Source organism: Heloderma suspectum, chromosome 1 (genome assembly GCF_057233095.1).
Source record: "Heloderma suspectum isolate Gila_16-S chromosome 1, 16-S_ref, whole genome shotgun sequence".
NCBI lineage: Eukaryota > Metazoa > Chordata > Lepidosauria > Squamata > Helodermatidae > Heloderma > Heloderma suspectum.
Window position 1 is genome coordinate 47,830,962 of NC_139458.1, and position 144,179 is coordinate 47,975,140.

The 144,179-nt window shown below is 46.2% G+C and overlaps 1 protein-coding gene across 1 annotated transcript; it reads left to right on the forward strand.

Moving 5' to 3' along the window:
• Positions 1–43,691: 43,691 nt before the first annotated feature.
• IRF2BPL (interferon regulatory factor 2 binding protein like) lies at positions 43,692–106,220 on the forward strand. The gene is made up of 3 exons (XM_084841773.1): positions 43,692–46,087; positions 100,195–100,366; positions 101,760–106,220. Exon 1 carries the CDS (start codon positions 43,778–43,780, stop codon positions 45,935–45,937), a length of 2,160 nt encoding a protein of 719 aa, XP_084697899.1. The 5' UTR covers positions 43,692–43,777; the 3' UTR covers positions 45,938–46,087; positions 100,195–100,366; positions 101,760–106,220.
• The last annotated feature ends 37,959 nt before the right edge of the window (positions 106,221–144,179 follow it).

Consider the following 144,179-nt stretch of genomic DNA (forward strand, 5'->3'; position numbering starts at 1 on the left):
AATTTAAATTATGGCCATTATTTCTAAATGTAGATCTGTACATATAAGTGAGCCTATGCACATTTTACGCAAACCCACACCGTTTTTTTGGCGATGCATTTGCCACCTTAGTTGTTATGGCTATAATATGCTTTTTCTGGAATCTGAAGCAGCACACCTCTAATTCCAGTTGCTGAGGCATAACAGAGGGAGAGGGCTCTTGTGCTCATAGGCATCTGGTTGCCCACTGTGGGAAATAGGATGCATGCTGGACTCTGGATGTGTGAATCAGCAAAACTCGAGCTTATTGACAGTCTCCAAATTCCACTTTGAAGCTCATTCCAACTTGTGTCCCTATCAGATTGCAAACTCATTTTTTCTTCTCGCACAAAAATTCATTTATTTTTATTTATTAAATTTCTTAATCACCCGTAAGGCCAGGCACCTGGCCACTCTTGGTGATGTACAATAATATAAACAGTTTAAAAACAATAAAATTACACATTAAAACATCATTTTCTAAAATTTCCCTAGCCCTCCCCAAATGCTTGCCTGAACAACTATTTATGTATTTATGTATTTATTTATTTATTAAATGTCTTGATTCAGGTGTATTTTCCCATCAATTGTTCACATTTTTCAAAAGTACATAGGAATGTAGGAAGCTGCCTTATACTGAGTCAGGCCATCGGTCCACCTAGCCCAGTATTGTTGACATTGACTGGCAGGAGCTCTCCGAGTGTTCAGACAGGAGTTTTTGCAGCCCTACCTGGAGATGCTGGGGTTCAAAGTTGGGACCTGCATGCAAAGCATGTGTTCTACCACTGAGCTATTGCCCCTTCCATATTTTTTCACGTGCATTTTTCAAATGTATGCATTTTTCAAATGCATCATTTTTTATTCCATGAATCATGTTGCAAGCTTGGAAATGTGTGGATTTCAATTGCAGATTCTGGGACTCACTTGCAAGAGTGTGGAGGAGAGAAAAGTGTTCAACAAGGCTTGTCCTACCAGGGGGTGGGACGATCTGGCTAATCCTGGTGCACTGTTGCTATAACGAAAGGGGATGGTAAGATGGGGTCACCTATAGCTTAACACATGAATGCACACTTCCAATTTCCCGTGCCTCGTGCGAAATACACCTCTTCTAGTTTCCTCTGGAGGAAAAGGGTGACCCTCTAAGGGCTTTCTTTTATTACTATAATCACAGTTAGCTTGGCCAAATCTTCTGAAAGGCTTGACTAAGTGCAGTGGAAGCTGGTGGCTCTGACTAGGGATGGGAGGATTCCCTACCTGCTAGTCCGGCCAGGAATCCACCCTTGGGGGGAGGCGATCCGTTCCCCCCTGCCCCGGAATCCTCTTCGGCCGGCTCCACTCTGCGGCAATTCCGCGGATCTGCCGTCCGGCTCCGAAGCACTAGCGATACAGCTGCCATGGCCATATCACTGGCTGAGGGGGATTGACTGCGGATGCAAATGGCGTCCTGGACGCCATTTGCGTCCGCAGTCAATCCCTCTCAGCCAGTGATACGGCATGGCAGCCGTATCACTGGCACTCCGGTGCCAGAGGATCTGGCTGAAGAGGATTCTGCAGGGAGGCGGATGTAAGTGTTCCGTTCCGCCACGGACTCCGGGGGGCTAGATTTTATTTATTTATTTATTTATTTATTTATTTATCGCCCATCTGGCTGGTCATCAAGCCACTCTGGGCAATGTATAACAAAAGAACAACTTAAAACAATAAAATACTGCATTAAAAACATCATATTTCTAAAAATACCCTAACCCATCCCAAATGCCTGCCTGAACAACCATGTTTTTAATGCGTGGCAGAAGCTCATTAAAGAGGGGGCATGGTGGAGTTCCCTAGGGAATTCCACAGAGTGGGGGCCACCACAGAGAAGGCCCTCTCCCTCATCCTCACCAGCCTAGCTGTCCTGGCTGATGGGACAGAGAGAAGGCCATCTGAGGCTGATCTTTTTCTTTAGAATCCAGCCTCATTGGGGTCCGTGGTGGAATTCTCCGCCATCCCTAGCTCTGACGTCTGTGGAGCGATGAACCTTTTCCAGGTTTCAGTCAGGACTCTTAGGGAGTTATCCAATCACTCCTTTAGCGTACTGGCTGGTTCTGACTGAAAACCAGAGCGCATTCACTGCCTCACTGACATCAGAGCCACCAGCCTCCACTGCTGCAAACATTAGTCTCTCAGGGCACAATCCTATGGGGATATTGGGCTGACCAATGCAGGGTGGGCAGAGCGCAGAGGGGATCCTCTCCTCTGTGCTCCGGCTGCCCTGCATTTGCAGCTAGACATTTGCAGCTAGAATCGGCTGTCTAGCCAGGGTGCCCCAGATCGGCGTGGGAGGCCGGAAGGCACATAGGAAGCATCGTAATGGCACTTCTGCGGTCCCCGCCCCCAGAAACACCCTCTTTTCGGCCACTCCATGCTGCTGTTCCGAGTGCAGAGCTGGGGATGAACCACGCCTCCTATGACGGGGAGGGGGTGGGGAGTCAAATTTGTGGGAACCGACCTCGGAGCACTGGCTCCAAGCTTGGTTCCTAGAAACCAAAAAATCCTATTGCCCTCTAGACGCTGTCTAGCGGCCATTGGATTCCACCCTGCAAGATGTGTAGTTCTCCATCTTTTCAGAACTAGGAGGACCCACCTTTTATTACAGCCCTCAGTGGGGGACTCTCTTAATCCATCCTTTTCCATCCAGGGGAGGGGTGCAGAATATCAGGTCCACGGGTCCCTGTCCAGTGCTTTGGGATTGCCCAGAAGGCCCTGCTCCTTTGACTGGCTGTGCCCCTTTCCCCAATCACTGATTGTTTGGTGGCTTCCCGGCTTTTGTGCAGGTTTTCCCCGCCCCCATTTGAAAAGGTTGAAATGCCTCTCCTAAGGCTTAGTTACTGGCAGGAAGCTTTAAGCTACAATATCCTGGCATTTTTGGCCCTACCCTTTTGCCTTTGGCCCCTCCCACCACTGGAATGAGGTTTCCCAAGAATTTCTCTGAAATGGACTTCGGCCCTCTGGCTGAAAGAGGTCCCCCCCCCCCCCATTTAGTTGTTTGCAAATGAGGACTGGGTTTTTGTACCTTGAATCAGAGGAGGAGGCAGCATCCAGTATCCTTGGGCATCTGCTGGAGCCCAAGCGCCTGGGCAGGGCCCACCAGTGCTGCCATGGTCTATCCACCGGCCTGGTTCAACTGTTGCAGCTGGGAAGCTGCCCTCCATTTTGAATTTACCACAAGGCCCTGGAGCACTCTGCAGCGCATTGCTCTGGGGTATTGGGGGAGGTTCAAATGGTCTGTGGCTTCCCAGATTGGCTGCCGCCCCAGGTAGTCCATGCCGGAGAGAGAATGGGTGGGCCAGCAGGGTTGAAACCTGGAGTTTGTGGCAGTGGGGCTGCAGGAGGGTCAATGAGGCCCCACTGAGGAGGTCTTGCCCAAGGGCCCTCAAAAACCTGGTTCCAGCCTTGGATCCCCCATGTGCAGTCTGAAATGGCAGTCCAGTGGTTCTGAAATGGTCCAGTCATGCTGCTCCTATACCCAGATCCTCCTGTAGCCATCCCGATTATTTTCCCAGACACTGGAGTGCCGCATCTCCTCCAAATTCTACTTTTAGCAGCAATCTTGATTGAATGCAGTCAACACTGATGCACTTAACATAGTCATATTGATAGAATATGATAGATACAGCTGCATTATGAATGCGAACTACTATTTTCATAAAAGTTTAAGGAGACCTTGTCATTGTTCACTTAACTTAGGCCCCAGATGCCCTGTTCAGTTAAATTAGTCTTAAACACCAGCTTCGTCTGACAACTGCCATGCGATGCATCCAGATTGGATCCCTGGTTATCTATATTTTTCTGATCGACTGATCAAATGTCAAAACCAGTATTCAGCCATTGGTATAACTGTGTTCAGCTTCAAAGTGATTTATGATGAGTTCTTGTAAATAGATGGCCATAGAAGCTGAATGTTTTAACTTTTTTGTCTTCTCATTAGGGGTGAGAAATAAGAATAGCTTATTGCCGCAATATGTATTGTATTGTATTGTATTGTATTGCATTGCATTTCATTCTTTTAACTTTATGTAATCCACCCAGAGAGTTTTTTGTAATTGAGCAGATTAAAAATAGAATAAATAAATACAAAATAAATAAATAATGAATAATGAATAATGTGGCATAATTCCCTGGGACTGATTAGCTATTCAGGTTCAAGGCCCTGCAGTACAAATTATATAATATTATACAAAGTCTTTTTAGTAAAGGCTTGTCAAATTCAGCTAATTGTTGGAGGTGTAATGCAGTCAATGCTTCTTTTATTCATATGTTTTGGAAATGCCCAATGGTTGCCTCATTTTGGGAGGAAGTTATTGTACAGATAAATTTTGTATTGGAAAGCTCTTTAATATTTACTGATATAAATGTTCTTTTAAATTACTTACCTGCTTCTTGGAACATAACACATGGTAAGCATAAATGGATTTTCCGCACCCTTTTGGTTGCTAAGAGTGCAATCCTAATTAGATAGGTGGCCACCTTCGACCTCAGAGATGACCGCCTATCCAAAGCAAGGCAGGAGAGGCACGGGGAGGGGGGGGGATAGTTCCCTCTGCACCTCTCCCGCCTTGCTATTTTTCGCCAGACAGCTGTTTTCGACTGTCTAGCGGCAGGGGGGCCAACCGGGAGAGGAAGCTGCTGTACGACACATTGGATGTGTCTATGCACAGCTCCGCTCTCCCCGCCCTGGAACGCCCCCTGCACCACCCCTTTTCAGTTGCTCCACGCTCCTCTTCTGAGCGCGGAGGATGGGGCTTCTCTGTGCTACCTCTGAGGCAACATGGACGAGCGGGGAGGTCGGTTTTCTGGGAACTGACCTCAAAGCACAGGCTCTGAGGTCAGTTCTTGGAAATGAGCATATACTATGGCCCTCTAGACAGTGTCTAATGGCCATAGGGTTGCTCCCTCAAAGACTGATACTGCAATATTGGAAAGATAAAAGCTCACAGCCTATAACGCAATGGACTGAAGACTTAACAACACTAGCAACATTTGAAAGAGTGGTATATAGGCATAACTTGCAAATGGACTTATATGCGGATATTTGGTCTGCCTTTACTGAAGTTTATGTCTAACCTTTTTTTTTCTTCCTTTTTTTTTCTTTTCCTCTTGAATACTGTAATGTTAGAAACTGAGGAACGAAATCCATCCCAAAGAAAAAGAAATGCAAGAAAGCAAAGTGGCTGTCTGATGAGGCTTTACAAGTAGCTCACGAAAGAAGGGAAGCGAAAAGCAAGGGAGAAAGGGGAAGATGTACCCAACTGAACGCAGAGTTCCAGAGAATAGCAAGGAGAGACAAGAAGGCCTTCTTAAATGAACAATGCAAAGAAATCGAGGAAAACAACAGAATGGGAAAGACTAGAGATCTCTTCAAGAAAATTGGAGATCTCAAGGGAACGTTTTGTGCAAAGACGGGCATGATAAAGGACAAAGAAGGCAGGGACCTAACAGAAGCAGATGAGATTAAGAAGAGGTGGCAAGAATACACAGAAGAACTATACAGGAAAGATCTGAATGTCCCTGATAGCCATGATAGTGTGGTCACTGAACTTGAGCCGGACATCCTAGAGAGTGAAGTCAAATGGGCCTTAGGAAGCATTAGTAACAACAAAGCTAGCGGAGATGACAGTATTCCAGCCGAGCTATTTAAAATCCTAAAAGGTGATGCTGTTAAAGTGCTGCATTCAATATGTCAACAAATCTGGAACACTCAACAGTGGCCACAAGACTGGAAAAGGTCAGTTTACATTCCAATTCCAAAGAAGGGCAACGCCAAAGAGTGTTCAAACTACCGCACAATTGCGCTCATTTCACATGCCAGCAAGGTGATGCTCAAAATCCTACAAGCTAGGCTTCAGCAGTATGCGAACCGAGAACTACCGGAAGTACAAGCTGGGTTTCGAAAAGGCAGAGGAACTAGAGATCAAATCGCCAACATTCGCTGCATCATGGAGAAAGCAAGAGAATTCCAGAAAAACGTCTATTTCTGCTTCATTGACTACGCTAAAGCCTTTGATTGTGTGGATCACAACAAATTGTGGCAAATTCTTAAAGTGATGGGAGTACCAGACCACCTTACCTGTCTCCTGAGAAACCTGTACGAGGGTCAAGAAGCAACAGTAAGAACCAGACATGGAACAACCGATTGGTTCAAAATTGGGAAAGGAGTACGACAAGGCTGCATATTGTCACCCTGCTTATTTAACTTATATGCAGAGTATAGAATCATAGAATAGTAGTAGGGTTGGAAGGGGCCTACAAGGCCATCGAGTCCAACCCCCTGCTCAATGCAGGAATCCAAGTCAGAGCATCCCTGACAAATGGCTGTCCAGCCTCGTCTTGAAGGCCTCCAGTGTGGGAGAGCCCACCACCTCCCCAGGTAATTGGTTCCATTGCCGTATTGCTCTGACACTCAGGAAGTTTTTCCTGATGTTCAGTCGGAATCTGGCTTCCTGTAACTTGAGCCCATTATTCCGTGTCCTGCACTCTGGGATGATCGAGAAGAGATCCTGGCCTTCTTCTCTGTGACAACCTTTCAAGGTTGTCACATCATGTACATCATGTACATCATGAGTACATCATGTACATCATGAGTACATCATGAGAAACTCCAGGTTGGATGAATCACAGCTCGGAATTAAGATTGCTGGGAGAATTATCAACAACCTCCGATATGCAGACGATACCACCCTAATGGCAGAAAGCGAAGAGGATCTCAAGAGCCTCTTGTTGAGGGTGAAAGAGGAGAGTGCAAAAGCTGGTTTGAAACTCAACATTAAAAAAACTAAGATCATGGCATCTGGCCCCATCACTTCCTGGCATATAGAAGGGGAAGAAATGGAAGCAGTGACAGATTTTACTTTCTTGGGCTCCAAGATCACCGCAGACGGTGATTGTAGCCATGAAATTAAAAGATGCTTGCTCCTGGGGAGGAAAGCTATGGCCAACCTAGACAGCATAGTAAGAAGCAGAGACATCACCTTGCCGACAAAGGTCCGTCTAATCAAAGCTATGGTTTTCCCAGTAGTAATGTATGGCTGTGAGAGCTGGACTATAAGGAAGGCTGAGCGCCGAAGAATTGATGCTTTCGAACTGTGGTGCTGGAGAAGACTCTTACGAGTCCCCTGGACTGCAAGGAGGTCAAATCAGTCCATCCTAAAGGAAATCAACCCTGAGTGCTCATTGGAAGGACAGATAATGAAGCTGAAGCTCCAATATTTTGGCCACCTAATGCGAAGAGAAAACTCCCTGGAAAAGACCCTGATGCTGGGAAAGACTGAAGGCAAAAGGAGAAGGGGACGGCAGAGGATGAGATGGCTAGATAGCATCACGGATGCAATGAATATGAACTTGAGCATGCTCCGGGAGAGAGCGCAGGACAGGAAGGCCTGGCGTGCTATGGTCCATGGGGTCACGAAGAGTCGGACATGACTGAACGACTGAACAACAACAACAACAACTTTTATTTTTATTTCATTCCTTTTTTTAGGTTTTGTAATGTTTTCAGTTTGTTTGTTTTGTAAAAATTTACAATAAAAGATTAATTAAAAATATAAAATTATATAAAAGTGAAAGGTGTAGAAGATGATGTTAAAAGAGCAAATTGTCTTCTACAGTGTTTCAATTATTGGGAGGGGGAGATGGTCTGTCCTCTTTACCTGGCTGTATGTATGTATTGTTTATTTATGTTATTTCTGTCCCACCTTTCTGAGACCAATCAAGATATTTTCAAAAATACTCAAAACATAAAAGACATCTTCACATAAAAATATAGTATAGCATTAAAAACAACATTAAAAACCATAACAATTAAACAGGCCAAGTTAAAAAGATGTGTCTTGCCCCCCTTCCTGAACATGGGAGCCAGTTGCAATTCCAAAAGGAGTGTGTTCCAGAGTTTAAAGTAATTTTATCCCACTCCGCAGCCAAAAAGGTGCTTGGAGTGGCTTACGTGCAATCAATAAAACAAGACAGTGCTTGCCTGCCTTACAATCTAGAAAGAGACAACATAAGAGGAAGATGGATTGAGGTGGGAAGAGGAAAAAATTAAGTAGTCTTTCAATGGGTGGAATGGCCCCGCTTCCCTTCTCATCTCTCTTTGTACAGTCTGCTGGAAAATACGGTGGGCTCTGGGGTAAAAGAACAGGTGCACCATGCACACCACCTCAGTCTTAAGCCCGAAGTAGAGAATGACTCCTGACCTGGAAGTCCAACTGTTATCAGGTCCTCCTGCAACAAATTAGGAACTGTGAAGAACCAGAGCTCTGTGATCACTCCACAATGGCCTCCTTAGCTTCTGTTTAGAAGACTATGATGGGACCATGATTTAGCAAGATTTGGTGGGAGTCAGGGGTTGGGGTTTGCTTGAGGAATTCACAGAGGGCCTACCTACCTTTCTCCCCTAATTCGAGCAACACTTCTGCTTATGGCTTCAGTAAAAAGCAAACAAACATGTATGTTAGGATGAATTCAGTCTTTCACTTTTGATGTTCCTTAAATACAGGACTCTGGGCTTTTCTACACAAGGCATTTATCATGCAGTTGTCATTCCTTTCTCATGTTTGTTTACAGGTTCTTTAGGTGACATCACGACCCTCCAATTTCGCTTCTATATCTAAAGAGCATTTTCAGCAAGTTTTTGTTGAGTGGGGAAAATTTGATATTTAATTTAGAAGTGAAAGAAACCGATTTTTTCACTTGTGTATTTGTGCTATTCTGCTATACCACAGTGCCACCTAGTGGTTATGTAGCAAAAAAGCAGGAAAGGAAATGCTCTTCATGTAGTCCTTGGATCTCAATTCTGCAATGAAACTGAAAGTATATAAGCAGATTAACAGCTGATTAACAGCCTTGTGCTGAAAAGCTCTCTATGTTCTCACTGAGATGCTTCCAGGTTTGGGCAGGGGAGGGGGGAGTTGCCTTCTGGTCCTCACTCCACCTTTACCAAACCCCTTGCTGCTCTGGTGCCCTCACTGGCCCTATAACCTCAAAGGTAGGTTTGGATTGGTTGAGCTCCCTGCCACTCTTGTCAATTTGGGTAAGTTCAGTAAATTAAAGTGACAGCAGGCAGCTGCTGCCTTGGCTACCAGTGCAGTGCAGCACAAGTTTGCTGTAGCTTGCCATCATCCCTACCTGTCTGGTGGTGATTTGGTAGCCCTCTGGACTGCAGAGTCCCAGACCTGTGTCCTATGAGCTGCCCCTAGGGGCACCACTGTATTCTCAACACTGCCTGTTCACTCTGGGCCAATGGTTGGTTAGTTGGTTGGTTGATTGATTGATTGATTCCCCACCTTGCAATCAAAATATTCTGAAGGTGAATCCCCCCTAAAACTCATACACATACACATACACCCCAGCAACCCTCAGCCTTCTGGCTGATGGGTGGGGCTAAAGGGTTCTTCCCCTCCCTCTGCAGCTGACAGGGCAAGTAACTGGTAATTGGAGCTGAGAGGCAGGGCTGCCTTTCTGGCAGGCAGGGTTGGGGTGGGGATAAGACTCCCGGCAGCTGCTCCTTCTCTGGCCGATGGATGGATGGCGTAATGGAAGATGGAACTTTGGTGGGTAAATGCTGTCCAGGCATTAGCTGCTGGTGGACAGCCTCGAGACCCCTGCTCTCACTTCGTACAGTTCTTTATCTTTAACCCGGACTGGACAGACCTTCAAATAGAGGACCTCTTCAAATAGAGAACTGTCCTCTGCAGCGGAGGGCACATGGGCATCGCTGGTCCATGAGCAGGACCTATATTTTCCAGGGCTATATTAGTCTGGCTTTAAATGTATTCTGGAATTATGCAAATCCTGTTGTTTCCTGTAGGGGGGAAAATGAACTGATGTTGCAGGAAGGTATATTTTGTACCTGCGCTGGCCGAAACTCATCACATCAAGAAAATGGGTCACAAACTCTTTTAATCCTAGAGCCATGGGAGGATACGGACGTGGGGCAGCCTCATTATGCTGAGCAACTGACACCACCCCTAATGTGAAGCCTGAAGAGTCTTCCTCCTAACACCAATTCATTGGCGTCTTTTTTCTTCTACTATAGCAGTATCTCCTCTCACGTCTGCTTTGTCTGCTGTTTCTCAGTCTGGTTTTCTCTCTTTTTCTCTCCTCACAAGCATCTGCACCATTCTTTGCTTCCTCCCAATGCTTTTTACTACAACAGCTCAGGAATAGGGTTTGACTGATTGGCATAGTGCACCGTTCATGAATGGGGAGCCGGACTAGTGCCCAGCTCCCTTTCCCTTTATGCTATAGCCTTTAGCTCAACCTCCCCTGACCCCAGTGCCCTCCAAACAGGTAAGATGGCAACTCCCATCATCTCCAGCTGGGGATGATGGGGGTTGTAGTCCAACCTGTGTAGAGGGTGCCAGGCTGGGGAAAGCTGCCTTACCTATTAAAAGGCTATGAGGCAGCAAAATATGGTTAAAATTATGGGAAGTCAGGGTGGGATGTGTGGATTTCATGAAGCTTCCAGTTAATTATGAACCCCCAAATCTGATATGCCCTCCAATCGTATACCAAAGTTTTGTGCTGTTTTGTGCTACAGAGCCTGAATTTTGTGCCCCCACCCACAAGTGTGCAGTGATAAAACAAATGCGGGTTTGTAGTTAACAATGAAAAAATGCTCCGGACTCCACATTCTCCCTTCCTTAACCCTGTGCTGTTTGGTCATATTTTCATTTCTAACAACCCCCACCCTACCCATGTGATTTTCCCACATGTGAGAAGCCCAGCTCCTCTTGGCTAAGAATTCTAATGCAACAGACAGCAATGTGAATTGGATGAAGATATGGACTACAGGGTTGAATTCAAGGATATGTTGGTGCTATGCTGCCGAACCATCTTCCAAGGCCTGGCATGCGTTTCTGCTTTTGCCACGTTGGTAAATAGGTTAGATGAAGCGCTTTTGTTGGATACGTGGGGAATGAAGGTTTGTGCACTGCAGCTACAGAAGTACATTTGCCTTGACCCAAATAATAAATTGCTTCCAAACAGGTCAGACCTAATCAAAGGAAGGCTGCCGTGACATGTTAACATGCTCATTTAGTAGAGAGGAGCTGTCAGCTGTTTAATGGTTTTATGCTTGTAACAGAGATTGGGAAATAGAATTGGTTACACTCTTTATTTTATCCATTTTCATTAGTCAGATAGTGACCCCCCCCCAGTTCTACATTTCCCCCACCCAGTGTTTTTAAATGAGCCAGCATGTGACACACCTCCCTGGTGTGTTTTCCCAGCAATCATCCTGTGTAATAACAGCAAAGGAAGTCTAGAAATATGTTTCAAATAAAACACCAGCAGTGAACATGCAAGTCGGTTCTAGAACAAGGTTTTCGTGGGGCTTGCCTGCACTTCCTTCTGTGGTTGATGTCTCAACAAAGCAAAAACTGGGCCAAGTATTACATGCCTTGTGCAGGGGGAGGGGGAATCGTGTTGCAAAGGAGAACCCCTTGCTGACATCATTCTGCTTTGGGGGCAGTAGGGGATCTCCCTTGCTGCAGTATGGACTCCATGCTACATTAATACCCTCTGGAGTTCTTGGAGCAGTTGTGATGTGCACCTACCTCATGAAAATGGCACCATAAAGTGACACAATATCACGAGGGGAAAATCCATACTAACCAGTTCCTGAAACAAGACTTCTTAGGTTCAGGTTTGGTGCCACTGGACTATAATAAAATGCAAAGCTTGTGGAACAATGAGTTCACTGATTGTGTTTGCATATAATGCTAAACCATAGTTCTGCTTTATGTGCACAAGCTTCATACGGTGCCTCCCCCCCTTCTCTGATGGGCCATTAGGGGGACACTGGAAGCATTTGGCTCTGTTTTCAACTATCTGCTGTTGGTTGTTACATCCAAACCCAGACAAACTGAGGTGAGTCTTAACTATGGTTCATTGAAACAAGCCAATTTCAAACCATGGTTTATGATGCTGGCTTGTTTCAATAAACCATAGTTAACACTAACCACAGTTCCCAGTTCAGATGTAACAACAAGCCACAATTAGTTGAAAATGGAAGTGGATGCTTCCCATCTCCTCTTTCTGGCCACACTGGAGGAGGAGAGGGGGAAGTGCATTAGCCCAAGGCTCCAGAATGTAAGATAGCTGTGTGCAAATAGCCTCTTGGATTCTCCACCCTATTTATGGGCAAAGAAATTAGGGAGACTATTTCACCAAATTTATCTAGGGGGAAGAGACATTCTCCAGCAATTTCTCAGAGGTGGGGCTCATTGTTAGCAGTGGTTGTAGCACACAGCTTCTTTCTTTTTTCCTAAGGGTGTTTGTTTGTTTGTTTGTTTGTTTGCACTGCTGCTGCAAATGGCAACAGCAGCAACTGTGCTGGCAGCCTGACCGCCATTTTGATCTTCCATAGTACCTCAAACTAGCACCATTCCAGGGCATTGTGGGGTGGGTGAGGTGGAAGCCCCCCCCCAAAAAAAAATGGTGGGGGAAATTCTGCCATGTTGCCTTCTGTTTCTATTGGGGAAGGAGAAGACAACATCTCAGGACATTTCTCAGAGAAATGTCTTTTGAGACATTTTGGTTCAATTCCAGTTGTCATTCTTCAGGGTTAAGCTCCTTCCCCAGGGTCTCCCAAGGCCAACATTTCTGAAGGGTGACTGTGGACACATCTTGTTCATAATATTTTCAGTGCTGCTTTTTCCTGAGGGTCCCAATTCAGCCCTCTTGGGTTTCCTGGAAGGCCATGTCCCTTTCCCCCACCCACTTATCATTTGATAGTTTCCTGGCTTTGTGAATTTTTTTTCCACATTCTAAAAGGTTGCAATGCCTCTCCTAAGGCGGTAAGGCCCAATTCCTGGTTGTAAGAGCTTCAAGCTAAAATATGCTGGTATTTGGTAGGGGGGGTTGGCCCTGCCCCTTTTGCCTTAGGCCCCACCCACCACTGGAATGTGGCCCCCAAGAGCTTCTCCAAAACTGAATTCAGCCCTTGGACTGAAAGGCATTTGACACCCTTGCTGCAGCAGGTAGAGGGTCGGGGGGGGGGCGTGTTGTGTCCAGCTCCAAGGAAGAGGTTGAAATGATGCTTCAGTACAAACGTCCCCAACCTGTTTTGGACTACGGTTCCCAGCATTCCAGGCTGTTGGCCATGCTGACTGGTGCTGATTGTGGAGTTGAAGTCCAAAACATCTGGAGGCCACCAGTTTGGGGAAAGCCTGGTTTAGTGCTACATGCAAACCAGGCTGCTTTAAATGAAGAAAACCAAGAAGAAGATCTCACAACAATCACAGCAAATGTTGCAGGCCTAACATAAACCTGCACAGTGGATCTTTTCTTGAAATTGCGTCCATTGATCCTTACCAAATAGATGGGTTCAAAGTCTTTGCAATGGGCAGCTGTCATCATTTGACCATAAATGCAAAAGTAAGCATAAAACTTTGAAGCCAACTGGAGTTCTGATGGTGGGTAAAAATCTGCCATTAAGAAGAAACTGTGTTAGGATTTTCAAAACCCATCTTTGGAAGGAACATTACCAATATATAGTCTAGTCTCTGTGAACATGCCCCCACCAGTTTCCGGTTCAACACTGTAGCATACTGCTGGCAGTATGGGAAGCGATCCTGGAAAAAGTAGATTCTTTTCCCTGCTGGATGCTTCTTTCCTCAAGTGTGCAAACAGCACAGGCCAAGGTGATCTCATAATGATATTTGTTAACCATGCAAACTGCCAGGGAACAGCATGGGCTTATTATGCACACTAACCCTATCTGTCTACAGGGGCAGATGCTCAAAAACAGCCCATCCTATTTCCTCTGTTACAGCCATGAGGCTGTTAACTGACTTGAATTGTCACAGGGCATTTTTTTGCTCCAGGCTATTAAATCATTACATTTAGGGTGCAATCCTATCTAGATAGGTGGCTGCCTCCAAACTTGGAACGCCCCCAGCCACGCCCATTTCTGGCCGCTCTGTGCTCCTCTTGCGAGCGCAGAGGATGCGGCTATCTCTGAGGCAGCACAGAGGATGGGGCTGCCTGTGAGGCAGCGTGGAAGTGGGGGGAGGTCGGTTCTCTGGGAACCGACCTCAGAGCGCGAGCTCCGAGGTCAGTTCCTGGATAACAGCATATCCTATGGGCATCTAGCCGCTGTCTAGCGGCCATAGGATTGCTCTTTCCAAGTATTTCTGCAAGATAATTTCTTTATGCAACAAATGTATGTTTCTTATTACTCCACATTGGTTCCACACTGTCCACAGGTTGTGTTTCTCTCATGTGGATATTAATTAATTAATTAATTAATTAATTAAATCAATTTGTAGACCACATGACTATATCTAAAAAAGACATCTCAAAGTGGTTTACAACATAATTCCCCAAGCACTCAGTAGTTTGTGCCTAGGAAATTATACTTTCTTTGTCTAGGTATTGTACTTGCTATGTGAAATACGGCTGAAATACGGCTTCATGTACTTATTGACTATTGACTATGTTTTTAATTTAATTTTAATGTTCTCCATCTTCCATAACTGCTGAAGTGTCAAAGAAAGGCAAAGCTACATCCCAAGCTCCTTCTTTGCCAGTTAGTGACTCTTTTTTAAAACAACTTTTTAGAGGTTGTATGCTCTCCACTGACATGTGCTAGAGTACACATAAAGCTAGTTTTTAAAAGAAAGAAGTATGTGTGTTTGTGTGTGTGTGTGTGTGAAGAAGCAACACTATCCCTCTGTCAAATCCATTCCCTTCATCTGTTCCATGTAGCTGGAACATTGCACTCATCTTACCTGGTTGGAAGCTTCAGGTAAAAGATAAAATAGGGTGGGGGTTCATTTTCTCTGACTGCACAAAAAGGCCTCAAGAAAAAGGCTATGACTATTTTTCACCTTTTCTATATAGATAGATGAGAGAGAGAGAGAGAGAGAGAGAAAGTTCTGATGACCTAAGGTAATGGTTTAGTTGGGAGTGACTGCCAAATTGCTCAGTATCAATGAATTTGTGGTGCCCTTAAAAACCCACATCAATGCAGAACTGGTCACTCACTCTAGGGTAACTGGCTCATGTCAACCTGATCTCAGAGGAAAGGCAATAGTCAGACCTGGTGCCCAGTCTCTAAGGAACAAAGCAGACTCACACCCTCCAAATGAGGCAACCATAAGCAGGGTTCAGCAGTAGCTGTGGAAGTTCAAAACTGACACATTTATAATCGTCAGGATTTTGACAGGAAAGATGGTCAGTGACAAAATATGTGGCATTCCTATAATGTTCTGGAACTTTTTTTTTTTTAAAGGAACTTATTCAGACTAAAGTGCATTCATACAAGCTGCGCAGAACCTATGTGTAATGGGGTGCAGGAGGTATTTTGTTTTGTTTTTAAAGTCCCTTCTCAGTGGCCACTCCTGGGCTCTGGAACTCCCTACCAAGGGAGGCTAGCTTGGCCAGCTCCCTGTTCTCCTTCCGACAGTAGGCAAAGACATTTTATACGGCCCTTTGCCATATAAGATGGTCTGTTGCTGAAGGGTGTTTCTTTAATTGGTTGGTGCCGCTTATTTCTTCTTGTTGTTGTCATGTTTTTAATTGTTTTTAAATTATTTGTTTTTATGCTACATTTTAATTAAGATTTTGTTTTTAACCTGAATTTTATTGTTAGCTGTCTTGAGCGCCATTTTTTGGCAGAAAGGTGGGATAAAATAAACTAAAATAGGGGGTAGACAGAAAAACAGAGCATGTGATGGGGAATATACAAATACAGATGGTCAGGCTCCACAGAGAAGCCCAGGAACTGAGGCTGGGAGAGGAATACCAGCCCTGTTGCCAAGCAACAGTCATGTTTCCTGATCTTGTGGGAGATGGCACAAGGGGCTGGGGATGGAACAGGAAGTGGGTGTTGTTGGCTGGGAAGGAAGTAGGAAGTAGGTTTGGATGGGAGGCAGCATTTAAGGGCTAGAGCAGAGTTGGACAACTTGTTGCCATCGAGATATTTTGGCCTACATCTCCCATCATCCCTCACCATTGGCTATACTGGCTAGGGCTGATCGGGACTTGTAGGCCAAAGCATCTGGAGGGCCACAGAGTCTACGTATCCAGGGCCTGTCATGTCAAGTGTCCCTAACATTAAATATGATACAGTAGTAGTTGTTTTAAATAGGCCAATGTAGGCATCCTGGCAAGACAGAGGCCCTGTGGCTGAGTGGTTCCGAGTCCAGGAGATAGGATTATTGTCTGTTCTGGATGGGGTTGCAGTCCCTCTGAAAGCTCAAGTTGTAGTCTGGGGTATTCCTGGTTCCATCTTTGGTGCTGGAGACCTCTCTTGGACATGGACAGCTTGGCCACAGTGGTACAGGTGTTAGTAAACTCAGCATTGGATTACGGCAACGTGTTCTATGTGGGGCTGCCCTTAAGGCTGCTTCAGAAGCTACAGCTAGTGCAGAATGCAGTAGCTCAACTGTTGTAGGGAGCTGCCGCTTTTCAGCATGTAGCACCCAGTGGAGGCTGGTGGCTCTGATGTCAGTGGGGCAGTAAATCCGCTCTGGGTTTCAGTCAGAACTCTAAAGGAACTATCCAAGGTGCTTTGCACCTTTAGAGTTTGAATGGTTCTGACTGAAACCCGGAGTGGATTCACCTCCCCGATGACATCAGATCCACCAGCCTCCATTGCTAACACCTCTCCTGAGGGACCTGCACTGGCCAGGTTTAAGGTTTTGTTGCTGGAGTATAAAGCCCCAAACAACTTGGGATCAGAATATCTGAGAGAGTGTCTTCTCCCTTACCATTCACGTCACTGAGGTCATCCGATGAGACACTCCTGGTGGTTCTGCATGGACCTGCAGTCTGTTTGGAGTCCACTTGGAATAGATCCTTCAGTGTATTGGCTTCCTATCTGTGGAACTGTTAATGTCAGGCAGCCACCAACGTTGTTTCATTCTCTGTGCCTGCTGAACAGACTTTAATGTAAAATGTCTTTCTGATTGACCGTTCATGTTTCTAATGGCATAATTTTATTTTAAAGATTTTAATTTTGTGTTTTGATTCCCCTTTCCCCCTTCCTTTTTATTGTTCACTACTCAGGAATTTTATTGGGTTTAGAGAGGTGTAAAGATCTTGTAGAGAAATAAATAAATAAATAAATAAATAAATAAAGTGCTCTAGTCCCATGAAAGGGTAAACAATAGAAATTCAAATAAATTAAATTCACATAGTAAAATCATGAAAAGAGGGGAAATGGATAACAAATAGGGAATGAAGACTGAAGGAACTCTATCCTCACAGAAAACTGGTGCTTGGCGATTGCAGTTATCCTTCTATGTTATTTAATGCCTCTATGTTATTTGCATACTTGGGCACAGGTATGGGCTTTACAGCCTTTGTTGGCTAATTTCCATACTTTGAATTCAATCCTTTTGATTAACTTGGTGAATCTGTACACTCATTTCAGCAATGCAGGAACGATGAATGGAGAAAAACTATCTTTTTACTAAGAGGTAATTCATCTGCATAAAATGATCTTGAAACTATAGTAGAGAAGTGGATTTTAATCTACACCAGTGAGTGTGAGAATGAAGGGACAGTCCTGAATTTATTGACCCCCAATAAGAGTGGTCTCGTGAACTCTTCCTCAGAAACGCTCTGTAGATTTTGGGTACAACCCTGTACACATCATATAAATGAATGGGAGTTCCCCCCTCCCCCCTCCCCCCACCTCCAATTCATAACCTCCTTAAAACCTTGCTGGTATAAACACTTTTTAGACCTTTTCAGGCCAGCTTCCACTTCCTCCCTTGTGGAAGTACAGAGATTCAGTTAATTTACCCTTTTACCATAAAACTATCTGCATCCTGACAAGACTATATCAAACCAATACAGCTGGCACATCTCCTAGTCCCAGTCAGTCAAAGATCGCATTTTGAGAATTAACCCTAGACATGTGGGCATCTTGGTGACTTTCATGTCCATGTGTTCCAGACCGACCAAAATATTATTCCATATGTCTTTGAGAACCTCAAAGCAGCTTACATGGCGTACCCAAGCAAGTCTCCCATCCATCCATCCATCCATCCATCCATCCATCCATCGCCTTTGATGACATATAATTCTGCTTCTACTCTGCATCCGGAGTGACTGAATAATCCCCTTGGGGCTGGACCAGAGGCAGAATTACACAATGGAGGCTGGTTAGGAGGCAAGACCTAAACAGTATACCATACAGAGACATAATAGGCATCTCCTCTGTGGATGGGTCTTCTGGGCACATGTTGAATTCATTTATTTCTCACCACACTGTGGGAATTACTTGGTTAGATGCACTTGAATCCATGCCTCAGAGCACCTTCCTTGGTCCCTCATCTCAAATCCTGTGCAAAACCAGACACACCCTCAGTGGCTTGTTAACTGTGGACACTGAGCAGCTCAGGCAATTGCTGAAACCATAAAGGCACTTCCAGTGTCAGGGTGGAAACTGAGCCGATAGAACCCCAGAGCAGTTCTGATTCTGAGGAGGTTCAGCAATCCGTGGGAGAGGAGCTCGCTCATCTCTCACAGGCACAGCAGCTGGTAGAGATTCCTCCTGCCAGAATTCCTGGGATAGATAGTGACCCTGGCAGCGAGACAGTGCTGGAGAGGGGGCTTGCTGGACGCTCAATGCCGACGCAGGGAGCGACGACAGATGGAGGGCGTGGAAAGGAGGCATAGCGCTCGTTTGGCGCGCAAGCAACGGTCATGTCCTGAGGACCCAAGGGAAAGAGGGAGGATCTTTCCCTAGCCCATAAGTTCAGGGTCTTCCTGTGATTCTCCTTCAAATGGGGACCAACTGCCTAACCTGGAGCATAGGCTACTCTGCTATCTTTCCCCAGTGCTGTTCCTTGCTTAGTCGCTGGTGATTAGCATCTGAAAGAGCCATTAAGTTGTAAAAGGATTAAAGCCTTGAAAAGAATCCTTTTGTCTGTGCCTTGAGTTGGCTATTCGAGTAGACTGTAAGAGGCAGCTAGGGTGCCCCTGACATCCAGACAGGAATATATGACCGGCTGCAGAAGGCAAAGCAGCAGAAAGCTACTCACCACACTCTGTTCATCCTAGGCACACCAGAAAGCTGCCGTCTGCCATTTGTTGTTTTCCTATGCCTTTTGCTCTCTGCCACATGTATCTCTCATCATCTGTACCTCCTCCATTTTATCAAGTCGCTGAGTAACTGTATTGCAAATGCATTGGTAGTGCACAGCAGGTTTTATACAGATAGCAATGATGGGCTTCTTCTTTTAAAAACAATATTCTGTGCAAAAGGGACCTAGGAGATATAAATATTTCAGCCCCTTTAGCAGAAACTGCTAGGAGGAAAACCTTCATATATATATATATATATATATATATATATATATATGTCTAAACATAGTATTGTATGGTATCAGCCTGTTTCATTGCTGCATCACCTTTCTGTGCCAAAACACTGATAACAATTAGAAAGGATATTACTGTTGGGTTTAGTGATTTTGTTTTAACTGCAAATCTTGCTCTATTTCCTGTGGGGTAGGGTGTGTGGGTGGAGTGTAGCCCCAAATTCTGAATGTTTCCCAGTGAAACCAAGTCTTGTTACCATTTTCAGTAAAACCACTGTTCTTAGCCATTCTCTCTACCTCTTTCTCTCTCCCAGCTTAAGATCAGGGATCCAGTTATTCTTCCACACATAACCTTGTATTGTCATAGTAACTACAGTACTGAAATCATAAGGAAACAGTGCTCCTAAACTGCATCTTTCACAGAGCTTTTGACTGCTAAAATAGCCCCACTTCTGATTTTTTTTAAAGTCTGACTTGACTCTTCAGAAGCAAGCAGCTCCAAAACGACAACAGGAACAGCAGCAACCTTTTGGATAGTTTAAGGAAAATGGTTCAGAATGGAAAATAAGAACAACTGGGCAAAAAGAGTCAACATCCTTTAAAAAAATTAAACAATAATAAACAAGAAACCAACAGAAGGTGCATGCCATCACACACGCAAACATTGAACTATTCACAACTCTATTGGAAATGCAACAACAAAATATCTCCACATATAGGAAGATCATTTCTTAATTCATCTGAAAACATGGTTGTAGGTTTGATAATAGCAAACTGTGTTCACAGAAGAAGACAAACAGGGAGACAGCCTAGCGGGGAAAGGGAGAGTTCTGTTGATTCCTATGGGGTGGCTCCATAGGCTACTCTGCATATGCAGGATTGCACCATTGGAGTGTCATGGTGTTTCAAATACTACTTCTCAGTATTCCTTTCAACAACTCTGTAAGGTAGGTCAGCATGAGTATCCCAATAGTAATTGCTGATGAGGAACTGAGGCTGAGAGACTCTTATCTAAGCTCACCCAGATAATTCATGGCTGAGGGGAGACTTGAACTTGGGACTTTGTTCACAGCTGATAAACTACATAATCTACAGTTTGGTGAATAATCTTTATGGGCAGCATAAGAGCAATTCACCCTGACCAGGGTCTAATGGGCCCTGACTGACTGGGATCCATTGCAGGCTCGATGCGTGCTGGACATGTCACCACAAACCTCTGTGCATATGACAGAATGTGCCTACTCATTATTCAGCTGGTTTTTATTATCACTCAGCTGTCCTTCTGATGGTTTCTGTGTTTATTTTAATATTAATCATTATTGTCTTTGTTATTGCGCTATGATCATGCAAGCTGCCCTGGCAGTTTTTAAACTGAAGGCCAGCATAAAAGTATTTTCAACTAACTAAATGGATGAATGGATGGATGGATGAATTATATGAAACTGTGGTAGAGTCCTATTACAACCTAGTATACACTGGAGAGCCAGTGTGGTGTAGTGGTGAGAGTGTTAGACTGGGGAGCTGGGTGATCTGGATTCTAGTCCCCACTCAGCCATGGAAGCTCACTGGGTGACTTTGGGCCAGTCACAGACTCTTGGTCCGACCTACCTCACAGGGTTGTTGTGAGGATAAAATGGAGAGGAGGATAATGTAAGCTGCCTTGGATTCCTTGCAAGGGGAAAAAAAGGTGGGATATAAATGCAAAAATAAAAAATACATAAAATAAACCTGTCCACTATGGAAAACATATGTAATCAGGGCAAAAAAAAAACCCTAGCCAGATGACCATGATTGGAGTAATGTAGTGAATTGGTCTCATTTTGCACCTCTAAGTGGTAAAGGAATAGAACTGCTCCCTTAGAGTTCAGGACAGGGCAGACTGGGGTGTATTCCTGGAACTAGTACTTCTTAGTGTCAGGGCCCTGCTCAGGAATGTATAAAGTGAAAATAAAGGAAATTGCTTCTGAGTATCTGTACAGCACCTTCCCCAGTGTGGTGCCCTCCAGATGTGTTGGGTTGCAACTCACATCATTCCCAACCAGCATTGGCTGGAAATGATGGGAGTTGCTATCAAAAACATCTGGACAGCACCAGGTTGGAGGAGGCGGATGCACAGAGTTACTAGAACCTTTAAGTCCACCAACTCGATCCAGGTGCAAAATAATGGATTGGGGGTGTAGAGGCTGGAGACCGATACAAAATGGTGGCTCAGGGAGTGAAGCCAGGTGCCTATTGCACCTCAGAAACAAGAGACTGGGATGACCTGCGTGTACAAATATAAATCTACATTTGAGTTACTACAGATCAGGGATCTAAACAATCTAATTTAGAGAGAAAGGAGGACAGCCTTTTTGTTATTGCTACCATTAAATGATGGGGTGTCAGAAAGCCTTGACAATCTATTGTAAATCATCCAGTGATCTGGCAACAAATCCTGATCTACCTTTTGCCCAGATCTGCTCTTTAATGCCCAGAATCATCTACAATATGTTGAGGTTCTATGGCAGACATACAGGGATTCCTTAACAGGTGAGTCAGTATTGAAAGGGTTCTTAAAAGGTAGAACATTTGAAAGCCATTGGCCTGGAGAATGTAGTGGCCACTGGGAATATATTTGTCAGCCTGTTTAAACCAGCTCCTGCAGCATAAAATAATTATTTTAAGAAGACATTTTAATATCAGAAATGCTGAAAACGTTTCCATTTTCTGGCCTTGCTGTTTACAAGGTGATGTCACAAACTGTCAGATGATACCACAGTATGCAGCAACATGTTGCTGAGAAGAGAATGTCAAGGTTGAATCGTTCTAAGAATGCTAAAACAGATTCCCAGTCCAAGGCACTGAATCAAAATGGCCTTGCAAGAACTCCAGATTTACTGTACTAACCGAACAACAAACACAATGGAGAGAAAGGACGCGAAACAGAAGAGATAAAGGAACCTGTAGGATGCAGATATATTCAGAAAGTCACCACACAGAGGATGAGGGTGGAGCAATCCCACTATAATGTATGTTATATATGTGGAATTCATACCTGGAGCAACAATTTTTTTTACCAGCTGCAAACACACACAGCAAATACTGGAATCTTTGTTTTGTTGCCAGCGGTTCTCAGGTGTTTGAGGAGTACTCCTGCCTACACATTGTACATAATATTTGACAACATTATATAGAGGATGTACCGCAGTCATTGTTCTCTTAGCTTAAAAATCTTACTAGCAATCCCTGACATGGTAATGGACTTTTATTCTGCTTTTCTGCATGTTGGACAGGACATATTCTAGCTCTCTCTCCTACACAGGTGTATAAACTGTGCTAGAAGAAAGCAAAATATTTGTAAAGCTACATAACAAGTGGCCACATGGGAAAGGTCTCCGTCACTGCGAATAGAACACTGTAATTGTATACATGCAGTTCCTATCTTTGCCTTCTTTTCCCATTCCCTTTTTGTTCTCTTGTGAGCGACAAGAGAATATTTAAATGAATCTCTCAAAAGCTGCATTTGTCTCACTGTTTTTCCAGGTGGGTGGAGCAAAACAGGTCCACATTAGCTGATTTGTAATGAAAACCATGGATAAACTGTTACAAGAATTTTTTAAAAGGAGGGTGTGTGTGGCTGTCCCCCCTCCCATTTTTTGGAAGAGTTTTTTTTGAATAATCAGGAAATTCCAGTGAGCCAGATTGTATAGAGCAGGCCAGAATTGCCATGACAACCATAGGCAGGAACCCAGAGAGTCAGGTAACAAAATTATAGTTGAATACAAGCAGCTTCACAAAATCTGGGTGGATTTTTTAAAAAAAACCTATGCAGTTGTTGAGAAGAAATACCTCTTTTGACTCAGTGCATTGCATGAAGAGGAAGCTTTGAAAGTGAAGCTTCCATTTGTGGTATTGAAATGGCTGTCAAAAATTATTGTAGCTAGTTTTAATCTTCATATATCAAATGTGAGTCTCCAATAAAAACTGCAGCTGCTTCATGCCCTTGGACATTACTATTTTGGCCTTACTAAAACTGATTCCAAATAATATACTTTATGCCATATATGCCTGTGTGTAGTCCCTCTCTCCTTTCTCTCTCCCTGTGTATGTATTTCCATGCAGTTTCAGTTATTCGAAACAATTGTGCTTCAGTTCTCCAGTCTCTTTTTTGTTTTATACACAAAACCCAATTCTTGGAGCAGTTCTTCAGTGATTAGTACAATGAAAATGAGAAACGTGAAGGGTAGTAGTCATGTAAACACGTACCTAATAAATTGATGTACACACTTCAGCAGTGTGGGCATCAAGTGCTTATTGAATGCTCATAGGTTGCATGTATCTTGCAGCAAAAGTTATCATTTACACACAAGATCACCAGTAATAAATGCTATATTCACATGTATTTTGTACTCAGAAAAAAAAAGTTCCCAAGAACACAATTGGATGTTTGAAGTAGCCCCTAAGTCTCAAAGTTTGAAAGACATTTGGGAGGGGAGCAGGTATGGAAATCTCTGCATACCTTCACTGCATAGAGAGCACCACCAAAAAGCTGGTCTTAATTGACCAGAAATTGTAAATGAGAAAAAGAGAGAGAATTGAATTGAATTAAATTAAATTAAATGGGACTGACTCACAACTAAATGGGTATAGAATTGCAGCTAAAGTTGACTTTGGTTCAAATATAGGTATATTACCATACTGTGTTTTTGGTTGAGTTGAGCAGAGGTGGGCAGACATTAGGCTTGTGGGAGGTCTACTTTTTTTCAATAGGACCCAGAGGTCCACCGACTGGAGTCAGGTGCAAAATAGTGCCTCAAGAAGGTGGATGTGGGATTGAGGAGCAAGGTGCCTCTGAGCACAAGCTCAGCCCAGGATTTTTTCTTTTCAGTTCCAGAACTGGAACTCGCACACAGATCTTTTGACATACACATCTATTCCTGTTTCCCTATAAGCTTTCTTGATTTGGGCAGCCAAATTTAGATTGAGGGGTGGGGCTGTTCTGGCTATTGTTAACCCATTGGGAGTCAGAAATCCTTGCTGAACTACTGAAAATCACCTGAGGATCTGCCAGTAGATCCCAATGTACCTTCTGCTTGCCCCTGGACTAGAGAATCCTGGTGTGACGTTACATAAGAAACATCCTCCCAAGGCACAAGCGGTTTAGGACTCTATAGTTTCATGACCACCTTGAATGTAATAGACTCAGAATAAGGCCTCTTTTAACAAGTATACATAGCGTGACTCTGAAGCTATCTATACTTACAAATGGCTGGTGCAGCAATCATAACTGTACTGTTGTTAAGTAATCTATTTGGCATCCTATTTGTGGCCTGCCTCCATAGTCTATTTAGGATGTGGACTGTAGCATATGGCATATATGGCACTAATAAGTACTTGTCAGCATTCATGTTTTTTTGTGCAGTGATGCAAGGGTGTGCCACAGAATTGCTGTTATGGATATGTCTTAATATTGCCTTTCCTCCACCCTGCTCCTGCCACACACCCCTTCTCCCACAACTGACTTGTGCAAAACCTTGCACGATTCAGTTGCACTAGCTGTGTTGCTGTGCTGGTGAAACACTGTAGCTTGCAACATGGCACTGGTGCAAGGGAAGGGGCATTGTATCTGAGCTGTCTGGATTTTGCTTTGTACAGCAGTTTGCAGAATTGGGCAGAGAGATGTACAAATCTGATCCTATGCACACTTCCTTATGTGAAAGGCCCATTGAATTCTGTGGGACTTACTCCTGAGTAAACATGCTTAGGATTTGGTGTCAGCATTTTTTCTATTTATCAAAGCTAAACACATGCAGTTCCTCCCTATGATTTGTCAACAAGGAGTTGGAAAAATCTGTCATACTCCCAAAACCTGCTGGTTTATCGCAATTGTTAATTTCACCTATCCAGCTTGTGCCACTATAACAGAACACCTGGGTCTTTAAGGTGCCATAGGATGCTCCTATTCATTTATTGTGGCTCCCCTATGCATTGCAATCAGCAGAGTGCTTTTCTTAAACGGCACACCGAAGAAAAGACAGACCGACAGACCTCTGCCATTAAAACACACACCCAACTTGCGGATTTGGGGACTTCTTCCCTTTTTCTCCCAGGTTACTGACCATACCTGGAATCCACATCCATATGATCGTAGTGGGTAGCTATCCGAGCCCCTCCCAACTAAATCTCGCATTTATTTGGCATTATGCAGAACAGAGCCTAGAGCTCATTCCCATAATATCCGAAAACCGCAATAGAAAACAGCACACACGGGGGTGGGGGTGGGGCGTGGGGGGTGAGTCTCTACAGATTTTTTGACGAACAGTAAAGACAAAGCATTTACGTTATAGGGGAGTGTAACCAAGCATTTGATTGACGGCAGATGCATCCTAGAAGTTGCGTATTCTGTGAAGGGGCCAGGGAGACAGGACGGGAGCGGTGGGTTACATACCCCAGGGCTGCAGCTGGTCCCCTCCGTAAAGATACCCACATGTTACTTGTTTTTAAAATCATCATGAACATTATCATCATCTTAATTTGCATGCCGCTTTCCCACAAAATGTGTCCAAATTCTAACCATGAGGTCTAGAAACTTAGTCCTCTATTCTTTTTCTTGCTCTTATTTTAATGGAGATCTTCTACAATGTGTGACGACGATCAAGGCGAGCACTGCGGTTTAAACCGATTTACAGCCAGACCTTAAGAGGCGCTGGGCACAGTCGATTTAAACGGCGCTTGCAAGCGACGTGCGCCTTCGGCGGGGGTGGGGTGAAGAGTTCCAGCCCCACTGAAGCACGAACTCGGGAGGGGCGCAAAGAACGGGGCTTCCCTTCTTCCTCCCCGTCACCCGAAGCCACTCCAAGCCCCTTCTGCCAGCGCCGGCTGGCTTGGCGAGCTCGCGCCGCGCTGGGCTTGTCGAAGAGAGCTGCACCTCGGAGAGCCCTTTCCAAGGCGCTTTCTTCTGGCAATTCAAGGGTTAACTTTATTATTATTATTATTGTTTTTAAGAACATTTTTATTTTGCCCTCTGAGGAAGAAAGGCGGGGAGCGGGGAGGGAAAAACCCTGCGGAGCGGAGAGGCTGCAGATCACAGGGCCATTCTGATAGCCTCCCGTCGCCATGGCAACGGCAACGGCATTTATCAGTTCCTTATGAGAGCAGGCACAGCGAATCTGCATCGCACATGGCGGCCTTCCAGCCTTCCGAATGAAAGAGCGCTTTGAACCGCTGCCAAGTGGGGAAGGCGCGGAGCTGTCAGGCCTGCTTGATGCCGGCGCTTGGGGCGCGGGGGGGGGGGGAGGAGGGGAGAGTTCCGCAGCTCCCAGAATCCTTCAGCGCCGCGGCGGGCAGCAGGCCAGGCCCTGAGCGGAAGCCGGCGGCGAAAACGCGGGGCAGGCCCTCCCGCCCGCCATTCGCTGCGGAGCGCTCGAAATGTTTCCGCAGGCCCCGTGTCGCAAACGCGGGCCGCGCAAGGGAGCCAGGCGCCGCCTTCTCCTTCACGCGCGGTGCGGGTGGAGGCTGGTTTTAGCAATAATGGGGGGGGGGGAGGAGAGACGGGCAAGTGTCCTATTACTTGCTGCCTATGTAGTGTAACGTGTGTGTGTGTGTGTGTGTGTGTAGGCAGTAGGCCGTAGCTCAGTGGTAGACCATATGTGTTGCACGCAGAAGGTCCCAGCTTCGATCCTCCGCCTCTCCGGGTAGAGCAGGAAAACCTCCCGCCTGAAGCCCTGGGGAGCTGCTGCCAGTTAGTGTCGCCAGTACTGGGCTAAATAAAATGGAGACTAGGAGGATAACGTAAGCCGCCTTGGGTTCCTTGCAAGAGGAAAAAAAGGCGGGGTATAAATGCAATAAGGGACCGCGGTGGCTTAGTGGTTACGATGCTGAACTGCAGACTGGAAGGTCGGCAGGTCAGCAGTTCGAGACGCGAGTGCTGCGTGACGGAGTGAGCTCCCGTCTTCAGTCCCAGCTTCTGTCAACCTAGCAGTTCGAAAGCAAGAAATTGCAAGTAGATAAATAGGCACCGCCTCGGCGGGAACGGCGGGAACGTCATGCTGGCCGCATGACCACAGAAGCATCTTCGGACAGCGCTGGCTCTTCGGCTTAGAAACGGGGATGGGCACTGCACCCTAGAGTTGGACACGACTGGTTGGGGACGCCTTTACCTTTAGCTTGTATAAATGCAATAAATAAATAAATTGATAGATAGATGATAGATAGATAGATAGATAGGCCATAAGGGTCTGACTCAGTATAAGGCAGCTTCCTGTGTTCCTGCAGTCAGTGTGGCGCACGCTAAATACGCCTGGAAGGGATATGTCGGTGGCCTCGGAAGGCACTCTGTACGTGCTTACAGGCACTCTTTGTTTTAAATGCTACAGGCCAGGCCAATTCCATCGTGGCCAGCGGGACCAGAAACGTACGTGTGTGTGTGTGCGCGCGCGTGTTCGGGGTGAGTGGGGGGAAGACGGGTATTTCTTCGCTTTTCTCGAGGGCGTCTTATGCCTGTGGTCTGCCACATTTTGGCAGACTTGAACAGCGCTGGTGCAGGCTTGGTGTGAGTGTGAGTTAGCCCGGAAGCATTCCTCCTTTCAAATGTCACCTCAGCCACGAACTCTCACTAGACTGCCCAAGGGACGGTACTATTCTTATAGCTTCAGGCGCCTCCCCCCCCCCCGCCCCCAGTCTTCAGCAAAATGGGAAATAATAGTCCTGATAGTTGAACAGGGTACTTGTAAGAATTAGAGAGTTACATTCCAATCCAAACAAGTCTATAAAATATTTAAATCGGAGGCATTAAGACGGGTGGGGTGGGGGGAGACAAACAGCAAAAATTGGACAGCAATTTGGACACAGGTGGGGGATGAGGAGACTAACAACAGCATAATCAACCACAAACTACGATCTAAACTAACACCATTAAAGGCTCAAGAAAACAACATAGATTTGGCTGGGCGCCTGCGGGGCACACGCATTTGCCGGAGGTCTATATGCCGAGTAAACGTAGATAGGATTGCGCTGTAAAGGATAAAAGAGTGGGCGTCAAGCGAAGGTCTCCTCCAGGAAACGCATTCTACAGCCGGGGTGGCTGCCACTACAGTGTCCCCGGCTAACCCCCCACTTAACGTCTGAAGGCAGGGGTACCCGGACGGGGGGCTTAAATCCTGGGGGCAACGGGCAGGTTCTTTCGGAAGAAAGCCTTATCATGCACTTGGAACGTTTAAAAAACGCTATATGAAAACTGAGTATTAGGCAAAGTCCCTGGTGGAAGGGGGACATCTCTATGATATATGTACTATATACATACGATTGTTTCATTGTGTCTCGCGGTTTAAAATTTTGTTGTATGACGCCTTGGGAGGGTTTCCTCTAAAAGGCGGCTTATATAGATCTTTTAAACAAAGAAATAAATAAGGCGATCGCACGTTTCTTGATTGAGGAGGAGGATGTAAGAAGAGGGCAAAACGCAGGGATGGAATTGGGTGAACAACTTTACGTTTCAGCAGTGTTTTGATGGCTCTCCAGTAGGAGCGAAATCCACAGCTAGCTGTGCTTCCAACGATGTCATACGCACGAACGCGTGCACTCTCTCTCTCTCTCTCTCTCGCGCACGCACACACACACACACACCCATGTACGCACACACAAAACTATATCAGCAGGCATGAGAACTAGAAACTTGCCCCTTAAAAATGAAGCCTGACATTTCCTGGATTTTATCAACCGGGTGTCATATAGAATGATCTATGTGCAAGGTCAGAGGGAGTGCGGGCGACAGAAGAGACTTCAATACAATACAAAGTCAAACGTTATGGCTACCTGTGGGTGTGAAATATAGAGTTCGCCTGCCAAAAATAGGCTCAACCTGTGACGACGCAGACTGCCCAACGTTCGCTTGTCACGCAGGACAAGGAAGACCAGCCACTGGAAAGAAAACAAACCGGCTCATCTTTTAGAAGAAAAAGCAGCGAGGAACTGCCAACGGATTAACAGAGTGATTGTAGGGCAGCGTGGCTGATTTTTTCCCCCTGACCTCGTTCTCTTGCATTTTGCTGACATTGTGAGAATCTCTGGAACACGCCGATGATGCCTGCCGCAGTGGGGGTGAGCGGGGGTGGCGGGTGGGAGGAGGAGGTCGGAATGAACTCTTGAGTGGGTTTCTTCTCAATGAAGAGTTTTTATGGGAACTTGATATTGTTTTGCATTGCTCAAAGCACAAGGGCTTCCACTGGCAATAGAAACAAATTGGCATAAATTCTCTGGCCTTTTTTTTTTTTAATGTTTTTAATCTTTCTCTGGGATCAAGGGAAGGGCTCCATTTCCCAGCTCTAGTCATCAGCGTTTAGCACAAACAGAATGAAAATCGACGCTCAGGCGTTTGGAAGGAGTTCAGGAAAGCGACGTCTGGCATTCATTCCAGAGTGGAGGTTTGGTTCAGTCCCAGCTCCATTAATGTCATCGGACTGTTTCCACTTCTCTCCAGCCCCTCGTTCAAGAGCTGGTTTCATTACCCTTTCCTAAATAACGTATTCCCAGTACAAAAGCATTCATATACTGATACATATATCTCCATCTCTCATCTCTCTCTCCCTTCCCCCAAACACACACGAATACGTCAAACATGATGCAAACGTATCCATGCAGCGGTCATTTCCCAATGTTCATATTTTAAAGTTGATTTTGCCTTTCTTAATAGAGCAATCTTACGCATGTATTATTGTTAAGTAAATCCCGCTGTCTTCGATGGTGTTTACTCCCTAGTTACTGTGTTCAAGACTGCAGCCTACGTTTACACATTCCTCAGCTCCTTTTCTTACAACCACACCAATGCGGAAATCCCAGGCAGAAACTCCACCCCCCCCCCCCCGGGTCTAAATGAATTTCGGCATGCTTCAAAGTCAAAACAGCAAGAGACAGCGAATAGGGTAGAAATTTAAATGGTGGCGTTGAACCAGCCAATTGATCAAGAAGTCTTGCCAGGTTTCAAATCTCTGCAGGCTTCTTCTTCAAGCATTGAGCCGAGATGACTTTTGAAAAAAGGAAAGAAGGATCACGCAAATTCATGGAGGAACTCTATCCACTGCCTTTAGCCCTGGTAGCTTAATCAGAGCACCACGTTCAGAGATAGTATACGTTGGAGTTTTAGATGGTGGGGAAGAGATGGGTTTTAGAGCAAGGCTAATGTTTTAGAGGCCCACAGCAAAAATAAATTTAGGGTGCAATCCTATGTATCTGTAGACAGAAAAAAAGGCCCACAACTCCCAGCATGCCTCAGCCAGTATGACTGGCTGGGGCATGCTGGGAGTTGTAGGTCTTTTTTTCAGTCTATGCGTGCATAGGATTGCATTTTGAGATTGCAATCTTATACAAAGTTACCCGAGGGAAAGCCCCATTGACCTCAATAGGACTTCTTCTGGGTAGTAGTCATATATAGGACTGCACTGTTTTTTTTTTAAAGTAAGAACAAAGCCACATCTTCCACTTTTTAATTTTAAAAGAATGTGTTTTAAAAGAACATGTCATTGTGATTTTAGATCTTTACATAACAGCTGGCTTTCACTCTGTTTTTGCTTTGGGTTTTTTTTGCATTGGTTTTATCTTGTTTTACACTTTTAAAAGTTTTTATATGATATTTTAATACCTTGTTGTATTTTATGGTTTTTAAGTTTTGTGAACTGCCCAGAGAGCTTCAGCTATTGTGCAGTATAGAAATGCAATAAATAAATAGATAAATACAATTATACTTGTAGGTTTCCTTCTTCAAAACTTGGACCAACCCGTGAGCTCAGTACAAAATGCCATTTCATCTATTTCATGGGCCCAGTCGGTACCTGGGAATTTTGCCACTGGGTGCAAGGAGGGTTTTCTTTTTTTTGTTTTAATACTGACTCAGATCCAGGCTTCATCCCCAAACAGCACAGAGTCTCATGGCACCTTAAAGACCATTACAGATTTATTATGGCAGGACTTTCCAGAAGTTGTTGGACTGCAAATCCCATCATCCATTGCTATTGGCTGTGCTGGTGAGGGCTGATGGGAGCTGCAGTCCAGCAACATCCAGAGGGCCACACATTCTCCATCCCTGTGTTATGGCATAAGCTTTTGTACTCATGAAGAACCTTTCACAAACAGCAGATTTTTGCGTTCTCCTGGAGGCCAAACACCTGAGTTCCAGGCTCCTCATCTTAGAACCCTTTGGGCTGGATGTTCTGACTTACTTCAGCCTTCCCCAACCTGGTGCCTTCCAGATGTGTTGGACTACAACTACTATTATCCCCAGCAAGCCTGTCCATTGGGCACTTCTGCTGTGGATGATGTGGGCTGTAGTCCAACACATCCAGAGGGCACCAGCTTGGGGATGGCTAATCTACTTCTTCCAAGGCACTCAGGAAAGCCTGCATGGAATCCCATCTCACCATCACAACAATAACCCTGTAAGGTAGGTTAGACCAAGGGGTACATATTTGACTTGCTGAAGGCCACCCAGTGAGCTCCAAGGAAGAGCAGGGATTGGAGCATGTGTTTAAGACTCCCAGTAACACCAATGGGAGGTACTGGCTCTGGTCCAACCAGGAGATGAATGTCTTGGTAATTACGAGGAAGCTTTCAAGGTCTACACTGGAGGTCCCCAAGGCACCTGCAGGGACCTCCAATAGTGCCCACAAAGCTCTCCCCTCCTTGACCCCTTAAAAAAATTGTTTTAAGAAAAACCTTGGAAAATGTTAGGGCTGTCTTCGTTCTCTCCCTTTCTTGCCTCTTAGCTTTCTCTCCCCTTGGCTCCTTTGCCTTGCTGTTTTCCACTCCTTCCCAGCCTCTAACCTCACCATTACTCTCAACCCCACTACCTCTTTAGCTCATTTTTTACTAGCCAGCCCCCCCCCCCAGCCATTCTGTGACTAACCACATCTGCAGGGAGAGCCATTTTGTGGTGGTGTCCACAGCAGTTTCTCAAATTCCCAAATGTGCCCAGAGGTCCAAAAAAGTTGGACACCCCTGGTTTACAGCCTTTAAACATCCTTTGAGCTGTGGCCGGATCGTATCCAGCACACCTTCAACAAAGCCTAGTAATATTCCACAGCACATTTTCTGACAAGTGCTAATCTAACAGAATTAAATCTAAGCCCTTCGGTTTAACTGTGGAGAGGGTGGGGAAGCACATCTTTTCCTTGATCAATTTCGTCGACCCGACACCCCCCCCCCCATCTGGATTTCAGGTCTCTCATCCCTGTTGCGCCTAGAAATCAGATAAAAATCAAAACCACCTTCGCTTTCCCACAGCTCCTCGCGTGCCCCCCCGCCGCCGCCGCCGCCTTGTGTCCAATGAGTATTTCTAATGAGGAATATACCACTTAGTCATAAGACGGGAGGGGTGGGGTAATCAAGTCTACCCTAAGAGCCTAAGGGAGCAATCCTATGCTTGTTTAGACAGCAAAAAAAGTCCAACAACTACCAGCATGCCCCAGCCAGCATAGGGGCATGCAGGAAATTGTAGGACTTTTTTCCTGTCTAAACATGGATAGGATTGCGCCCTAAATAACGCGTGTATCTGTTCTGTGTATAGCTGTATTTTGGTAAATTCGCCGAACATATTCAATTCCCCTCCTCCTGTGTTCCTTTCTCTTTAAAATTGCACCCTTTAGATGGTATCATTCCTATTGTTGTTCTTTAAAAAAATCAGGAAAGCTTTTTCAAAAAAAGACACAGATTTTTATTAATCATGAGGACAGGGTAAGGAAAAAAGGGAAGGGAAGGAACGGAACGGAACGGAACGGAAAGGAAAGGAAAGGAAAGGGAAGGGAAGGGAAGGGAAGGGAAGGGAAGGGGTTGAGAGCCCTCCCCCCGCCCCCTTGGCAACTCGTCGTTTTGACAAACCATCTGTGTACAGGCTGAAAGGGGGGGGGCAGCTGGTAACCAAGCTAATAATGCTTCGCGGATTCTGCAGCATCACGAGAGTTGCGAGTGTCCCTCGGTGGGAATAGCCTCGGGGAAGAAAAATTACCAATTGTGTTGATTTAGTCGTGTTGATTGTTTATGTTCCCAGGAGGAGAGAGAGCTGAACACAAGTCTATGAAACGCGGGGCGGGGGAGAGGAGCAAGCCGCGGAGGGTGGGGGACTGTGGGAGTGAGGGAAGCCCAGCCGCACGCCTCCCCCCGCCCCAAACCGGACGCCCTCCAACTGACATAATGGTTGGGGGTGATGGGAGTTGTAGGTCAGAACATCTGGGAAGGCGCTAGCAGAAGCTCACAATCGCCTTCTCTGTATAGGGCTATTTACAGGGCGTACCAGTGACAGAGGTGGCGGGCGGGCAAGCACCCCCCCTCCCACACACACACCGAATACCTTGTTGTCCTCGCCCCAGTTACGGGCTGGACCTCTATGGGTAGCAGGCCCGTAGCCAGCCTAAAAGTTCCGGGCTGGGTACCAAAGTATAGGGAGTCAGTCCATCTGGTTTGCAGGCCTTTTAAAGACAAAATTGTAAACTGTTTTTAATTGTTTGTTTAAAAAAAATGGGGGGGGAAGAAAATTTAGAGGGGGCATGGCCCCCCAGACGCCCCCCTCCCTTGGCTACAGGCCTGATGGTTAGTGGAAGAAAAGGCCCTTATCACATACAAATGGTGACTGGTTCATAAACTGGAAATGAAAATGAGGTTGCAACCCTCTCCAGATCAATTGGACTGATTTCAGAGCAAGTGTGTTAAGTAGTGTAACCCTATGCCTGTTTACTGTGCCGCTGTGTTCTAATTTTATGTATTTATTTTAAAGAGTCCTCTGCCCCCCTTTTAGGACCACATCTTTTCAAAGTGGCTTATGATAAAAGAAAGACTATCTCCATAAAACAATGGTATGATAAAATACTCAAGAAGAAAACCATAAAGCAATTAGAAATTATTCAGAGCTCTAATCAGCTAAAAGAGAAGCATAACAGCAAAATATCAGCCCAATGGTCAATTAAAAAGTTCCAAAATAAAAGCAAGAGTAATAATTAAACCACCCCAAACCATAAGTGGACTGAAACAAAAATGTATGTGAGGCCCATCTAAAAGAAAACAAAAGGGTCCAAACTGATATCTCTTGAGAGGGAGTTCCAAAAATGGGGAGCCACCACAGAAAAGGCCCTGTCTTGCCAATCAGCCTTTCTTGATTGTACCTATTGGAAGGTCTGACAGCAGGGCCTTCCAAAGCAATCTCAGGGATGGACAGGCTCATATGGGTTACAAGTGATCCATCAAGTAACCTGGTCCCAAGCTGTTTAGGGCTCTGAAGGAGCAATCCTATGCATGTTTAGACAGGAAAAAAAAGCCCTGCAACACAGCTGGCTGGGGCATGCTGGGAGTTGTAGGCCTTTTTTCTGTCTAAACATGTTGTGGATTGTACCCTAAAACTTTAAACCAGCATTTTGACTTCCTCTCTAGTAATGCTGCAATTCTAAACACTTCTACAGAAAGTAAGCTCCCCTATGCAAAGCAAGACTTACTTCTGAGTAAACTTGCATGTGTTTGTGGCTAGAGTGTTGGACTGGGAGTTGGGAGATCCAGGTTCTAGTCCCCACTTGGCCATGGAAGCTCACTGGTTGACATTGTGCCAGTCACAGACTCTCAGCCCAACCCACCTCACAGGGTTGTTGTTGTGAGGACAAAATGGAGGAGGAGGATTATGTATGCTGCCTTGGGTTCCCTAAGGAGGAAAAAAGGCAGGATATAAATGTAATAATAAATAATATTGTAAATTTGTTTAAACTGCAGCCTAGGATGAGATCATTTCATGTGTCCTTCTATTCATACCTACTCTGAAGTAAGTCATTGAGTTCAATGGGCTTTACTCCCAGGTAAGTATGCATAATGGGATTGCAGCCTTGATGTGAAATACACCTTCATTTCTCTTTAAGAAACGTGGGGGACAAAGCTCATTCCCACCATCACCAAGAAATGCACTTGCCTCTTCTGTACCACTGGACAGTGTTGAATGTAACATGATTTGAACTAACCACAACTATAATAAACTCACTGGTTTTTGTTGTGTTGTTATTTTTAAAGTTGAAGTCCACTACAAGGACATGGGGCTCTAAAGACAACTTCCCCCAAGCTGGCGCCCTCCAGATGTGTTGAACTATAATTCCCATCATCCACAGCCACAACATGGCTGGGGACCATGGAGTATGGGGAAGTTGGGGAAGGCTGTTCTAAGAGCTTCAGCTGCACTTATCAATGAGCCAGAGCGGGGAAGGTGGATATTGGGGCAAACTAAAGGATGGGGAGCAGGAAAGACCAATCTGTTCATGGTCTCTCTCTCTCTCTGTAATTTATTTAGGTTAGGCCTTATCTGGAGTACTGTGTCCAGTTCTGGGCACCACACTTTAAGAAGGATGCAGACAAACTGGAGAGGGTTCAGAGGAGGGCAACAAAGATGATCAGGGGACTGGAAACAAAGCCCTATGAGAAGAGACGGAAAGAACTGGGCATGTTTAGCCTTGAGAAGAGAAGACTGAGGGGAGATATGATAGCGCTCTTCAAGTACTTGAAAGGTTGTCACAGAGGGGAAGGCCAGGATCTCTTCTCCATCCTCCCAGAATGCAGGACACAAAATAATGGGCTCAAGTTACAGGAAGCCAGATTCTGGCTGAACATCAGGATAAACTTCCTGACTGTAACAGCAATAGGACAATGGAACCAATGACCTAGGGAGGTGGTGGGTTCTCCCACACTGGAGGCATTCAAGATCCTCAGGGATGCTCTGACTTGGATCTCTGCAGTGAGCTGGGGGTTGGACTCGATGGTCTTATAGGCCCCTTCCAACCCTGCTATTCTCTGATTCTATTTGCCTTTATCAGATGAGCGGCCGTATGTGGTGTCAGCAGATACAGAAGTAAACTAACTGCTTAACCTTTTCTGTTCTGTTATTATTAGCAGTAATAACGTTTAAGGGGGGAAATGTGAGTGGAGGGAGGGGAGGGGAGGGGAGGGGAGGAAAAGAGTCTTTAAAAACCTTAACGATAAAGTAGCGGGGAAGAACAAGTCAGAGAATAAAGAGAGAAAAGCATTGGAACCATTGAAATAAAGAAAAAAAAATGCATACACGTTTTTTTAAAATTAAGTTTTACATCTCAGTGCAGCCCAATACTTGAGATGATGATGATGATATTATTATTATTATTATTATTATTATTATTATTATTATTATTATTATTCGAAACAAAACAGGGGCTGTCCGGAAGAGAACATTTCCGACGAAAACGAAATTAAAATACAGAAGGGCGTAAGAAATTGTTCTCTGAATAACTTCGGTGTTTTGACAGGCACCTTCTGGCGGTGCAGAGAAGAACTTTTCATCTGACACAAGTCTGGAACGGGTTCCTAAGCATGTGTGGAATTCGGGAACACATTTGCCTGGCTGTCCCCGCACGCTGTTCGCCGTTTTCTCTCTCCCCCCCCCCCCGAAAAATAAAATCAGCTGCTTTGGCAGAGGGTGTATTTACAGCAGAGAGTTGCCTGGAAATCGCCCGCCCCTGCTATTTGTCTCCGTTGGAAGGTCCTTCTCCCCTCCTCCCTCGTATCGTTCGTGGGACCACAGGACAGATTTCGGGGCGATCACCGAAAGGCGGGGCCCTTTTCTTTTTCTTTTCTTTTCTTTTTTTTTGCGGCGGGGGCAACCATTTCCAGAGGGGGAGCCGCGTTAAGTCTGTTGCAGCTAAAACAATAAATACTCCTCCTTAAAGACTATTAACGTTTATTATGGCATAAGCTTTCGTGGACTCGAGTCAACTTCATCAGATGAATGAATAAGATTCTTATTCTTATTATTCCTGCTGTTTTCAGCTGGCAGATTCCAAGCCCCCTAAAAAGGAGGGAGATTTCTTTCTTTTAAAAGACACACATACTGGACCAGCTTAGATGAAATGACAAAGAGCCAACGGAGAGTCCCTGGTCTATAGTATGAACTCTGCAACCATTCAGATCCATGGGAGATTTGAAGGGTGTGTGTGTGTTCATAAGTGACACCAAGCTGGCGATTGCTTAATAATCTTTTTGCTCTGGAATTTACGGTAATGCGGAGAATCTGGCGGCCAATAAGCAGAGAAAAGACAGCTATTCTGTCTCCTCCCCACACACACCTTTATTCTTCTAGGCGTGTTTAATACTGTACTGCATTTGTTTTATGACCCCTTAATGGGGCATTGTGCTTTCTACTTCTTACATCCACTAATTGCTTTGGAAAGGTGGCAGCTGGTTTAGGTTGATGCAGACTTACTCATTCCCCCTCCCTCCCCCGGGTCCCCTCCCCGTTCAATATTTTCATCTGCAATCGTCATCTTCGCTTTCATTTCTGCTAACCAGGGCGGGGAAGAACGGGGACCAAAGCAGAGGTTTGGAGTGAGAGACTCCGCTTACTGCCCCAATTTCCCCTTCCACCGCAGGAAAGGGCCGGCAGACTTTTCACATTTTATTTTTTATTTCTTTTTTGGCGTCCAGGGGATGTCTGCGAAGCTGGCTCCTCTCTGTGGCCAGGCATAACCTTGGGGCGATCCAAGCAGTAGCCACTGTAAATAACTAAGTAGCCATCATGCTGGCTGAGTCTATAACACCGGCTTGGGAGAAACTGACGAGGCAAGAAACGCTGCGTTAGGTATCGATTGTTCGCCGCGCCTGCTGCCGCTGCTGCCTCGGCTCCCTTCCTCCCTTTTTTACGCATCCTCTCCTCTCCTCTCCTCTCCTGCCTCCTCCTTCTTTCCCCCTGATGTTTTTTGTTTGTTGTAAGCCAATTCAGCCCGATGAGTAGGTCCATTCTTAAGTTCTATTATTATTATTATTATTATTATTATTCCCTCCAATTTTTTAAATTCCCAGATTACAGGAGTGCTAAATCAACACCAGGAGTGATTTTTTTGCCCCCCCCCTTTAAAAAGTACAAATCCCAGAGGCCGGGCACTGCTTGTCACCCCGGCGGCGGCGGCAGCTGCAGGATGCTCGAATGCAAGGGGATGGAGAAAGACACGCTGCGAACTCCTAGAAAACATGTAGACCAGACGTGATCTCCGTCCCCTCGGTTCACCAATCAGCCGCTTTTATCTTTCGGAACCCAGATTGCTGCTGACAAACCGAGTTTCCCCTGTGAAGGTCCTGGGAGAGGCGTGGCCTCCCTTCCTCCCGTTTTTTTGCCTGCTCCACCGACGGGTGGTTCGTCCCAGCGCCTCGCCCTTGCGGAGGGCTGGCTGTTCGCTCCGCTTGGCAGGGGACTTCAATTTTGTTTTGAAGCAGAGAGGTGCCGGGGCCGAAGCCCTTCTACAAGACACATGCCTTCGGACCTGGAAGCTCTAGCCCTTATAATCCCAGCCTGTATTGATGGTGGAGTTGACGCTTCGTAAATCAATGGTTGGGGAAAGGCTCTTTGCACATGTTCAAGGGCACTCTTTTCTTTATTACTACTTCCGGAGCATTAAAAAGAAAAAGGGTTCTAGGACTGAAATCCTAGACCTTACTAAAAGAACGTCCTCGGGACGAGTTCCCACGCTGGCAGAGTGCCCCCAGAGTCGAAAATCAAGGTTGATGAGTCATTAAGGAAAAACAAACGGGCATCTTCTAGTACAAGGCAAGGTAATTTGATCCGGTTAGGCTGAAAAATGGATCCCTATCTCTTGCTAGTCGCTGAATCAAAAGGGCATTAAATGAAACTGTTCCCTACGGGTGAGCCAAGGGGCCTGCTGGTCACCTGGAGGTGGGGATTGCTTTGAAGGGTTCTGCTTTGAAGCTAAGCAGTGATACAGTGGCAAAGTTTCAAGTGCAGACATTCATAATGACATTCCCCATAGCCACAGCTGCCAAGGAAAGTCCAAAATGCACAGGCACCTGTATCGATCCCTATCTATCTATCTTAGTTGCTGGGAAAATCCATTCCCCCCCTAGGTATTATGAGGATTGCAATTAAGCTGAGTGGGAACAGGGAGGCCTGACGGGGTGGCAGATGACGTCATCGTCCCTGCTAATCAAAAGGTCCCCCTGGCTTCGCTACATCACTGGAGTTAAGAACTGGGGTCAGGAGGCCTTTTAAACAGGAGTATACTTTGGCCTTGGACGATGCCAGTGGGTTTGTGGGTGGGTGAAGGTGGCCAGCTATGGAGGTCCGAGAGGCAGGCAAAAGACCTTAAGGGCGCAATCCTACGTATAATTAGGCAGGGGAAAAAAAGCCCTACAAATCCCAGCATGGTGGGTTGGGGAATGCTGGGAGTTGTAGGCCTTATTCTGTCTGCACGCGTCCCTCTCTAAACATGCATAGGATTGCTCCCTAAGAAGAACAGAGGCCCCTTCCAAGAACAGCTGAGCAGGAAGAAAATGCCTCGCGCTTGAACTAACAGCGCCAAGTCAGGCACATCTCCTCCTCCTCCTCCTCCTCCTCCTCTCATTAAAGCACAGCCCTATTTATCCTGCTCACGGGAAGATCGATAGGCAGATATAAAGGAAGGGAGAAAGCGCCGCATGAGGAACCTCTGACCGCCCCGTCGAAACATTTGAGGTGGAAACCAGCATCGTCTGACTTGAGCACCGGGCTTGCGCTGGCGCGGATCCAGCTTGCCTCCATTGACCTCGGCTGAGATCTTAAGCCCTTGAGCAAGCCACGGGACTTCCAATGCGAGGCGCCGAGGCTTCCATTGGTCTGCTGCCCGGGGTCACGCTCTGAGAACCAAGGTAGACAAGATTCCTTCAGGCCTTCAGACTCAAACCCGCGGCGGTAGGAAGGGAAGCCCCCGGAAGCGCTTCCGGGTAGTTCTGTCGGTGATCCAGAGCATCAGCCGGGCTAGTTATGGAGCTCCCCCCACCCCCCGTCCTTTAGAAGACGGATTGCCCGAGCCTCAGCTCGTCTAAGGGATTCCCACTGAGTCTGATGGCCTTTGGCGTAGGATCTCAACCGGACCCCATTGAACTCAGTGGGACTTCCGTGTCAAACATCGGTCCTTCAAACACACTCCAGCCCTGCAAAGGCTTGAATCGGTTCCTGCCTGTGAGCATTTTGCCTGGAGGAGGACCATGCAATGAAATCAATCAATCAATCAATCAATCAATCGAAGGAACAGTGAAATACGTGGCTTTCCCACGGGTTCCACTCTTGTTTTCCTGCTGCTTGGCTGCCCTCGCATAATTCTCCGGCCAGGCCTAGTTTTTGCTTTTGCGTTGACTGCATTGCTTCAGGCCACTAAACATGCGCGGAGAGAGACGGTGTGTCAACCCAGAAAAGAATGAAACTGGCTCGAGTGGCGATCGGAAGAGAAAGCACTTTCTTTGAAGAGACTTGAAAGGCAACTAGATGGAGAAGCGCTGGAGACTTTTCCAGTAAAACACAGCCTACTCTCCAGGCCTGTCCGGCAGACCAGTCAACTGGACGAAGAACTTGGGGTTTATGTTGTCAGCCTTGACCGTCGAGATAACCCTCGAACATTAGAACATCTCTCTACTCATCAGTTAGTCCTTTTAAGTTCAATGGGACTGACTCCTGTCCTGGGTAACTGTACATAAGATTTCAACTTTCCTGGGAATACGCTTCATTCAACACAATGGGACATACTTCTGAGGAAAAAGGCAAAGGATTGCGCTATTAACCGCGCAGTCCTCTGTGTTTGCTCAGCAGTAAGGCCCATTGTGTTCAACAGGGCTTCCTCTCTATTGGATTGTATCCTAAATCCTGGCCCTGGCCTGAACACATTGTAGGTGGAGGCGGCGCTGATTTCACGGGGAAAGGACGACGCACTGAAGAAGCCTATCCGGAACTGGTGCATCCTTCGTGTACACCCAGGGAAGATTTGTTGCCATTTTCAATTTTTCTGTTTTTATAAAACCTGGGGTAAGCGTGGATGTTCTGATCCTCCTCACCCCACCCTTCTGGTGCTAGTTGTGAGTACAGGAGCAGGGTGAGGTAATTATTCCGGATTAACACTGAGCAGAATATGCACTCAAAACAACGTCTCTCCCTCTCTCCGTCAGTAAAAGAAAGAGCTGAGTAAATATTATCACAAGGCACTGGGCTATCCAGCCCAGCCCAGCTATAATATGCTACAATTTCTCCGCGGGCAGCACCATTTCTTCTCCCCGGGGAATGTTGACTCACCCCGGGCAGTTCGTTACTCCGCAAGAGCTGGAGTGCGAGCCGGTGACGCAACCCAGGTCGCAGCCTGCCCGCCCGCCGGGGACGCCTCGCAGGCGAGCGCCTTCGCCACCCGAGTCCCGGCAGGGAAGGTTTAGGAGTATTGTTCTTTGGGGGTGGGGGGAGGGGGCAGCCGAGCTTTGCAGGCCCGGGAAGCGACGCCTGCAGCGAGAATCGGACACGGGCTTGTGCCAGCGGGGCTGGCCCCTCCTGCCTCGATCTATCCAGGCTGGGGGCCAGCGGAGGGCCACTTCGACCGCGCGATGCTGCCCGGGGCTTGGCTGGCTGAGGTGTAGCTGCGTTTCTCGGGGGGACTTGAGAATGCCAAGTCGGCCGGTGCGGCTACTTCAAAGCAAAAGGGCAAGTCCCGCCGCCGCAGAGAGACGCTCATCTGGCTTGGCCGCCTTTGGGAAGCCCCCCAAATTCATGGCAACCCCAGACTGTGTGCGTGCGTGCGTGCAAATTCACCCTCCCCCCATTTTACATCCCGATCCCGCGGATGCTCGAGCACCACTGTCAGTCTGCACCGGATCGCGACACGAATGGCAGCGGAGCGGACCCAGGCTTGGCCGAAGACGAGGGCTGTGGGGGTGTTCTCAAGACGAGGGGACCCAAAGAGGGCGAGATGTCCCGATCCAACTCTTAGGGAAACTGCTGTTCCGAGACTACTAATCAAAACAAGTGTGCGCATCATCTGCGAGTTATGAACACGGTAAAATCGGGCTCAGTCTACTAAGGACCCCCCCGCCCCCCTCCCTCATACATCTTTGCTATCCATTTTGACAGCAGGAAGCTGTGCCGCTGCCGGAGATTAAAAGGACGCTCAAAAAGCAAACACACACACCAGTGGCGGCTGGCGTCTCCGAGTTCGGTGGGGCTGTGGATCCACCCTGGGTTTCCGTCAGAACCAGCCAGAACTCTGAAGGAGCTATCCAAGGTGCTGCACCTATCTTGGGGATAGGGTTCAGCACCTTGGATAGTTCCTTTAGAGTTCTGGCTGGAACCCAGAACGGCTCAGAGCCCCACAGAAATCGGAGCCACCAGCCGCCCCAACACCCCCCCCCCCCACCCGAAGCAACCCTCTTCCGAACGCGAGACGCTCGTAGACAGAGAGCTCAGCCAGGGAGGCGCGATCGTATTCTGCATGTGGTTTTCTGGCTGCGTTCTCGCTGTGGGGGAACTACCATGAGGAGAAGGGGGGCGGGGAGGGAAGAGAGCTCTCGGGTTTAATTTTCCAAACATAGCCCGCGGTGCGCGCGCGCGCGCGCGAGCGAGACTCCTTGGTTTCCAAGCGGCAACTCGCCTCCCTTCAGGAGTTGTACACACAAAGGGGAGGGGAGCGGAGCGCAGAGGGAGGAAATGGGCAGGGTGCCGAGCATGCGCAATTTCCGCGCAACAAGTGGCCTCCCCGTGTTTAGACACAGAGGAAGCGGGGGGGGGAGGGGAGGCGGAGCTGGTCGGTCGGTCGGTCAGTGCTCGAAAGGGGAACTGCAAAGGCGGCGGGGGGGCGAGCGCGACGGTGACGCGAGCGCTCCACCCAGGCGGCGCCCGAGCTGGGGCGCGAGCGGCGAATGGAGAGCGGCGCGAGGAGGAGGGGCAGAGCCGCACTCGGCAGCGGCGGCAGCAGCCCGGAGTGACACTCCGGCTTCCCCCGATCCGAATTCCGAGGAGCGCCGGAGGATGCGAGCCGCGGAGCTGGCGGCGCCGCTGCTGCTGCTGGCCAGAATGCCGCTTCCGCCGCCGACCTGAGGCGCGCCGGCCCCACCGAAACAGCCGCCCCTCGGAGCCGCCGGACGGGTGCCTCCCCCGACCCCCCCCCGCGACGCTGCTGGGGAAGCGGCCACGCTTGGGTCAGCGGCGGAGCAGCAGGTAGCGGACCGCCCCCTCTCCCGCGCCCGCCCCTCCGCGCCTTCTCCTTCGCGACGTCTCGCCCCCTCCCGCCTCCAAGCCCACGAAAGAGGCGGCGCAGGACCAGCCGCGGCTCCGAGACGCCGAAGCAGGAGCCCCGGGAAGCGGCGGATGCAGCGGCTGGAGGGGGGACCCGACCTCCCCCCTCCGCCCCTCGCGTGAGGAGACTCGGAAGCGCTTCCCGCCCGGCCAGGTAGGAGGCAGGGAGGACAGGGGGCAGGCGAGGAAGAGCCCGCGCCCTGCCCTGCCCTCCCCTCCCCCTCCCCCCGCCCAGCCGCGGCGAAGAGCGGGAAAGCAGGCGGCGGCGCGCCCCCCCGCGCCGCGCAGGGTGGCCGGAGCAGGCGGCGGCTGAGGCAGAGCGCGCCCGCGAGGCAGAGCGAAGCGGCGGCGGCGGCGGCCCCTTCCTCGCCCTCCTCCTCCTCCCGCAGCAGCAGCCATGTCGGCGGCACAGGTGTCGTCCTCGCGGCGGCAGTCGTGCTACCTGTGCGACCTGCCGCGCATGCCGTGGGCCATGATTTGGGACTTCAGCGAGCCCGTGTGCCGGGGCTGCGTCAACTACGAGGGCGCCGACCGCATCGAGTTCGTCATCGAGACCGCCCGGCAGCTCAAGCGGGCGCACGGCTGCTTCCAGGACGGCCGCTCGCCCGGGCCGCCGCCGCCCGTGGGCGTCAAAGCCGTGGGGCTCTCGGCCAAAGAGGCGGCGGCGGCGGCAGCGGCGGCGGCGGCGGCCGTGCAGCAGCAGCAGCAGCAGCAGCAGCAGCAGCAGCTCAACCATGTGGACGCGGCCGCCTCGAAAGCGCCGTCGGGCCTGGAGCGCTACGGGCTGAGCGAGCCGCGCAGCCGCTTCGAGTACCCCCCGCCTCCAGGCAGCCTGAGCGGGGGCCACGCGGGCCGCCTGCCCAACGGCCTGGGTGGCCCCAACGGCTTCCCCAAAGCCCCCGACGACGGGCCGCCCGAGCTGAACCGCCAGAGCCCCAACTCGTCGTCGTCGTCGGCCCCCCGGCGAGGCGCGCACGGCGGGCTGGTGAGCGGCCTCGCTCCCGGCGGCGGCGGGGCCCAGCTCAACGTGCCGCCCAACCTGCTGCCGCAGACGCTGCTCAACGGGCCCGCCGCGGCCGGCGTGGCGCTGCCTCCCCCGCGGGGCCCGCCTGCCTCGTCGTCGTCGTCGTCAACGTCTTCCTCGGGCGACCCGTGCGGGAAGCGGCCCGGCTCGGTGTCGAGCAGCGGCGACCAGGAGCGCGAGCTGAAGGAGAAGCAGCGCAACGCGGAGGCGCTGGCCGAGCTGAGCGAGAGCGTCCGCAACCGCGCCGACGACTGGGCCAGCAAGCCCAAGCTGGTGCGCGAGACGCTGCTGACGCTGGCCGGCTGCACGCCCTACGAGGTGCGCTTCAAGAAGGACCACGCGCTGCTGGGCCGCGTGTTCGCCTTCGACGCCGTCTCCAAGCCCGGGCTGGACTACGAGCTGAAGCTCTTCATCGAGTACCCCAGCGGCTCCGGCACGGTCTTCTCGAGCGCCTCCGGCGTGGCCAAGCAGATGTACCAGGACTGCATGAAGGACTTCGGCCGCGGCCTGTCGTCGGGCTTCAAGTACCTCGAGTACGAGAAGAAGCACGGCTCGGGCGACTGGCGCCTGCTGGGCGACCTGCTGCCCGAGTCGGTGCGCTTCTTCAAGGAGATGGTGGGCGCGGACATGCTGCCGCAGCCCTACCTCGACGCCTCCTGCCCGATGCTGCCCACCACCCAGGTCAGCCTGCCCAGGGTGCCCACCTCCTCCGCCGGCGGGGCCGCGGGCGGGCCGGCCTCCAGCCGCGGGCCCGGCGGCGGCGGCGGCGGGGGAGGCGGCGGCCTGCGCAAGAGGAAGGCCTCCCCGGAGCCGTCGGACTCGGCGTCGGAAGGCAGCCTCAAGCTGAGCGACGAGCAGCAGCGGCAGCAGTGGATGGCCAGCCAGAGCGAGGCGCTCAAGCTCACCATGTCGGCGGGGGGCTTCGGCGGGGTGCCGCCGCCGCCGCCGCCGCTGGGGCCTCACTCCAACCGGACCACCCCGCCGGAGTCGGCCCCGCAGAACGGCCAGTCGCCCATGGCGGCGCTCATGTCGGTGGCCGACACGCTGGGCAATGCCCACTCGCCCAAGGACGGCAGCTCGGTCCACTCGACCACGTCGACGCGGAGGAACAGCAGCAGTCCCGTGTCGCCCGCCTCGGTGCCCGGCCAGCGCCGCCTGGCTTCCCGCAATGGGGACATGAACCTGCAGGTGCCCCCCCCACCCCCCAACGCCCACCCCGGCATGGACCAAGTGCACCCCCAAAACATTCCAGACTCGCCCATGGCCAATAGCGGACCCCTTTGCTGCACCATTTGCCACGAACGCTTGGAAGACACCCACTTTGTGCAATGCCCCTCGGTGCCCAGCCACAAGTTCTGCTTCCCTTGTTCTCGGGAGAGCATCAAGGCTCAGGGGGCGACGGGCGAAGTCTATTGCCCCAGTGGCGAGAAATGCCCCCTCGTCGGTTCCAACGTGCCTTGGGCATTTATGCAGGGCGAGATTGCGACCATTTTAGCTGGGGATGTGAAAGTGAAAAAGGAGAGAGACCCTTGAAAACAAAACAGCAAATCCAACCCCCTTCAGCCGCCTGAAGTTGTAGAATTGTGAATATTGGAAACAAAACACACGGGACACTACTGCGAAAAGTTTAGTCTTATGTATAGACCTTATTTTCGTCGTATGTTTCTATATTTTGAAACAAAGGTATGTACCCTTCTTCATTTGAAGGATAGAGCTGTTCTTTTTGTTCTTTTTGTTTTTGTTAAAACAGAATATAATATTGTTTGGTTACCACATAATACCTGTTTCTCATTTCTTTGGCAGTGTGTTGGCTAGGTACACAGTTAAATAGCCCTTAGCGATTACCTGCTGCTGGTGTGTATTTTTGTAAATGTATGCACTTCTCTAAAAGAAAAAAAAAAAACTAAAAAAACCCCCCACAATAAACAAACCCCTTTTCTTTTTGCCAAGGCCAGTGTTGATGCCTAAATAATTAAAAATGCTACAAAAATGGTGACAGCTTACCTTTTACAAGCCCAGAGTGTTAGTCCTTCACTTTTTCTTTTTCTTGTTTGCTTTTTATTTCTTTTTGTTCCTTTGCAAATGGTGGGGGTGATATAGGGGTGCTTTTTTGTTGCAACTTTGTAAAAAAGTGTTTCAGTTTGTTTCTATTGATCTGAACATTTTTTAATCTTCATGTGTTTTTTGTTTTTGCTTTATTGATGCACGGAAGCTTTTGAACACTAGAGCAAAATTGCTGTACATGGAAAACATGCTCTGTTTGTCCTTTATACATTTCTGTAGTTAACAGAACACTGTAATGTGCCTTGGAGCTTAGTAAATTGTAATAAATTCAATTGATATTAATAGTTCCCGAGTAAGTGTTTCTTTGCCCAGTGCTTGGACAACAGAGAGGACAAAATATATTGCCCCCTTTGAATGCCTCACTATTCTACCACAAATCTGCATCTTCTTCTAACTGTGCCATTTGTACACACACAACCAGAGAATATGCATAGTGATGCTATTTAACTGATTTAGATATGGGCATTATACTTGCTTACATTTCACGTTTTAATATTGCAGAAACAGTTGCTGACTAAGCATTTTTCTATTCACTGTTCCTGCCTTTCATTTCCCCCTAGAGCTTCCATGCTGCAAGGATTTTGTTATACAAGAGGCATCTTTTTGTGAGGAATGTAACAGAGAGAATTAAATCCTAACAGTACAATCCTGTGCTTGTTTACTCAGAAATAAGTTCCAAGTAAGTGTTGCGAGGATTGCAGCTGCGCAGCTTACTTGGAGGTAAGCCCCATTTCACTTAGTGGGATTTCTGAGTAGACGTGTAGGTTTGTACAGCAAGTCGGTTTCAAGCCTTTTTCATTCCAAAAAATAAATGCAATGGAGTGTCTACTAATGTAATTAAAACTAATCTTGTGCACAGGAGCCTGGGAGTAAAACAGTTTAGTCAGACTTAAATCTGAATAACACATGCATAGCATTAGGCTATTCAAGGGGTGGTGGGAAAGGCATCCATTGAATCTTGGCACTGGAATACACACTGAACTTCCTGCAGGAATTTTCTGACATGTCAAATTAATGCAGCATGTATTTTAGCTGCATATAACTTGACTGCTTGAAAATAAGGTTTATTTGGATAAGAAATATCTATATTGGTAAGCAATGATGAATGTGAATTGTTGCTTCTTCCCCCGCCCCAAATGGAGAGCAGTTATTAGCTGCAGTAAATTGAACTGCATTCTTCCTGGCAACGGGCAAACGCAATTACTCTTTTTATTAAGTTTGTAAAAGTGACATTTGCATTTTCATGAGATCTGGGGAGGGAGTGGAGTGCCTGTTTAGGTGACCAGACCTACCGGCAAAGTAAACATACAGGCCCCTCTGACTGGCTGGAAAATGCAAACAAACCTAGCCTGAACTTTGTCTTCTTTAGTGAGGCAAACTAGAGGAAAGGGAGACAACAATCCTCACATTGTTGACGGTTCAATGTTTTTGCAGCATGAATGAAGAGGTGGCCCCATCCATTGTGCCATAGGTTACCAGCAGCCAGTAGCATTTACACTTTTGGCCCATTGAAAAACAGATGTGAAGAGGCATTTTAAAACAGCCCTCTTGGCCTTTGGGTTTGTATTTGGTTACTGCTAGTACTACAGTTTTGGTTTCTATTCCTGTCAGTTGTGATAAATGAAGCGCTGCAGTTTAGGGCTTTACTGTGTACCTGGATTTTCAGAGCTGTCCTGCTTTGTGGTGTCTTTTTTCTGTGCCTGTTTGAGATTCATCCTTGGATGCCATTATGTTATCTTTTAAAATGAATATCTTTTATATATTTACATCTTCTGCAAAGGATGATATTGATGCTTATGAATCTCATAACCCACTGAATTCCTTCCAGATTGGAATAAATGTACAAAATAAGATTCTTAAGTTTTGTTTTGTTTTTAATAGAAGGCTTTTAAAAATGTGCATCAACACATGATAATTTATAAGGATTAAACTCTGTTTCAATAACCAATAGGCAATGAATACTTAAGGCTGCAATCCTAAACACACTTAGGGAATAAATCCCACTGGATGCATGTGACTCCTGAATAAAATATGTGTAAGACTGCACTGAAGATTTTAAAAATTGAAAAGTAATTATAGAAATACTGTGATTGGTCATCAGTATGTCACTAGAAATATAGCAAGTATTTGCCTTTTTCTTCTTCTTCTTCTGGTGGATTTATGTAATTTAAGGGTGTTGTAGCCAAATATTCCCCAGAGACATTTATTTAATTTGCAGGCCCCCTTTAAAGCATTTTCCAAGCTAGTTTGAACTCCCACCCCCCACCCCATCTTATTTCTGTTGACAAGGAGACTGTCAAGAGACAGTGGGCATGTATGGAAAAAAAGCTTGCAGTGAATTGTAATACTGTAGTTAATTAAAGTTAACCATAGCTAGAGGGCATTTATTGTATGGAGGTTTTCTGTAGCCATGTGACCTTTCCTTTTACCTGACCCATTAAGCAGCTAGTCTGGGCATATGAACCAGCTGTCTTTGATTGCAATGCAGAGGCTGTTAAAAAGATCTACAGCTGACAAGCCAGAATCTTGGGGGGGGGGTAACAGGGGTGTCAGTTACAGGGATTCCATTATTTTCTCTGAAGTTTTAAAGCCCTCCCCCCATTATATCTGCCATGGGGGGGGGAATGCCAACTATTTTAAATTGAAGCCTGTTAAGAGTAGATTATTCCTTGCTATGTCCTTAAGCAGGTTGGGATTTTTCAGAAACAAGGTAGAACATGCATGTCAGAGACATTAAAAATATGTGGCAGAAATTCCTTAGCCGAGGAGTCGCCGAACTACACGCGCGCGCGCACACACAGATCTGCAGTAAAGAGGGATGGGCTAGTGTGTGTGTGTTTTGTAGATCAGGAGGTGTGGTCTCAGTGATTCTTCTAGCTAAAGCGGAATGTGAAACAAAGCCATGTTCTACTTGAAAATGTGGCTCGAATGCTGCTCAAATCTTGTAAACATTGCTAGCTGTGCCTGTTCTGAAATTTCCCCCTTTGAACTTCAGAGCCTTGGCTGTTACCATACCATAAAGCAGCCTTCCCCAATCTGGTGCCCTTCCAGTTGTTTTGGACTATAGCTCCTATTATCCCCAGCTAGCATAGCTGGGGATGATGAGGCTGTAGTTCAAAACATCTGGAGGGGTACTGGGTTGGGGGAGGCTCTCATAGACCAGCTTTCTTCTCCTGTAAGCAGCCCTTCCTTTGTTTTTTCAAGGCAGGTGCATTGTTTCCTGAGATCCACGATTATAACTGCATGTGCAGTAGTTGATTAGCAAGTCTCCTCTCCTGTTTGGGGGGGCATTTTCTTTTTGCTGCTATGCTCACTCTCATCCCTCTGCCCTCCATTCATAACAGGGCTGCTTGTATTGTATACTGGGGAGCCTCTCTCTCCCTGCCAAAGTGACACATCCTGTTGATTTGCATTAGAAGACTGGAGTGTCACTGTTATGCTGACTCCTACAAACTTAGTCTTGAAAGCAGCACAGCTTCCCCCTTGGCATCAAGCCATTATTCTCCATTTACAGCATGCCACTTCTATCAAAGTACATATTGCCTTATATCAATTACAGTTCCAAGAGTAGAAGGCCCGTGATTACCCCTTGGGATCTACCAAATAAAACCTACACTGGGCTGGAGTTGGGTAGAATAGCACTGCAGTCAAGAGGCGGTGAAGGTCAGCAGCACAGCTAATTTTAGACCATGGACCAAGCGGGGACCCCTTAAGACCATTTAATTCAGTTGTGAAGCACACAACCAACATTTCTCTTTGCCCACCCTGCAACTTCCATCCCATGCTTTGCTTCTACATTCGTGATACATTAGAAAAAACCCTGATTTTTTTGAAAATGTACTCTGAGCATGTGCAGTTTTGCATTTTAAACTTGCGTAAATCATAGCACCATCAGGACTTCAGGAATAAAACGGAGTTTGCTTCTGCTGCCCTGATGCCCTCACCTGCTGCTCTCTGGTCATTTGAACTTTGGCCTCAAAGTCTAGCCCTAGCTGCAGCACTGGAATAGTTATTCTGTGTGTGTGTGTGTGGGGGGGAGGTGAGAGCCTATCCGAAAACATCTAGTCTCCATGAAATGCTCTTGTATAATTCGACAGCTAAGATTAGAAGTCAAGAACACGTGGGGAGAAACATCTGTTTGTAGTCTAAGATGAAAACAGTTCCAGGCCAAAAGCGTTTCCATGGTGTGTGTGTGTTTAAAAAAAGGGGGGTGGGGTGATTACGTGTGCTTGTAGCGAGGCAGCCTGGTTCAAGGCTAGTCTTATCGGATGTGATGGGTTGCCCTCCTCGCCTCCACGTGTGTGACGCGGCAGTGTTATGGCGCAAGTTGGAACTCACCCTCCCAAACCTCAACGCCCTCTTCTGTTTGGCCCCGTTAGCCGAAGCAGACACGCACGATGGTATCGGAAGTGCCTGAATACTCTAGCTGGACTCCTCCCGCTCCCAGCCGAAGGGGAAGAATATGAACAAAAAGCAGCTGGGGGATGGGGGGATGGGGTTCGAAAACAGCCGCTAGGTTGTTCGGGGGCATATAATCAGACAGGATAAAGCGTTTTCCGGTCCGGGGGGAGCGGTGGTGCTGGTTACGCTCTTGCACAATTTGGGTCCTTCTAGCTCTTGGCAGCGCGCATGCCCTTGACCGGCTTCGCTGAGTGGGCGCTGCTGCATCTTCGCTGCTGATCTGTATGCCCCCGGCGACCTTCGGGGAGGAAGCCTAGGGAGGTGGTGGGCTCTCCCCCACTGGAGGCCTTCAAGACGAGGCTGGACAGCCATCTGTCAGGGATGCTTGACTTGCATTCCTGCATTGAGCGGGGGGTTGGACTCGATGGCCTTGTGGGCCCCTTCCAGCCCTATGATTCTATGAAGCTGGCCTCGCCTCAGACGTCTTTCGCGTTCAGCCCCTGCAGCCGCGTTGCGCACCCTCCCCTCTTCTCCCTCGTGTTCGTTCCCCAAACAAACCTCTTCCTGGCCCTCCATTTTGGGAGAGCGCGTTTGCTGGAATTTTTTTTTTTTTAAGTCCTTTGAGGTGCTCCGGATGGGTTTTCTTTACTTATGGATTCCTTCTGTCTCTGTCGCTCTCTCTCTTTTTTCCACCCTCCCTCCCAGAGCCGGGATGATTATCCTCAGATGCCCCCCCCCGCCCCCCTATGCCTAGAACTGCTGAGGTGGGTTTGTTTTCAGGCCAAAGGGAAAGGGAGTTTTCCTTGCTTTGTTTTAACTCTGCTGTGAGTAAGCAGGAAAAAAAAGTGGGGGGGAGGAGGCTCCCGCAGGAAACCTACCCCGGCGGCGGCGTTCGCAGCGAGCTCTGCCTTTAGCCGCTTTGCACAGCCGACCCCCGGGAGAGGCGACCCCGGAACGCCGCGGCCAGCGAGCGCAGATGGAATTAACTGCGCTCGACTGGGCCCCGGGCTAGACAGTCACGTGACTCACTGCCGCGGTGCCCCCCCAGAAGGGCTTGGAATGGGGACGCGCCTGCGCAGTTTCACGGAGCCCAGTAGAATTCCCCGCTGTCACCCTCTTCCCCGCAGGCTGCCGCTGTCGGTGAGAGGCCGCGGTGGCGGCTACGGTTCCGCCATTGTTCCTTCCAGTCAGTGGATTAGCCGAGGCTGAACTCCTTCAGGACTGATATTGGGTGGGCCTGGAAGACTCTCTGTGGCATCCTTACCCCAACCTTGGCGCCGTCCAGATGTGCCGCACGACAGCCCCCATCAACCCCGGCCGACGGGTGGCTGGGGTTGATGGGGGTTGCAGTCCAACACATTTGCATGGCGCCGGGGGAGAGCCTGATTCCTGTGTGGGATTTATTTTTATATTTATTACAATTATTTCCTCATTTTGTTCTCTGTGTGTGTGTGTGGTTGAATTCAATCCGCTTGCCGTTCCAACTGGGTGAAGCGGGCATTGGCGGCGGCGGCGGCGGCTTCACCTTGTATAAACCCCTCCACGCGCAGGGCACCAGCTCCCGCGGACACCGCCACGCTCTCTCCGCCGCAGCCAGACCCGGGGCGGGACGAGCAGGAACGTGCGCCGGGGTGCGTGCGCGTGCGCGTGGGGCTGGCCGGCTGAAGGAGCAGCCGCGGTGCAGTGTGGGAGTTTGTTCGGTCGCTCGCTCATCGCGGCCGGGCCTGTAGCGGCGCATTGTCGAAGCGGGGTGTGTTGTTCTGCCTCTTGCCAAGACTTCATGCTTATGGCACAGATCGGGGTGGGGGCGCGGAGGACAGGGAGCGCCACACGCTATGTTTGTGTACGCATGATAAAACAGATGTTTCACGCATATGCCTAAACACGCCACGCGACAAGCCTTCCTTTCTCAAGGTGTGCGTATGATTCGGATACATGAGGCGCCAAGCAAGGGGGCTCGGATTGATTGCCAGGCTTCCCCCCCCCCCCCCCCGGCGTGTAACACACACGGACTGTATGTTATTTGGAGTCCCAGACCTCACCCCGTGGCTGCATAATACTCGAAGGAAGGGTCACCGTGAAGCCACCCCCGACCCCCCACCCAGATATGGTTGTAGGGTAGGCCAAGGCTCCCTTGCACCAGAGAGCAGTTTTTGAGGTGCCCTGCAATCCTATGCATGTTTACTCAGAAGTATGTCCCAGTGTGTTCAATGAAGTCCCAGCGTGAGAAGGAAGTCCCAGTGTGTTCAATGAAGCTTACCTCCAGGTAGGTAGGTGTGAGTGGAATGGCAGCCTTAGAGCACGATGCAATGCATGTTTAGACAGAAAAAGGCCTACAACTTTGTAGGCCCTTATTTCCTGTCCAAACGTGCATAGGATTGTGCCATTAGTAGTTAAACCTCTTGTGGTCAAATTGAATAAATAGTTCAACGTTGTAGGGGTTGATGACTCCTGTGTGTGGGGGAGGGGGGGTGAGCATCCAGGCATTTGAAACCTCCCCTCTCCTGCCTGGGTTTGCCCTATTTTGTGCCCCCGAAGAGGGAGACGCATCATATAGAAAATATTCCAATCTAGTATTGGGGGCGGGGAGAGAAATCTGTTTGTAGCCTAATCATCTGATGCTTCTCAGTGAAAGCTGACTGCTGATCTTCTGCCTACGGAACTTCACTGTAGTGGATAGTTCCTTATCACGTAACAGGAGAACAGTGGTCATATTTCCACTTTTAAAACAGTTGCCTGCCTCACCCAAAGAAAAGAATGACCAGAATCACTGTTGTTGTTGCTGCTGCTGCTGCTGTTATTCCTATTCCTAATAACATATAAATGCGGTACAGTTATTAAAAGATATGGGCCCATAACCAGGGGCGGGCTGGGGGCAGGGCTGGCCTCCTCTAAATTTCCTCTGTCCCCCTAATTTTATTTACAAATAATAAAAAAAAAGTTTACAATTTTGTCTTTAAAAGGCCTGCAAGCCAGATGAATTGCCCCCTCCCTTTTGGTTCCCCTCCACCTGAATTTTCAGGCTGGCTAAGGGCCTGAAAAGATAGGACAGCCCCTGCCCACAGGCTCTCAGTCTAACTGACATAATACAAAAGTAAAAAGCAGTGGGGAGGGAAGAGGAAATTGAGCATTGGAGCTTCTGCTCCTTCAATAGCCAAAAGATGGGGGCTGGCTGGTCTTCCCCTTGCTGTGATGTTCTTCCTGGGAGGTGGGGAAGAAAGCTCCCAGGGCAATGCGCAGCTGCAGCAGAGTGTTCTTTCTGGCAGAGAGGGTGTGGGGAAGCAAGCTCATTGTTAGGAAAGCAGGAAGCTGCCTTATGCTGCATCAGATCATTGGTCCATCCAGCCCTGTATTTTCCTCACTGATGGGCGGCAGCATCTCTCCAGAGTTTCAGGCAGGAAGTTTTCCAGCCCTACCTGGAGATGCCAGAGACTGAACTTGGAACCTTCTGCACACAAAGCAAGTGCTCTGCCACAGTGCAATAGTCTCTCCCCTAGTTGGACTGTTGGATTTACAGGGCAGAGAAATGACTGCCTCTGGACCTATGCGTATGAAAGATGGGGAAGGGAGGGTGGCATAGGTCATACAGGCAAGGGAAGTGTGCACCACCCACCCCACATTAGCATAGGCACCTTTCAGGCTTTATTCAGCTGGGTCAGGGATAAGTAAATTAACCTGATTTTTAAATTTTATTTATTTATTTATTATATTTATATCCCACCTTTCTTCCATCATGGAACACAAGGTGGCTACATGTGGTTCCCAGGTGGTCGCTCCTCCAGGCACTGACCAGACCCAGACCTGCTTCGCTTCAGCCAGGTGGCTGCCTCATGTGCCTTCAGACCATGCCCTGGGATGTAATTCTTGTGCAGCTATCATCCGAGAACATGAACCATAGCACTAGGCCCTATGCTAATATAGCATCTCCTCCCTACTACAACTAGTTCCCAAGTTTGTATCATGCCACACAGAATCATAGAATAGTAGGGTTGGAAGGGGTCTATAAGACCACTGAGTCCAACCCCCTGCTTAATGCAGGAATATAAGTCAAAGCATCCCTGACAGGTGGCTGTACAGCCTCATCTTGAATGCCTCCAGTATGGGAGAGCCCACTACCTCCCTCGGTAATTGGTTCCCTTATCGTATTGCTCTAACAGTCAGGAAGTTTCTCCTGATGTTCAGCCAGAATCTGGCTTCCTTAACTTGAGCCCATTATTCCATGTCCTGCACTCTGGGATGATCGAGAAGAGATCCTGGCCTTCCTCTCTGTGACAACCTTTCAAGTACTTGAAGAGCGCTATCATATCTCCCCTCAGTCTTCTCTCCTCAAGGCTAAAAATGCCCAGTTCTTTCAGTCTCTCCTTATAGGGCTTTGTTTCTAGTCCCCCGATCATCTTCGTTACCCTCCTCTGAACCCTCTCCAGCTTGTCTGCATCCTTCTTAAAGTGTGGTGCCCAGAACTGGACACAGTACTGCAGATGAGGCCTACCTAGTACTGGGTAGAGGGGAACTTGTACGTCACGTAATTTGGAAGCTACACTTCTGTTAATGCAGCTGAAAATAGCATTTGCCTTTTTTTGCAGCCACATCACATTCAGCTTGTGATCTACAACAATTCCAAGATCCTTCTCGCTTGTGGTACTGTTGAGCCAAGTATCCCCCATCTTGTAACTGTGCATTTGGTTTCTTTTTCCTAGGTGCAGAACTTGGCATTTATCCCTATTAAATTTCATTCTGTTGTTTTCTGCCCAGCACTCAGTCTATCAAGATCACTTTGAATTTTGTTTGTTTGTTTTGTTTGTTACTTTTATATCCCGCCTTTTTTCCTCCTTAAGGAACCCAAGGTGGCAGAATTTTGTTTTTGTCTTCCAGGGTATTAGCTATCCTGCCCAATTTTGTGTCAGATTTGATCAGCATTCCCTGCACCTCCTCCTCCAAGTCATTCATAAAAATGTTGAAGAGCACTGGGCCCAGGACTGAGCCCTGCGGTACCCCACTCGTTACCTCTCCCCAGTTTGAGAAGGTCTCATTGATAAGCACCCTTTGAGTCCGATTCTGTAGCCAACTGTGGATCCACCGGATCGTTGTTTCATCTAGCCCACTTTGAGCTAGTTTGTTAATCAGGATATCATGGGGCACTTTGTCGAAAGTTTTGCTGAAGTCGAGGTATAGTATGTCCACAGGATCCTTACATTCCACAAGGGAGGTTACCTGATCAAAAAATGAGATCAGATTAATTTGGCAGGATTTGTTCTTGACAAATCCATGTTGGCCTGGAGTTATCACTGCGTTGTTTTCAAGGTGTTTACAGCTTGATAATCTGCTCCAGAATTTTGCCAGGGATTGATGTCAGACTGACTGGTCTGTAGTTCCCAGGTTCCTCCTTTTTGCCCTTTTTGAAGATAGGGATAACATTAGCCCTCCTCCAGTCATCTGGCACTTCACCCGTCCTCCATGATTTCTCAAAGAGAATAGACAGCGGTTTTGAGAATTCTTCTGCCAGTTCCTTTATTACTCAAGGATGCAGTTCATCTGGCCTTGGAGATCTGAACACATTCAAAGTAATTCGGTATTCCTTTAACATATGCCTGTCAATCTCAAGCTGCAGTCCTGCCCCTTCAGCCTGTACTTCGCCTTTGCCAGGGGGGTCATAGACCCTCTTTTGGGAGAAGGCTGAGCTGAAGTAGGAATTGAGCACTTCTGCCTTTTCTTTGTCATCTGTTATCATTTTGCCATCCTTATTTAATAGCTGAACCACCATTTCTGTCCTCTGTCTTTTACTACGCACATATCTGAAGAAAGCCTTTTTGTTACTTTTAGCCTCCCTCGCTAACCTCAGCTTGTTCTCAGCTTTAGCCTTCCTGACGCCATCCCTGCAATTCTGTGCTACCTGCCTGTACTCTTCCTTTGTTACTTGGCCTTCCTTCCTATATGTGTCCTTTTTTTGTTTTCAGGTCATCTCTGAGCTTTTTGTGAGGCCACATTGGCTTCTTCTGTTGTCTTCCACCTTTTTTTCTTGTTGGAATTTGTTAGGATCCCCTGGAACTGGGGACAAGGGATGTGTTTCAGAGTATCAGTCCTGGAATAAAGCTCTGCATTCAAGTCCAAAGATATATGCCTCTTTGAAATTAGTGGAATTTAATTTTAAGTAAATGTGCTTTGGATCGCAGCCCAAGTTACTAACCACAGTGAAGAGCCTGGATTGTGCTTTAAGATCTCTTAACATGTTACAAAATTTCTACATGGAAGGCAACCCATGTGACTGCTGTACATTATTTCCTAGACAGTGTGCCCTCTGTCTAGGGGTTTGCAACACACGCAGAAGCCACTGTCATTCAGTGTGTATATTTGAACATGTTCAGACTTGCACACAGCTGGGTTTGGGCTGTTGTGTTGGGGAGAAAAAGTGAATGAAAACTGCTGGATTCAAGAGACTTTTCATTCTGTCCCTGATTTTTAAAATATTCTCTTGTTTACTACTGAGCTCCCCAGGACCAGCTCTTCCTTTTCATTTCCATTAAAAAAAAAAAAAAGTCTAGGTAAATATGTCAAGACATTGGAAAAAGGTCAAAGTAATGTAAATGTATGGAAGTAAACACACATCCTTTACAACATTCCAGCCAGGAATAAGTCAAAACATTTGCCTTCAGCATTTTCATGATTTATTCAATACTGATAATGTGCTGTCTGCTATGCATACAAAGAATGCAGCTGCTTTCTTGAAGAATTTAACACTTTGAATGGTAAGAGTCCAGTGACTCACTTAGGCTACTCAGGAGCAAGTTATGTTAGCACAACCTGACCCACCTTTTATTTGGTAGCAATGTTTTATAATGGGATTCAAGTGGACAGGCAGCTTAGCAAGATCAATAAGGATGCAGTTGCATCAGCATGGGCCACTCTAGAGCACTGTGCTGCCAGGAAGGCTTTCTTGAAATGCCAGCTAAAAACTAGGTAAGGCTGTCACTTCCCATGCCCTTGCTTTCTTTTCCCTCCATCCATTGATGGACCTTGAAGGAGCAACACTTTGTATTTCCCAAATCGTCACCACGTTTTATGGTTGCATTTAAAAAATAAAAAAAATAGCAAATCACGCATGTTTTACAGGCTAGGGCTTGAAACCACTTTATAGTGGAAGACACCATCATTTTGAAAGACTCCACCCTGTGTCTCCATGTGTAGTTCATAGTTATGACTGGACACGTCCAGGGTGCAGGTGTAGAAGTCTAGATTCTGTGTAGTGCTGCACACCAATAAACGCTCCATGCATCAGGTCCAGATAATCCAGGGCAAGTATGGTGCCCCCTGTAAAAGGAGTTCCTGTTTCTGTCCTGGTTTTGATAGTGACACCCCCTTTGGCCGACTTGCATAACCTTTGCCTTTCATTTGTCTCCAGTTGTGAATGGGAATATCTCTAATTTCCCTGCAAGGTTGGGAGGCTTAGCTATATATGAAATACATTGCACCATTGACCACTAAGAGCCTTATGATTGTTTTGAATGTCACTTCCAGGAGGAAAGGAATATATGCTAGGTGCGGACAAAAGCCTCATGATCTTATGTCAATGATGGCTAACTTCTTTAGCTTGTGGGGTGGGGTAACGGATCCTTTAGGACTAAGTTACCCAGGGACCAGACCCCTATCCAGTAATGATCTCTTCCTAGGGAGTGTCTCCCTCCCTAGTTTGAAGGAGCTGGCAGCCCACCCCTTGCAATAGAAGAGGATGGCGTAAATAAAGGAAGCCTCTGAGACATCAGGACTGAGCAGGGCTCCTGCTGGTTTGTGTGGTAGGAATATGGTCCTAAAATTCTTCCAGAGTTTATTTCCATCAGGGAATATTTTTCCTCTCAAGGTATGCATTACTTGGTATAAACCTGTGTGACTGTGCATGTGTGAGCGCATGTGTGTTTGCATTTGGCCAGAGCTCAAAGTAGGTGGAACCAGAGCCCAAAGAAAGTGGAGTCACAGATCTGACTTTTACCTTTGTTCAGTACTCAAGGGGGTGGGGAGACATTTGCATCCAGGCGCTTTCATTCCCCAACTTGTCCAAGGTTCTTTCCATCGGCTTTGTAGTTGGAGGACAACAGCAGGAAGGAGTACATAATATCAAATAACCTGGTGCAGGGCTGGTGTTATCTGGGGTTAACAGCCCTGTAACTTCTGATTCGTTTACAAACCCAAAGTGTGGATTAGAGGCTGAACTGAAAGAGAGGGAAAGATCCTCAGTAAAACAAGACGATCTTGAATTTAAAACCCCTTTTCTTCCTGGATAAGGGATGTAATGATGTTATTATATTATCTCTGGTGAGGAGCGGTGGGTGTGCAGTTTCCTGTAAGTCCATGTGGATGGAGGCCATTGTCTCAGGATACTTCAAGAACATATCTATCTATATTGAAATCTGCACAGACTTGTTGCTATGTTTTGTTTTGTTTTGTTTTGAATACATAAATTAAACAGCTGGATGTGGGAAGGGAGGACTGCTGTCTGGAAAGGTCAAGCAAAAATATATAATTCTTTGGGGACACATGTCAAGGAGATGTGGATATCCTCAAACTGGAATAGTGTGGTCATATGGCAGAGGCAAAGGCAATGAATATGAGAAGCGGGGAGGGGAAAGGGGAAGGGAAAAACAGCACATGTAATCAATATATTACATTATATTGACAAGAAGACAAAAAAATAAGGTATTATAAGCATAACAAAACTGGAGAAAATAAATATATAGATATTGTTGCATGGTGTTATGAATAAATATATGTAGAAAAAGAGGGGGATACTATTGGAGACAGATGGATTCACTCTTAGTGTATTTTAAGACCATCAATTTCCTAAGAGAGCAATCCTATGCATGTTTAGATAGAAAAAAAAGGCCTATAACTCCCAGCATGGCCCAGCCAGCTATGCTGTAGGCCTTTTTTCTGTCTAATCATATATAGGATTGTGCCTTAAATCAGTTATTCCTTTGACAATGGGTGGCCACTGGCCAGAGGTAAGCATGTCACAACATGGTAATACTTTTTAATTAAAAAAATTAAGTTTTTAGAATAATACTTAAAATCTGGTCAAATAAACATGTTAGTATTATTTTCAATGTATATATTTTATTAAAATGCAAGAACTACTTTAATGTACTTGCTCTGGACTAATCCCAGTCACTTCAAAGTGAAGTGGCCACGTTTGCTGATGACACCACATTATTTAGAGTGGTTAAAACAAAAAGGGATTGTGAGGATCTCCAAAAGGATCTCTCAAACTGAGAGAATGGGCACTAGAATGCTTAGGTGATCTAGAGATGGAAAATTAAATGAGGGAGGCATCCAAACAAGGAAGTGTTGTAATAATTTTGTTGTTCAGTCGTGTCCGACTCTTCGTGACCCCATGGACCATAGCACACCAGGCCTTCCTGTCCTCCGCTCTCTCCCGGAGTGTGCTCAAGTCCATATTCATTGCATCGGTGATGCTATCTAGCCATCTCATCCTTTGCTGTCCCCTTCACCTTTTGCCTTCAATCTTTCCCAGCATCAGGGTCTTTTCCAGGGAGTTTTCTCTTCACATTAGGTGGCTAAAGTATTTGAACTTCAGCTTCAGTATCTGTCCTTCCAATGAGCACTCAGGGTTCATTTCCTTTAGGATGGACTGATTTGACCTCCTTGCAGTCCAGGGCACTCGTAAGAGTCTTCTCCAGCACCACAGTTCGAAAGCATCGATTCTTCGGCACTCAGCCTTCCTTATAGTCCAGCTCTCACAGCCATACGTTGCCACTGGGAAAACCATAGCTTTGATTATACGAACCTTTGTCGGCAAGGTGATGTCTCTGTTTCTTACTATGCTGTCTAGGTTGGCCATAGCTTTCCTCCCAAGGAGCAAGCATCTTTTAATTTCATGGCTACAGTCACCGTCTGCGGTGATCTTGGAGCCCAAGAAAATAAAATCTGTCACTGCTTCCATTTCTTCCCCTTCTATATGCCAGGAAGTGATGGGGCCAGATGCCATGATCTTCGTTTTTTTAATGTTGAGTTTCAAACCAGCTTTTGCACTCTCCACTTTCACCCTCAACAAGAGGCTCTTTAGATCCTCTTCACTTTCTGCCATGAGGGTGGTATCGTCTGCGTATCTGAGGTTGTTGATAATTCTCCCGGCAAGCTTAATTCCGACCTCTGATTCATCCAACCCGGCATTTCTCATGATGTACTCTGCATATAAATTAAATAAGCAGGGCAACAATATACAACCTTGTCATACTCCTTTCCCAATTTTGAACCAGTCGGTTGTTCCATGTCCGGTTCTTACTGTTGCTTCTTGACCCTCGTACAGGTTTCTCAGGAGACAGGTAAGGTGGTCTGGTGCCCCCTTCTCTTTCAGAATTTGTCACAGTTTGTTGTAATCCACACAATCAAAGGCTTTAGCATAGTCAATGAAGCAGAAATAGATGTTTTTCGGGAATTCTCTTGTTTTATCCATGATCCAGCAAATGTTGGCGATTTGATCTCTAGTTCCTCTGCCTCTTCGAAACCCAGCTTGTACTTCCGGTATTTCTCAGTTCACATACTGCTGAAGCCTAGCTTGTAGGATTTTGAGCATCACCTTGCTGGCATGTGAAATGAGCGCAATTGTACAGTAGTTTGAACACTCTTTGGCATTGCCCTTCTTTGGAATTGGAATGTAAACTGAGCTTTTCCAGTCTTGTGGCCATTGTTGAGTGTTCCAAATGTGTTGGCATATTGAGTACAGCACTTTAATAGCATCATCTTTTAGGATCTTAAGTAGCTCAGCTGGAATACTGTCATCTCTGCCAGCTTTGTTGTTAGTAATGCTTCCTAAGGCCCACTTGACTTCACTCTCGAGGATGTCCGGCTCAAGTTCAGTGACCGCACTGAATGGCTATCAGGGACATTAAGATCTTTCCTGTATAGTTCTTCTGTGTATTCTTTCCTCCTCTTCTTAATCTCATCTGCTTCTGTTAGGTCCCTGCCTTCTTTGTCCTTTATCGTGCCCGTCTTTGCACAAAACGTTCCCTTGAGATCTCCAGTTTTCTTGAAGAGATCTCTAGTCTTTCCCATTCTGTTGTTTTCTTTGATTTCTTTGCATTGTTCATTTAAGAAGGCCTTCTTGTCTCTCCTTGCTATTCTGTGGAACTCTGCATTCATTTGGCTATATCTTCCCCTTTCTCCCTTGCTTTTCGCTTCCCTTCTTTCCTCAGCTACTTGTAAAGCCTCATCAGACAGCCACTTTGCTGTCTTGCATTTCTTTTTCTTTGGGATGGATTGAGTTGCTGCCTCCTGAACAATGTTACGGACCTCCATCCATAGTTCCTCAGACACTCTGTCTATCAGGTCTAATCCCTTAAATCTATTCCTCACCTCCACTGTATATTCATAAGGGATATGATTTAGGTCATACCTGAATGGTTTAGTGGTTTTCCCTACGTTCTTCAATTTAAGCTGAAATTTTGCAACAGGAAGCTCATGATCTGAGCCACAGTCAGCTCCAGGTCTTGTTTTGACTGACTGTATGGAGCTTCTCCATCTTTGGCTGCAAAGGACATAATCCATCTGATTTCGATATTGACCATCTGGTGATGTCCATGTGTAGAGTCGCCTCTTGTGCTGTTGGAAAAGAGTGTTTGCTATGATCAGCGTGTTCTCTTGTCAAAACTCTATTAGCTTTTGTCCTGCTTCATTTTGTACACCAAGGTCATGCTTGCCTGTTATCCCGGTGATATCTTGACTTCCTACTTTAGCATTCCAATCCCCTATGATGAAGAGGACATCTTTTTTTGGTGTTAGTTCTAGAAGGTGTTGTAGGTCTTCACAGAACCAATCAACCTCAGCTTCTTCAGCATCAGTGGTTGCGGCATAGACTTGAAATACTGTGATGTTGAATGGTTTGCCTTGGATTCGTACTGACATCATTCTATCGTTTTTGAGATTGTACCCCAGTACTGCTTTTCCCACCCTTTTGTTGACTATGAGTGCTACTCCATTTCTTCTCAGGGATTCTTGCCCACAGTAGTAGATATGATGGTCACCTGAATTAAATTCGCCCATGCTTGTCCATTTTAGTTCACTGATTCCCAAGATGTCAGTGTTCAGTCTTGCCATCTCATGTTTGACCACCTCCAGCTTACCTTGATTCATTGATCTTATATTCCAGGTTCCTAAACAATATTGTTCTTTACAGCATTGGACTTTCTTTTCACCACCAGACACATCCACAGCTGAGTGTCCTTTCGGCTTTGGCCCAGCCACTTCACTCTTTCTGGCGCTACTTGGAAATTCCCTCTGCTCTTCAACTTCAATTCCCCTTCATTGACTTGGTAAATGCATGTTCTAGTAATGACAAAGAAGTTAAATTTCTCAATGCCCTCAATGTCTGTGCCCTAGAACAGTTGGTCATGGAACCAACTAGAGGGGAGGTGACCCTGGATTTAATCCTAAATCATGCCACCCAGGACCTTGTCTGAGATACGAGTGTTGTTGAACCAACTGGAAACAGTGACAAAAGTTCTATTAGATTTAATATACTTTTAAGTGGAAAATTGCCAAGGAAGTCCAACCATCACATTTGACTTCAAAAGAGGAAACTTCTCCAAAATGAGAGAACTTGTAAAAAAAAATGTTGAAAGGGCTAGTCAAGAAGGTTAAATCTCTTCAAAATGCTTGGTGGTTACTCAAAACCACAATAGAAGCTCAGCTAGAAGGTATACCACAGGTTAGGAAAGATAGCACTAAGTCCAAGAGGTCGCCAGCATTGTTAATGAGCAGCATCAAGGAAGCTATTAGAGAAAAGAAGGCTTGCTTCAGAAAAAGGAAGTCTTGCCCAAATTAGGAAAACGAAATTAGGAAAACAAAGCATAGGAGATGCAAGCAGACAGTAAGAGCTGCAAAAAAGCACTTTGAGGAGCACTTTGTTATCACTAATAACATGAAGGCCAACAATAAATAATTCTTTAAATATATCAGAAGCAGGAAACCAGCTAGGGAGGCAGATTCACTGTTGGATGACAATGGAGTTAAAGGAGTCCTAAAAGAGGATAAGGAGATTGCAGAGAAGCTAAATGAATTCTTTTCATCTGTTTTCACTGTAGAAGATGTAGGACAGAGATGTAAGACAGATGTATGTGCCTGAATTTATGTTTTCTGGAAGGGAGTCTGAGGCAAATAGTAGTAACAAAAGATGAAGTTCTCGATCTTGCTGATGCATTGAAAGTTAATAAATCACTGGGCCCAGATGGTATCCATCCTACAATTCTTAAAGAACTCAAATGAGAAATTGCTGATCTTCTAACAAAAATATGTAACATATCACTAAGTTTAGCCTCTGTACCATAGGACAGGAGAATGGCCAATGTAATGCCAATTTTTAAGAAGGGATCCAGGCAGGATCCTGGAAATTACAGGCCAGTTAGCTTAACATCTGTTCCGGATGAATTGGTTGAAAGCATGATTAAAGATAAAATTGTCAGCATATATAAAGTAGGGCTGTGTACTGCCTCGGTCCAAATCCTGAAGTGAATAGGGGTAATTTAGACCACTTCGGTCTGAATCTGAAGTGGGTCCTGAGCTGTCTGAAGAGTTGGAGAGATCCAAAGCTCTTTGGTTTGCTTCAGATAATTGTGAAGTCCCGAAAGCCTGTCTGAGCAAATGTAACAACTTGCTAGAGAAGGGAGAGTTGGGAGTGTGGAACTGAGCCTTGGAAAGTGACATGTCTAGGTGCTAATAGGGCTGAACCTTTAACCTAGCAGTTTGTTTCCTTGCTTTGTATTGTTTGTTCTTTGGCACCCCGCCCTTCTCTATTATTATTCCTTCCTTTCCCATTTTTCAGCTCTCTATAGTCTTATAAAAAACCAAAGAATGCAATAACAACAACAACAACCCCTTTTCTGTTAGGCTTTAGTGTTATTTCCCTTCCCCTCACCCCTTAACTTGTAGGTAGTTTTTTCTTTCTGTATCTGTTTTTCTTTTGGTCTTGCGTGTGTGTGTGTGTGTGTGTGCGTGTGTGCGCATGCGTGTGCGCATGCGTGCTGTGTGAGTATGATACACATTATTGTGCACAAGCAAACAGTGTGTGGCCAAAGCAGTACACTAATACACAGTCCAATATATACTGTGGGGCAAAGCAGTACACAATACACATAATATGAAGTATCACTTTTGCTGATTTTCCAAGACACTTTGCCTGTTGCTTGTTTTCCCTTGTGTGCATCAAATGACCATAAGAAGAATATGATCATGCTATATGTATTTTTTTAATGTTTGTTTCATCTTACCCTTCCTGGTGAAAAGGGTTGCCAACATGATCAGGAGCTGGAACAACTCGATAAAGGCTTCAGTGTTTGGGCTATTTAATTTAGAAGAAAAGCAAATAATGGGTGGGGTGAGTGGGTTATAAAATTATATGGAGTAGAGAAAGTGCAGCAGTGCAATTAATAAATGAGCCTCATTGAGTTCAGTCAGTGTGACTTTTCCAGGTAATGTGTATTGCAATTTGCAGCCAAAGAGAAGTTTAACTTTTCTTTCTTTCCCTTAATGAGAGCCTCAGGTCAGTGGCAGATTCAGGAAAGTACTTTTGCACTTCAAAAAACCACCTACACCAAAGATTAAGGATAGTGGCCTCCTAATTGTCACCTTAAACACCTTCTGATTAGAATCTCTAATCTCCTGTGTGGCTGACAGTTTTTTACCTTTTGTTTTAGTTTCTGAGAAAAGGAAATTTTAGGTATGGCTAGCACAAAAACAACTGGGTCAAACTGTCTGATGTTTGGCAGGTTCAGTCATCTCCATTGGCCCTGCCAGGTCCCCAAATTTCATGTATTTATCATAAAAACTGAAAAAGTTATGGTCATTTCTGTTTTCCAATGCAAGTCAAAGAGAAAATGTAAAATCTGAATAATTCAGATATCCGAATCCAAATTGGATCAAGTCTGAATTGGTCTAAAGCAATTCAGGGCTGATTCAGAAGATCTGAATCGGCCTCCAAAGCAAATTAGGGTGGTGGTTTCTATGCACAGCCCTAATAGAAAGACAAGCCCTGCTGAAAAAGAATCAACGTGCTTCTGCAAAAGTAAGTCATGTCTCATGAAACTTTTTAGATTTCTTTGAGAGTGTCAAAAATATGTGGATAGGGGTAATTTGCTAGACATTGTTTATTTGGGCTTCCAAAAGGCTTTTGACAAAGTCTCTCACCAAAGACTCCTGAGCAAATTTAGCAGTTGTGGAATAAGAGGAGAAGTCCTCTTATGGATCAGAAACTGGTTAAAGAACAGAAAGCAGAGAGTAGGAATAAATGGTAACTTCTCCCAATGAAGGGATGTAAACAGTGGGGTTCCACAGGGATCTGTATTGGGACCAATGCTTTTCAACTTGGTCATAGATGATCTGGAATTAGGAGTGAGCAGTGAGGGGGCCAGGATTGCTGATGACACGAAATTATTTAGGATGGTTAACACAAAAAGGTATTGTGAAGAGTTCCAGAAGGATCTCTCCAAACTGGGAGAATGGCATCAAAATGGCAAATGTGGTTCAATGTAAGCAGGTGTAAAATAATGCAAATTGGGGCAAAAAATTCCCAAATTCACATATAAGCTGATGGGATTTGATCTAGTGATGACTGACCAGGAAAGAGATCTTGGGGTTGTGGTGGATAGCTCAATTAAAATGTCAACCCAGTGTGTATCCATTTTAAAAAAGGCAAATTCTATGTTAGGGATAATGGGAAAGGAATCGAAAATAAAACTGCCAATATCATACTCCCCTTATATGAATCTGTGGTGCGACCACACTTGGAATATTGTGTTCTGGTCACCACACCTAAAAAAGGACATTGTTGAGTTGGAAAAAGTGCAGAAAAGGGCAACTAAAATGATTAAGGGGCTGGAGCAACTCCCCTGTGAGGGAATGTTACAGCATCTGGGACTGCTTAGCTTAGAAAAAAAGACAAATGAGGGGAGACATGATAGAGGTCTACAAAATTATGCATGGTGTGGTGAATGTGGATAGGGAGACATTTTTCTCCCTCTCTCAAAATACTAGAACCCGGGGTCATCCCATGAAGCTGATTGGTGGGAGATTCAGGACAGATAAAAGAACGCACTTCTTTACACAGCGCATAGTTAAACTTTGGAATTCACTACTACAACATGTAGTGATGGCCACCAGTTTGGATGGCTTTAAAAGGGCGTTCAACAAATTCCTGGAGGAGAAGGCTGTTGATGGCTACATGCTACCTCCAGTATCAGAGGCAGTATGCTTATGTACATCAGTTGCTGGGGAACATGGGTGAGAGGGTGCTGTTGCACACATGTCCTGCTTGTGGGTTTCCTGCGGGCAGTTGGTTGGCCACTGCGTGAAGGGAATGCTTGGCTAGATGGACCTTTGGTCTGATCCAGCATGGCTCTTCTGATATTCTTAAGTTTTCCTTCTGCACCCCCCTGCCTCTGGCCTCCGTAATTTGAGCACTGAGTTTTAATAGATAGAGGGCTGTATTTGCACGTGTCAGTCTGGCACCTTAATAAAAATGAAGGCAAACCCTTCCCTGGTTTGTTAAAAGATCATTGTGTTTGATTCTGGAAATGTAAATCAGCCCCAAACTGCTGCTGTTGTAGTCCATGTTTCTGTCTGTACTTGCCAGGCAGAGAAACCTGACCTATTTTTGAGAAGACTGCAGAGTAAGATGAGGCTGTATCAGAGAATGGATATGGAGGGGGCAAGGAGAGTAATTTATTTCTTTTAAGAAAGGCAATCATTTCAGGGGCTCCAAGGTAATGTCAGTACTTAAGTCCACAGAACATTTAGCAGAGCAGATGACTATTGGTACTCGAATAGGCAAACAGCAGGTGAAAGCCATAACACCAAATGCAAAGCAATGCATATTTCTTGGGGTGAGGAAAATGACATGCGGTTGGGTAACATGTTGAGCTCCAAAACTTCAGAGAGGTCAGAGGAGGTGGCAGAAATTCCTGAGGTCTAGCCTCTTGAAGAATCAGGGACACTCAGCTCATTTTACTTGTTGCCAGTCTACTTAGTAAGGATGTCCAACTGGCTAGAAAAAGAACCTCTGGCCTTTAACAGAAGTTTGATATACAGAAATCAGCAGATGAAATGATTTATGTCACGGAGCTAAATATTATCACTGGCTGGTAGCTGCAGATCAAGCAGCCTTTAAAGGGACAGCTATAGGAGCTGGTTCAAAAGTTGGCAACCCTACTAGGTTGAAAAGGAATGGGGTGTTTTCACAAATGATTCTAAGCATGCTAATTAGATTTCCTGTATCTGTAATTTGAATAAAAGTGACATATTCATCAGAACATACATTTATTTTTAGAAATGTCTCTTTTCTGCATTTCATGCAACATTAACAACAGGTTCACTAGGGTCTATGCACACTTACTAGGTAGCATGTCTCACTGAAGTCAGTGGGACTTCTACATAAGCTTGCTTAGGATTGTGTGACACAGCTGAAATCTAAAAACTTTTACTTGGGATTAAGTCAGTGGGATTTAAGGCATAGCACTGAGTCACATTATTGCCACCATTTGTGAAAACACTCCAGGACAGCTTTAGGATGTTGGTGGGTCAAAGGACATCAAGCTGTCAGTGGGTGCACTTTCCTACTTTAGTCCCATTCCTTCTTCTCTGTGACATCCCTTTGAATACTCCCCTTTCAAAAGGTGTCATCATGGATCTGAAATCACTCTCCCTTTGTACACTTGCTAGTTTCCTTGCCTTGGTCAGACTCTTCCTAGATGCAGCTATGAGGACTAGGAACATACGGGGCAGTATCCTATACTGCTGCTATGCCTCTGCAGTTCCTGAAACAACCCTGAATATGAGCGGAAACATTTGTTTCTGGAACACGACAGGTCAGTGGAGGTCCCTTCTGTGAGCTCCGCTGACCACCCTGTTCAGGAAATGGGAATTTCCACTCGTTCCTGGTTGTTTCAGGAATTCTTGTTGTGCTAGCCGTCCATTCTGCTATCACAAGGGAAGCATAGGATACTGTCAACTCTTCTATAAAATAAAAGCAGGCATTTATTGCAGGGGTAGGCAACATGTTGCCTGTGGGCGCCAGTGTGCCACCGGATACCTTTTGTGGCACCTGCCATGGTTCCCTACACCTCCCACTTAAAAAATAAATTAAAAATTAACACAATTTCTTACCAGCAGCTAGGACTGCTGTGAAATAGGTTTCTGTTTGTGCTGAAAACTATGGGTTCAAAGGAGTTGTTTCATGTGTTGGGGCTCAGACTGCACTTCTGCCTTGTACTCAGTCTTTTGGGCAGGTTATTTGTCCTTTGCCACACGTCCTGTGGCAGCCATTTTGTGATAGTGCCCAGGACAATTTATCCAATTGCCAAATGTGTCCACATCCCCAAAAGGTTGCCTACCCCTGGTTTATTGGGATTGTATATTAGGCTTGCCATCTTTTGAACCAGCTCCTGTAGCTGTCCTTTTAACAAGTTGTTTGATCAGCGTCAATTAGCAAATGTACGTGGTCCTCTCCAGAAGTGCCAAACTCTCCCCCCTCCCCTGCCGCCCAGTAGCTCCTCGCTCCATTCCCTGATGTTCCACTGAACATGCAGAGGGAAATGCCAGGAGGCACGTTGGTTCTGGGCATGGGACAGGGTGGTTGGCATGTGAACAGGGTTCATGTTTATCTCCATGCCACTTCATTTATTTTATTTATTATTAAATTTATTAATCACCCATCTGGCTGGTCACCCAGCCACTCTGGGCGATGTACAACATACAATAAAAACAGTTTAAAACAAAATTCTACAATAAAAACATTTTCTAAAATACCCTAACCCACCCCAAATGCCTGCCTGAACGTTTTTAATGCACGACGGAAGCTCATTAAAGAGGGGGCATGACGGAGTTCCCTAGGGAGGGAGTTCCACAGAGTGGGGGCCACCACAGAAAAGGCCCTCTCCCTCGTCCCCACCAATCTAGCTGTCCTGGCTGATGGGACAGAGAGAAGGCCATCCAAGGCTGATCTTGTTAAGCGGCCTGTCTGGTGCTGCTGGAGGCGCTCCTTAAGATAGGCTGGGCCGGAACCATATAGGGTTTTAAAGGTCAAAACCAACACCTTGAATTTGGCCCGGAAAACAATCATCTGCTGATTTCTGCATCTCACATCTCTGTTAAAGGCACAGGAGCAGACCAGGCAGTTTTTTTTTCTTCTTTTGGCCATTGTGGTTGGTCTATGCCCCCTGAACTAGGCAGTTTCTGCACTGTTTGGTGAGCACATTGCACACCGATTTTCAGACTCCAGGATCATCATCAGTAAGCCTGTTATTATTTTAAAATCTAGAAGTATGTATGAATCAGTTCTAAATGGCACCTTGTTGAAGTGTGACTAAAAAATGGATAGTACAGATAGGGCAGGCCAAATTGCCTAGAACTAATTCTCACATCCTTAGTTTTGCTGGGAAATCTTTGTTTGGGTATGATGTCATGCTGACAGACATATACAGTGAGGTTTCCACCTGATAGCTGGTTGTTTTTAGATGCCCACCGACAACCTGAAGACATACATTTGCCATGATTCGGCATAGTTGCTCTGTGGTTTCCCGAGAAGTGCTGATTCATTAAAGACTGGAGCGGAGCTACTCTGTTTTGCTACCAACTACTGTCATTCCAGCCCCTGCACACACACCCCTTCTCCTGTTTTGAACTCTGAGGGACAAACTAGACATGCCATGGGAAATCCATGAACAGCATATCTTGTATTTTTAAAAAAGGTAAGAGGAGGGGGGATTTGGACTGAAATTATGCAGTTAGTGGAGAGGAGTTTTAACCCTCCCCCGCCAGGGCAAATAGCAGCTTCGGTATATATGATCTCAATGGGGAAAATGACATGGGGAGAGGTTTAACTCCCTTCCCCCAGCAGGCCAGCCCTCATCCAAATCTTCCCCCCTCCATGGCTGTTCTTAGCCAAAGGGGGAAAAAAAATTCCAAGGCATTTGCTGACCTCTAGCTTAGACTATTCTAATGTTCTCTGTGTGTGTCTGCTGATGAAGATGGTTCAGACACCGCAAGTGGTACATAGGGATGGACAGATATGTTAATTTCAATTTCTCATTTTTCCCAGTCTTAAGCTCTATCAGTTTGTCTTGAATTTCAAGAATTTATCCATTTTTAAGTTTGGTTCATCCTGAATGTTGAGATTTTTTAAGGCATTTTTGTGCATGTTTCTCCTAATACATGCATATACACATTTTTTGCAAGTAATTTCCCTAATATAATACACTTCTAAAAATCATTGCCCCCAACACATGCATTTTGTATGCATTCTTAAATTAGAAAGCAAAGTTGCAAAATTTGGAAAAGTGCAAATTTCGAAGGATAACAGAGCTTAGGTTCAGGTATTGGTTTGCAAATGCAAAATTAGGTAAGTTCACATTAAAATGCGAACTGAACAAATTTCTCGCCCCTCCCTAGTGGTACAGAATGCTGTCATCTGACTGCTGTTGAATGTGAGCTGGAGTGATCGTATATTATGCTGGAACAGCTATGTTTGTTTGTTCGTTGGTTTGTTGACTGTAGGTTTCGGCTTTGCCCTATCAGGTCCTAAATGTTCTGGGTCCTTGGTATTTCAGGAAGTGCCAACTTCCATTTGAAACTCCTTGAGTTTTAAGATCGGGTGATGAAAGCCTGCTTCAAGTTCCCTTGCACTCAGAGGCCAGATCATTTTTTGAATGGGCAGAGTGAGGCAAGTTTTATGTGTCTGGAAGTGCAAACTTCTGGTTATTTGATTTTCTTTGCTGATTGCCTGAGTTCTCTGAAGCGGTTTGAGCAGGAGATCTCTCTTGGATGAAGCCAGGATGTGAGAGGGGACACATGAGTGGAGTCTATAAGGAGTCTATGAGGGGGCTTTTCCACAATTGTGAATGAAAACACATCCCTCGTTATTATAATATTATTTATTACATTTCTGTACTGCCCCATAGCTGAAGCTCTCTGGGCAGTTTACAAAGGTTAAAACATTAAAAGTACAATGCACAAAATTTGAAATATAAAACACACACAGATGGTATACACAAAGACAACATATATCTAAAAACAACTTTGAGCAATCAGCCAAACCAAAAAAACAAATCCAGGATCAATTAAAACTCATCACATGCTGCCAAATGCCTGGGAAAAGCTAGATATCATTATTTGGGGAAAAACATATTATCATTATGGTTAAAGACCATTTGCCTCACTGCTTTTAAATTATTTTACTTTAAATTATTTTTATAATACTTGTATACCACCTCATATAATAAAATCTCTACATGTAAAATATTTTAAAACACTGTTTATTACAGCTACAATAACTAAACCAAATAAATAAGAGAAACAATTAAAAACAACAAAATGGGGCAGCATCATGATGGTCAGTTACCAGCCAGAGAAAGCCTGTATCAACATGTACGTCATCAGGAGGCATTTAAAACACACCAGACTTTCTGCCTCCTGAACCACACAGGGGGAGGGTGTTTCAAAGGGTGGGCACCGCTGCAGAGAAGGCCCCGCTTTTGAGATGTTATGTGAAATGAATGTGAAACCCAGCCCACCTCCCTCTCTACATCACATTAGTTTTCTGGCTGGGGGATGCTGGTAGTTGTAGGACTTTTTTCTGTCTAAACATGCATAGGATTGCACCCTAATTCCCTTCAACAGTATACATCATCCTCTTCTATTGGGAAGGGGCCATCACTCAGGGGTACCATCAATGCTTTGCACACAGAAGGTTCCAAGTTCTAGCATCTTTAGTGAAAATGATATCAAGTAAAAGGTCTGAGCAAGATGTCTGCCTGAGACCTGGAAAAGCCATCACCTGTGAGAGTAGACACAACTGGGCCAGGTCAGCCGTCCCCAACTGCCCCTGCCCCAAGATGTGTTAGGCTACAACTCCCACTGTCCCCAGACAGCAGGCTGGGGGTATTGGGAGTTGTAGTCTACCACATCTGGAGGGCAGCCAATTGGGGAAGCCTGGACAAGATGAACCCTTGTCTGCTCACTATAAGGCAGCTTTATGTCCCTGGTTCACAGACAGGAAGGCTGCAGCTTGAGGACAGGCAATTTTTAGGCTACAGGAATTTTTAGGTTACAGGAAATGTCAGAAATGTTTGCATCACAAACTGTTATTTTGGACATTTCCAAACCATTCAGGGTAAATGTTATTCTTTACTGCTATGAAGGATATGAAAATGAATTGTAGTGATTTGCCAAGAGTGCTTGCTTGAGCTTCCTTCAAGTTATTGAAAAATGACATGTCAGTATTTTCTCATTTTTTTTATGGGCCTCCTTAAATCTTTTTTTAAAATGACTGATAAACATCAAATTCTCCAGAGTTTTAAAAAATTATTATTTACCATAAGCATTATATGATAGTGTAGTTTTTATGATTTGTAATGATTTGTTGTGTTACCTTCCATTGTAATTTTCCCTATGACCACATTTTAAAGTTGTTTTTTTTTAAGGTTTGTTGTGCTTTTTTTTTTTAGCCTGTTTGTGTTTTGTGGCTAGGGCTGATGGAAGCTGGAGTCCAACAACACTTGTGGTGTGTGTGTGTGGGGGGGGGGCAAGTTCCCCTGCTATATGAGAAAACTTCACTTTCAACACAGAGGGGTTCTAGTGTTTCTTATACTAAATTTTCCATTTTGGTGCAGAGTACAAAATATATGCATTGTGCATCGCTTATGAAGAAGGTACATGTGTGTAAAAAAGAAATGTTCTCCTTTTAAATACACGTAAAGAAATAGAAGGTATGTTTGCACATGTGTTTGTGTGTGTGCGCGTGCTCAATCCTTTCTGTTTATTTTAAAGGGGAAAACATCAATTTACCCACATATGCTCCCTTCCTACTGATATGCTGGCACATGTATTTTGCCTGAATACAGCATATAGTATAAGATGGTTCAAGAAGTAAAAGCGATTTTAACAATCCTGTCCAGTGACTCACAGTGCATGCAGGTTAAAGTGCTTAGAGCAGGAGGGAGCAAGTGACTGTTGCAACATAATGTTACTCTTTCACTGCCGGAGAATCGGCTGGTGAAAATGTTTAGGATTCAGTTGTCCAGCATTGCAGTTATTCTAAATGCTAAGAACATTAGTAAGACTAATTAATTAGCACCTACTGGGATAAAGATTATGTTTGTTGTTGTCTTGGCGCCGGTCTTGTGAAATTGGATTGAAGCTACACATTTATTTCACAAGCACAGGTCATCCAAAAAAGGCCATCTGATAGTAAGTAACACATTTTGTTCCATGCCAGCAGGAAAGGGGAAAGGGTTCCTCCCCTTAAAGCAATTTTCTCCAGGATAAAGGAGGCTTTGTTTAAGCAAAGGGATGCCCTCTTAGCCACCCATTCCATACTAGAAATATGCTAATGAGAACACATGTCCAACAGAAGGGAAAACATTTCAAGCCTTGTGCCAATTCACAATTGACAGTGTTTTCATTGGCTTCAATTCCCTGACTCAGATATATAGTACATTATTTAGTGATGTGCTGGTGCCCCCCCCACCCCCGAGCCTACGACAGCTTTCCCCAGGGCGTCTCCTGTCTCATCCAGGATTGACTACTGTGGGGCCCTCACTACTTTTTGAATGGATGATAACCAATCCAGTTGTCAAGAAAATAATTATTTTCTTGATTGCCTCCATTCCCACTGCATTGAATGCAGGAAGCAGGCTCATGCCATAATGAAGGGATTGAAACTAATTTTTATCCTGGAATGCTTTTTTCTGGCTTCAAAATAATTGGCTAAAATGTTTACAGTTGTAGAAGGATGCATAAAAATGAGCATAATAGTTTTTTGGTTAGTGAGTTTACATCTTCTATAGGCATTAATTTTCTGTCCTCCCCCCCTCCCTCCCTCCCTCCCTCCCTCCCTTTTCTGGAATTTGTTCAGCAAAAGATTTCCACTATAAACTTGACCCAATCCAGTCTCTTCATGTTTTTGTTGTTACTGAGCTTTGTGATGGCAAAATGGTTGCTTCTGTGTAATGTTTTGACCCTCCTAGTTCATTACTGTGTGGTGGTATATGAATACTGGAGACAGACCTGATTTCAAAGTGGACTGTGGCACAGCTGGGGGCGAAGGGGAAATAATGCAGTGACTTTAGTAAAAGAGTGTTTTGGCCCGAAATTGGCTTTAATGTTGAAAATATCCTTGTAATGAACAGGGAGGGTAATCATCACAGGAGGATTTGTACCTCTTTAATAAGGCACTAACTTTTGCCGGAGCTGCATCAGCGTGTGAAACAGGAAGTGGAGTGCTAATTGGGAACAAGCCATGAAACGAGGAGGTGAGGTCTGCAGGAACAAACTTGTGCTATTTTCAGTGGCAGATCACACATATGTGTTCTGGTGTGGACATATTTTAAAGCCTTCCAGATTACTTTTGTTTGTTAGATATGATAAATGCACCGTTGGTACTCAGTTGTTGCAGCAGAACCTGGACTTTGCCTCTTGAGGAAGTGTATTTGTTGTAGGGATATCACATAATTGTGCATCTGAAAAAAATGCAGGCCCCCTCAATTTCCATGTACTAGTGGAATAAGGTTGGGATGTGTTTCAGAAGTATCAGAGGGAACTCTTAGATGGTACCCATCATATCACTGGTGATGAGTGGCACAAATCCTCCCACCCATGTCCACATCGGTTTGTGCTTTTTAAAATAGAATTCAGTCCAACAGCCAAACTCCAGTCTGGGAAAGCTCTCAGAAGTTGCATTCTATCTGTAGGCGTAGCTAAAGGCAGAGTAGGCAGGGCTAACGTGATTCTTCTGAATCACTCAGCAGCATTTTCAAAGAGCATTCCGAATACCAAGCCTCTGAATGTCTACTCACAAGTAAGCAGGACAAGCATCTGCGTGTCTACTCACAAGTAAGCATGAGCAGCACATCTACTTACAAGTAAGCAGGACAAGCCTCTGCATGTGTACTCAGAAGTAAGCATGAGCAGCACATCTACTCACAAGTAAGCAGGACAAGGCTTGGCATGTCTATTCACCAGGACTGAATCACTCACAGCTTCCTCCTCAGGCCCTGTCCCTTCTCCCCGGCAGAGAAAAGTTCTTCTCTCTAATCAGCTGCTTAGGCCTGGGGAAGAAGCTGGGGGCTGGATGGGGAACCCTCATGGGCCATATCTGGCCCACAGGGTGGAGGCTCCCCATGCTTTCTTTAGGGGTTGCATGCTCTACATCTATAGCAGTCAAGTGTGGGACATTCAGGTTGTTCTTTAGGGGCAAACAACAGGAATGCTGCCTCTGTCCCTGTGGCAGGGCCCTGCCAGTACTGGGGATATTGTTTCTCAGCCCTTCCTTTTTTTTAATTTAAATGTGGTTCTTTGCTTTGTGATCCTCCACCTCCCTTAATGGAAAAGCAGCTGCAGGTGGCAAGGAACATTTACCGAGGAGGGCTGTGCATGTTCCTGTATCATGGCCATTATGGGAAGCTTAGCTACGCCTTCCACATTGGTGGATACTCTCAGATAATTATGTAGCAGCGGTTGCTGTTATCTGGCTGGGATTGACTCTTCCTTAGCATGATGATTAATGCACCCTGGATCAATGCTGCTGTTCCCTCTGAGCGTAAAGGGAATGTTTTGGTAGATTACAGATCCGTGAACAAAGCTGGGGGAGAAACTGGTATCACTGAGATTAGAATACATAGACTGCCAGCATGATATAGTGACAGTGTGAGAAGCAGTGTGCTGCAGTGGTTAGTGTGTCAGGCTAGGACTGGGGAGACCCAGACTCAGCCATGGAACACACTCGACTTGGGGCCAATTACGATCTCTCACCCTAACCTATTTCCCAAGGTTGTTGAGAAGTCAAAAGAGGGTGGGGAGAGAGCCAAGTATGCTGCCTTGAGTTGCTTAGAGGAAAGGCCAGCTATGAAAGGAATACATAATAAAATAAATACTATGGAGCATTTTCTTTTTTTAAAAAAATACAGCATAATTTTGCATGTGCATACATTAATAGATCCCCAGCTATGAACTCTTGCAGTCTCATCCTGTATGGCAAGGGTAGGCCAATTGGGTCCCCTGGGCACCAATGAAGCCCTGGGCACCTTACTTGGCACTTGCCAAGGTGCCCAACCCATCCCACATTTTTTGAATTAACACATTTTCTTACTAGCAGCTGGGATTGCTGTGAAATTGGTTTCTGTTCGTGCTGAAAACTGGCTTCAAAAGGGTTATGTAGTGCATTGGGGCTCAGACCCCAACTCTGTCTTGTACTCAGTCTTTGGGGCAGGTTACTTGTCCTTTGCCATGCCTCCCATAGCAGCCATTTTGTGGTGGTGCCCAGGACACTTTCTCAAATAGCCAAATGTGCCCACAGCCCCAAAAGGTGGCCTAGCCTTCCCCTATGGCCTTCACAATGTTTCACATTCTCAATTTAATGCACACACATTCACAAAGTCTTTCCTTTTTTTACTCGGAGACACAGAACATGCATTCGGTAATCTGGCAGAGGCTATTTTTGTAGACAGGATAAGATGACTATAAACACACCCATTGATGAAAAGGAGCCAAGAAAATCTCAGAAGGAAATGAATTTGATAATGAACGTTGAACATTTTTCATTGACAAAGCAAAAAAAGGCAAAAGCAAAAAGCAAGCGGCTGGATAATTTAAGTCTTGGGTGATTAATAAACCAGAAAGGAACCAAGGAAGGAAGCAGCTTTAAACAACTCCATTGAAATTTTGCAGCCAGGTGGCCTCCAGATGTGTTGGACTACAAACCCCATCATCCATAGTCATCATAGCCATTACTTGATGGGAGTTATAGTCTGACACATCTGGAGGCCACCAGCTTGGGAGAGGCTGCACATGTGAATGAGACAGTTAATGTTTGTTTCTGAATAATTACTATATCCCAACCTTCCCTAGCCTGATGCCCACCAAATGTTTTTGGACTACAACTCCCAGCTCTCCTGACCATTGGCCATGCTGACTGGGGCTGATGGGAGCTGAAGTCCAAAAAATCTGGAAGGCACCAGGTTGGGGAAGGCTGCAATATCCTAACACTGTGAATGGGATTATACTTATGAGAGGAAATATGTAGGGCAAAGGATGTGGACTTGGGTATCAAGCACATGTGAACAACCTGTGGCCTCTGTGCAGCGGGGAAGCCCCACCCATTTTTTCTCACTGCCCAGCTGATCAGCAGGCAACAGTGAATCGATTCTTGTTTCCCCACTGTTATTAATGGCAGGGAAATAGCGATCTTCATTACGCAAGAAGGAATGAAAGTGGGTGAATGAATAAGGTGTTATGAATCACATAGAAGCATGTAGGGGATGCCAGAGAATGCATCTGAGAGAATCACTTTGTGACTCTATGCAAAGCTGAATGCAGTTTGAGTGGGAAGGAAAGGCATGTCTTTGTTTCTTAGACTCCTTGATTCGATGAAAATAGCTCCTGGAAATGCCATTTCAAATTAGAGAGGGATGGCTGGAGAGGTGGAGATTTCATTACATCCCTCTTTTGTGTGATGTTTTCGAGATGGTAATGTAAGAGGGGAGCCATAAATAATCCAATCACAGCTGCAACATCTTGGAAATTTAGAGTGCATGTTAATAGCAAAGACCTTTGGGGCGTTTCACTGTGCAGCAAAGGCAAATGAGAAGTGATTGCCCCCAAACAGCAACCAAAAAACCACCTGTCTGGGGCAAGGGCAAAATGAGCATGCTGCTTCCTTCCAGCTAACTAGAACAAAAACCATTTTTGGCAAATATTCAAAGTTGCCATAGTTTCCAGTGTCATCACTCCAATTTTTTAATAAGAAGTTCTGAATCAAAATCTGAATTCACGTTCTGAACATGAATTTTCTACACTGAAATTTCAAAACTAGAATGCTTTAGATTTGCTGGCATTTCTTGATTTTTAAAATTTTGGCAGGTTTCAAAGATGAAATCTCATAAGTTCTCAGATGTCACATACTAATTACCATTGTGTTTAATCTATCAAATCTGTCAGATACTAATACCATTGCATGTTAACTATCAAATGCTAGAAGGTTAAAAATGCATTTACATGTCAGCTATTAAATACAGTTAAATATGATACATGAGTAGGTTTAAAATGTCTTTTCTGGGGAAACCTGTGTTCTAATCTTTAGGTCAAACTGCGTCATCCTATATACCAATAGTGAATTCCTTCTCAATATTGATCCTTAAGAATCCAAAACAGCACCATTCATGCTTAAGAGATGAATCCAAATCAGCATGTCTGGAGAAACCCCAAGGTTTGCAGAAGTACAAAAAACTTAAAACAATTTAAAAAAAAATCTAGCTGGGGGAAACCCAAACAGCCCAGTGCAGACTGAGTAAGCTTAGAGGTCATGGAATGGTCACTGACTATTATGTGGTGGGGTGGGGGTGAAAAACCAAGTGTGTGTGTGTGTGTGTGTGAAATGGAATGGAGTATTGTAGAAAACAACATGGCTGGCTGACTAAAACACGGAGGGAGCAAAGCTATCTGGATGCCCATCAGCTTCCAAACTCGGAGGTCTGATGGCCATCCTATGCAGAGTTGGAGGAATGCGGAGGCGATTATCACCTCCACGATGTTCCCGCTCTGCATTTTTGCTAGATGGGCAATTTTGCTTGTCTATCTGTGGCTCTGCAGAGCAGGAACGAAGGAGGCTGAGGCAGCCAAAGGATAACTGGAAAAAAATATCAAGAGTCACATCACATATCACATATTGAAACCAGAGACCAATACAAATGTCCAGACAAGATGGAGAAATAGTTCACAATATCAACATCTACATGGGATAGTTTTGAGGAGAATTTTTGAGAGGAACCTTGTGTCTGCTCTACGGTTAACACCAGTTATATATATATCTCGCATGAAAGCTTGGGGGTGTTTCGTCACCTACTGCTGTGTCGGCGAGATTCACTCTGTGCCTTCACATACTTGTCTTCAAGATGAAGTTGTTCGTAAGCTGCCCTTGGTGTCTGAAGTGAGCACAGGGGGCAGATGGGGCGTAGAGGTCACCAGCAGAAGGCTGCTGCGTGCGACGCTTCCGAGGCAGCCAGGGTTGTATTTTTAGCTGCTCCAGATTCCCTCTGCTGTCACGGTTGGGATGAGATGCTCATTTTATTGCCACAGGGATATGCCTAGAATATCAGACTGCCTGGAAAGAAAGGAAAAAACAGCCCATGCGGCAGAGTCAGGACTTGATTTTGCTTTTGTGGCACTGATCGTCTGCTTCTGCCATTGAGGAGGCTGAGAGAGAAAAACATAGTTCTTCCTGAGCCATTCTTGAAGCAGGCTGTGACTCACAGAGAATTTGAAATACGGTTCATGCAGGAATCATGCTTCTGAAGCACTCTTTAATTTCAAGCTGTCCCTCAAGGCTGTGCTTGGTCTAGGAGGATGAAGTGGGTTCTATTTTTATTATTTGATCAATACGTTTTCTAATCATTTCTGTAGTGCATGATTCATCGTTCTCTGTGGGATACACTAATGTGATCATATATATGACTGGAAAAGGAATGCAACGTCCCTGAATAGCAGATCTCATTGTTCCATCCATCCCTGGAAAGAACCCCATACGTTTACGCCGCAGCTGAGCATATTTTCTCAGAAGTTATGTCACACCTTATTTTGAGGGGCTGATTCCCAGGTGAGTGAGTGTGCAGAGTAGGGCCGGCCCTCCCACAAAGTGGGGTCAGTCCTGCACCTCAGGTGGTGGATCTGGAAGGATGGTGGATCCTTCATGCCCTGCTGCTGGGGGCGCCGTGGGTCCCGATGCTGACACTGCCCTGTGGCCCCCAAAGTGAGGCATAGAGGAGGCAGGCAGCTGCTTGGGACAGCCCCACTAGCTGCTGTCCTGCATGGCAGCTCTCTGGAGCACCTACCGCCACCCGCCCTACGCCTCGCTCTGAGTAAGGCATAGGAGGGTGGCCACTCTAGAGAGCAAACCTGGCTGCTTCCCTGCTGTGGCGCAGGCTGCAAGGAGAGGATGCACGGCGTGGCCGACCCAGTGCCTCGCTCTGAGGACCCCTTAGAGCGAGGCATCGGGTGGGTGGGCTCTTTGGGGAGCCGCACTGGCACATCACTCCACAGAGCCTGCCTGGCCCAACTGCCTTGCTCTGAGGGGTCCTTCATGAGAGCAAGGCATTGGCAGGGAGGTGGCCGTGGAGATCGCCTGTGCTGCTGTGCCGCAGGCGATTCCCAGGGCCACCTCCCTGCACATGCCTCACTTTCACGAAGGACCCCCAGAGCGAGGTATTGAAGGGAAGGTAGGTGGCGGCAGCTGGTAGGTCAGAAGGGGGAAGAGGGAAGGGGGAGGGTGGCAGCAGTGGCTGGTGCTCCTCTCTCTCTCCCCCCATGAAGCAACAGTGGTGGTTGTTCCTCATGCTCTCCCACATGGCAGCAGCGACTCGCATCCCTTCCGTTCTTTCCCTCCCTCCGCCCTGCGTGGCAGTGGCAGCGATGGAGGCTCGCGCCCCTGCCCCAGTGTGGGAGCGGCGGCAGCTCAGGCTCCTCTCCCTGCTGCGTGGCAGTGGCAGCTCTTGCTCCCCTCCCCCAGCAGCAGCAGTGGCATGTCCTGCCTCAGGAAGCAGGAGGCCTTGCGCCAGCCCCAGTGCACCGGATCGCAGCTTCACTGGCCTCAGGGCCATTCCACCCATTCCACAGAGGCTGAGCCAGGTTTGCTACAAAGGGGGCCCTCGGCCCCCAGGAGCTGCAGCCCATTCCAGCTCCCCTCTGAGTGTCTCATTATTTGGTCACAGTATGCTTTCATGTTGTGGCAGACCGTAGGGGACAACCAGTACATTTTCAGGGGTGTATGTTTAGGTGCATTCCTAACAATGGAACATGGGATCAGGGTTGGGATCGTATCTCAGTGGTAGAACACCTGATTTGCATGCGGGAGATCCCAGGTTCAGTTCTGGGCATATTCAGTTAGGGTCAGGGAGCAGACGACTGGAATGACCTCTGTACCTGTGAGGCTGGAGAGTCACAGCAGTCAGAGTAGACTAGTGCTGTGCCGAACATTTCTCCCACATTTTTTTGACCATCCTCATCAATTTGATAGAAAAGAAATGGCTTTCAAAAAGAAATTCAAAGGAGAAGAAATTTCAGAGAAATTCCCGTGGGTTGGGTTTGGGGTTCTTCTGCTTATCTGACTTATAAGGTGGCTGAGGAGCGTGCGTGAGTGTCATTGTACAATAATCCCTCTGGTAGCCTGTAGCCTCCTCAGCTTCCCGCACTTCAGTTAAAGCCATCATGAGGAAAACATCACGAGGCAATTCCTCCCATGGGGCTTTTTCACTTCAGGAAGCGCAGGTGGCCTGGGAGGTTGCAGAGCAATGGAAAGATGTGTGTAATAGGGAGAGAAAACACACACAGCACCCTCGGCCACCTCGCTGTGATTTGGTATGCTCAAAAATACCACCAAAAGAAATTCAAAATTCTTCCTCAGAAAAGTGGAAGCCTCAACACAGTTGATGCTGTTGCCCCCTACAGAAGCAGTGAACCAAAAACCCTTAAGAAGAAAAGAAAGAAGCTGTGCTACAACCCCTGCCAGTAGAGAGCCCTATTTGTGAGAAACTGTTGGAGAATTTCTCCTCCCCTAGGAGAAATTAGGTGAAATTGTCCCCCCAGTTTCTCTGCCCACAAATAGGCTGGAGGATTTCGAGAGGCCATTTGCACTCAGCTCTAGTGTAGACCATACTGGCTTAGATCAGAGGTAGGGAAACTCAGGCCCAGGGCAAATCTGGCCCTCCTGGGGTCCCAATCCAGCCCTCCAGGATTCTCCTGATAGCCACGCCCCCTTCCCCTCAACCACTGATCGTTCAGTGGTTTCCTGGAATTTGTGCAGTCCCCCCTCCCCCATTCTAAAAGGTAGATATGCCTCTCATAAGGCTTAGCTGATGTCAGTAAGAGCTTTACAGTGCAATCGTATGCATGTTTAGATGGAAAAATGTCCAACACCTCCCAGCTGTAGGACTTTTTTCCCATGTCTAAACATGCATAGGATTGTGTCCTTAAGCTGCACCATGCTGGTGTCTTTTGTATTTTTGGCCCCACCCCTTTTGCCTTTGCCTCCCCTACCCTCCCGTTCAGCACCGCCCACTACTGGAAAGTGACCCTAGAGAGCTGTGCCACAGCTTAATTCAACCCTTGGGCTGAAAGAGGTTCCTCAGCCCTGGCTTAAATGGACAAAACAGCCTGGCTTGGTATGAAGGCCTGTTCCTATGTTAGTTTGTTCTCTCAATTTTTTTTCGGAGGTCCAGGTGAAATTATTTGAGGCACCATTGCTATATGGTCTGGCCCCACAGAGTAAGGCTGTAGAAGGAACGAAGGCAAGGATGACCTGGAACTAGTTCTATTGGTGTGCAATAAGGGGTTGGACATAGCAATGTATGGATCTTATAAAATCTTCTCAAACTGGGGAGAGGTAATGAGCGGGGTACCGCAGGGCTCAGTCCTGGGCCCAGCGTTCTTCAACATTTTTACTAATGACTTGGATGAGGAGGTGCAGGGAATGCTGATCAAATTTGCAGATGACACAAAATTGGGTGGGATAGCTAATACTTTGGAGGACAGAAACAAAATTCAAAGTGATCTTGATAGACTGGAGCGCTGGGCAGAAAATAACAGAATGAAATTTAATAGGGATAAATGCCAAGTTCTGCACCTAGGAAAAAGAAACCAAATGCACAGTTGCAAAATACATGGCTCAACAACACTACAAGTGAGAAGGATCTTAGAACTGTGGTAGATCACAAGCTGAATATGAGCCAACAATGTGATATGGCTGCAAAAAAGGCTAATGCTGTTTTGGGCTGCATTAATAGAAGCACAGCTTCCAAATCCTGGGAAGTACTAGTTCCCCTCTACTCAGCACTGGGTAGGCCTCATCTGGAGTACTGTGTCCAGTTCTGGGCACTGCACTTTAAGAAGGATGCAGACAAGCTAGAGAGGGATCAGAGGAGGGCAACAAAGATGATCAGGGGGCTGGAAACAAAGCTGGACTGAAAGAACTGGGCATGTTTAGCCTTGAGAAGAGAAGACGGAGGGGTGATATGATAGCACTCTTCAAGTACTTGAAAGGTTGTCACAGTGAGGAAGGCCAGGATCTCTTCTTGATCATCCCAGAATGCAGGACATGGAAGAATGGGCTGAAGTGACAGGAAGCCAGATTCCAGCTGAACATCAGGAGAAACTTCCTGACTGTGAGAGCAATGTGACAATGGAACCAATTACCTAGGGAGATAGTAGGCTCTCCCACGCTGGAGGCATTCAAGATGAGGCTGGACAGCCATCTGTCAGGGATGCTTTGACTTGGATTCCTGCATTGAGCAGGGGGTTGGACTCGATGGCCTTGTAGGCCCCTTCCAACCCTACTATTGTATGATTCTATGAAATCCATTCTCTCTGCATTTTGCGGATTGTCAGGTGCCTTTTGTTCTGCTGTTGGCTCATGGGCAGAATCGGATTTTTTCAAATTTCCTGAATTTATGCAAATTTGCATTTGCGCAAATGCGCATATCCCCCAAATGCGCAACCCTCTCCCCCCAATGTGCTTTTTCATGCATTAGGCTATGGTGGAATTGTTCATTTTCAGAAGGTGATTTTTTTATTTTATGTAATTTTTTCCGACTAAATTTGCATAAAATTCCAGAAAGTAAAAATACTGATCTGCAACTCCATGGAATCCATGTGACTCAGGAAGAGCTGGTCTGCTGCAAAATCCATGGGCCAGTTTCATAGAAATGTAAACTCATTGGGTTCTGTTGCAGATTTCTCCAACATCCCTAGTTGCATGTGGCTTGTGGCCACAGATGTGGGAGCACCTCCCCAAGCACCACCTCTAGAATCTCATCTAGCAAGAGAATTGTAATGCAGATAATGTGTCCACAGCTGTACTGGTTGCATGTGCAGTTCCCAATCCAGCAAGAGACTTGCCAGCTTCCATGTGCATATCACGTGGATTGGGAGGTATCTTTCTTATAGGGCCAATTCTAGTTATTTAACATTTTCTGCATGTTTCTGGAACTGATCTATCTATATCCATCCATCTAGAGAAAATATAATCTAGTATATCTTCTCTTAATTCTGAAGACGTATTTGTGCTCCATTCAAAACCACTTTCAATTTGAGCTCAGATTACTCCTGCTGTGTGGAAAGGACAGTTGCTGAAGGGATCATACCTATTGCACACCTGTCTGCCCCCTAGATTAGTCTCTCTGAACAAGGGCTGAGTCACAGTGGCAGGAAGCAGACCTATAGGAAATCTGCTCAGATATTATTTCTTCAGAAGATTTCAGTCACAGTGGATTTGAGTCTCCAGGGAGACTCAATTCGTGGTGGAGAAATAAACCCCAGCAGGCAGTGAGACATTCTGTTTGCCCTCAGAGTGCATGAGAGAAAGCGGTTGTCACACAGCAAGAGAAGCATGTGGCAATTTATTGGAATCTTGCAAGGCACAGTAAACAAAATCTCCTTATCACCCCACCAGCCTCTGAAAGAAATCAATCCATATTACACAGCTGCAAGCGTGAGCAGAAAACAAAGAAAATGGAAAGATCTCTGCACCTGTAGGCAGAGACCATCCAAGAACATCTTTATTTATGTATTACATTTCTATACCACCCAATAGCTGAAGCTCTCTGGGCAGTCCACAACAGGTACAACTGTAAAATACAGCACCATAGAGCATAGTACAGAACTGTAAATAAAAACAAACCCACCTGCGGTGTAAAGATTTAAAATACAGTAACAGATTTAAAAACAACAGAAACTGAAAGACTAATGTGCCTGGTAAAATAAGAAGATCCTTCACGTGGCACTGAAAGAGTACAGTGTAGGTGCCAGCTGAACCTCTCTGGGAAGCTGAGAAGCTCAGGTGGGATGCCACCACTGAAAAGGCCCTCTCCTTGGTAGCCACCCACCTCACTTTATTTAGTGGGGGCACCCAGAGAAGGTCCTCTAAAGATGATCTTAAGGTCTGGGCAGGTCTATATGATACCATTGGCTTTGCAATAGGGTATTAACTCTCCATTGATGACTTTTCCACAATATTTACAGCTCCTCCTATGAGTAGGAGGAGCTATATATAAGGAAATATAATACATATTATAAACAATATAACATTCACATAAAAGACAAGCATCTCCGTTATCTAACATTACTGCAAGGTATCATTCTAAACAGGTAGCTAGTACGTTATTAAACATCTGAGAAAGCAAAACAATTAAACTGTTAGTTAAAAATGGGTAAATCTCACAGCTTGATCAGGCCATAAGAAGGAAAAACATTTATATCTGTCAATATCCAAGTTGTAGCTAGCCCTCATAAAGGCAATAAAAGGATGCCAGACATTGGGAAAACATATTTCATATTTCACATCAGTGTAATTGTAACAGTACACTGGACATAAACATCATCTCTTTTAAAAAACTTAAAACACAACTCCCCCCCCTTCTGTCAGCTTTTGTTCTTTTCTATCTTTGATTCTATTGTAATAAAGTCGTAATGCACAGATCTGTCTGTCTTGAACATCTGCCTATTTAAAGAGTTCTCTGTGAAAAGGCTGCAGACTCTATTCTTAACACTGATAATAATTTTATTCACCCTGTAAATTTGGTTACAATGGACCAATATGAATCCCTGATTTAGGCTGCACACGTACCTGGGAGTAACAGTGTGACTTACTTATGAGTAGACATTAATAGCATCGTGCTGTTAGATACAGCATAGTGGGTGTACAGGGTTGGCTTTTGTAGCATATGCACATTTTCTTGTTATTTTCTTCCCCTTCCCCTCCGCTCTCCTGTTTTTCTTGTCTTGTCTGTTTGGATAATAAATTGCCTAGGCAGGGACTTGTTACTAGTTTTTTAGTTTTTTAAAAAAATTAAAAAAAAATAATTTTTAAAAAATGGATTTTTTAAAAAAATTAAAAAAAATTAAAATCCTGCACAAGACAGCTCATGATCTGCATTTCCTGCTGACTGGATTTTTTGTGTTTATTACTGGACTGCTCACAACTCTTCGTTTTGGTTTCTGAAATCCCTCTTGGATGATTTTGTAACTCTGGCTGCTTCCAGACAGCAGATTCCCATAATGCTGCATGTGCAATTTAGCGGTAAACCAGCAATGCAGGAAGCAAATTAGAAATGCAGAAAGCAGTACCTGGGGGAAAAGAGAGGTTTACTATTGCTGAGCATTTTCTGTGTACAATAATCCCTTGTTTGGATTATGCCACCTGTCATTCCCTTGCAGATCTCCTAGTCTGCAATGGGAAATCGACAAAGGGTCTCCTAAGGGAAAGGCTATAACTCAGTGGTAGAGCACATGTATGGCATGAGAAGGCCCCAGATTCAATCCCCCATATCTCTAGATGAGGCTGGGAACATCTCCTGGAGAGACTCTGCCAGTCCCTGTAATCAGTACTGAGCTCGAAGGACTGATGGTGTGACCTGTAATAAGGTGTCCTTGTGCATTTGAATGTAGTTGTCAGGTGCCCTGAATCAGCCTGCCTGTCCCGCATCTACATCTGAAAAATTCTTAGGCCGGAAGTGGCCCCTGTTTCTTATCCTTTGCTTTAAAAAGTGGACAAGTCTTGGAAGAGAATGCAGCTCCTTCACTAGCAGGGCCTGAGGCGAGAGACAAGATGGTGCCCCCTTCCATTCCATATCCAAAAAGTGACTGGACTGGCAATTGAATCTTTCTTCAGCACTGGCAGTGGGACAACATCCTCAACCCCTCATCCTGAAGGCAGCAGGCTAACTTAGGGGGAACAGAGCAGGCTGCATTGCCCACAGCTCTCTTCTCCAACATCTCGCTGCCACCTCCCATCATCTGCTGCCTGAGACAACTGCCTCGCCCTGCCTCATGGTAGGGCCAGCCCTGTTCACCCGCTCCACCAGCCCTGGCTGAAACCGAATAGATCCTGGCTGGATTCCATGCAAACTTTGACTATGGATTTCAGCCTGATGATGATAATAATAGGCATCCAGCGACCATGCAAACCTCTGAATGGACCTTAAGGAGTCTGAAACCCCTTGACTTAACAAGATCAAATAATGCCAAAAGATGTTCTCCTTTCACACATGTCAGCCAGTTAACAATATATCAGGCTCCCTCCTCCCTTTTTCAGCTTGAGTCGAGTCAATTAAACATCTTCTGAAATGGGCAAATGGCAGGCCATGAGTAGACTGAAGTTGGCTCTTGCCTTGGAAGGGAAAAGCGAAAATAGAGAGGGGGATTCCTCCTTCTCACCTCAGCTGGGCTCGGATGGGAGCTCCATCCCTTTGTGAGCACAGATGATGTCATCTGGAGACTAGCTTACTCTCCACCCCCTCCAACTCCTTTAAGGGGGAGGGAAAAAGTCATTAAGCACTGCAGTAAGAGCTGATTCAGGCCACTGGGGTTTAGTCCTCTCAGAAAATGTGTTTGGGAGGGATGATGGAGGAGAACTGCAGAGTATGCTCACTGCTGACCTGCTGACTTATGACTTTAATGCAGTCACTTTAATAACTTGCCGTAGCTCCAACCACCAGATGCAATTTATGGTAGAGCAGGCGCCCAAGCGTTTCCCTTTCTCTGAAGACTAAGCAGATCTCTGATTACTAACCCCCCCCAGCCCATTACTTCTCCCTGCTTGCTCTGCTAATGGAAAAAATGTTATGGGTCTGTGTGATTTTTCTTCCCCCAAGCCTTGTTTTCAGGAAACGGTGGAAAATGAGAGACTAGCGCATGCAACAGAGCAAAAAACTCCTCCCTCCCTCCTCTCCTAGGCCCCAACCAGGAAATCTGTATGACCTTGTCTCTGTCTCTGGCACCTTTAAAGTCTTGCCTTAGCAAAGACAGGGGGAAATAAAGGAAAAGGAATGGCATGCTAAAAATGGTTGAGCTGGAACAGTTTTCACATGGCACAGCCCAATGTTTCAGGAAAACCGTGATGATGTCATGATGATGCCCAAGGCTAGCCCCATACAGGGCCATGTATAGACAAATCTTCTCTGAGTCTTTATAATGGAATTTTACATACTATGGAAATGGACCCAACAAATTGATAGGTGGATTATTAGACAATACATGGCTGCCCATGTGTCCTACTTTACAGAGGATAGTCCTCTATTTGAAGTTGTCCTCTCTTTGAAGGGCTGTCCAGTCGAAGTCCACTTTAAAGACAGAGAACCATAAGAAAGTGTCAGCAGTGACCTTGAAGTTGCCCATTAACAGTTAGTTTCTGGGTAGCAGATCGAGCCGGCATACAATTTACCTGATCAGTCTTCCCCACTCTTGTCTATAGTCTATATTTATATAGACTATAAATAGACTATATTTCTATTTAAACTATGGCTATTCTTTCTAAATTTGCATCAAATCATATAAGTTAGCATATGTAAATATTATGCAAATTTAGTGTCCCCCTTTGCCATCTGTTTTGGTGATGCACTGCCTCTTTTTTGGCAATGTGTAAGTGGCTATAGAGGCACATGGTTTTCAAGGGTTGATTACCAATGAATTCCTGGTCCCTACAGCTGGGCAGAGCTGAAAGAATCTGGAGGTTGAGGAGGAATTATGACAGAATCTTATGGGACTGGAAAGCTGGAAGAATCTGGCAAGTTGGTTGGGTCTGGCATCTGGCAGAATCTGGAATGCGTTGGTTTTTTGTTTTCCCACTCCCCAATACTGATCTTACCCAGGAGCTTTGAGGAAATAACTTCAGAGCCCAAGGAAAGACAAAGCCCAGCTCAGAATGTTTTAACATCTTGTTCTGCAACCTTTTGGCAGCTGTTCCATTTGTACACTTTCCTATACCTAGTCCAGAGTTCTACCACTGTGCTGTGTCTGCAAATTGCCTCTCAGGCTGGTTTAATCTTCCTCATTGTCCTCACCTGTTTCCATTTTCACCCATAAACTAGTGGTACCATTAGGTAAATAGAGAGTCTGGACATAATGGTCTTACATTCCCACCCCCTTTAAATGGTAATGTAATGTAATTTAAATGGTAATGTGTATACCCTTAAATAGCTGGGGGGGGGGGGAGAAGTCTTTAGATGGTAACAGTGGAAGCTGGCAACTTCCACAACTTGGATAGCTCCTTTAGAGTTCTGACTGGTTCTGACTGAAACCCGTAGCAGATTTACTACCCCATTGACATTGGAGCCACCAGCCCCCACTGGATGGTAACGCATATTACTTCATTTATTTCAAATATGGTGAACCACCAGCTCTGCTGTGTTTGGGGGCCCTCCTGCTTGTTCTGTTGAGGGGGCTCCTGGACCTCTGCTCCAGAGTCCTGCCCTGACAGCACTACCACGTAGAAGAGGCATTCTGTCCTGTATGTAAGAGAAGGAGGAATGCCTCTTCTAAGATGATGTACAGGTATGCCTCATCTAACAAAAAAGCAAGTCTGCTTTTCTTGCTTTGCACATGCAAGTTAATGCAGATGTAATTGATTAATTGGCTCATATTGATAGGTTTGAGCAATTAAGATGTCTTTAATCAGATGGCCTAAAAATATGAAGACTTTTCTCATTTTGATCTGAGGCTTATGAATTTTGGATATCTTTGATTTATTCCCTTCTCATCTAAGGGCTTGGCTCTTTCACAGTTTCTCTCTGGTCATTAGGTAATTTGTATAACTATATTCTAACCCACTGACCTCCATTTGCAGCTCTAGGGGGGGAAATCACAAATGTGTCTCAGTCTGATCAATACATTCAAACCATTTCTTATACTGGAAGCTTAATAAGGAAAAAAAATAAATGCATAATTTTAAATAACAGCCATCCTTCACTAAAGAAGACTGCTTAACAAAAAATAGTCCAGCTTTTTGGTGTGCATGTATGTGTCTCTGGGAGAAGAATAAATATGTCACATTTTACTTCTCTCTCGGTTGCTTTCCCCTAGACTGCATTGTTCCATCAGCAACCAGTCCGTGAACAATGGCATCTTTTAAAGGGCCTCTAAAATGGTGTTACCGAGCCGTCCTTAGGACTGTTTTAAATATTTACTCGTGAGTCAAATCCCTTTGGTTACAGCAAATACAGTTATCTATAAGATAACTGTAGATAAAAGAAGCAAATTCCTCAAATATCCCACTTCACATTCCACTAGGAAAGCATTTCCCTAGACATTGAAAGTAGCAACTATTACAGAACGCAAAGTGCAACTTACTCAGTAAAGAGTTGTGGGATACAAGGTCGTGTATCATTTCTTAAAGATAGCCATAAATTGCGTTTCACTTTCTATAAGAATTTGAGCTGCTGCCTAGAATTAACTGACATGCTCACAATGTATTCCCTACCAAAATAATGATCTTGATCAACTCTAGTTCTAATTTCTCCCTCTCACAGAAAGATATGCATCAAGGTTGCCAGTTCCTCACTCAGAGCTGGTGGCCACACCTTTCAGTGTTCTGAGTTGCAGAGAGGAGATGCAACAACTGTGCCTCGTACCCCATTCCTCACCTACCTCCTCCTCCTCCTCTTTTGCTGTGGCCAGTAGAATTCTAATTTTGTTCAACACTGAACAGGCAGGAACTGGAGAAGAAATACAATGGCTGCACTCTCCTCGCTTGGAGCATTTAAGGTTTAAATGCTCCAAGTGAGAGTGCAGCCACTGTATTTCTTCTCTAGTTTAAAGATATAGGATGGTGAAGTAAATACATTCTGGCTGTAATCCAGGATGCTTAAGCCCATTGTGTCTTATGAGTCCACAGCAGAACTTCATTTATCCACATGAACGGGGAGACTTTAAAACCTGGTCAAATAAATGAAGTTTGCACTGGGGATAAGCAGCTTTTTCAAATAGTTAGCTCATCGAAACCTCTGTTGTGTACATCTGTATGCTTTGTACCCATCTACCCACACATTTGCAGCATGACCCACTGAGGGCTTTGGCGATGAAAGCTTTATTGAACTGAAAGCCAGCGCACTTTGAGAATCTCAAAGCCGTATAATACAATTCATGGCTTCACATGAAGTTTGAAACACACCTACATATTTATGTAGATGGATGGCCTGCCCTGCCCCTGAGTCTGGTAGTAAGGTACAGCTCTGCTTCTGATTCATCCTCAGGACAATGCTGTGACACAAATCGCTGTTCCCCCTGTTTTACAGATGCTTAAAAATTCACACTGCCAAAGATGTGGTCTGGATAGATTCAGAAGTGTCCAATTCTGCAAGGGGTTTTGCAGACTGCTCTGTTCTAAAAGCTCTTGTTTGCAACTCCCGGGGACTTTTGAATGGCTCTGTTAAAAAATAAAACCCTGCTTGCATCAGAGGTGGGGAGCTGGAAGTGTTTTCACTGCAGCATAAATATATGGGCTGTAAAGCCTGTGATTCAGAAAATTCTCCTGCAATATTCCCCTCAGCTGTTGCCATAGGTAACCAGCCTCTGCAAAACACTATTTACCCTGGAATGCAAGGAGACTTGGAGCTTAGCAAGGGCATACCAGTTAACCCCTTCCTAGCAAAAGAAATAACACCAATGCAGAGGTTCCAGCAAGAACAAAAGGAACTATTGCAGTTTTGTAAGGCTCTCAACTTTTATTTTCCTGGCAGGGGTCCTGTGCCTTTACCAGCGACATAACAGATAGAAGCTCAGCAGGGCACGTGCTTTTCCAGCCCTTAGCTTACACTGCTGGGGAGAAGCTGCAGCTGTTGGATTCTGGTGTCGCGTAGCTTGTAAAGGCACAGGAGCCTTGCTAAAAAGAAAAAAGGGAGAAAGGGCAACCCTAGCTGGCAATATACATGCAGCTCTTAAGGTTTCCACAAATCTTGGCTTCACAGTTGCCAGCTGACCAGAAAAGTATCAGTGTTGGTGAATCTTTCACATCAGCTGGATTTGCAAAAACTAGTGGGTCGCCCTTTTCACAGCATGGAGATAAACATGATCACCTGCTTATTATTGCAGATCAGTCGTTTGTGAAAGGAACAGCTACTGGGACAGATTGAAATGTTGGCAACCCTGTTTTGCTGTACAAACCATAGTAAAAATGTCTGCAGCAAAAAGAATAGAGTTTCGGCCCAGATCATCATCACCTTGGGCCTGTCAAGTCTCTGCCTTTTCCCTTCTTCCTTTTCTTGACCTTGCTTCACCTACTTGCTGTGCTGCCAATACATTAGTCCAAGCTACTTTGAGTATTCACTGGGAGCTCCAGGAGTTGTGCTGGTTTCAGGGCACTCCAGAGACAGCCCAAGACTCATAGGTGCCAAAGGCCTAAAATCCAAATTGAGCCATCTATGGTGATAAAATGTTTAAAATAATTATCATTGGCAATTTGCTGCCTTTAACTGCTGCTTAAATTGCTGCCTAAAATCTGCTGCTGGAAGCAAGCTGCCTCACCCTGCCAAATGATAGGGCTGGCCAGTTTCAGCTCATCAGTTAAATGGAGTAAGTTAAACTGGGAGAGCTGGCATGTTGTCAGTGGTTAGTGTCAGGCTTGGACCAGGGAGAGTGGGTTTAAAAAATACCCTCATTTAGCTCACTGAGTGATTTGGGGCCAGGCACTATTTCTCAGTGTGACCTACCTCACCGGTATGTTGTACGCTGTCCTGAACACCTTGTAGGAAGAGCAGGATAAAAATAGATTAATTTTTTAAATGCCTGCATAACACTGATCTACAAATGTATAAAACAGTGTGATTAAAACAAAACAAAACATGCTAACCACTATGTGCCAACATGCTTACGTATGCAGGGTGTGCTAGTTCAGCTCTCTGCAGTGTGTACAAGCTGTCTCTTTTCCAGCTCTAAACTTCTGGCACCAAATCTTTTTTAATCACTCCCATAAAATGCCACATCCTTGGGCAGCTGGCATCAACATCATAACCTCAGCCAGCAAATGCACATTTGAGTAAGGGGAAGCCTTTCACAGAAACATTTAACATGGTCAGCATCTTCATGTAACAAGGTACTTTGGCTAATACTTGATCCCCCCCCCCCCCTGTTTACCAGCTGAGGCTCTTTTGTTGCTCAGCTTGGCTTGGAGGTGCTGGAAGCCTTCAAAGAGCTTAGCTTTAATTATTGCTGACTCAGACAGGTGTGATTCATTAGCCTCCACCCTGAGGCCCACTTCTTTCGTCCTCACCTTGGGCCTTACCTTTTTTTTCACACCTGCAGCTCAAGATTCCCATCGTCAAATAAATGCACATGCAATCCAGGGAGGGCTTAATGTGCCTGTGAGACTCACTGCAAAAAGAGGAACGTTTGGCCCGTGCAGCAGTACCTTGGATAGCTCCTTTAGAGTTCCGACTGATTCTGACCGAAACCCAGAGTGCATTCACCGCCCCACTGACACCAGAGCCACCAACTCCCACTGTAGCCAGCTTGCTGCCCTCCGGTGCAGTGGAAGACACTTGCTCTTTGCCACTGTTTAAGAAAGATTCAGCTGTCAGTACCATGGCCATGGATCTTCTTTTGCAGAGAAGAGTCCCCTGCTTGAAGGGCTGTCCAGTCCAAATCTGATTTAAAGAGAAAGAGCCATCAGGAAAGTTGCCCACCAACAGCACCTGGACAGCAGGCTGAGCATGGCACACAGGTCATCCGGTCACAGTTTTCCCCACTTATGGTGGGGTGTACTGTATTTTTATTTATTTAACTTATAATAAATGTGTTTTTATACATATACATTAGCACATGCAAATTCTATGCAAATTTGCACGCTTTTTAATCCTCTTCTTGGGCAATTCATAAGTGGCCACCTTAGCTGCCGGTCTGATCAGCTTCTGCATGTGCTTTGGGGTGGCGGGGGACAGGTGGGAAAGAACCATCTTATCCTTATGCCTCAGGCAGCAAAATGTCTTGAGCTGGCCCTGATCTCTGGTCTGATTCAATACAGCAATCCTGAAATGAATGAAAGGAAGCAGACAATCCATAATTATGCTTTATATTACATTTATTATTTTAGAGGCCTATGCTTTTAAAACAGTGGTGGTAAAGTGAGGTTGTGTATGGTTTCGGGCTCTCAAATTACAGACTATAAAGAGGCCATGTTTGCACATTGCCACTTTTGCCAGTCCAGTCAGTGTCTGTACATGAAGATAAGAGCCATGCTGGATCAGACTAAGGGTCCATCTAGTCCAGCATTCTGTTCACACAGTGGTCAACCAGCAGTTGACCAGGAACCCACAAGCAGGGCATGAGCGCAACAGCACCCTCCCACCCATGTTCCCAGCAACTGGTGTACATAGGCTCACTGCCTCTGGTACTGGAGGTAGCACATAGCCATCAAGACTAGTAGCCATCAACAGCCTTCTCCAGGAATTTGTCCAATCCCCCTTTAAAGCCTACAAATTGGTGGCCATCACTACTTCCTGTGGTAGCGAATTCCATAGTTTAACTATGTGCTGTGTGAAGAAGTACTTCCTTTTATCTGTCCTGAATTTCCCACCAATCAGCTTCATGGGATGACTGCATTGGGTTCTAGTATTATGAGATAGGGAGAAAAAGGTCTTCTTATCCACATTCTCCACACCATGCATAGTTTTGTACACCTCTATCCTGTCTCCCCTTACCCCCCTTTTTTCCAAGCTAAACAATCCCAGCTGTTGTAACCTTCTCTCATAGGGGAGATGCTCCAGGCATTTGGGGTGGGTTAGGGTATTTTAGAAAATGTTTTTATTGTAGAATTTTATTGTTTTAAACTGTTTTTATTGTATGTTGTACATCGCCCAGAGTAGCTGGGTGACCAGCCAGATGGGCGATTAATAAATTTAATAATAAATAAATAAATAAATAGATCATTTTAGTTGCCCTTTTCTGCACTTTTTCCAACTCTACAATATCATTTTTAGGTGTGGTGACCACAACTGTACACAGTATTCCAAGTCTGGTCGCACCATAGATTTGTACAGGGGCAGTATGATATTGGCAGTTTTATTCTCAATTCCTTTTCTAATTATGCTTAACATGGAGTTAGCCATTTTTACAGTGGCCGCGCACTGGGTTGACATCTTCACTGAGCTGTCCACTGCAACCCCAAGATCTCTTTCCTGGTCAGTCATCTCTAGCTCAGATCCCATCAGGCTATACTTGAAGCTGGGATTTTTTGCTCCAGCGTGCATCACTTTACACTTGCTTACAATGAACCACATTTGACATTTAGATGCCCATTCTCCTAGTTTGGCGAGATCCTTTCGGAGCTCTTCACAATCCTTTTTTGTTTTAACCACCCTAAATAATTTGGTCACATAATGAGAAGACAGGATACCCTGGAGAAGTTGCTGATGCTAGGGAAAGTGGAAGGCAAAAGGAAGAGGGTCCGACCAAGGGCAAGATGGATGGATGATATTCTGGAGGGGACGGACTCGACCTTGGGGGAGCTGGGGGTGGCGACGGCCGACAGGAAGCTCTGGCGTGGGCTGGTCCATGAAATCACGAAGAGTCGGAAGCGACAGAACGAATAAACAACAACAAATAATTTGGTGCCATCCGCAAACTTGGCCACTTCACTGCTCACTCATGGAATGGGGGTGGGAGGTGGCCACCATCTTGTCCTTCACCTCAGGCAGCAAAGTGTCCTGGGCTCGCCCTGGTGATGAGTGCTCTTAGATCTGACAGCACCACCAATCCTGGGTTCAGCAGGAAGGAGGGGGTTACATCCTTGTTCACAGCAGCCTGCTGTTGAGCCTGAGAATCTCCAAGTCGGTCCTTGTCTGAGGGGAAACTCTCAATCCTTGCTTGAGGGTAGTGGCTGTTGTGCTCTACAAATGGGTTACACCCAAACCGCAACAACAAAAACTGTCCTGAAGTATTTTTAAAATTGTTGGTATTACAAAGAAGCATCGAGGTCTCTTGTTGTTAATCTCTAGGCTAGCTTGAAAAAGCCACCAGTACCACAATGAAATTCTGCTTCACGGCTCATGTAAGAAAAACCTTCAGATCATTGTCTCTTTCTGCACCCTCCTATTTCCTGTGAATATTTTCTCACTGTCTATAGCCAGGTGTCATTGTGCATTAAATCTGTACATAGTACTGTCCCTCAGAATAGAGTCTTGTCTTGCTTGGGAACGGAAGAGGGGCTTTGGATCGAGCAGATAAAATGGGTGTATAGGTGTGCATCTGCCTTTTGAACTTCTAATACTCCAGCAGGGAACTTGTGCATCTCTACTGTGGTGAGACAAATGAGCTCCACATGCAGTGCCTTGGTGAAGACACGTGACTTATAACTTCCCTCTTCAGACATTACATTGAATGTGCAAAAGTGCATGTTCGTATGTTACTCTTGCATCCATGTTTTCTCCTTGGCTGTAATGTCCGAATCTTAGACCCAATCACATACCTCTTTGGTTCATGTCAAGTATAGATCTCTTTGGACAGTATCCAGCACAACACTACTGCTAACATAAATGACATTGAGCTAGTGTAAACTCTCTCTAGCCCAAGACCAATAGCATTTGCTTGTCTGATGGGTTTCCCTGGAAAACCTGTCACACTAGCAAATGCTGTTGGCTTCGTGCTAGAAATAGTTTATGGTAGCGTAATGTCATTGACATTAGCGGTAGTGTCCTGTTGGATATTGTCCTCTCCCTTTTCAAAATGAGATGGTTAAGCACAGAAATTTGCAAGATGTAGACCATCTCAATCTGAAAATGAGGGGTTTGGCTTGTAAGGAAATTTATATTTTTCAGTTAGCCCTTTTCTCTGTATAAAGGCACTTTCCAACATTTTGTCCGGCTCTCCCAACGTTCTGTCACACTCTAGTGTTTCCAAGGGACAACTGGGGTGGGACTGTGCAGATATGGGCTGCCTATAAGTGAGCTGTAATTTGGAATTGGAACACAGCAGAGGAGGGAGACTTGCCACTTGCCCTCACCAAGAACAGGGGGCAGGGGCACTCTTAATTCCTCTCCTATAAGTGTGCCTTTAACTACCATGGGGAAGAATAAAGCGCTCGATTTGGGGACAATCTTGCAGAGGGGCCTAAACCTTCTTACCATCATGGACGGGTGGACTGTACCTCCTTCATTAGAAGAAGTACGATGTAGCTCTGTATGCAAAGCACACTTTACAGCACAAGGGCAGCCTGCACCCTGCAATATACGGGCCTTCCTTCCATACATATGGCATGCTTATTTAGCTGACTTGCTACCGTACTATAATAAACTTTTTTCACAGCCTATGCCTAAAGTGCATGCCTGTTATCCTCCATCAAATGTTGGAGAACATCATACATTTCAGCACGGCAGGAAAATGATTGCTATTCCTCTACCCCAGACAGCTTTCTGCATTTGTTCCATTGTGCAAGAGTTCTAGGGTTATCACCTTTTGGTTTTTAAGCCCCTGAGGAGTGCGTCATTAAAAAATAAATAGGTTCTGGGCTTTCAAAATCCAGCCAGACCAGTCAGAAGGCAATCCAGTCCGCCTGGAGGCCAGGAGTGTGATGAGAGGGTCTGGATGAAGAGGAAATGAACTCAGAAACAGCTGTGGTATTGAGCACCAAGCATGTGCATCCTTCCTTGGTCCTAAAGACTGTGGCATGTTCTTCTTTGCTTTGTGTCTCTCTCCTGCCATGCTGCTGTGCAAGAGGCAAGAGCTGCCTGCATGATCTGCTTATTTCAGTGCTGTTCGGAGCCACTGTATTCCCTGGCTCCTTCTTTCTTAGACACCATCCAACCCAGGCTGATTTTTCTTCCTCCTTCCTATTTCTACTTCTTAGATAGGTCATAGAGGTGATCCTACCCAATCAGGGATCATGTAGTAAATCTGATGACATCACAATGTATGTTTATGTTAGAGGAGCTACCACAAGGGGCAGAGAAGACAGGTTGGAAAGCAACCGCTGTCCCTCCTGGGGATGGGCTGCAGGGCTAGGCACGCAGGTTGGCAGTATATTATTTATTGATTTATTAGATTATAAAATCACACCCTCCACCTAGCAGGCACTCAGGGTGATGTGCAATAAGAACATTAAATCTCCACATTAAACTCAATGAGCCATTATTGTATTTTAAATCTCTGCATTGCTGCTAGGTTTTATTTTGGGTTGCACTTTTATATTGTGTTTCACTGGTATATTTTGTGGTTCTAATTGTTGTGAACTGCCCAGAAGGCTTCGGGGTGGTATAGAAATGAAATTGGGTGGTAAAGAAATGAAACTAACAAAGGAACAAACAAAGGAACAAAATCATTAGAAACTAGACCATTGTTCTTATAGGATATCAAGAGTGTACCAGGGCTTTGTCTTGCACAGAAAACCTTCTGATTCTATGGTGGGCAAAAGTGTCCTTCCCCCAAAACCAGAAAAGATTATTTGAAAACCTTGGTACCTGTAGATCAAAGCAGAGAGGGAGGGAGAGAGCATTTGGAAAGAGAGGCCTGTTGGGCATCAAAGGGTTACTGGCTTTAAAGCTGCATTCTCTGGAGGCAGGCAAAAGCAAGTGTGAGACAGTGAGGTCAGCATTACCTTCCATTGCGGAGGGCCCCTGGCCTGACAATGTCAACATTCCAGTACATTCCAGCCTTCCACAATAAGAGCCTTCATTGCTCGTATTTCCTGACCCCCTTTGGATTAAAGCATGTGAAGTTAAATATATATACAGCCTGGCACATAACACACGGCTCCAGAAATAGACTGATGGGAAACTGTCTGCAGCTGTTGCTGCATAACACTCATTATCTGTGTCAGGTTCATCAGCCAGAGAAGTGTATGGGGTGGGGGTGGGGGAAAAGAGAGGATGTGCAGTTCAGGAGACACGGGTGGCCAAGATGCACTGCCAGTAGGAATGATGCCATATTGTGTGCCGTCATTTCCCTGACGCTGAAAGCTACCTGAAAAGAGAAGGGAATGGACAGATAACAATGGAAGGCGTGAGGAAATGCAAGATGTAAATGCCACTCCTCTAGATAACTGACATTATCTGCCTATTGAGAGATATCAGTCTTTTTCCAGGTCCAATTCATAGTGCTGGTTTTAGCCTTTAAAGTTTAAAGCCCTAAACTGGGTACCTTAAGGACTGCCTTTTTCCATATGTTCCTGCCCGCATGTTCCGTTCATCACTGGAGACCCTGATCCAGCTCCCTTTGCCATCTGAGACCCATCAGGTGGCAAAAGGGAGTTGGGCCTTTTCGGTTGTGCACCCCTCAGTAGAATGCCCTCTGGGCTGAGATTCACCAAGCCCAGATACTTTATGTTTGGCATTTGGCCAAAACCTTGTTGTTTGGGGAGGCCTTCAGCTGAAACACCTTTTCCTCATTATGCAGATAAGGTTCTGCCCCTTTCTCTGTGTCTTCACTATGAGTTCTTTGGGGTTTATGAGTTACTGTTTTTGGTGGCTTTGGATTTTGGAGGGTTGTTTTTATGATGTCCACATTTTTTGATGCTTGTTTATTGCATTTTGCAGATTTATTGTATGTTGATGGGCAAGACTTCTTCTGGTTCTTTATCTTTATACTGGAATTGGACAGGATACTGCTTCAACCAGACAACTTCTTCATATAGAGATCCTCAGTAAAAAAAGACGCATGGCCACACTGCTTCATGCTGCAGTTGAAGACCATCAGGAAAGGGCTAAGGTAGATCTCCCTGGGCATGGAATTCCAAAACCTGGGTGTGGCCACTGAAAAGGCTCTTTCTGGTCTCCCTCCCTTTCTCTTCATGTGTGTGCGCATGTGTGTGTGTGTGCGCATTTGTGTTTATAGTGCTTTGTAGTGTTCAAAGCACTTCACATATATTGTAATCCTTACAACAACCCTGTAAGGTAGACAAGTATTATAACCCCCAAATTGTAGATGGGGTGGTGAATGGTGCTGGGACTGAAGCTGCAGAAGTATGGCTTGCCTAAATCCACCGAGTGAGTTCATTACGGCAGCATGGGGTTCTTCAAACCCAAGACTTTCTGATTCATCACTCAGTCTCTTAGCCAGGATTAGACATAGCTTAGGAGGACAGATCTATCAGCAACTATTAGCCATGATAATGAACCATGAAACCACCAGATTCACAGGAAGTAGATCTCTCTGATGTTCACTTCCGTAATAGCTCTCTCCATTAATAGGGATCTGACTGGCTGCTGTTGGAAAGAGAAATGCTGGACTATATGCGCCTTTGGCAGGGCCGGCCCTACTATTAGGCAGAGTGAAGCAGCTGCTTCAGGTGGCAGATGTTGGTGGGGGGCGGGGCAGGGAAGGGCAGTGAGTTAGGACAGAGCTTGTGTGCTACGCAGCCTGCCTTATGCACCCTAAGCTAGCCTGTTGGTGGAGGACACTGTCCTGTCACCAGTGTTGAAGAAAGTTTCATCTGTCGGTCTTGGCCAGCTTCTGTATGTGCACTGGGCAGGAGATGGGGTAATGCCATATTGTCCTTAGCATCAGGCAGCAAAATATCTTGGGTCAAGTCTGACCTCTGGTCTGATCCAGTGGACCAATTCTTAAGTTAAGGGAAATGAAGCAGGCAGAATCCATAATTATGCTTCATATCACATTTATTATTTTAGAGGCCTATGCTTTTAAAACACTGGTGATAAAGTGGGACTGTGTGTGGTTTGGGGCTGTTGAATCACAGACACAGAACACGTTATAAATAGATGGTGTTTGCACATTGCCACTTCTGGGCGTGGACTGAAATGCTGATGTCAAGTTTCTGAAGGCAGGGGAAAGTATCAGCTGGGGCCAAACGCAGGGAAATTTGGGTGCTTTCTAGACTGCCTTCTCATCTCAGTCAGGGTGGTGGTGAACAGCCCCAATGACAGAGGCCTGGCCAGCATCCCGTGTGCACTGAATGCGTCCCCTATAATACACCCCAGAATCCTTAGCAATGCACAGGGGTTCCATGGCAGACAAATGGCAGGAACACCCAGAGCAGATGTTTCAAAAATAAAAACACGTCTGACGTGTTCATACAGTTCTTTTCACAACGTGCTCCTCATGGTACATTTTTACTCTTCTCTCTCTTGCCTTCCCTTTTCAGCTGGTGTTGTTGAAAGCTTTGATCTCATGAATTCCTGTGGGCAGCTCTAGGCTGAGATGTTCTACCCTTCACATGGCCCCTGACTGAAAGGGCTCAAAACCTTGGAAAACGACAGAGAGGTGGAAAGCAGGGCAGAGCAAAAATAACCTCCCCTGTCAAAGCAGCTGTGTCTTCCCCCTGAAGACACACCGAGGCGGGGCGGGGCGGCAGGGAGAGGAAGGGAGGAGCGCGTGGACAAGTTTAGATTGTAAAACCCTAATCCGGCACTAGAAGGGGTGAGGCCGAGAGAAGTTTGATGTAAGATAAAAATGCAAACCCCGTAGAGCTCTTCGTGTCTGGCGTACCCTTGCCTTGACTCTGCAAAGAGCACTAAGGAAGGATGAGCCTGCATTAGAAACAGGATTCTCTCCCCACCCCCGCCCCCCTAAACTAGCAACTTTACTACCACACTGCAGCAGTGCAGAGGAAATCTTCTGTATTGGTTTCTGGCAGCTAAGGGTGGGGCCCACTTGCTCGCCTCCCTTTCTGTCCCATTAACAGTGTCACTGAGACACCGGGGCGGCTCCAAAATGATCTTTGGCTGAGTGTGCGTACTTGCTTTACCCTGGATTTAATGCGGTCCCTTGCCGCTGGTGGTGGTGGTGGTTCAGTCGTTAAGTCGTGTCCGACTCTTCGTGACCCCATGGACCGCCAAGCCTTCCTGTCTTCCGCTCTCTCCCGGAGTGTGTAATTCTGCATTAAAGCGGATTTATGACAGGCAGCACTATCCCCTGCCGCTCGTCAGCTTCGTTCAAAAAGGAGAGGCTTGGGCTGGTCCGCTGCAGCCCTCGAAGCAGCGCCAACCTGGGCTGTCCAGCTCCGCCCTGCTTGCCAAGGGAAGGCTCTTTATTCCTCGCCCCCACCACGTACTGCAGAAAATCCCGGGCGCTGCAGTGATCTGGCCAGGATGATGCAAATGACCTAGGGCGACTGCACTGGCCCTTTAAATGCGCGCGCTCTCTCTTTTTGCGTGCGTGCACGCATGTGTGCGTGTTCAGCCATCCTCTCTGGGGGTGTCAGCAGACCGGACCTCGTTCTCTTTCCTGGCTGGAGGGCCACACACAGAATTTCCTGTAAAAAGTGGAAACAGGAATAGAATATGGGGGTCCCCAGACCCCATCTGTCGCACCCATCCTTATTCCTCCAGAGCCAGCGTGTTCTTGCAGTCAGAATGTTGGAGCAGGATTGGGCAGACCAGGGTTCAAGTGCTCACTCACCGGGTGACTTGGGCCAGGCACTAACTTCCAGCCTGACCCACCTCACAGGGTTGTTTTGAGGATAAAACGGGGGGAGAAGTATGGATGCTTCTCAGCACTCCTTGAAAAAAGGGCAAGATAAAAATGCACTAAATAATTTTTTATTTATTAAGTTTATTAATCACCCATCTGCCTGGTCACCCAGCCACTCTGGGTAATGATTAATACTAATAAATACGCAGAGTACAGATCAATGGTGCTGCCAGATGAGCCTTTTATGGTGCCATCGACCTGCCTCATTCCTGGAATTTTAGGGGGGGGGGGGTCCAGATGACATCGTCTTCCACTTGTAACCCTCCTGTGTTTTCTCACTCTTCTACTGTCTTTCTTCCCACAAAAAAACCTGTTAAGGAAGTTAAGATGGGATAGCTGCAGAATGCATTTTGACTGTTAGCGCTGGGAGCCGTCCATCTGGAAGATCCCCCAGTCTCCTTCTTATGTTTTGACAGGTGGCCATGGCTGTCTGTGGATGTTCATTTACAGCAGGGGATGGGCAGCAGGAAGATCAGGATCTACTGGTAGATCTTGTGATTTGCAGTAGATCAACAAAGGTTTCTGACTCCTAACTGTTTAACAGTAGCAACAGCAAAATGACACCCCCCCAATCTAAATTAGGCTGCTGAAATGAAGAAAGCTTGTGATAACCAGGAGTGGACTTTTATTTATTTAATTTGAGTAATAATACTTATATACCGCTTAATATTAAAAATTGCAAAGCAGTTCACATACAAATATTAAAAATCACATTTAAATACAATATTAAAACACTATCAAAACAATTTCAACTACAACAATAACGTGTTTAAAATACACTATTAAAATAATGTTAAAACTACAGTAACAATACAGACACAATTCTGATCGATTGTGATTATTTGCAAGCCAAAGAAGACCTGGATGAACAAGTGCATTTCTAGGAGGCATTTGAAACATACCACATTTTCTGCCTCCCAAACTGCTGGGGGGGGGGGATTTCCAGAGGGTGGGTTCCACTATCGAGAAGGCCCGCCTTTGAGATATAACATGGCAACATTCTGTTGGTCGTGGAATGACCTCCTCTGAAGATCTTAGTGGCCAGCTGGATACATATAGGGGAAGATGCTCTGCTAGGTATCCTCGTCCCAAGTTGTTTAGGGCTTTTGTGTGAAAGGACTGGGAGCGCAGTTCAATTCTGGTACTGAAAACAAATTCTTATGCTCAGAATGTGCACAGAGGCACCCTGTTCTTTAATAGTAAGTGTATGTCTTTTGCACCTGGCTCTGGCTGGAGGATTTTAGAGTTCTAGAAAAACAAAGTAGACCCAACAAGCCTGAAGTCTGCCCACCCCAGTTTGCATGATGAAATATGGTGACATTTCCCTGTAGATCCTGAGAACCATTCGTGAGGTTGCAACATTCTGTCCTCCAGACAAAATGGCAGCCACAGCTGGGGAGAGAGAAGAAGAATTTGGAAGGAAAATGGGGCCTTTTCTCACTGTTGTCCACTTAACTGTAAATATCCCACTACAGTGCTTCTGGGAGGCATGTTATATGTGATTGAGAATGTACTGAGCACAAGATGCATTTCATTTTTGATGGGCCTGTAAACAAAAGTGTTTCAGTGCAAAAGAAGAACAGCTGTGGAGGGGCAGGGCCTCACACTCCAGTGCCAGGCGGAGTCCACAGCTGCTTGGGAGATGGACTGATTTAGATCAGCCTCCCTGGCTGCTGGCTGGGAATGATGGGACTTTGTGGCCCAGAACATCTGGAGAGGCACCAGGCTGACTTAGAGCATTAGAGTGTCACTTAGAGATGACTGAAATTCCTTGGCAAGTTCAAGGAGTCACCTACTATCAGCTGCATTTATGCAATCGTTTTAGACACAAACAGCTCACAAACAATGCAGTACATTTGGGGAATGGGTGATCAGGGAGGCCCAGTGCGACACAGCCACTGATTGCTTGGCAAGCAAAGCAGCAGCAACCCCAGAATCCCTTTTGGCAGGTGTGAATGGCCTATTTATTTATTTATTTATTGCATTTATATCCCACCTTTTTTCCTCCATAAGGAACCCAAGGCGGCGTACATAATCTTCCTTGTCTCCATTTTATCCTCACAACAACAACCCTGTGAGGTCGGTTGGGCTGAGGGTCTGTGACTGGCCCAAAGTCACCCAGTGAGCTTCCGTGGCCAAGTGGGGACTAGAACCCGGATCTCCCAACTCCCGGTCCAAGGATCTAGCCACTACCCCACACCTGCTTTCAGTGAAAGCTGGGTGATAGGAGCAGGAAAGAGCCCTTGCCTTTTCATGGTGGTTGTATTGGGGAGGTGATTAGGAAGGTTGCACAGAGGTCAAAGAAGTCCAGTCAATGGGATGCACTGCGCTTGGACATAAAGTGCATAAAATGATCCCAGCCAGAGTGCAAAAGAGAGGCTGCCGAGGAATCAAACCCAGCCTGGATCTCAAAGTGCTTCAGATGCACACATTCATTAAGCTTCTTTGGAGGGTGCATCAATCTTACTCGAAGGAGGTACTGAAACGGTTACCTTAAGGCAACCTTTCCCAACCTGGTGCCCTCCAGATGTTTTGGATGACAACTTCCAGAATTCTTGGCCATTGGCCGTGCTGGCTGGGGGCTGATGGAGTTGAAATTCAAAACCTCTGGAGGGCACCAGATTGGGGAAGCCTGCCTTAAGGCTACAAAGGTACCAGTGGATGATGACAGTGGAGAGATTTCTGCAGTTTGGGCATTGAGGGGAGGAAAGTAAGTGCAGGGCACTCCTTATTTCTGCTCTTTAAGCAGAAGGAGCTGCAACAAAATGTTGCGGTGTGGAGTGCTCTGGTTCTAGCCAGCCAGCTAGCCATGCCCTCTTCTAGGAGACTCAAACCCAAGGAGAGTTATCTGTCGCAATTCTATCCTATGTGCAGGAGGAACTTCAGCTACAAAGTGTAGCCTCCTACTCTGCATCCTCTTTTTTGATGGTGTGTGGATACAAATTTGGTCAAATTCTGGACAATATTTAGTTGGAGCCCAGCCAGGTAGTGCAAGCCTTCTCCTGACCATCTAGTGGGAAGCACTGAGGCCAGAACTCCTATCACCTCCTCAAGTCTCCTTTCTGTCCCACATCATGAAGTCAGTGGAGGCTGGTGGCTCTGATGTCAGTGGGGCGGCCACTCCACTCCGGGTTTCAGTCAGAACCAGTCAGAACTCTAGAGGAGTTGGATACTCCATTAGAGTTCTGACTGAAACCCAGAGTGGATTTGCTGCCCCAGCTACATCGGAGCCACCAGCCTTCACTGCACTTAGTCAAGTTTTTCAGAAGATTTGGCCAAGCTAACTGTGATTATAGTAATAAAAGAAAGCCCTTAGAGGGTCACCCTTTTCCTCCGGAGGAAACTGGAAGAGGTGTATTGCGCACGAGGCACGGGAAATTGGAAGTGTGCATGCATGTGTTAAGCTATAGGTGACCTCATCTTACCATCCCCTTTCGTTATAGCAACTATGCGCCAAGATTAGCCTGATTGTCCCACCCCCTGCTAGGACAAGCCTTGTTGAACTCTATTCTCTTGCAAGCTTGCCCCAGAACTTTCTTTTCCTCTCCCAGTAGTTAAGCTTCTGATCTTCCTAACGCTGCTCCTGCCCCCCCCCACTCTGTGACCTTCTTGCACCCAAAAATCCAGACTAGATCAGACCAGATATTCAATGCATTCCACAGCCTAGCTTATGTACTGCACTCTCGGTTCAGCCACTGAGAGAACAAAGCTTGTTTCCTCACAACTGAATCTACTTCATCTATGTTTAGTCATAGAATCATAGAACAGTAGGGTTGGAAGAGGCCTACAAGGCCATCAAGTCCAACCCCCTGCTCAAAGAAGGGATCTAAATCAAAACATCCCTGACAGATGGCTGTCCAGCCTCATCTTGAATGCCTCCAGTGGGGGAGAGCCCACTACCCCCCTAGGGAATTGGTTCCATGCAGACTGCAGTTCCATACAGTGCTCTGTATGTTTCACTTGTTTTGATTTCTAAATGCTCTACGAAGTTAACGTCCCCAAATAATATCTCAGATTCTTGATTGTCTTTAATAAATGCCTGTAATTGAAGAAGCCAGTGTGTGTGGGTGCGCATGTGCGCGCAAGCCAGTGGTTCCCATCCTGCTGCCAAGACGTCCTATTGCCAAAGTTAAAAGGTCCCTTAATGAAAGAGTGACTTGAGAACATGCCCAAGTTTGCACTTAAGTCTAGAGGACAGGGCCAGCTGTATAATGAAGCAGGGTGAGGTGCCCACATCAGGTGGCAGAGTCGGAGGAGCAGCAAATTGCATTGTCCCCCCCACTCCAGGAGGACCTTCCACCACTGCCTTGATGCCTCCAGCAGGTGCTTTGGAAAGACCTGCCAGCTGCTCTCCCACTGTGATATTCGCCACACCAAGAGAGAAACTGACAGGGCTCTCTGGAGCAGTTGCCCGCCCGCTGTTTCCCTCATTGCGCAGTTTCACCTTTGCTGCTGCACAGCCAGAAGAAGCCATTGTGGGGCTCTTCCAAGAGCTCTCCAGATCTCGTGAGACCAGGCTGCCCGAGCTCCTGCAAGACCCAGCTGAGCTTTTGCAAGAGCCCTGCAACTAGAAGAGTAGCAGCAAAGGTACAGTATACAGAAGGGGGCAGCATGATGCAGTGGCATCGGTGGGAAGGGGTGCGGTGCAGCAGTGGCGGCACACATTCTCTCCTGCCTCAGGCAGCATGAGCCCTTGGGCTGGGGCTGCTAGAGGAGCACATCCGCTAAACAATTTCTACAAACCTTTGGGTTTCCCCAAGCCAAGGGGGTTGGACTCAATGGTCTTGTAGGCCCCTTCCAACCCTACTACTCTATGATTCTATGAAACTTGCTGATAACTCCCTCTTGGGTGTGGATGGTGCCATTTTGGCCACATAAGGATCCACACACTGAGTTTCACTATTAGTATATAAGATAATAAGTAAGTATTACTACTATCACCAACAACAACCTATTGCTTTACGGAGTAGCAGAAGCAAAGGAGACAAGTTCATTCCCCAGGGATGGTACAACTGAAATACAGCATTTCCAATTTCCTATTTTCAGTCAACAGAAGACATTATATGCAGTATAGCTTGGCATCTCAGAAGGTTGCCACACTTGACCTATCCAGCCATGCCTTTTTTCTAGGGACGGCGGAGAAATCCGCCGCAGACCGCAATGAGGCTGGATTCAAAGGAATCTGGCCTCCAAAGTCCACGGCAGAGCAGCACCACTCACCTCTGCCTCCCTCTGGAATTCTACGGAGCTGGCTCCTGCCCATGGGGATTCCGTGGACCACACACCAGCTCCGTATGCCTGCCGAATGGCGATATGGTAATGGCAGCTGCCATTACCATATCGCTGTTGAATGAATACAGCCACAAGTGGCGTAGTGGACGCCACTTGCGGCCGTAAAGCTCTTAGATTAAGCTAAATGCAGCCATCAATGGCTGCATTTAGCTTAAACTAAGGGCTTTACGGCTGCAAATGGCGTCTGCTATGCCATTTGCGTCTGCGGTTTTTCCCGCGATAGGCTAGCCTATAGGAATTGGTGCAGAGTGGAGCCGGCCGAAGAGGATTCTGGGGGGAAGGATGGATTGCCTCCCCCCCCACGGAACCCCCCCGGAACAAAAGGTAGGGATTCCGCCCATCCCTATTTTTTCCCCTCTGGTTTTGTGATTGGAAAATGGTTGTGTTCATCCCAAAAGTAGAGTTTACATTCCTACTAATGGCTCCCTTTAAGGTCTTTTGCAGGAAAACATTGAAAGGCGTGTAAAAAGTGATGTTCTAAGGCCTGCATAGCCTTGAGTGAAACCAAAAGGTAGAGGAAGGTGAATAAAGAGACTATATGACCTTGTTGACTTACTTTTAGACAGAGGTGCTGCTAGTCCTTGATTTCTTACAAGACCTCAGCAAGAACCACAAACCAAACCAAACTGCTTGGCTTGGCCTCTTCTGTCAAGAACAGCTTTTAATTTTACTCAGATGAATGAGTTACTATGAGCTACTTTCATTGGTAAACTGTACATGTAAGCACAACCAGTGCATCACGCCCATGCTGTGCCACCAAGGGCAGAGGATGCCGATAATCCCGGGATCAGCTGTCCTAACTGAAAACAGGAAGAAGTGTTTCTTTAAATGAGCAAATGGGATGAAGTTCAGGCAATGCAGACTTACCCTGAGTCAGCAGAACCACACAACTCACAAAGGGTATTTATTCACACAGATGAATTATTCAGTGGGCTTGAATAGCATCCCTGCGACAGTCATTCTGCAAGCGAGTATTGCACACACATAGGCACTCCTCCAGTTACATCTACAAAGCAGAATCAGAATGGTTCTCTTGATCAGTCAAGTGGTGGTGGGGATCCTTTGCTCCTGGGAGTAGCTTAGTCCAAATAGCAGTTGGTGTTTCCTTCTACAAAGTATTACAAGTCCAAATCCAGCAAAATGAGTTGAAAATGAGCCCTATTTTTTTATTATGTAGTCTCACATGCAAGTGCTTCTGAGACAAATCCAGAGCTGAAGATTAAAAGTAAATCCTTAGTAAAAAGGGCTTAGGTTAGCACAAAAATGTGAAAGAGAAAAATATATATTTGGGTTTAATATTGCAGATTTAGCACTTCCAAATCCCAATCAGAAGATGCTGGAATCTGTTCCAACATCTACCATGCTTTCAATGAAGCTGCTGATAATACTTAGCATTTATATGGTGCGCTTCAAAGCACTCCTCACACATACAGTATCTCGGTAACCCTTACAACAACCCAATAAGGTAGGACAGTATTATTATCCCCATATTTGTAGACTGAATGAGTAGTGCCTGGTCTATCACCACTTTGTGAGTTGGTGGCTGAGGTGATGAACATCTCACACTCTGACCCACTAAGCTATATCTAGGGTCATAGCCTTCCTTCCAAGGGGGCTGCCATGTTTTAGGGGGCAGGGGGGCCTTCAAAAATAAATGGGGAATCTGATTTTCTCATTACCACTAAACTACTTCTACAACCTTAAAAAAAGCAAAGGTGTTAGCCATAAGAAAAAATACAACGCCCATATTAGGGCAATGCTTTTATTAGGCCAACTCAAAGGTTACAAAATAGTGTGCAAGCGTTTGAGATCTCCAGAGCTCTTCATCAGGCAAACTGTTACAACAAGCGGTTGGGGAGGCAGGAAGGAGGAGGGGGGAAAGGGGCTGATTTGATGTTGAAGTCATGAGGTCTGCATGGTCACACTCTTAAGATAGAATATGGGAAGGGATCGCAGAGATTCAGATGTGGCTGTAACAGGTGCTGCGATGGTTTAAGGTTGCATCTAAGGCTGTCCCTGGAACACGAAGAAACAAACCATGGTTGGTCGGCCAACATTCAGCTGTTACTCAGAACTGTCTGGCAAAGCACACAGGTTCCTTGGTAGGTGGAAAAGAGAAGTAGAGAGAAACTAAACTGTTTTTATATTAACAAAGTTGGAGATAACCTTAGATAATGTACTAGGTTAAAAAAAGAAGACGTCCATAGAAGCCAAACTTCACCCAGGAACTGGAAGGGATGCATCCTCAGAGAAGAAAGTCCTAGCTTAAGGTGCTCTTCCTCCAGTGCAGGTGACGGCTGTTGAATAGCTAACTTTGTGGTCAGGTTCAAATGTTTATCTGTATTTCAATGTCTATGAATTCCAAGTATCAGAAACATGAAACTTGCACATGGACAGTTATTTTTAAGTTCACTTTTGCCTGTTTCTAATAGAATCATAGAATCATAGAATAGTAGGGTTGGAAGGGGCCTACAAGGCCATCGAGTCCAACCCCCTGCAAAATGCAGGAATCCAAGTCAGAGCATCCCTGACAGATGGCTGTCCAGCCTCATCTTGAATGCCTCCAGTGTGGGAGAGCCCACCACCTCCCTAGGGAATTGGTTCCATTGTCGTATTGCTCTAACAGTCAGGAAGTTTTTCCTGAAGTTCAGCCGGAATCTGGCTTCCTGTAACTTGAGCCCATTATTCCGTGTCCTGCACTCTGGGATGATCACGAAGAGATTCTGGCCTTCTTCTCTGTGACAATCTTTCAAGTACTTGAAGAGTGCTAACATATCTCCCCTCAGTCTTCTCTTCTCAAGGCTAAACATGCCCAGTTCTAAATATGCCCAGTTCTAAACATGTTCCAGTTCTAAACGTGTTCCAGTTCAAATGCTGGAAACACTATAAGCACTATATAATGACCTTCCTCTGGAATGAATAATAACTTCCTTAAGTCACTCCTTACCCTGTCATACTCACAATCATCATCACTAAAGGGGCATTTCCCCCCCCCCTCTAAATGACTTAAAGCATAATCCTCTACATTATCTAGCTAGAAGTAAGTTTCATTGACTTCAATGAGACTTACCGCCTGGTAAGTGTGAATAGGGCTGCAGCCATAACCATGGTAAGGTAAATCTTCAAAAATGTACCCTAACCTAGGTGGAATGTTGGAGAGGCAAAGTTGAGTGGGACAGCTAAGTGAAATCTGGAGCAATCCAGTTTTGGAGGGCATTTGCTGCTGCTGCTGCTTTTTAAAAAATAATAATGATAATCAGGGATTTTCCTATTCTGAAAAAGAAGCTTCAATAGAATGGTCAAATGCCAGATTAAAAGTCTTGTTAAAAAAAATACCTAGGACAAGTCAGGGCTTCAGGGCACAGCCATGTCCTCTCCACCCCTGCCTCTGGCCCTGGCTACAGAGCTGGCCTTAGGAGTGGGTGAGCCGGGTGGTCACCAGGGGCACTGAGCCAAGGGGGACACCAAGCTGAGCTCAGTGTTTTTTGAATGTCCTGCCTGTAGTGAGCTAGGGTGGCAAAAAGCAAATGTCTGCAACCTTTCAGGGTTCTGCAGGTTGTTTGGGCACTAACTCAAAAATGATCTGCCTTCAGTTAGCTTTAAAGTATGTTTCTTTTTCAATTTCTACTTTGATGTCACTTGCACTAGGTAAAAGTCAGTGGAACACAGCTTTACTCTGAGGTAACATTACTGATCACTTACCGCTTCAAATGCTGGAAACGCTATAAGCACTATATAAATAGTAATAAAATAAAGCCATAAGCTTCAAGAGGTCAGCTGGATAGCTTTTTACTTATAACTTTTCTTTATTATTTTTAAAGATGAAAATAATGGATATTCTAAAATAAAGAATGCTTACCAAAAGATAGGAACTGCTACAAAACAAAACAAATATAAGTAAAACCTGTGATAGTTCTGCTGTGTTGCATAGTGCACCGCTACTGCTCGGAATGTGGCTTTTCGAACTTTGGCTTGTGCAACCTGTGGCACAGTGGCTGAGAGGTCAACCATTTGGAGCAATGTCATTCTCGATGGACATCACACCTGCACCAGGCCCCGTAAATCCTCTGGGTGGCCCTGCAAAACTGACGGGGAGGGGAGGCACCCAAGGCACTCCTTGCCCAGGGCGCTATTTATCCTAGGACTTTTATACCTTTATCCAGTGAAGGCTGGTGGCTCCCATGTCAGTGGGGTGCTGCATTGCTCAGGGTTTCAGTCAGAACCAGTCAGAATTCTAAAGAAGCTGTCCAAGGCGCACAACTATCCAAGGTGCAAAGCATTTGGAGTTCTGACTGAAATCTGGAGTGGATTCACTGCCCCACTGACATTGGACCCACTAGCCTCCAGTGCCTTCATCATGCATGGTTCTTTTTACATAGGGGTTGGATTAGGGATGGGGGAGAATTCCGCCATGGACCCCAATGGCGTCCTGATTGGGGCCCGTGGCAGAACAGAGCATTCACCTCCACCTCCCCGTGGAATCCATCCGGGTCAGATCCGTCGCTGCCTGTTTTTTGATGTGATAGGCTACGCAAATATTTGCATAGTCTATCGCATGAACAGGGACGCAAATGGCGTAGTGGATGCCATTTGCAGCTGTAAAGCTGGTAGATTAACCTAAATGCAGCCGTAAATGGCCGCATTTAGGCTAATCTACCAGCTTTATGGCCGCAAATGGCGCCCACTGCGCCATTTGCGTCCGGAGACTTACAGCGATATGGCACGGCAATGGCTGCTGGCTGAATCGATATTCGCCAGCGAAGCAGAGCTGGTGGCTGGCTCTGCAGGATCGAGGCAGGGCGGAGCCAGCCTGGACGGATTCCGGGGGGGGGAGGAATGGATCACCTCCCCCCCCTGCGGACACCATCGCGGAACAGACGGTGAGTGATCCACCCACCCCAAGTTTGGATAGGACAGTCCTTGATACAGGACATCTTCAAATAGAGGGTTGCAAAGTAAGAACATGGCCACTCTATCTTTGTGTGTATTTCCATTTAGTGTTCATAATAGTTTTTAAATAGCACTCGTGCAGGATAATCTTACTGTTGTGACAGAATGATCTGTGGTCATTTTAGTGAGGTTTGCACAGAAGTCCCCAGCAAGGCAGCAAATTGTTCATTTTATCTTTCTTAAAAAAAAAAAAATCCTCTCAATGGTTCTGTGATGAGGGGCTCCAGCCATTAAAAACTGGGGTTCAGTTCCAGTTCAGGTCCATAATATTTTTTTTAAAAAACCACTCTGGTTCAGATACTAACTTCAAACATTTCCGGAGGGGTAGCTGTGTCAGCCTGTCGCAGCAAAAACAACGAACGAGGTCCTGCGGCTTAGAGGCTCAACTGCATCTTCTGTGGCTTGAATAGGGTAGGCTCCCCACCCCCACCCCGCCGCCCACTACTTTTCACAGTGCATAAGCTCACCTATGCAAGGATATCTGTGTTATTATCACCCAACAACTGTTTTGTGAATGGCCACTACTGATAAGCTAATGATCACCCTCTGTACTCGCAGCATTTCATTTCCCTGTGTTCTCACCATTCTCACTCCAGTCCAAGATAAGTCAGCCTTCCTCATGTTGGCTGGGAATGATGGGAGTTGTAGTCCAAGACACCTGGAGGGCACTAGGTTAGGGAAGACTCTTGTAGGTAATTACTATGTCCATTTTTATGGATGATGAACTGAGGCTTGAGAAGTGTATGAGGGAAAAAGAATACAGCTTGCTTGAGGCCATCCAACCATGTTATTGGCTGTGAAGGGACTGAAGTCCAGGTCTGTCACTGTGCCACACACTGACTCTCTTTTTACATATGGAGCCTGAGTGCATGATTATTCAGATGGATGGAGGTGCATTTCCCACAATCTCTTGGATCAAGAAAACCTACTTCTCCCTAGGTATAGACCCAAGTAGTAGCAAGCTTTGGCAACACTGAGGAAAAAGTCGGAATGTTTCAAGAAAGTCTGGGGATTGGCTTTCTCTCGACAGTTGTTGGTGCTGTCTCCAGTTCCTCTGGCACGTGGTTAGGAACACAGGAAGCTGCCAAATGCTGAGTCAGACCATGGACCCATCTAGCCCAGTACTGTCAACACTGACTGGCAGAAGCTCTACAGAGTTGCAGACAGGATTCCTTCCCAGCCCTACCTGGAAATGACAGGGATTGGACCTGGGACCCTCTGCATGCACAGCATGAGCTCGACTACTGAGCTACAGCCCCTCCCCTTGTTTCCCTGCTGCTAGCCTTGTATGCAAGTGAGCCATTTCCCAGTCCTGATCACATATTAATTGCTCTTTGCCTGCTATGAAGCTTGTTCAGATTCCATCATGACTGAACGAGGAACCCACTGCCTGGACAAGTGGAGCTATTTGAATCATGGCCAAAACCAAGGTCAAGCCTGAGATCAGAATTATCCAGCATATTACGCTCTCATCTTTGTGTACGAATTGTGTACGAATTGTGTAAAATCCATTCTGTCTATGTTTTGTGGATTGTTAGGCGCCTTTTGTTCTCTCATCTGCCCATAGACAGAATCGGGAGGTTTTTTTGTTTCTGAATTTGCACAAATGTGAAATCCCCCTGGCTCCAATGTGCATTTTCACATTTTAGCCTATGGGGGAAATGCCCATTTTTGCCCCTTTTTATTTTTCTGTGTTTTTCTATGATAAAGTTTGCGCAAAATTCAGGAAAGTTGGAAAGGTGGTCCGCAAATCCACAGAATCTGCCCAATGGGGAAAATTGGTCTGCTGCAGAATCTGTGGGTCAGAGTCATAAAAATCTGAACTCATTTGGTTCCATTGCGGATTTCTCCAACATCCCTGTCTCCAGCTTTGTCTGGACAATAGCCTTTAAAAAAACCTGGTACACATTTCAGCCCCCCCCCCATACACACACACGAACAACATATAAAGTGGCCAGTTATGAATTGCCAAAAAAAGAGGAAATGCATCACCCCCCAAAGAGGACAAAATAGGATAGCAATTTGCATAACATTTGCATATGATAATATATACATATAGACTCAAATTTAGAAATAATTATTATAATTTAAATAGAAATACAGTACATCTCAGCATAGTGTGGAAGACGGTGACCAGGCGACCTGTGTGCCTTGCTCAGCCTGTTGTCCAGGTGCTGTTGATGACAGCTTCGAGGTCCAGCTCTTCCTTCTGATGGCTCTCTGTATTTAAACCAGGCTTGGACTGAACAGCCCTTCAAATAGAGGACTCTCCTCTGTAAAAAGGACACATATTCACCCTACAAAGAGATATATACAGTAATGGGGTGATGGGGGAAAGGAAGGGAATTATCGGTGTTGGAAATCTGCTTTTCAGCACTTCCTCTCCACTCCTAGCCAGCACCCACCCCCCGCTCTTGGTTTTCAGTCCTCCAAAAGGGTGGGCTCAATGCCCCCAACAGGTAGGGAAAATCTGGATCATGCCTCCCATTTTTAATAATCCCCCTACTCCTTAACAATACAAATAAAAAAGTGCCAAATTACACAGTAGTTTCATGCACCATGCTCAATACATTTATATTTGAATTTTAATACATAGATTTGTTTGGTGAAGTTAAACTGGTTCTGACTTGTGTGGCCACGACTATCTCCATAAAACGTGTCAGAAATTGTTCCTTGCATTGGTGATCTGCCTTTATTCCATCATTGTGTGAAGACAATTGTGTTCATTTGCCCAAGGATGACTCATTATGGACTATCCATCCTCCATAGAGCGATTGCTAATAGCTATTTGACATTGTGTGCTGCACAGCCTCGTAAAGGTCTGGTACCGTGAGCTCCACATTTTTCTGTCCGTGGCTTCCTTCACCTGTCTTTGCACAAGACTTTTCATTTGTGCCATTTGTGTCTATCATGGACTTCACTTTTTAGAAAAAGAAGAAAGCGAAGCAAACTGATTGCAACAGCTCCTGCCAGAAATGTGTTTCACTTCATCACTGCCGTGAGAGGACTGGTGCTGGAGATCAAGGCTTCTCAGTCAAACAGCACAGATCTGGTGTGGGAAGATGGGACTGCTAGCACACACTCCTTGGCACGACAGCAGAGCAGGGGTGTTGAACCTCTTTCAGCCGAAGGGCCGAATTGCGTTTCAGAGAAACTCTCAGGGGCCACATTCCACTGGTGGGTGGGGCCGAAGGCAAAAGGGGTGGGGCCAAAACCACCAGCATATTTTAGTTTAAAGCTTTTACAGCCGGGAACTACACCTTAGGAGAGGCAATTTAACCTTATAGAATGTGCGGGGGGGGGGGACCATACAAAGGCCGGGAAACCACCAAATGACTGGTGGTCAAAAGAAAGGGTGTGGGGCCAGGGGAAGGGGAACCCAGATTGGGACCTCAGGTAGGCCAGATTTGGCCCAGGCCTGAGGTTCTGCACCCCTGCAGTAGAGTCAGGAAGCCCAGTGATGGTCTCTCGCCCAGGAACCCATAAAATCTAACACAGGTGCCTTTTGCAATGTACTGAGTCAACAAACTTGTAGATCCGCTTTCCCCACCCTGATGCCAGATACAGAATCATAGAATAGTAGAGTTGGAAGGGGCCTACAAGGCCATCGAGTCCAACCCCCTGCTCAATGCAGGAATCCAAGTCAGAGCATCCCTGACAGGTGGCTGTCCAGCCTCGTCTTTAAATGTTGGACCGCAACTCCCACCAGCCCCAGCTAGCATGTCCAATGACCATGCTGGCTGGGAATGATGGGAGTTGTAATCCAACACATCTGAAGGCCACCAGGTTGGGGCAGACAGGCCTGCTCCAACTGGCAGGGGCCCTTTAGGGTCTCAGGAGGGGGTCTTTGCTGTCACCTGCTCTCTGGCCCCGTAACCTGGAGGTGCCAGGGATTGCACTGGGGACTGTCCTGTGCTCTGCTGCCTGCGAGCCTGCCCTGCTTACAGACTTCCCCGAGGCCCCTGACTGGCCACAGTTGCACCCAGAATGCTGAAGTGGATGGACCCCTGGTCTGATCCAGCAGCACTCTTTGCATTGCTTTTATAAAGTGAGGGTGCTGTGTGTGTAGGTGCTGGGAGACAAAGTAGAGGGAAGGGAAAGGGAGAGAGCAGATGTTCTCCACCCCAGTCTTAAAATTAGTGGGACCTGAGGGCTGGGCACAGATCTTTGGACAGTGGTAACAGCCAGGAATCTTGAGCTAGTCAAAAACAGGGTGGCGAGATTGTTAAGGGGAGTGGCTGATACAAGCTCATTGTGCCAGTACTTTCCCATCTGCACTGCCTGCTGGTCCATTTCCAAGCCTAATTCAAAATGCTGGTTTTACCCTTTAAACGGCTCGGGGCCAGATGGCTTGAAGGAGTGTCTCCTCCCATATTTATCTACTCAGACCCTAAAGTCAGCATCTGAGGCTGTCCTCTAGGTGCCCCTGCCGATGAGGTAAGGCTGGTTGCTACGAGAGAGGGCCTTTTCAGTGGTGGCATCTCATGCCTTCCCCAGAGAGGCTGGCCTGGCACCTCGTTATGGTCTTTACAGTGCCAGGTGAAGACCTTTTTATTCTCCCAAACATTTTAGGAACCATGTTTTCTTTTAGATCTTTGCAGTCTTTTATCCCTGTCGCTAGTTTTAACTTCTGGTTGTATTATGTCCTCCTGCATGTGTTGTTTTGTTTTTATCTGCCCTGTTTTCATCGGTTGTTATTGTTTCATTGCCCCCTTATATTTTATATTTTAAATGTGTTCACCGCCCAGACAGCTTCCGTTCTTGGGGGGCTTAAAACACAATAAAGAAATAATAAATAAAATGGATACAGCCAACACACGGCCTGGGATGTCTGAAGGGAAGGACAGTGCAATGACGACGTCTGCTCCCCATTGCACTCAAGCCGTTCCTCAGTTCAAGCCGGCCTCTCTGGTGCTGAGTCAGCAGCAGCAGCAGCATCTGACAAATTAGTCAACAGGATGACTGCAGAGCTCCCAGCTTCTGGCCATTAACATTGACAAAGCTGCGTGTGTGCGCGTCTGCGCTTGTGCCTTTCCGCTCTGCTGGAAAGCCTGCCAGGAGGGAGGAAGAACAGGAAAGCAAACGCCAGGAATCGACATTCCCCAGGTCTCGCGGCAAGGGCGGCCTTAAGGCAGAAGGCCAGGGCCCTGCTCAGCAGATGAGCCAGTGGCGGTGTAGCCAGGCTGAACCTTGGGCGCCAACGTCCAGGGCCCTGCGGTAGGGGGGAGCGGGTGGGGGTCGGTGGGTGGGAGAGGAAATGACCACCTAGAGAGCAGCAGAAGCAAACTCCCATTTTACCTCTATAGCCGTGCTGCTGCTATGATTTAAGTGAGCTTAAAATGGAACACTCACATGCTCAGAATATTATTATTATTTTAATCAGGGCTGGCAAACACTTTTGTTGTCATTATTGCTCGAACGTGTCAGGAATGTAGAAGCAGCTGTAAAGCATAGAATGGGGGTTGGGGTGGCGGTGGAGAGAAATGTTAGCGGTGTGTTTCACAACTGAAATAATACCTGACGGGCCACTGCATAAGACGGTTAAGCCCAGGCTCTCAAATTACCTAGCTGCACCACTGGAATAACCAGGTAGGCCCCAGCTGCAGAAAGGGGAAGATTAAACCAACCTGAGAGGCAGTTTGTCAACACAGCACTGTGGCAGAAGTCTGGACTGGGCCCCCTTTATGGGAATAGACACACATTTTATATACTCTTTCCTCTGGACTGATTCTCTTTATGATATTGCCCTCATCAGACTACTTAAGGGTATATACGTTGCCATCTAAAGGGGGTGGGGGACGTAAAGCCATGATGTCCAGAGTCTCTAATTATCTAATGGTACCACTGGTTTAAGGGTGAAAATGGAAAGGGGTGAGGAGGACAATGACGAAGATTAAACCAGCTTGAGAGACAACTTGCCAACACAGCAGCATTGTAGGACTCTGGACTGGGTACAGGAAAGGGTACAATTGGAACAGGTGCCGAAAGGTTGCAGAACAGGATGTTAAAATGTTCTGAGCTTGGCTTTGTCTCTGGCTGGGCTCTGAGGTTATTTCCTCAATGCTCCCTGGCAAGATCACGACCTCTGTGAGTCACAATGAGCCTTTTTGGCATTGAAGCTACTGATTCTTTTGCTGCTGTTGTTCAAGTCATGTGAATTTGTCTTCCCACAGCCTGAAATGCGAAATTGTCCACAGTCTGGGCCTGGGAAGACAAGGCAGCCCCAGAGGCCGAGGGGTCAAGGGCAGCTGTTGCTTCTTGAGTATCTCCTCCATAACTTACATGCTGGCTTCAGATCCTGTGGTTGTCCTGCTATTTTAGACTGTTGCTTGAAAGCCAAACAGCAGTTGTGCCAAGTGCCAGAAGCTGAAAAGTTTTTTTTAAACCATAGGAAGTTTAAATGGGCAGCTATAGCCTATTGTGTGAAAGGAAAACCTATTCTGTGAACTGGAAAACTCTCTTCCTCCCTCACCAGATCCATGTCTGGAGACTTCTAGTGGCCCCAAATCTAGTTTTGCCATTCAGTTGTGCACTCAACAGGGAGTTTCAGTCAGTTCTGACATCCTGATGAGCATAGCACAGGGTAATCCCAGAGCATTGCCCATGCTGGCTGGGGGTTCTGGGATTTGTAGTCTGAAACATGTGGAGAGTACAAGCTTGCCTACCTCTCGCATAATGTACCTCTATGATGGGTGGGCAACTTTGGGCTTACCAGGGGCCAATTTCAACCCCCTGTAACCCAAATCTGGCCCTAACAGTTGTTCGGCAGGCTGGTGGGGGGCTTGATTCTCCTGGGAAACAGGCGTGTGAGGAAAGGCCTTTCAAGTACCCATTTCCCAGCTGAATCGGGCTTCTGCCAGCCTGCCAAGATCCTAATTGGCTGGCTGGCTCGCAGGAGCCTGCTTTGCAAGGTACATAAGGATGTTTCTGCAGCACGGGTGGCAGCATGTACAGAAGCAAATGGGGGGGGGCAGGGCACCCGCTACTCTATATGTGTTCACAAATAAATGTCACATTCACACATTGTATTTTTATGTGTTCAGTTAAAACATCTTAGGTGTATTCCCCCCCTCCCCATACACACATGCACCTTGTTATTTTGTGTGAGCCTTGGTGAATCTTGTGAAAAGACAGTATAAATATACTAGAAATAAATAACATAAAATAAATGCGGCCCAGAATTTACTAGTTCAGATTAGGGATGTTGGAGAAATCCACAATGAAATCAAATGAGTTCAGATTTCTGTGAACCCAACCCGCAGATTCCTCACCGGATTGGCTTTTCCAGACTCACATGGATTTTGTGGACCTGCAGACTGGTTTTTTTACTTTTTGGGATTTTATGCAAATTTAGTCACAGAAAAATGTGTAAAAAAAAAACACAGGCACACCAGCTGAATATGTGCATTTCTCCAATAGGCTAATGCATGAAAATGCACACTTGGGGGGGATTGTGCATTTGGGGGGGATTTGCGCATTTTCACAAGTGCGAATTTGCACAAATGTGAATTTGCGCAAATTCGCAACATAGGAGAAATCTGATTCCGTCGATGATGTAACAAAAGGCACTTGGCAATCTGCTGAATGCAGATGGAACAGATTTTACAAAATCGATACATCCCTAGTTCAGACCAATGAAGCTGTAAAGATGTTGAGAAAAGTGTAGACAGAAGGGCACAAAATAGCTCATACCTATTACCATTTTCCTTTATTTTATATCCAGCATTTTTTAAAATTTATTTACAATATACCGCTCCATACCTAAAAGAGATTTTGGAAGAATGAACACAAAAGTTTTGTTCTGGGGAGACTCCAGAGGTGGCTTACAAGTGACGTAATACAATAAAACAACATCCAGCAGTAAGAAATAACATAAAATAAATTAAAATGCAACCCGCAACATTAGAACAGTGAAAGCAGCAGCACAATAAAAATGGTGCAGCAGCAGGACTGGTGCCCAAAGGCTTTCTTGAAAGCCAGGTTTTTGCTGCTCACTGAAAGACTTCCAACGCCGCCCTCTAGAACCTCCCTTCCAGGAAGGAGCAGGGCTACAGTGCTCTGAAGCCCCATCTTCGAGATGCACCCCAGAAGAATTTCATGGGCAACTGAGTCTTTGGAATATATAAACCCACCTTGAACCTATCATGTGCAATTACCCCTTGAGAAGATGTGTTTTTCCAACTCCTTGTGAACTTAATTGTGGTTGTTATGCCCATTTTGCTGATGGGAGAACTGGCATTAAGTGATATGAGAGCCAGGGTGGTTAGCATCTCAGACTAGAACCTGGGAGATCCAGGTTTAAATCTCCATTCAACCATGAAGCTCACTGGGTGACCTGGGGCCAGTTGCTATATCTCTGCCTAACTTACCGCATAGGGTTGTTTTGAGTGTAAAATGGTAAGGGCGGGGGGCGAAGAATAATGTACAGTGCCTTGAGCTTCTTGGAGAAAAGCTGGGATATAAATGTAATAAATAAATAGAAATAATCAATTAATATTCATTAATTTTTTCCCCACTTCGGGGAGATTTGCACAAATGGAACTTTATTTTTTTTTAAACGTTCAGGGAGATTGGTGTAAATTTGCTAAAGTGCAGTAGTTACTGTGAATAATGGTAATAATAGTCACTGTGAATTTGTACAAATGTCCCCCCAAATTTAAAAAACCCGTTACATTTGTGCAAATCCCCCCAAAGGTGAAAACATGTTAAATTTGCACAAATCTCCCTGAAGGCGAAAAAATGTGTTAAATTTGTACAAATCTCCCCAAAGTTTTTTGTTTTGTTTTTAAACAAGATAAATTTCTGCAAATGTCCCTGAAGGTGGAAAAAAAGGTGTTGCTCTCTAGGGAGGTGACAAAGTGGAGGAGCGAATTGACAAGTGTCATTTCTTATCAATGTATCGGAGGAGGGGCGGGTGGTGAGGGAGGTGGGAGCCGGCACTACTGAGATTGCGAGGAGAGAAGGGGTTTCTTGCTGCTCTTGCCAAGTGGCTCTGCAGCCCTTTCTGAGAAGCCATGCATAAGCCTCTCTTCCAGGTTCAAATGTCATGACAAGCTACTTTGAAAACAAGCCGCCCTGAACAACCCAACAACAAGCCATGGATTCGTTGGGTGGCTTGTAAGACGTTAACAAACCATGCTGAGAAAACTGAGCCAAGTTTGGACATCATGACAAGCCAGCCTGAAACAAACAAGGGTGACAACCCACTGCCATGGTGTGCAAACTAGGTCAGTGGGGTAAGGGATTCTAAGGTATTTAAACTAAAGGCAACCAATGCTGTTCCAAGCATTGCTGCACAAGCCTTTGCTTACGTGGCAGCACAGGATCCATTGCTAGTTTTTGGTGATCGCCCTGTATGTGTGCGTTTTTAATCTTCAATTCCCCACCACTTTCTTCACGCAAGAAGGCTTACTTTAAAGGGTAAGACATGAGCCTACTGTGGAACCTCTTGATACCAACCCATTTGGGTTGGCAAGTCTTAGGACTGGGTCACACATGGACAACACTTTATTACACAATGCTGGATGTCTGGTGGCTGAGTGTGCGAACAGGCTCGGTCGAAAAGCATCGTGCTTGAGGTGATGTGAGGAAATATGAACGTTTAGTCTGTTGAGTGCGATTTCTGAGGGATTCTTCAGTCAGGCAAATCCACACTTGATGCTAACCTTCCCAAGCAATGAACACGCATGTGCGTAACAGCCTTTGGCCTTTGTTTTATCTGTGCTTCTCATAGATCGATGCAGAGAGGTATTTTTCCTTGCTTGCTCCGTAGCTCAAAGTAGTACTTAACAGATTTTTTAAATAATATCTCTACATACCTTCTTTCTTCTTCCTTGTTTTCACTAGCCCTGCCTCAGGACTCAGCCTTGCTTACTGGTCCATCTTACCTTGGGCAGATTTGACCTGATTCTTGATTGGTCTTATGTCAGGGGGTAGATCAGGTCTGCATGACATGTGAACCAAATGCAATTCACCAGCTGTGCATGGCAGTCCACCTGGGGCTCAATAAACCCTCCTGTTTTTGTTGCTTGCCTGGGGCTGAAAAACAATAATAGGGGGTTGTCAAGCATCCTGCTGGTCACATGGCTGTGTTTGTCTTGGTGGGTCCCAAGTGGAGATGTGAAGGCCTGGAAAAGAACCAGAAATAATGGGGGGCCGGGAGTAGAAAATTTCTGAAAAAAATGTTCTTTCCCATCATTTTCCAAAATCCCTGGAACAAAAATGCACCCCCACTATTTTTTCAGGGGGGTCCCCCTTTTTTTCAGGCCTTCACATCTCTAGTCAGAAATTGAGATGGACAAGATCTAAGTTCTCCCCCCCTACACACACACAATGAACTCAAATATTTTTCTGAATCAATGTTTTCTGGGCAACTTTCCTAGGGGCAGTTCTTCAAAGCAGCCCCCCTTAGGCAAAGATTGAGGAAAACATCTCTGTTACTGTGCCCAAGGACTGCTTTGGAGAAGTGAGCTGGGTGCAAAAGTCCTATGGGATAAAAGTCCCTTGGCATAAGAGGTCCCACTGCGGGGTGTTTTCCTGGGGTTAGCCAAGAAATCTTCTCCAGCTCAGTTTACCCAGCCTCCAAAACATTTTCTTGGGCCTGATCCAGGTGAATTTTGCCAGCACCTTTAGTCTCAAGCTGTGCAGGCTTGGTATGACATTTGCTTCCAACAGGTAGCAATTCTGAGGATTTGCCAAATGAGCAAGCATCCAGTGCTTTCCTTTCAGCAGGTGTACTATACATGGCATTCCATATCATATGTATCCTATATAATTCTTGGAGGAAATAGTAAAACTGTCACCACCTTTGGTGCTGGGAAATGCTGCCGGGGACAAATTGCCTCCTGGAGCCAAGGCTGCAGGGACAGTCTCTTTCTCTTTGTCAGTGCTCTGTGCCTGGCATGCAGATGGCACTCGGTAAATAATGAAAATTTTATCTTTCCAGTTTCCTGAATAGGAGAGATATTTTATTCTGTCCCACTGATGTTTGGTTTTGCGCTTATAAATAAAACATACAGACGTGGAATGTTGCCAATTTGCTGCACCTCCAGCCTCTCTCTTTATGGAGACTGGCTCTGCAGAAATGATTTGCCCCCCATAGTACCGGGACACAGTCTGCCTCAATTTGCCTGCTGCAAAATCATTGCTATCGCATCTTTGGGGCTGCTGCAAAGAATTCCTTGGGGATCTCCCTTGCAAGCGCTGACCGGGCTGAATTCTGTTTAGCTGAAAAGAGCAGCCTAGAGTCTGCGGTGGTGCAAGTGTGAGCACAAAAGCATGGGCACATTCCATCAGTTCTTAGCTCTTCATGTTGCTAAATAGCTTTGGGTTGTGAATGCTCCCGAGGGCATCTGCTCAGCTCCTGCAAACTATGCAGACAAAGGAGCTTCCCATGGGCAGCTCTGACACTGGTTTCTACAGAGATCTGCATTCAGAGGGCTTCCAAACACTGGCTTTATCAGGAGTCCTCAAGTCTGCAGATTTAGTACACAAGTTCTGTGACTGGGCTGATCCTGACAGACAGACACCAGCAGGGACCAACAGGCCAGGATCGACGGTGACACAGTCTGGTGAAATGACTTACATTTAACCCCACATGGCTTGCTGTCACTGTTGCAGATGCTGCTTTGTGGACTTGGGGTTTAACTGAATGCATGACACCAGCACAGCAGGAAGCTGTGGCCAAGGAAATCTCTTATGTTTTCCCTGGTGGTATCGGAAAGTCTGGTGTGACTTACAGCAGAGTTGCTTTATACAGAGAAAGTGTGGCAACACAGCATTTAGTGCTGTAGGCAATAAACACAGGCTAGAGCTAGTTTAAAAGAAGTTCAGATCAACTTACCTTATTGGTGCTTTTATGCACATCGTCAGAGAAGACTCTCTAATACTGCTTAACTACAAGCACCCCATAGTGCTGGGTGTGTGCGTGTAAGTAAGCAAAGCCGTGAGATATGGTTACTTGCTTCCTCTCTGGAGAGACCACATGGGGCTTGTTGCAGAGGCAAGAGGAGGAAGAAGGAAGAGGAAGGGGAGGGAGAAGGAAATAGGAACTGATCAATCTACAGGATGTTCTCTATCACCCCATAGTGTCTGGACGCATGAGGAGTTGTTCCTGTTATCCAACAGATGGAAAGTGTTTCCAAGATATACAGTGGGGCCGTAAGGGACAATGAAGCCCTGCCCAGTATTCCAGATATGACATTCCTCTTTTCAGGAAATGACACCCTCTCAAGAAATTGCCTTTAATTGTGTGTGGTGTATACAAGCATAACTTATTCATCCACCTATAGCAGAGTTGCGGAACCTTCGGTTGAGCGGCCAAACCTGGCCCACCTGGGCCCCCAATTCAGCCTTCCAGTGTTCCCCAGATGGCCATGCCCCCTCCCCTAGCCCTGCCCACTTTCCCTATCAGTCATCTGGATTACTGGCTTTTGTGCAGGCCCCCGCCCACTCCAAACGGTTGCAATGCCTCTCCTCAGGCTTACTTACTGACACTAAGAACTTTAAGCTAAAATATGCTGTAGTTCTGGTATCTGTCAGCCCACCCCTTTTTGTCTTTGGCCTTGCCCACCACTGGAATGTGTCCCCCCCCCCCCCGCCCAGCTTCTCTGAAATGGAATTAAGCCCTTGGGCTAAGAGAGGTTTCACACCCCTGACCTATAGGAAGCTACTTTCCCCCATCTATCTTTGTGATATGCTCAGGTTAGGAAGGTGCTGGCAGTGACGGAGAAGCTTTGTCTCCAGATCAGCAAATTTTCAGATAGAAGAAGCAAAAATGATAGGACATACTTCTTCCCTTTAGATGGTTAGAGGAGAAAGACTCCTCTGCTAGGGATCTCAACATTTAAATCTCTCCTTTTTGTAATATTAAAAGGGCTTTTGTACCATGTTTTTGCTGAATGTGGAGAATGACGTGCGGGCTTATAAAGAACAACCTTATTGTGTCTTTCAGACTTTTTCATACTCAAAAGTAAGCACTTACAGTGCAAGCCTAGGCAGGTTCACTCAGAAGTAAGTCCCATTGTGTTCGGTGGGGTTTATTCCCAGGTAAGTGTGCTTAGGAATGCAGCCTTAGCTGATAAATTTCCATGGAAGTAAGGCCCCTTGAAATCAATTCTTCTGCGCTGAAATTGGTGGGGCTTAACTTCATAGCATTTCTTAAAATAACTACCACAAATGCTAACCAAATGGTGTCTTCACTGAGAGGGAAGGCCCAGACCTCCATCTAACACAGCCCTCCCAACCTGGTGCTCTCCAGACATTTTGGACTACAACTCCCAGAATTCCTGACCAGTGGCCATGCTGGCCAGGGCTGACGGGAGTTGACGCCCCAAACCACTGGAGGGTACCAGGCTGGGGAAGCCTGGCCTAACATGGGCTGCTCAATGCTTGTTTTACTAATCAGCTACAGATAGGAGCTGGATCCCCATGATGTACCTTGTTTTGACCCCAAACACAACTTTCTAGGGCTTTGAACTTCATGCTCTCCAAGACAACGTGGGGCCGGTGGAAGCTGGGGGCACTGTCAGTGGGGCTGTGCATCCACTCTGGGTTTCAGTCAGAACCAGTCAGAACTTAGGTGTCTTCTTCACCTTGGATAGCTCCTCTGGAGTTCTAAAGGTCCCTGCACTGCATGGGACCTTTTCAAAGCAGGGAGCCTGAGCTGTGTGAAGTGGCGAACTAGATTCTGCGTGCCAGGCCACCAGGAAGAGAAAACGACTTCAAGCTGGGGGGTTGGACTTCAGGCCTGTGCGCCAAACTCAGTCCGGGGTCCCAACCCGGCTCTTCTGGGTTCCTCAGACGTCCATGCGCCTTTCCTCCGAACGTCAACCCTTCGGTGGTGATCTAGTTGTTGCTGCCCGCCCTCCTAAAAGGCTGGATTGCCTCTCCCAAGGCAGTGAGAGCTGTATGCTCAAACGTGCAGGCGCTTTCCCCGCCCCTTTCCTTTGGCCACGCCCCCTGTGCTTCCAGTCCCGCCCTCCGGTGGACACCCCCCCCCACCGCCCGCTTTTCCAAAACTGATTTTGGTTCCGAAAGAGGTTCTCGCGCTCCTGACTCAGAGGCAGCTCAGAAGCAACGGCGGATTCAACCCCATTTGATTCGAATCGGGCGAGGCCCCCGCCCCGCGCAGTCCCGAACCGGTGAAAGCGCTGCTCCGTGGGCGACGAGGGCGCGGGGGGGGGCTGCTTCTGGGGCAGGCGGGCGGGCCCCGCCCGCCTGCCCAGCAGCAGCCCCGGCTCCCGGCCGCGGAGAGGCGGCGGGGACGGGAGGCGCTGTTGACGGGCAGGGAGCCCGGCCTTGTCCCGGGGCGGGGGGCCTCCCGGCGGCTGCGGCGCCAGCTGCGTGTGGGAGGAGGGAGGGCGAAGCGCGCGCGGGGGGGCTCCGAGGCGCTGGCAGCCGGCCCGTCGCCGTCTGTAGCCCCGGGAGGCGCGGGCCGGGCCGCTGCGCCTCTTCCTCGTCTCCTGGCACATGGCAGTTCGTGGACGTTGCCGGTGGGGGGGCACCGGGGAAGGCCGGGGGCGCAGCCGCCCGTGGCGCCCCTGAGGGCGAGAGAGGCCTCCGGAGAGTCCGGGCAAGCCGAGGATGGAGGCGAGGGCCGCCCTGGAAGACACGGAAGATTACACGGCCGCAGACAACGAAGAAGTGTATTCTCTGAGCGAGGCAGGGCAGCCCCGCGGGGGAGTTAAGGACCCAGCCAGGCATTGCTTTAAATCTGTGCTGAGCGGCGACGCACTTTGGTCATTTTTTACTCTGGAGTAAGTTCAGGGCTCCCGATCTGAAACCGAAAGCCCCACTATTCCCCACACTAGGGTCCTGATCTGGACTGAGGGCCTGCACCTAGTCTAGTGTAAAAATGGGGGTGGGGGAGATGTAGCTGCTAGACGCAGATTGGAAGTAATGTCTGGTTTGGGCCCTAAAGATGTCCCTGCTATGCTGGAGGTTACACTGGCATTGCTAGTATTTTTCCTTTTAAAATAAAATAAAATACAAACATCTTTTGTATTTCCAACCTTCTTTCCCCCCTCCCTCAGCATATAGCCACGCATGTCTGTGTGTTACATGATCATTCACCGTAACACGTTCTGATTTATTCTGGTTTATTTAAGAGGAGTTTTTCCCCTCTGAAAAAGACTTGCTCAAAGTGGCTTACAAAGTATAAAAGCATAAAAACAATAGGCATTAAAACACATCAACAAGCTAAAAGCAGAATCAAAAACAAACAACACACAAAGAAAACAAAACTAGCAGTCACCCAATAGAATTAAGCAACAGCAGAGTCAAATGCTGGTATAAAGAGAAATGTTCTCATTTGCTGGTGGAACACAGCTAAAGAGGAAGACAACCTAATCTCTTGGGAGGGGGCATCCACATTTGGGGCACCACCACCGAGAAGTCCCTTCTGCGTGTTGCCACCAACCATGCCTCTGAAGGCAGCAGCACAGACAAGAGGTGGAACTGTGGAACAACAGCTAATCTTCAAGGATCGGCAGGTTCGCATGGGACGTGAAGGCCCCCAAGCTGCTTAGGGCTTCAAGGGTGGTAACCGGCACTTTGAATTACACTTAGAAATGAGTTGGCAACCAGAGCAGCTGATACAACGAAGGGGTCACATAGTCCCAGCACTTATTATTTATTATTACATTTATATCCCACCTTTTTTCCTCTTGCAAGGAACCAAGGCAGCTTACATGGTCCTCCTCCTCCTCTCCTTTTTATCCTCAAGGCATCCTAACCTGTAAGGGAGGTTAGGCTGAAAGTCAGCAGACTGTCTCAAAGTCACCCAGTGAGCTTCATGGCCGAGTGGGGAGTAGAACCCAGATCTCCCGAGTCCCAGTCCAACACTCTAAGCACTATACCGGCTCTCTTATAATCACATACCCACATTTAGTGACAAAACACAAAACAGAACAGAAAAAAGAGTATGGAGAGAGGAAAGGGAAGACTGGGTTTTAAGGGCAGATAATGTGGTGGTGATGGTACCTCCAATCTCATCCATCCAAGAAAACCATTGTTATGAGTTAGGGTTTCTTCACACAGAGCTTTTATCCTGCTACTGAGATTGGTTATTCACAGAGGTTTGTGGGTCCTTTAGATGATGCTGTGAACCTCCAGGGCATCTCCTGCACTAAATGGCCTTTATTCCATTTTTTAAAAGGTTGGAGACAATGAGCTATCAAATTATCTTGCTTGAGTTATGCTTGAATTCCCTCATGAAAAGAGGAAACTTGGCAATAAGAGGAGCTAGACCACAGTGCCATCTAGCAGCTGTATAATGAAACACATGGAAGGCTCAGATAAGGGGGGAAAGGAGGGGGCAAGGGGGGGAGGAAGCACATGTAAAGCCATCAAGATCCTGCAGAAAGCCCTGTTTTAAATGCAGGAATTTAGGCTGGTGTAGAGATGCTCTTAATCACCATAAAGTTCTCCAGCAGCTATGTCAAAGGCACAATGAAGCAGTAGGAGAAAAGAAGGAGCAGCAATGCAGCAAAAACGATGGCTGTTTAGCAACAATCTCGCCAGCCACTGGTGACAATGTCACTCCTGCTGACACACTTACATTGCCCATGCATGGGAGTCGGGTGGGCAGCAGTGGACATAGAATCATAGGGCTGAAAGGGACCTCAGAGACCCTCTACTTCTATCCCTTGCTCAATGCAGGATATGCGATGCAGAATGCAGCTGCAGCATCCCTGACAGATGGCTATCCAACTTCGCACCTTGGATAGCTCCTTTAGGGTTCTGACTCGTTCTGACTGAAACTCGGAGCAGATTTACTGCCCCACTGACATCAGAGCCACCAGCCTCCACTGCATCCAGCCTCTGCTTGAATAATTCCAGCAAAGGAGAACCCACCGCCTCCAAAGGAAGCCTGGTCCACTGCTGAACAGCTCTGGCTGATAGGAAGTTTCTCCTAATGTTTAGCCCAAATTTGCTTCCATGCAATTCCCACCCACTGGTTCAAGTCCTGCCTTTTGGAGCAATAGAGAAAAAGTCTGCTCCATTTTTGGTATGACAGCCTTTCAGATATTTGAAGACTTATAGGTGCTACTTAAAGCACTTTTGAGCCTCTTCACACTTTTCTGCACAAGGCTGTTAATTGTATGTACTTTCAGTTTTGTCATGGAACTGAGATCTGAACACGACACAAAGAGCTTTACCTTTCCTACTTTCCACTACCTAACCTGCAGGTGGTGCTGTGCTCTAGCATAATAATGCAATTACACAAGAAAACACATTTTCTTTTGCTTTCAGAAATAATACCGTATTTTCCCCACTCTAAAAAAACAACAAAACACCTAGGAAAGTTCTCTTTAAAAGCAGAAGTGAAACTGGAGGGTCACAGCATCATCTAAGAAACTGTGAGGAAGGAATGCTGAGGGCACAATAAATGCCTCATGTAGAAAAGCCCTTGATATAGGAAGAGCCCTGCTGGAGCAGACCAAAGGTCCATCTAGTAGAGCATCCCACTTCCCATAGAGACCAAGCAGATCTCCTGGGAAGTCTACAATCACAGCCTAAAAGCAGTGCCTCACCCCCCCCCCCAGTTGCTCCCCAGAAACAGGTATTCACTGGCCTACTGCCTCTGAACTTGGAGGTTCTATTTAGCTGCCATGGCTAACAGCCATTGATAGATCTTAATTTCCATGAATTTGACAAATCCTCCTTTAATAAATCCTTCTGTTCTTGGGGTGCATATGTGAAAGGTGGTAATGCTGTGTAAGTGCACTTTTATCAGGCTTTTAAAATCAGTCAATGGCCATGCAGGAAGGTGCATTTATAATTGCATTTCAACTTTCCTGTGTTGCTTTGTGTCACCTGTGGACAGATGTGTTTTAAATGCGGCACATTTTAGCTTTCCACCCACCATTTTTTCCATAGACGTTTACGTTTTCAGGTTTAAATTCTCCTGGTACGGAAGTGTCTCTTTGGTAATTATTAACAGGCATGTCTTCCTCAGCTGATTCCTCCTTGTTTTCCATGACCCAGAGGCATCTGCAGCATGACCATTTCTTTCAAACCTCCCCCCAGCCCAGCAAAACTGATACATTTGGGGAGAATCCTTGTCAATTTCACCAATGCCCACTCAGTGTTTTCTTTAAGGTTTTTTTTAACTGGCATAAAACATGACCTTTTGAAAAAAAATAACAAAGGCCTGGTGAAATTGACAAGGATTTCCCCCCTACCTTGTCAGTTTCACTAGAGACCAGAGAGGAAAAGGAATGGTGGTGGGTTGGGCAGGCAGGTTAACACACTGACAAACTCTCACCAGTATGGGCCAGTATCCAGGAGAGGCAAGTGGGCTATTTCCACAACACTAGCTAAACCCCATATGATTAGTTGATTAAAAATCCACTGTAACAAAAATGGAAAATACTGATCCCTTCCTTGTGTACGTTTTTTTTGTTATTAAAAACTTTTTAAAAAATCATCTTGAAAAATTGAGATCAAAATGTTTTAAAATTATTTCTTTGGACTGCAACCTGTGTGTGTGTGTTTGTGTGTGTGTGTGTGTGTGTGTGTGAGAGAGAGAGAGAGAGAGAGAGAAAATGGTAAAAATCACATGATTAACTTAGTGTGGGAAGAGCACCTCAGAGAACTTGGTACAAGAATCTGTTTTTTTCAGACATGGAATTACTCTTACAAGCAAGACATGTGCTTAGTTGCCCCTGAAGATGTAATGGGAATGTAAGCATGACCTGCACGTTATTTGCTTCCTTACTGAGCTGTGTCTCTAGAGATTTATGGGTTGGTAGGGAAGTAAATAGTTTGTATACATGGGATGCCAAAATCTAATGTATGTTTTTATTCCCCACTCCCTAGGGCCTTTCGGTAAGATTACAAAACAAGGGTTAATTTTAAGAAAAAGAGACTCTGGGGCTACTGATGTGAATGCCCTTTTCCTGATGTGTGAGGAATCCTGGCTGTAAACTACTCAACGGGAGAGAAATGTGCTCTTCTCAGGGACACTTTCCCCTAGTCTTACTTCATATGTTCCAGAGATTGTTGTTTATTTCCCTGGTGTCTGGAATTTAAACCTCGTGCATTTATCCTGAGAGTCTTTGGAACCATTATCTCCAGTTCACAGATGGAGCCCCTTTCCTGAAAAATATATTGAATGCTGCTCCCCTGCTTCCACTGTAAGTTTCAAAGACAAAAATGTGGTCTATCCCCCCACCTCCCATTATCTCATCAGAGTCATAGCAAGGAGCTCTAATACTTGCCTATTTAAAGTTTGGCCACGATGACCATTCATAGCTGGGACAAATGTTATGCATATGATCAGGCAAATATAGCCAACCCAAAATAACATAGCTCTCCCCACCCCATCTGTCCTCTCTCTGTGTGTGTTTTTCCCCTCCTCCCTTCTCACTCATTTTACAGTAGCTTCTCCTAGTTTTCAAAGCTCCCAGCTGTTTCTGCTTGTCTCAGGCGGGGAGGCTGGTTGCCTGGATACCAGTCCTTCTGATGAGCAGTTCAGTCCCCCCCGCCCCCGGGAATCATGCTGCCACCTCCCCCATCCCTACAGTGCGGCATCACTGCTTGAGTGATGAGGATAGAAGCCAAGCACGTTTGAGTGCCCAGGGGGCTTTACGATTTAATAAGAGAGAAAGAAACGGTCGATTGCGATTGGCAATGCTCTCCATTTCCTGCAGAATAACTACCAATAATAGAGATCACAAAAACAAAACCAAGAATCAGGAATCTATACATCTCTTTGTTTTGTGGTGTTGGTGGGAGGGGCAGGGGCAGAGGGTTTGCCAAGTGTACAAAAGCAAACTTGGCACCACTGTATCAAATGGTTAAAGAAAATAATAATGATGATCATGTGCCTCAGCAAATTGCACTGAAGATGATCCATTCTGACAAAGTGTTTTAATGTGCATGCATCTGTGTACATCATTCCAAGAGCTGTCCTGTGGAGGTAAAATGTTGTATCATGAACTGGTTCAGTCTGTGTGGAATTGGTTCAAATGGTTCAGGGTAACAAAATCAGACATTACTGGGGTCTCTCCTCTCCCTCCTCATAAATGCCCTTCCTTTCTCCTTTTTTCTAGCAGACTCTCATAAAGAGATGAGGCACATATATTGTTTTGGAATGGATGGAAGAGAGGGGGAGAATTAGCCTTTAAAGAAGGATCATTTACACATACACACACACCCATCATTTCTACAAGAGAGGAAAAATGGAAGAGTAAGGAACACATAGAGTAGAAGCTGAAACATTCAAAACATTTCATGTGTTTGGGGCTGAATGAAGGCTAACAAAATGTGCGCAATGGGAAGGGAATGCATGAATAATGCAGAGCAGGATGTGGATCAAGTAGATTGTCACACTGTCGGGTCTTCTGCTTGCAGCTTCTCAATGTGAAATCAAGGAGAGATGGAAGGAGGGTGAAAAAGTCTGTATTGTCACCACTGGAGGATGAGATTTGCTTAACAATCCAGCCTATAGCACAGAACATTAGCCTGGTTCTCAGCTGAGAGATAATGTCTGTGTCAGAGCAGAATTATGCCTGATTCGCACAATCATGCTCATCATTAGATGGCTGTAGCATCAAGTGGTGGCTTTTGTGTGTGAATGAACCATCACAGATAAAACTTCAGATCAGCTCCCCAAAGACAGCACCTTTCAGTGAAGTCAGTTCACACATCCAGCAGCGAATCATCAAGGGCTGAGTAACCGTGCAATGAGAAATCAAGTGATGTAGGTGCACGTATGAACCATCTCAGAGGCATCCCATAATACAGGTTTGGAGAGCCATGACAACTATCCCAAATCATGCTCCATTTGTTTGCAGCACCTTATGGTTCATTGCAAAAGAGAAGAAGCACCGAGGGCCACACTCAACGAGATGCTGGAGTTTCAAGACTGGATCTCCCTTATTAGAAGAAATCGTGATCCAAATTCCTCCTGCATTTGCATTTTACAATCATTAGATTTTAAAATGTAACTGAAAGGGGAGTTTGGATCATGATTAGAGTCAGAGCTGGCCCTACTATTAGGCAGAGTGAAGCAGTTGCCTCAGGCAGCAGATGCTGGGTGGTGGCAGCAAGGTGTGTTGGAGGAGAAACCTGTGTGCCATGAGGCCTGCTCTGCACCTTCTAAGTTAGTTAGCCTGATGTCTCCAGGTGCAGTGGTGGATGCTGTCCCAGCATCAGTGTTGAAGGCAGATTCATCTGTCAGTCCAGTTGGCTTTTGTAGATGGAATGAAAGGGAGGGCCATCTTGTTCTTTGTCTCAAGCAGCAAAATGTCTTGGGCTGGCCCTGATTACATTGCTGCAGAAGAAGGGGTTTATAGCCCTTTACTCTATGCCATTCTTTAAATGCAGAATTGTTTCCACAGCTTTTGCATTCATGGTCTCTCTGCATCCCTTCCTTTTTGCTTTTTTGTTTTTAACTTATCTTTGTTTCTCACATTCTTCTGAGCATGGATGGGTATTGGGTCTGTCAGATTTCCCCAAAGCAGCAGTTTACTGGCTATAGAACTCCCACACTCACATGCAGCCAGAAGCTATGTGAGAATTTCCCAGAGAGATTTAGGAGGCATTGCAGGGAGTGGGGAGCTGCGAGATGAATCTCGCTCCCTCTCATTTATTGCTATATTAGAACAGTGAGATCCATCATGTTACAAGTTGGCGGGGCTGGCTGAGCCTACAGCATGGATGTCAGAATGCAAAAGATTTTTGACGGAGGGAGGTGCATATATGGTTGTCAAAGAAACATCTTAAAGCATTTTTCAAAGAGGGGAAGGGGAACAAACCAGGCAATGGGGGAAAGTGAGACTGATTGACAATGGAAGTAAAAGTTTTGACCAGGAAGAAGGAGGATTGAAGATGAGACAAATTTATTTTATTTATTTATTGCATTTATACCCCGCCTTTCTCCCTCTTGCAAGGAACTCAAGGTGGCTTACATTATCCTCCTCACCGTTGTAATCCTCACAACAACAACCCTGTGAGGTAGGTGGGGCTGAGAGTCTGTGACTGGCCCAAAGTCACCCAGTGAGCTTCCATGGCCAAGTGGGGACTAGTACCCGGATCTCCCGGCTCCCAGTCCGTCACTCTCACCACTACACTACACTGGCTCTCTCACAAAGAGCAAAAGCAGCTGTTGGTGAAAGAAGACGACAAGTGTGGGGAGAATATTCTGTCCTGTCCTCCACTTTCTCTGCTGAACTGAACAGCGCTCAGGGCTAGAAAGAGAGAGCCTCAGAAAATCAAAGCTCATGGCTGTACCTCCCACTCACAGCAAATTAGCCTGCCTACATCTAAATCATTCTGTACATTTGGTTGATCTATCAAACCCAATCTGATAGCAAAGGCCAGACTGTAAAAAGTGCCATTTAATATAGACACATGAACGCACTTTTAAATACAGGATTCAGTACAGACACTGTGGAAAACACACACACACAGCAGCAGTACCAGAGACAGAAATAAACTTTTCTGTTGCTGCATGGTTAGGGCAAGAACAATGGCTGCATTCCATCTTGTCAGTCTCCTGCCTACCAGGAACATGCTATAACCCAGCTAATAAAAGTGTCAGAAATTGGCAGAAAACAACTTTCTCCGTCCCTCCTGCTTGCTCTTATCTTGCATCGGGGTAGGCGGCCTTTTTGGCCTGTGGGCACATTTGGCAATTTGAGAAACTGTCCTGGGCACCACCATGAAATGGCTGCTGTGGGAGGTGTGGCTAGTCACAAGGCAGAACTGGGGTCTGTGCCCCAACACATTAAACAACTCATTTGAACCCAGGGCCTGCCCAAGAGCTTTTGCTGCCTGAGGTGAAGAACAAGATGGCACCCTCTCCCATTCTATGTACAGAAGCTGACTGGACTGTTTCTTCCACACGGACAATGGAACAGCACCCTCCACTGCACCTGAAGGCAACAGGTTAGCTTTGGGGGCACGGGGCAAGTTGCTTGGCACTCAGCTCTCTCCTCCAACACCTTGTTGCCACCTCCCCACATCTGCCCCCTGACATGACCACCTCACTCTGCCTAATGGTAGGGCCAGCCCTGTTTGAACCCACACTTTTCAGCACCAACAGACCTATTCCAGAGAATGCAAATTCTTTTTCTTTCCCCCACTTCTTCCAGCCAAATCCTTGTCCCTGTCTGTTCTCTCACACCTTGGTTCACCACCCATAGTCTGTCTGTCTGTCTGTCTGTCTGTCTCTCTCAGTCTCTCTCTCTCTCTCTCTCTCTCTCACACACACACACACCACATGCCCCCAGCAATCCATCCTCCATCCGTTCACACACACACGCAAGCATCCCATGCATCCATCCATCCTGCATGTATATATACATATATGCATACACAGATGTCCCTCCCTTCACATCCTCACTGCAAGTACACAAAAACCCACATTCACTCTTTTTCAGAATCCCTCCAATATCCCCCCTAAACACTTCCCCTGTCTTTTCCATGCAAGTGCAACCCCCATCCCTTCAGACATACAAGCACACAATCCTCCCCAACCCCCTCCCCTGGTTGCTCCCAGTTGGCTCCCCTAGCCCCTGCTGGTTTCCATGACCCCCAGTTGGCTCGCTGCCCTTCCTAGCCCCATACCGCTTTCCCTAGATCCCATTGCTCTGTACAGCCCCCCCTTCCAGCTTATCAGACAGAAGTGACAGGAGTCCTTTTTCTCTCCTCACCCCCTTTTTCTTTGTGGCTGGGTTCACTGCAGAGGAAAGTGTCAGCCTGCAGCCACCTGCCATCTTCATTTTCTAAGGGTATCTTTGAGCCCCGCATGTGGCCCAGAGGCATTCATGGGAAATGAAGATAGCAGCGGCTGGAGGTTCTCAGTTTGCTTTGAAGTGATCCCAGCTATGGGTACAAAAATTTAATTTGTTGGGGGGGTTAAACTGGGAGGGGTCGGGCACCTCGGCGGGCACCAGTTTGCCTACGCCTGCCCTACATCATCCATAAACAGGGACGGAGAAAAAGGCAATGAGAGTTTTAAACACTGAGAATCTGTTTCTAGAACATAATTTGGATGTCGTCGATTCAGTGAAAACAGGGACAGCAGAGGTTGTGATGGCCAGTGGGTTCAGCCTTCAGGTAAGCTGTCATTATCCTGGGCAATGTCCTCCAATTATTATCTTTTTATTTGCAGTAACATCAGAGCATTTGTCCTTCTCCTCCAGTGGAAGTGTGCCAGGACAATGTTGGTTCATAGAATCATAGAATAGTAGGGTTGGAAGGGACCCATAAGACCATCGAGTCCAACCCCCTGCTCAGTGTGGGAATCCAAGTCAGAGCATCCCCGACAGATGGCTGTCCTGCCTCCTCTTGAATGCCTCCAGCGTGGGAGAGCCCACCACCTCCCTAGGTCATTGGTTCCATTGTTGTATTGCTCTAACAGTCAGAAAGTTTTTCTGATGTTCAGCTGGAATCTGGCTTCCTGTAACATGAGCCCATTATTCCATGTCCTGCATTCTGGGATGATCGAGAAGAGATCCTGGCCTTCTTCTCTGTGACAACCTTTCAAGTACTTGAAGAGCGCTATCATATCTCCCCTCAGTCTTCTCTTCTCAAGGCTAAACATGCCCAGTTCTTTCAGTCTCTCTTCATAGGGCTTTGTTTCCAGTCCCCTGATCATCTTTGTTGCCCTCCTCTGAACCCTCTCCAGTTTGTCTGCATCCTTCTTAAAGTGTGGTGCCCAGAAGTGCACAGAGTACTCCAGATGAGGCCTTAACCAGTGCTGAGTAGAGGGGAACTAGTACTTTCTGGGATTTGGAAGCTATGCTTCTATTAATGCAGCCCAAAATAGCATTTGCCTTTTTTGCAGCCACAGCACATTGTTGGCTCATATTCAGCTTGTGATCGACAACAATTCCAAGATCCTTCTTGCTTGTAGTGTTGTTAAGCCACGTATCCCCCATCTTGTAACTGTGCATTTGGTTTCTTTTTCCTAGGTGCAGAACTTGGCACTTGGAAGGATATCGCTGGTGAAATGGGACTTTTCCCTCTGGAGCAGATTTGGGGGGCAGATAGGGGGCTGCAGAGTGGAGGGGAGGATGCAGAAGTCCTGTTCCACCAGTGGTATCCCTCCGCTGGAGGAAGAACAATTCTGGATCCAACCCCTGAATAGTGCGAGGCTGAGGGAAAGAAAAGTGGAACTCACTTAGACAGAAGAACATATACCCATCTTATTTAAAAGATGAGCCCTTCCCACAATACTCCTTGCGTAGTGCTTTACGAACAACCCCAGTTGGCAAAATGTAGACATCTACTTGCTCTGCTTGTGCTCATCTCTTTGCACAAAGGCATAGTCTGATTTTAGCTGCTGACATAAAGGCAGGAGAGAGAGAAATGGGAAAAGGATATGATTGTTTTCAAGGATGCTCCACGTCAGCTCCACAACAGTCAGTCAGGACAGGTTTTGATCCACACAGAGCACAAAAGATGCTAATCTAATTCTTACTTAATTGCATCCTTTAAAAAGAAAAAACACCCCCCCAAAACCCAGCCACAGGGTTGCCATAGCAACTACACACCAGCTGCTGTTGCCATGGAAACAGAAAGAAAAGTGAGAGCCAAGGGAAGAATCCCATAGGAAAATCTGTTTCGATAAAAATAAAATCTTGTCCTGAGCTTGTGGGGCATTAGAAAAAGGGGGACAGATAGAGGGAAGGGGGTTGGAAGCCTGCACACAACACCACACACACCATTGAAGAGAACTACATAGAAAAGCCAAGTCCACACCCTCATGTAGCAGTGATGAAAGCCAACGTAGCTGACAGGGCAGCCATGTGTATTTGATCCATGTGCCTCCCTGTTCACATACAAAGCAGGGCTGGGCTGGGCTATTTTTTACAGTAACAGAGGAGAAGTGTGAAACCCATCTTCTCTCTCCCCCGCCCCGCCCGCGCCTTTTACAGCAGCCAATTGCTTGAAGCTGTTTTCTCTCAGCCTAGTTCACTTCCAGTAAGCGACAGAGCTCAGTGAAGTAAGGCGGGCGGGGGGACGACGACTTTTGTCTCCCCCCTCCACACATGTCTTTTCATGGAAAGAATAGCCCCCACCTTTGCTTTCTATGTAGAGCCCTTTGCTTTCTATGTAGAGGGAAGACACGCGGATGGCTGTCCTGACATTTCCTTCCTTCCTTCCTTCCTTCCTTCCTTCCTTCCTTCCTTCCTTCCTTCCAACTACTTATATACCACTTGATATTATAAGGTCTTTAAGCGATTTACATAAGAAATACATGAAATGCAATATAACACCCAATATAAAATAATAAATTCATTAAAAACATTTCAGAAACAAGAAAACAGACCAGTGTAATTGCATGTCAGGGAAAATCTAGTAAACAGGAGGTGCCTAAAATTCGCCAGTTTCCACCTCTCAGACCCCAAGTGGGAGAGCATTCCAGAGGGTGGGTGCCAGTACCGAGAAGGTCCATGTCTAAGTTGAGTGAACTTTCAGATCTGTGTACCTCTCACACTGAATTCTCTAGCAAATTCACTTTGTTGTTCAGTTTGTCTGTTTGTTGATTTAAAATAATTTCTATCCTGTTATTCTGTCTATCCTAAGAAGATGGTGTACACTAAAACCAGTAAAACAAGAGCCCTAACATGTGAAGGCTTAAAGTGAGCAGAGGGTTGGGGCCATGCACACTGGCCCTGCCCCCTACGTCTCTGGGCGCGCTGCCCCGGCCCACTTCAGTTCAGACCTTCTCATGCTGACTCAGCAAGGCCTCCTGATAAAGCATGGTCCACGGCTGCACGGAGAGTTCTGCTTGCATTCAAGCGAGCACAAGCAGAGCTCCCTTTCAGGCCTTGCCAGTTCCAGACAGTAAGGTCCGAACTGAGGTGGGCGGGGCCAGCGTGCCCAGAGACGTATGGGGCAGGGCTCGCGTGCACGGCCCTGACCCTTTACTCACTTTAAGCCCTCAGGTGTTCAGATGAACATATGAACAGGCTAATATAAACACGCAATAGCAAATAATACAATTCACAGTGGTCAAAATACCTCGGGGGGCTCAAAAGCCTGATTAAAAAGAAAAGTTTTAACTGCCTTCCTAAATGCATATGGATCTCCAAGGGGAAGAAGTTCCAGGAGGAGGAGGCCACTGAAGAAAAAGCCTTCTCTTACATTGTCACCTTATGAATCCCCAGAGGAACAGCAAGAATGGCCTCTGTGGAAGACCTTAGTTCTCAGACAGGATAATGGAGGAAGGTGGGCCTTCAGGTAACCTGGTCCCAAGCCATTTAGGCCTTTATAGGTCAAAACGTTCAGGAGGTGAGGGAGCTTGTAGACTGGAGGCACCTCAGAGTTGGTACCCTGGCATTCTTCTCCATCATTCATCCCACTGTAGTTTGAACCCAGGTCCCATAGTTCCCTCCACAGAAAGAGGTTGCTGGGGGAAGGGAAGTGGGGTGACACTCAATACAACAGGCTAACATGGCCTCCCCCCTTGGAATTCATTATAGTTGGGGAAGAGGAGTGAATTATAGCATCCATGTCATGAACTCCTGACAACTATCTCCGCAATGACAAATGGCAGCGATCAGGTTTCTTAGGTTCTGGTAGGCAGCTCCCCACTTTAACCTAGGCTAGCTTTGTAAATAAGTCCACAAAAGTTACTAGCCTGCCAAGCAGATAGGGGACAGAGAGTTCCATCTCCCCTGCCGAAGCCTGTTGCATCCTATCCTGGGCTCAGGAGGGACCTAGTGTCCTCCATCCCTCCTCCACTGGCCAGCTCACATGGCTGCATGCAATGCCTTTTTGCCTATGGCTCCCAGGTGAGGACTTAGATACAGGGCTGACATAGCGGTCAGTGCAGGTGTGTGGTGTGCTGACCTCCACGCATCTAGAAGCCAAGCAGAAGAATACACCATTTGAGGACAGGTTTAATCAGTGGAGGCTGGTGGCTCTGATGTCAGTTGGGTAGTGAATCCACTCCAGTCTGACTGAAACCCAGAGCACCTTGGATGCCTCCTTTAGAGTTCTAACTGGTTCTGACTGAAACCTGGAGTGGATTCACCGTCCCACTGACATCGCAGCCACCAGCCTCCACCGTCAGGGAGTAAACCAGGGATCTTCTCCACTGCTTTACCAGTGACCTACAACTCTTCCTTCTGCCCACTTTTGAAATAGCCCGAGTGCCCTTCAAAGCCACCACCCTCCACTCAGTTTAATTTTCATGTTATGACACTCTCCTATGTCACCATATGTTCATTTTCCCCCTCCAGAATATTTGTCTTTGGTTAAATATGTTGGTTATTTTATTTAACATTATTTTTAGGCTGCCTTTAAAGGATGTAATTTCCTTTACATCTTTGTACAACAAAACACCACTGAATTATTGTAATGGATTTTGGGGGAGTTTGGGTTGTTTGTTACTACAAGTGTTTTTCCCAAGCTGCATTTACAACTGATATTGTCTACTGATATTACATTCTCAGTGATGAACCTGTATCCTAATGGGAACCCAATTGTTTTAAAAGCCCAATCAGCAGACATTTTGAGCTGATGCGTGCCCCTCTCTCCCATCTTTATCTTCATAAATGATTCTTACCTGTTCTTTTCAGGCTTGGTCCCCTCATTCTCACTCCATAATGAGAACTCAATACATTTTGGCTTTGCTAGATTCTATGCAGTCCATGCAGTTCTTACTGGGAGTCAGCAAGAGTGAATGAACAAAAGGAACAGGCCAGAGAACTCCCATTTAAGGGATTTTTTTTTAAAAAAAACCACTGCTCACGTTTATTAATGTAGTGGGCAGGGGTGGGGGAGAGAACCCTTTCTTCAACATCCAATTCTCTCTTACTACTTAGGAGCAAACCCAAAAGTCAGGCTCCAGGCTATAAATATTTATGTCTTTTGCATATACAGCAGATGTAACATTTCCAATTAGCTGTCTATCTTTCCAATTTTTTTTTGCCTGCTGCTGCTGCTGTTTCAGCTCACAATATAAGGCTGAAGTATGGATGGGGCCTGCCTGATTTGCTGAGCTCAGATGTCTTAACGCATTTCCACATTCCTCAAGATCAAATTGCATGGTTGGAATGTTTATTTATCAGACTTTAGCTTAACTCTTCCCCCCCTTACTTTTTAACTCGGGGTGTATTTTTTATGCAAAACGAAAAGTGCCATTTTGAAATGGGTTTCTTTTAATGCAATATAAATGTGGGCTGAGAATTAGGTAGGGCTAGGAGTACTTAGCCTGGTATTTTTCTTCTAAAGAGGTTACACCTGTAAGATCTATGATGATGAGTAGTATTCCTGAGGCTTTCTTTCTGCAGAGGGTTTTAGAAAAGATTTTATGATCTGGAAACAATCTTTTCTTTTGATGTACCTAGTTACTGTTATTTGAGACAAAGCAACATGAAGGAGGTGCCATGCCACACTGCCATATTTCAGGCCCCCGCTAGCAACCTTTCTAGAAATAGCCAGCTTTATTTTACAAAGATATATCTTCTTTTCATACACTCGCCAGGAGAAAACAGCACATCTTCCATCAAGTTACATATATAGTTAGAAAAAAAAGAAAATGCTTTCAGTTCTTAATCTGAACCAGGGCTCATCAACCTAGAGGATTTAGGACTGTTAATGATTTGGGGTCCATAAATATAAATCAGGGAATGAGCATGGGCATAAAACACACATTTAATCTGCAGAATCAAGCCGTTTAAGACCTTTCTCCGCTACAACAGTCCCATGTGACCTTAGGACAAGTCTACAAATTACCGGTTTCTAAGGAAGGATCAACTATGGTCCCAAATAAGGGAATATCTCTAAATGATAAAGTATCACCATAAGAATCTGTTTCAAAAGCTGCCATTAGGCTCTGGAAGCTATCATGCATTACTTTGGAACACCCACCCCCCCTACATTTTTGAAGTGGCTGGAGAATCAGGTCTCTCAGTGTGAGCACAGGTCTCTTTCCCCACCACTGCGGGCCACATCACTCATTACTTTTTTTTAAGTGCATATAGAAGTTATTTACATGTCCACCTAAATATATACAGTGTGAATGCAATTAACGCATGTAACAATACAGGTATACTCTGATGGAGGGACTAGGGCCATGAGTCACTTAACCTGAACCTGAAGGGTTCATATGTACCAGAGTAAGGTGGGAGGGGATCTCTGGGAGGTCATCCCTTCTCTCCTCCCTCTGCTCTCCTATCTTCTTCCTTCTTCCTCCTGCAAAGGATGCTGACCATGGGGCTGACCTCAGCCAACTTACCTTGAGATGTAAGTTTGTTATATCTCCAGTAAAGTCTGTTCCTAACTCACCAATCCAATGTGATTTTTCTACATCCGTGCCTACTGATGGGGGGCTGATGTGGACTTCATACTCATCAGGGAGTATACTTGGCTGTGGGAATGGCTATGTCCCTTCCCCTCACCCCTAGTTGAGTGCATACTCAAGACACAACTGTGTGAAGCAGCTTCAGTCACCATAGCTAGTGTGTCCATGCACCTGAGAGTATTTATTTATATCCTGCCTTTTCACCAACGTTCTTTCTACATGGTTCTTCTTCCCAATTTATCCTCATAACAACCCTGTGAAGTAGGTTAGGTTAAGAGCCAATGACTGGGCCAAAGTCACACCGTGATCTTTATGTCCAAGTGGGGATTTGAACCTTGGAGTCTTCGGTCTTAGTCTGATATACTAACCAGTATACCATTCTGATTCTGACTCAGGGGCAGGCTTCCAGATCATGGTCTGGTAATTAAAAAAAAAGAAAAGAAAAAAGCATCACTGCAGATAAACTGCGCTTCTGATTCCAGGCGGGGCAAATAATTTGCAGAAAAACAAATGGACATGAAGGCAGGGCCTGGAAAGAAGGGATAAGAAAAGAGTAGCTACTGGAGGAATGAGAGAAAG

Excerpts from the sequence above, each read along its gene's own strand:
- IRF2BPL (XM_084841773.1), top strand. The coding sequence starts at position 43,778 with ATGTCGGCGGCACAGGTGTCGTCCTCGCGGCGGCAGTCGTGCTACCTG.